General features: G+C 44.8%; 1 protein-coding gene across 1 annotated transcript; it reads left to right on the top strand.

Moving 5' to 3' along the window:
- The first annotated feature begins 48,788 nt into the window (after nt 1-48,788).
- IDNK (IDNK gluconokinase) lies at nt 48,789-125,318 on the top strand. The gene is made up of 5 exons (XM_073546028.1): nt 48,789-48,901; nt 74,066-74,096; nt 74,903-74,989; nt 109,952-109,995; nt 122,848-125,318. Exons 1-5 carry the CDS (start codon nt 48,864-48,866, stop codon nt 123,218-123,220), a joined length of 573 nt encoding a protein of 190 aa, XP_073402129.1. The 5' UTR covers nt 48,789-48,863; the 3' UTR covers nt 123,221-125,318.
- The last annotated feature ends 18,861 nt before the right edge of the window (nt 125,319-144,179 follow it).

Genomic DNA, 144,179 nt, shown 5'->3' with positions numbered 1-144,179 from the left:
GTCAGAGGAGAATGGGCATACTGGTTCGAGCTGATAGAAAGGCAACAGTGACTCAAATTGCCACCCGTTACAACCAAGGTAGGCAGAAGAGCATCTCTGAACGCACAGTGCGTCGAACTTTGAGGCAGATGGGCTACAGCAGCAGAAGACCACACTGGGTACCACTCTTCTCAGCTAAGAACAGGCATCTGATGGCTACTTTCAGCAGGATAATGCGCCATGTCATAAAGCTCGAATCATCTCAGATTGGTTTCTTGAACATGACAATGAGTTCACTGTACTCAAATGGCCTCCTCAGTCACCAGATCTCAATCCAATAGAGCATCTTTGGGATGTGGTGGAACGGGAGATTCGCATCAGGGATGTGCAGCCGACAAATCTGCGCCAACTGTGTGATGCCATCATGTCAATATGGTCCAAAATCTCTGAGGAATGCTTCCAGCACCTTGTTGAATCTCTGCCACGAAGAATTGAGGCAGTTCTGAAGGCAAAAGGGGGTCCAACCCGTTACTAGCATGGTGTACCTAATAAAGTGGCCAGTGAGTGTATATATATATATATATATATATATATATACATGTCAGTGACAAATACAATTAGTATAATGTTGGTGCACATTTATGGACATGTATTTAATTAATAAATGATTATTTCACGGAACAAAATGGCGTGGGGTTCCCCTATAATTTATAGCCAGCAACACTATACTAATTGTATTTGTCACTGACATGTACAGTATAATAATAATAATAAATTTTATTTCTATAGCGCCGACATATTCCACAGCACTTTACATTTCAGAGGGGACTTGTACAGACAATAGACATTACAGCATAACAATAATCACATATATTATAACAAATACCAAGAGGAATGAGGGCCCTGCTCACAAGCTTACAATCTAGGAGGAAAAAAGGTAGACATGAAAGGTGGGTGGTTACAATTGCCCTGATTGTATGGACCAGCCATAATGTTAAGTGTGTAACAGTACAGACACAGAGGGCTAATGGATGCATAAAGCATGTGGGAACATGATACGGGAAACCTGGTTATGGTAAAAATGTTTGGCTGTGCCACACAGGGATAGATTAGTTTAATGTGCTGAGGCGGTAGGCCAGTCTGAATAAATGTGTTTTCAAGTCACGCTTAAAATTGTGGGGATTGGGGACTAATCGTATTGACCTGGGAAGTGCACTCCAAAGAATTGGCGCAGCACATGTATAGTCTTGGAGACGGGAGTGGGAGGTCCTGATTATTGAGGATGCTAACCTCAGGTCATCAGCAGAACGGAGGGCGCGGGTAGGGTGGTAAACTGAAACAAGGGAGGAGATGTAGGGTGGTGCTGAGCCATGAAGAGCTTTGTGGGTGAGGGTAATAAGTTTGTACTGGATTCTGGAGTGGATGGGTAGCCAGTGTAATGACTGGCACAAGGTAGAGGCATCGGTGTAACGATTGGCGAGGAATATGATCCTGGCTGCAGCATTCAAGACAGATTGGAGGGGGGAGAGTTTGGTAATAGGGAGACCGATTAGAAGAGAGTTACAATAGCCGAGACGAGAATGAATAAGAGAAACAGTAAGAGTTTTTGCGGAGTCAAAAGCAAGAAAAGGTCGAATTTTAGAAATGTTTTTGAGGTGCAGATAACAAGAGCGAGCCAGTGATTGTATGTGGGAGGCAAAGGAAAGCTCGGAGTCAAGTATGACCCCAAGACAGCGGGCATGTTTCTGGGGAGTAATGGAACCATACACGGAAATGGTAATGTCGGGTATAGGTACATTAGTAGCGGGAGGAAACAAAAGGAGTTCAGTCTTTGACAGGTTCAGTTTCAGATATAGTGAGGACATGAAGTTAGACACAGTGTTTAGACAATTGCTGGTGTTTTCTAGAAAGGCAGGCATGATGTCAGGAGAAGAAGCATATAATTGGGTATCATCAGCATAGAGATGGTACTGGAAACCAAATCTACTGATTGTTTGACCAATAGGGGCAGTGTACAAAGAGAAGAAGAGGGGGCCTAGGACTGATCCTTGAGGAACCCCAACAGTAAGGGGAAGATGAGAGGAGGAGGAAGCAGCAAAAGATACAGTAAAGGAGCGGTCAGAGAGATAGGAGGAGAACCAGGAGAGAACGGTGTCCTTGAGGCCAAAGGAACGGAGCATAGTGAGGAGGAGCTGATGATCCACAGTGTCGAATGCTGCAGAGAGATCCAAGAAAATTAGCATGGAGTAATGACCATTTGATTTAGCTGTTAATAGATCATTAGAGACATTAGTGAGGGCAGTTTCAGTAGAGTGTAAAGAGCGGAAACCGGATTGGAGAGGGTCGAGAAGAGAGCTATCAAAGATATAGCGGATAAGACAGGAGTGGACCAGGAGTTCCAGGAGTTTAGAGATGAAGGGAAGATTAGAGACAGGTCTATAGTTAGCGGCACAGTTTTGGTCGAGGGATGATTTTTTAAGGAGTGGATGTATGATGGCATGCTTAAATGAGGAGGGAAAGATACCAGAAGAGAGAGAGAGGTTAAATATTTTAGTTTAGGGGTGACAGCAGGGGAAAGGGACTGGAGTAGATGTGACGGAAATGGGTCAATGGTGCAAGTGGTTGGGCGAGAAAATGCAAGGAGCCTGCTTACTTCTTCTGTGACTGGTTCAAAATCAGAGAGTGAGCTAGATGCAGTGGGGGAGGTAGGACAGTGCATGGTATGAGGTGATTGGGAGATAATTGAGTAGAGAATGAAAAGTGTCAAAGAGACATTTAGGGTTATTGGACAGTGAGGTGATGAGAGTGTTGAAATAGGTTTGTTTTGAGAGGTGAAGGGCAGTGTTGTATGTTTGAAGCATTATAATGGATTAAATCTTCGTGTAGATTGGATTTTCTCCACAAACGTTCGGCGCACCTGGAGCACCGCTACAGGAAACGTGTTTGCAGGGTGTACCAGGGTTGTCGCCATCTGTGTTGTGGTGTTCTATGTATAGGAGGTGCAAATTAATCCAGGGCACTTTGAAGTGTTTCAGGAACTGGTAGGAGGGGCCGGGAGGACGATATACCACCGCCACTCACTGGAGAAGGGGGTGTAGAGTCTGATGGCATGGACCTCAAAAGAAGGGAAGACAAGTGAGGGTACTTGAGGGATAACCTGAAAGGTATATTTTGGTGATAAGAGCAGACCAATGCCTCCACCTGCTCTATTGTCTAATCTTGAGGTATGACGCTCAGCTGGTATACTCCTGGTGATACTCCTGGTATCACTCCCCCGACCAACATGTACCGCATGTGCCAATAAAACAAGCAACATCACCAGCTCGTTGAGTGCGGTCTTTCTTTCTTCTTGGACCTACAGTATATATATATATATATATATATATATATATATATACACACATATATGTGATATATATTTTATATATATACCAACGAAAAGAAAGCAGGTAGCACTCGCCGATCTTGTGAAAAATTCCGCTCTTTATTGGCAAATGTTTAAAACATCATGGCCGGGAGAGTGAGGACAGGAGTGTGGAAAAGCTGACGATGGCCGTTTCGCGCTGAACAACACTTCTACGGGTCAATTAGAGAAAGGATGTGACGGGGAAACAAAATACCCCGTCATCATTATTCTCCTCCTTCCACAGCTGCTTCCATAATGACATGAAATACATAAAAACAATTAAAAACAAACATGAAAATGCGTCAGAACGTACAGATATTCAAATACACGTAGGAAAACCCATTTACAAGCAAGATAATTTTGCACATAAATTCTTCACAAATTTTTTGTGTAAACATACGTCTGCCCTTAGAACTATTATTACAAAAACATTTCTGCAAAAATTACTTCTACAAAATACATTTTTACAACAGACCGTTTCTACAAAAAAACATTTCTATTTCTACAAAAGAACCATTTCTAAAAAAAAATGGACATGTTCACCCTATCATTGAACCCAATAAGGCCCATTGCACAAGTATGCATGATCCACCTAGCCTCTCTTCTAAGAAGCTTGTGCAAATTGCCACCTTGTGGGGGCAGAATCACTTTCTCCAAAGACCCCCTTGCTACGACATCTGCTAATTCTTTATCCCTTTCTAGGATGTGCCAATTCTTCCTGATGGATACGCGAATTTGACGATCCATAGGGCCATATTGAAAACAAAATGTGAGCCTTTAATTTTGTGCAAACACAGTACTAGATTTAGGGATATTTTGGTCCAAAACCGCATCAGGAAGGAACATGGTAATTGGTTGAATGCAGGAATTCCGAGTGGGAAACATAAGTGTGGTCATTGCCCGTATTGTAAATTTCATATGAGGGATCGAGTTATCCATATGGGGGCAATAAGTCATTCAGTGTCAAAATTTATATCGTGCAAAACCGATTTTGTTGTATATGTTGTTCTTTGTCCATGCAAGTATTATTATATAGGTAAAACCATACGGCCATTATGTAAGATTTAGCACTACAAATCCATATCTTCAGGCAAGGGAGTACCCCGTTTAATCATGTTAGAAAGATACACGGGGGAGATCCCAACTTTCTATCATTTGCAGTCTTGGAGAAAGTGATTCTGCCCCCACAAGGTGGCAACCTGCACAAGCATCTACTTAGACAAGAGGCTAGGTGGATCATGCATACTTGTGCAATGGACCCTATTGGGTTCAATGATAGGGTGGACATGTCCATTTTTTTGTACAAATGGTTCTTTTGTACAAATATAAATGGTGTTTTCTAGAAATGGTCTGTTGTAAAAATGTATTTTGTAGAAGTAATTTTTGCAGAAATTTTTTTTGTAATAATAGTTCTAAGGGCAGATGTATGTTTACACAAAAATTTGTGAAGAATTTATGTGCAAAATTATCTTGCTTGTAAATTGATTTTCCTATGTGTATTTGAATATCTGTATGTTCTCACCTATGTTCATGTTTGTTTTTAATTGTTTTTATGCATTTCATGTCATTATGGAAGCAGCTGTGGAAGGAGGAGCATAGTGATGACGGGGTATTTTCTTTCCCCATCACATCCTTTCACTAATTGACCGGTAGAAGCGCTGTTCAGCGTGAAATGGCCGTCGTCAGCTTTTGCACACTCCTGTCCTCACTTTCCCGGCCATGAACTTTTAAATATTTGCCAATAAAGAGCGGAATTTTTCACAAGTGGGGAGTGCTACCTGCTTTCGTTTTGTTGGAATTTATTATACTGTGGTGTCCTGGACAAGCCCCCGTGATCATGAGGTAAAGCCTGCAACATGGTGTAATACTGACAGCATAGACTTTCAGCGGTATCGGCGGTGCCGACCGTCTTTTCATCTGAAACATTGTGGGTAAATATGAATATAATATATATGATATATATACTGTATATATAAATTATATATACTGTATATATATTACATATATATTATATATATGTATATTAATATTGCACAGAAAGATTGATAGAAGAAAAGCTGGTAATTCATTTGTCGGCTTCTGTAAAATGAATGCAGGAGCCGACAGTATAGAAGACATGGCTTACATACAGTAAACCATTGCAGAACATTTAGATTTATAGATGTCAGTGACTAATACTGTTAGTACTATGTGTGTGTAAAATTTGGGACTTGTATGTATTTAATAAAAGAATGTATTCACGTAAAAAAAAATGGCATGGGCTCCCACGCAATTTTCTGTGCCAGAGAGCGAAAGCCAGTGACTGAGGGCAGATATTAATTGCCTAGAAAGGGTCCATGATTATTGGCCCCTCCCCTGGCTAAAAACATCTGCCCCCAGCCACCCCAGAAAAGGCGCATCTGTAATATGTGCCAATTCCGGCACTTAACCTCTCTCTTCCCACTGCCCTATAGCGTTGGCATATGGGGTAATAAGTAGTGCTAATGCTACCACCCTGGCTGTAAACCACTGAGGAATGATTGAGAAGCTGCTGAGAGCAGCATCAGTGACGTCAGCGCAGTCTCCCAGCCTGACCCGAGGTGAACTCTTGAGCGTGGGAAAATGACAGTTCATTTTCCCATGCTGTCAAGTTCACCAGGGGTCAGGATGTGAGTCTGCGCAGCATCAGTGATGTCACTGCTAGTCACTGATGCTGCACAGACTCACAACCTGACCTGACATGAACTCGGCAGCATGGAAAAATAAACTCACTTTCCCAATCTCATGAGTTCACTTCGGGTCAGCCTGGGAGGCAGCGCTGACTTCACTGATGCTGCTGCCGGCAGCTTCACATTCATTCCTCAGTGGTTTACAGCTGGGGCGGTAGCATTAGCACCGCTCCCGGTTGTAAACTATTTAACCCCCAGATATGGATTACTGTGTTGGACTTATCCCGGACAGGTATGGTATATTGTTTTTTTTTATTTATTATAGGAGATCGAGGGCATCGTTTCGATTTAGCAGAAAAGTAAAGATGGCAAAACTGTGTGGTCTTTCATTTTATTAAAATACTTTATTCTGCATGTGTGTATTTATTTAACCCTTTACAAACTTTAGGATTAGTAATGGATAGATGTCTTATTGACACCTCTCCATTACTAAGCCAGGCTTAATGTCACCTTACAATACAAAGGTGACATTAACCCCACTTTAAGGTTATGAAGTCAAAAAAGTATCCGACCTCCTGGAACTGTAGGGCGGATGCCTGGCAGAATCCTGTAGGAGAGGGGGAGCTCGATCCTGTCCCCCTCTGCTCACCGGGCCCTATACGCCAGTAAGGGCAGTAATGCTCTGATGGTGGCCTTGGGTGTGGGTCTGCTCCTGGTGGATAAACTGCACACTATTTACAGCGTCTTCCACACAGGGCAGCCAGACCACAGACCAGGGCTTCACCAGCGCAATTCAATTCTAGAGGTTGTATACCCACTGCTATCAGCGCTGTCTTCACTCCTTATTTTATTGACCCTAGAGGTCCCTTTTCTGAAGCCCTACGCTGTACAGCTGCCTGTTCTAATTTTGGACGGCTCAGTCCACATACGCTTTCCAGACGCCAGCCATTTAACATTTCCACTGGCCATCCAGACTCTCTACTTTGTCCTTCTTTTGGCTACCATTGCAAGGATTTATTTATTTCAGTAAACGAGATTTTTCTGATGAAGGTCCTATGCTGGACCGAAAACGTTTAAACCTTTCTGTCTGGATGCACAAATTAAAAGTGTCTGAATATTTCACATATTGAGTGCCAAGATTTTTGTCATTTTTGCACACTATTTACAGTCACTAGGCTCAAGTGGCTGGACATTAGCCCACTAGTGGAGCATGATTCCATCTTGTGGTAGCTTGAGGCAACTTGTAAGAAGGGTAAACATAACTGGAGAATTTAAAGGGGTTTTCCACAACTAGGACAACCCCTTCTTGATCAAAATGTTTGGCCCCCACAAAATAATAAAGCCTCTACTCACGTACCGTACCGGCGCTGTTTCTGCGGTGTTGGCAGTCGCTCTCCACGGTCTCGCATGTGGTGTTGTGACACGTGACGCCAGAGTCCAATCAGCGCTGGCGTCACTGTCCTGTCCTTTGGACAAACCGATCATGAAGAGGAAGCTAGGGCTTTAGCAGATCCCGAACTTCCTCTTCATGTTTGATTTTTCCCAAGGTGGGGACAGTAACACCAGCGTTGATTGGGCGCCGGTGTCACAACACCGTGCAAGAACCCTCAGGAAAGCGAGTTCCTGCATAGCGGGAATGGCGCCGGCATGGGAGGTGACTATAGGTTTTATTATTATCTGGGCCAAGCGTAGAGTATGACAAGAAGTTGCCCAAGTACTGGACAACTTCTTTAACTGCTGTCTGTTCTAGTCTCTGTAAATCTTGTATTTTTTTGTATTACAGTATATAGGACAGTGGGTTATTGTTATTGTTTCTGGTTGAATATATGTGGAGTAAATCTACATGGCTAGCAAGCGAATGTGTATTATATATGACAGATCGTGGTGATCATGGTCAGACAGCCCAGTATAGGACACAGAAGATAGATCTGGAATGGAGGAGTGGAGCTAATGTGTGTACAATTTAGGCTAAGGCCGGTTTCACATTTGTGCTTTTGAGCGCAGCGACGGCCTGCGCACGGCCGCCGCTAAGCCCCGCCCCCTGCTGCGCCTCCGCCGGTAGCTCCGCCTACCGGCGCATGACGCTGCATGCGTCCTGCTTCCCCTATCTTTACCGCTGGGGGCGCAGGCCGTGTGCAGTATGCTTTTGGCGGCGCATGCATCCTTTTGACAGTGCGTCGACCAGCGCCAAACGCAACCTGATGCAGTTTGGTTGCGCTCGGCGCACTGTCAAAAGGACGCATGCGCTGCCAAATGCATACTGCGCATGGCCTGCGCCCCCAGTGATAAAGATAGGGGACGCAGGACGCATGCAGCGTCATGCGCCGGTAGGCGGTGCTACCGGCGGAGGCACGGCAGGGGGCAGGGCTTAGCGGCGGCCGAGTGCAGGCCATCGCTGCGCTCAAAAGCGCAAATGTGAAACCGGCCTAAGTTCACACTTGCATTTGGCTGGCCTGCATGTGTGAGGGCTTACTTCCTCCCTTAAGCACCGCCTACTTTCTTATGCATACTTCGTCTTCCTGCGAACCTATCTTTAACATTGGGTATGCAGGGACATGCGTTGTATGCGGCGTTTTGACGTGCTCGCCGAACGCACAGAAATGCATCATGTTGCGTTCCCATGCGGTCGTCGGGCACGTCAAAACACCGCATGCGGACACATCCGCATACAACGCATGTCCCTGCATACCCGATGTTAAAGATAGGTACGCAGGACGCATGCGGAAGTAGACGGAGCTTAAGGGAGGAAGTACGCAGCCATACGCTGATCAGCCAAACGCAAGTTTGAAACCGGCCTAATAGTGACAGTTAGGCACTGAGAGACAGACATGAGGGTAAAGGAGGAGAAATTAGTAGTCTCCAGAGAGATGAGTCTATAGAGATTAGAGAGACACCCCTGAGAGGAAAGAAATCAAGGAGAGCAAACATGTACAAAGAGCTGAAAAGACAGGAGAGAGGCTAAGAACTGCAGGGACTGCTCTTCATAGATATGTGGCTGGTGGGAGCTGAGGAAAACCCTCTTAGGCTACTTTCACACATCAGGTTTTCGGCGTCAGGCGCGTTCCGGCGTCGTGCCGGAGCGCTGGATGGGGCAAATGTTTTGTAAAACCGGATGTGACGGATCCGATTTTCTGCCGGATCCGTCTTGCGCTTCACAGCCAGTTTTTAAAATCGCCCCTTGTGGCCTTCCGAACGGGATTGGCTACTGAAAAACTATATATAGTGTGTTTCTACAGCCCTTCTTTGACAGGTTGTAGAGGAGAAAGTGCAGGTTAGAGAGAAGAGCAAGTTACTGGCGAAGATGGATGTTGTGATTGGAAAAATTTTGAAGAATTTGGCGGATTTTACAGCGGAGGCGATTCGTTTGAGGGTGATTGTTCTGGAGAAGGAGAGAGCGAGACAGCAGCGCATCAGGCATCGTAGACGACGTTTGTGGATCCACCCCATCACAGCCAAGAGAATGACGTGTGGGGTCTATTCTACACTCTGCATGGACCTTAGACGAAACCCGGATAAATTTTTTGGATATGTTCGGATGAAAATGGAGAATTTTGATTACTTGGTGGAGCGCAATGCACACCTCATAAGAAAATCGGACACCTATTGCCGCTTCTCTGTTTCACCCGCAGAGCGTCTGATGGTGACTTTAAGGTAAGCCACATTTATTGGATATGCTCGCATCAGAGCACACTTTCACTGCAATCTTGTTGGTGGTAGTTTGCATCTCCAAGTGTTATAGCTGAGTTTTGGTATGTAATGCTGTGATTTTAAACTAATTGATTGTTTTTTTCCCCACAGATTTCTTGCAACTGGAGAATCCCTTTCGTCACTGCATTTCCAGTACAGACTCGGGATTTCCACCATATCTGGAATAGTGAAGCACACATGCCCTGCACTGTGGGACTCCTTAGCTGAAGAGTTTTTACCAGAGCCCACAACAGAGAGGTGGATTGACATTTCAGAAAAGTTTCAACAGATATGTCAGTTTCCGAACTGCTTGGGCGCTGTGGACGGGAAACATATCCGCATTGTAAAGCCAGCCGGATCGGGATCGGAATATTTCAATTACAAGAAATATTTTTCAATTGTCCTCATGGCCATCGCTGACGCGGAATACAAATTTATTGCTGTTGATATTGGGGCCTATGGCCGCTCCAATGACTCTCAAGTTTTCAAACTGTCTGCCATGGGGCGTAAACTGTATGGAAACACCTTCCAGTTCCCATCCCCTAGACCGCTGCCACAAACATCTGGTCCACCTATGCCATTTGTCTGTGTAGGGGATGAAGCCTTCCAGCTGTCAGAACACCTTTTGAAACCGTACGGTAGCAGAGGATTGTCAAGAACAAAACGCATTTTTAATTACCGCCTCACAAGAGCAAGAAGAATGGTTGAATGTACCTTTGGTATTCTGACAGCCAAATGGCTGGTCCTATTGACTGCGATCAACCTCAAGACAGAAACTGTGGACGAGGTGATCAAAGCTTGCGTGGTACTCCACAATTTTGTTATCTGCAAGGAACCCATTTCCATTGAGGACACCTCTGAAGAAACCACCTTGCAAGATTACCATGACATTACCACTAGAAGTTCTGTGACGGTTTCAGTAATGAGGGACAATTTTGCACTATACTTTATGTCACCTCAAGGCAGAGTACACTGGCAGGATGAAAGAGTGTGAAAGATTTGTGCCCTAACCAAACTTGTGTACCTTCTGGACCAACAGTATATACCTTTGCCAACCAAAGTTGGCTATCTTGTCATGGTCTTAATATTTTTACCTTTAGGCCACAGGTGTGTACCTGATTGTGCTTTATGCAAAGTATTTCACCTTTTAACAAAAGTTGTGTACATTGTTAGGAAATCACCAACAATAAACACAACTTTTTAGGTGAAATACTTTGCTTCAAACACAACCAGGAACACAACTGTGGCAAAAAGCTAAAATTTACCCACAGTTATATACCTGGTTTTGAATACCTTTTTACCTTTGAAATACCCTGCATTTAACCATTTTTTTAAACATATTTCGCCGCAGAAAGAAATGACAGACAACCATTGTAAAACGATAATTTAACTTTTATTTAAAAATTTTTTTTTTTGTAAAATGTTTTTAAAGTTAAAAAAACTTTTTTAATAAAGGCTTGAAACCAAATGGGCATTTTTATTACAAAACACACATTATAAATCGGTGTAGTGTGGGGTGGAAATACTGCTGGAGGGGCTGCGGGACACTTCGACACTGGGAGTGTGGAGAGAGGACTGGGATCGTAGTGGGGAAGGAACAGTTAGAGGTGAAGGTGTGGAAAAAGCTACAGAATGGGTGGACATGTGGGAGGCAGAAGAGGTGGTGGGCGGTGGAGTGGAGGGTTGGGCAGGGACTGTAGGAGCAGATGATGTTGATGGAAAGTTGTATGGGGAAGGAGTTTGGTACGGGGAAGGAGTTTGGTACGGGGCAGGTTGCTGGAAGTGGGGAGATGTCTGGTACTGGGGAGGTTGCTGGTACTGGGGAGGTTGCTGGTACTGGGGAGGTTGCTGGTATGTAATAGGAGGGGGAGGATGGAAAGTGGCTGGAGGGGGTGCAGGTGGAGGAACTACTGGGGTAGGAGGAGGAGGTTGGGAGGTATCGTGCTGGAGAGCACCATGGCATGAATGCATTACATGCATCTGCTGGCTAGGAGAGAGCGTTTCCATGCGCTCCACAACAGACCTGAAAAAGGTGTGGTTTGGCGAAGATCTTGCTTCTGAATGCATGGTTTGCAGAAGTGTCTTCACCTCCAGAATGCTGGAGTTGATCTGCTGAAAGCCTGCGGAGATTTGCTCTGACAAGACTTTTAGACAGTTCTGGAAAGATGCATTCAGATGCAAGAACTCTGGCGCATAAGTCTTTTCCTGACCCCTCTGCCGCTGCCGCCCAGTACCCGCAGGTGTACTAGAGGTGGCAGGGGCAGAAGGGTGGGGTAAAGGGAAAGCGATCTCCTCACCAGCAGCTTCATGTAATGTAGGCGGTCACGATGCTCCTGTGCTGGTGGATGGGACAGATGGGTCGAATGTGTGAGAAGGCTGGGAAGGTGCAGATGTACCGGGGCGGTCGAAGTGTCCCTCGGTGCCGGTCTCCTCAGGGATCGCCTCAGAAGGGTCCAATCGTGCAGGCTCCCGAGTGCTGCTCACCGTGCTGTGGAATAAAGAGAAAAAAAACAATTAAAATAGTGACATGGCATGGCCCTGGCTGAAAAAAAACTGTTACATCTAAACATTTTTTTTTCACATGTGGTGTGTAATATTTACCTTCTGGTGACCATTGTATCCCGGAGGAACGACAGGGCTCGTGCGTACTTGTACTTGCTCCTGCGTCCTCCAGATCCACTCGGGGCCCGCATCTCTTTATTGAACTCCTTCTTGAAACGATCCCTTACAGACCGCCACCGCTTCACAATTCTGTCCCCTGAAGCGAGAAAGGACAAAGTGGTTAGTATACAACATCAGTGTTTCCCAAACTCCAGTCCTCATGGTCCCCTGGGGTCATGTTTTCAGGATTTCCATAGTAAATAGAAATCCTGAACACATGATCTGTGGGGACCACGAGGACTGGAGTTCGGGAAACACTGGTTTACATCAAGCAACCTGTACTGTATATACTTACGCTCTTTAATCTGGGCCCGAGCATCGAGGTCCTCCCAGCGGCCCACAAGGAGCGAACAGATTTCCTCCCAGAGTCGTCGGGTAACAATCAGGTCAGCATGGCGGCGGTCAGCCATATTCCATAGCGGCTCCCTTTCTATGACGAGATCGATGAGGTGGTCCACATCAATTCCTCCATCCTCACCGTCCGAGTCGGGAGCACGCTGTGAAGGCTGTTAAAGTAAAGTAGAAAAATAGCAAAATTAGTCACCACACTTTAAGACATGAAATAAAAAGTGTACCAGACTTTAACTAAAATATTATACTTACATGCTGGTGACCGCCGCGTTGCTGTCGCCGACAACCCTGGGAGGCACTGCGAGGACCTCTTGGCCGAGCACCAGATTGGGAAAACTAGAGAAGAAAAGAAAAAAATTTATGTGTTTGGATGTTGGCATATTTGTTTGCTGTGTGATGTCTGCGGTACATTGTTTTCTATGTGTTGTGTGTAGTGTGATGTTGTGTTTCTGCGTTTGGTGCAAAAAACTTACCAATTGTGAGCCCACTCCAGGTGTCTGTCCACCCCTTCCTTCTTCTTCTGAGAGCTCCTCTTCAGCTTGTGATTCCTGTTTTGAAATAAAAGCCAATGAATAGACATATATTACAGAGATGATGGATTTTGGAAATAAAAACTTACCGTCAAACGCTGACGATGCGAGGGAGGGCTCCCAGAAGAAGATGTGCTCTTCATGTTGCTGGCCAGACTCCATGGCTGTGGGTGGTGCTGCTGCTGCTGCCAGTGCTGCCAGTGCTGCTGCTGCTGCTGCTGCATCTCTTGGGTGGCTGTTGAATAAAGAGAAACAAAGGGCCAATGAATATCTTGATATTCCTTGGCCCTAGTTTTGAGGAATGGGGGATTTGATAATTACCATCTCTCATCTGCTGCTGGACTCCCCTCCCGTTGTTCAGCATGTTCCCTTTGCTGCTCCATTTGGGGTGGTGGTGGTGCTGATGGTGCTGCAGTGGTCTCCTGCCTTCTCCTGCGCCTGGTTGCTGTCTTGGGTGGCATGTTGGGTGTGGCTGAGGGTCCCACTGTCATGCTTTTATATATGTGTGCTGTGGGCAGAGCTACTGAGCATGCTCAGACCCAAAAAAACGGATCCGGCCACCGGATCCGGCTTTCGCCGGTTCCGGCGCATTGCGGCGCTCATAGACTTTCATTGTGTGAAAAAGCCGGATCCGGTGTGTCCGGCTTTTTCGCCGGAGACAAAAAACGTTACAGTAGCCGTTTTTTCCAGACGCCGGATTGCGACACATTGCTGGATCCGGCGAAAACCGGATGAAACGCATGGCCATCCGGCGCGATCCGACGCAAATGCAAGTCAATGGGGGGGAAACCGGATCCGGCATTGCATTTCGCAGGATCCGGTTTTTGTCAAAAGAGCCGGATCGCGCCTGACGGCGAAAACCTGATGTGTGAAAGAGGCCTTACTGATATTTAGATGTCTCCTGATATTGACCCCGTGTCACTATATGATTCACATTTTTTTTCTAAAGTAAAATTGTGTTCTCTCTGACACCTGCCTGAATCCTGTGCTGCTAATAGGAGGGGAACACATGGCATTACCATTGTGCCTGGTGTTCCTCTTCTGAGGGGGTGAAAACTTCACTGCCCTGGCAGTTTGGTGGCAGTGTAAATAAATATGGAGTCTGTGAGGGTTAAAAGGGTGGTGCCGTTGGGTGGTCTGTGTTTGACCCCCAGCGTCTCCTAAGTGGAAGAGTTGCAGCGCGTCACCCAAATGGATAACCTGCTGGAGGAATTGCACCTTAAGCGACGTCTGGCAGCATCGCTGGAAGATGTTGATGGTCTGGAGTTGTGACCCGCTCATTCACAGGGCTGTGCCAAAGGTCACGATTAAGTCATCAGAAGGCATGGGCATGCACACTGGGGCCAGGGCAAAGAGGGGAGAATAATTTATTCCTTTTCCCCTGGTCCAAGTTTCCAGGATACAGGGGAGATGGTGGGAACGGAAAATCGTAGTTGGCACGGTTCCAGCTCAGCATGCTACATGGGGCTCGGTTGACCACCGGTTGATTGAGGTTGTCGATGGTCCTGAGCCTTATGGTATACAAGCCAAGGAGCTGGCCAAGAGTCAGCGCTTTGGGCAAGTGGTGAATACAATCTCCCATATACACACCTCCCCACTGCCCTATCATAATTATCTAATACACTGTCATCTTTAAAGGGTATGTTCCCTAATAGCCTAGATCAGTCATGATCTGTTAGTCAATCACCCCGCAACCTTGGAGGCAACCTGTCATTGTCTCCTGATCAAGTGAAAGTATCTTGGCTAGGGATCAGAGGGCAAAGATAACATGGCCTGATCGACCAGGTGATGATGATGAGTTGTAGATTTCCAGCCCCTGATGTTATTATTGTACACCTTGGAGAAAGCGACACAGGGAAAATGGGAACAGTGGAGTTATTATTTCAAATAAAAAGAGCGTTACATAGGTTGAAAAAAGACCTAGGTCCATCAAGTTCAACCTTTCTCCACCATTTGTACATTTGTCACTAAATGAACTAACCGGTAATGTTATGTGTATCAAGGAAATCCTACAGCCATATTTTAAAAGCTGTTATAGTGTCTGCCATTTCTACCTCTTGTGGCATTCAGCAGACTGCTCTAACTGTAAAGAAACCTTTCCTAATTAGCTGCCGGAATCTCCTTTCTTCCACCCCTAATGAATGCTCCCCCTGGTCCTTAGTATGGTCTATGGAAGGAATAAGTCCTGCGCCAGTCCTTTGTACTAGCCACACATATATTTATACTTGTAAATGAGATCCCCTCTGGGGCGTCTTTTTCTAAGCTAAACAAGCCCAATTTTTCCAATCTCTCATCATATGATAGGTCTCCATCCTGTGTGTTATAGGAGAGGCCTCCATTCTGTGTAATATAGGAGAGACCTCCATCCCTTGTAATAATCTAGTTGCCCGCCTTTTAACTGTCTCTAACTTCTGAATACAGGGACAAAACACAAAAATTGAGCTTGGTTTGAGTTGGTATACATGCAGCACATAAACGCATGTTCACATTGGCCAAAAGCATACAAAATCTGCAAGAGGCAAAATGAGCAAAAACCCTGCTGTAACTAAATAAATAAAAAGCAAAAGTGCATTTAGATAATACAGAGTTCTTAGTAATATGGTTTTTTGATCAAAAATAGCATAAAAGCCGTCCCACCGTCGACAAGGTGACTCTGATCGGGGCGATTCTACGCTGTTTAATATTAAAAACCTGACCATGTGTCAAAGTTGACCTCAGTGTGTGAATAAGGGCAGACAAAACCAGTGAACACCACTCTGGGGAAGCCTTTAAATAGAATTTCCAGCTCAGGAGAGGGAGGCCACACCCCGGTTTGCACAGAATGCAAAAATACAAAGAAAAAACACAAAAATTGAGCTTGGTTTGAGTTGGTATACATGCAGCATATAAATGCATGTTCACATTGGCCATAAAGCAGACAAAACCTACAAGAGACAAAATGAGCAAAAACTTGCTGTAATTAAATAAATAAAAAGCAAAAGTGCATTTAAGTAATAGAGAGTTCTTAGTAATACTGTATTTGATCAAAAATAGCATAAAAGCCGTCCCACCGTCTGAATACAGGGTTATCAGAAATCTGAAAGTGGTTTCCAAGGGTTAAGATCGTGTTTTCTGAAATTATTCCTAGGTTAATGTGGGTTAAGTCAGACTGCAAAAAGATAAAGAAATGTTTGAAAAGATCAGTTTATACATTTTTGCCATTAATTGGAGGTTTTTCATGTTGACTTGGAAGGCGGCTACCCACCCTTTATAGACATTACTTGGTACATTTAGTTGACCAGCAATTTCTCATTTTTCCAAAAAAATTTACAAAACCATTTTTTTTATGGACCACCTCACATTTGAAGTGACTTTAAGGGGCTTATATGACAGAAAATACCCCAAAATGACACCATTCTATAAACTTCACCCCTCAAGGTACTCAAAACCACATTCAAGAAGTTTATTAACCCTTCAGGTGCTTCACAAGAATTTTTGGAATGTAGAAGGCAAAAATAAACATTTACTTTTCTTTCACAAAAATTTTCCTTTAGACCTCATTTTTTTTACTTTCGCATGGGTAACAGGAGAAAATGGACAATACATTTTTGTGCAATTTCTCTTGAGCATGCCGAAACCCCATATATGGGGAAATCTACTGGGCTCAGAAGGGAAGGAGCGTCATTTCACTTTTTGGATGTAAAATTTGCTGGCATAATTAGCGGACATCATGTCATGTTTGGAGAGCCCCTGATGTGCCTAAACAGTGGAAAAAACCCCAACAAGTGTCATCATTTTGGAAACTAGACCCCTTAGGGAACTTATCTAGATGTGCATTGAGCACCTTGAACCCACAGGTGCTTCACAGAAGTTTATAATGTAGAGCCGTGGAAATAAAAAAATGAAATTTTTCACAAATAAATCCATTTTAGCTCCATATTTTGCATTTTCATAAGGGTAACAGGAGGAATTGCTCAACACAATTTGCTGTGCATTTTCTCCTGAGCATGCCGATACCCCATATGTGGATACTGTTTGGGCAGACGGCAGGGCTCGGAAGGAAAGGAGCGCTATTTGACTTTTTGAATGCAAAATTTGATGGAATAATTAGCGGATGCCATGTCACATTTGAAGAGCCCCTGATGTGCCTAAACAGTGGAAACCCCCAACAAGTGACACCATTTTGGAAACTAGACCCCTTAGGGAACTTTTCTAGATGTGTATTGAGCTCCTTGAACCCACAGGTGCTTCACAGAAGTTTATAACGTACAGCCGCGGAAATAAAACAAAATCAAATTTTTCCAAAATATATCTATTTTAGCTACAAATTTTGTATTTTTACAAGGGCAAAAGGAGAAAATTGACCCAAAAATATGTTGTATAATTTCTCCTGAGTTCATCGATACCCTATGTGTGATCGAAAACTACTTTTGAGGTACAGTGCAAAACCCAGAAGGGAAGTAGCGCAATATTAGAGGGTAAATTTTGTTACATTTGTTTGTGGGTGCCATGTTATATTGGCAGAGCCCCTGAGGTGCCAGAACAGCAGAACCCTCGAAAAGTGACCCCATTTTACCAAATAAACCTCTCAATGAACTCATCTAGGGATGCAGTGATTAAACTGACACCACAGGTGTGCCAAAAACTTTTATACCATTTGGCAGTGAAGAAAAAATAATTTACATTTTTACCACCAGGATTGTGTGTTATCCCCAAGTTTTACATTTTCACACTGGGAAATGGGTAAAAATCGCAACAGGATTTGTCCCACAATTTCTGCTGAATGTAGAAATACCACATATGTGGCTGTAAAGTACTACTTTACCATACAGAGAGACTTGGGAGAGACGGCGCACTATTTGCCTCTTGGATCACAGATTTTCCTAGACTAGTTTGCTGATACCATATAAAGAGCCGTTAAGTGCTAGAAATGCAGAATCCCCCTCAAGTGACCATATTTTGGAAATGATAACCCTTTGGGAATTTATCTACAGATGTAGTGGCAATTTTGACTCCATGGGTGTTTTCCAGAAACAGGCAGCAGTGGATGTTGCTGAGTGAAAATTGCAAACTTCCGTTGTAGTGATCAGTACGTTACAGTCACCAGTACATTATGCCCAGCTCATGCTTCTGGAGATATACACCTGTAAATTAGGCGGGTTCTCATCACTACCAAAATGCCAAACATGTGGGTGCTAAATGTCCTTTAGGCACACTGGGGCTCAGAAGGGAGGCGGGCATTTGGACTTGGGAACGGAGAATTTGCTGAATTTCTTTCGGGGAGCAAGGAGCCATTTAGCTTTTCCAGAGCCTTTGTGCTACCAGTAATGTGGAAGCTCCCTATATTTCTGTTAACAGATGACGGACCTGAGTGGGGACTTGCTTTTTTGTGAATTGAGTTGAAGCTTTTATTGGGAACATTTTACATAACATTTGGGATCACATTTGTCTGGAGCTCTACGCTGAGCTCTTACTTTGGGGTTTCCATCTAAATTCACAGATGAAACCTCCAATGGATCCATTCACTATAATGAGGCAGCAGATTTACTCTGGACTCCGTTTGGTTTCTGTTCAGCCATGTCCTTTTCAGAAGTGCACAAAACTGTTGCCAACAGCACTTTTATGGAATCCTAAAAAGATGGACACTGCTGGAGCACAGGTCCTATGGCATCTACAGTGCCTCCATCTGCCTCATTATAGGGAATCTTTCTTCTAGGGTTCTGTCTGAATCACGTATTTCAGAGATTTACATGGAAACCCTGGTGTAAGCGCTCAGTGAACAGCGCAGGATAAATGTGCGCTGAGCCTTACTTACTCTTTGGGAGGCAGAATGAAAAAATCAACAGCATGTGAAGAATTGGTTTTATTTTTGTTTTTTACGCCGTTCCTCGTGCGGTATAAGTGATTAGGCGACTTCATTCTTCAGGTCAGTGCGATTACAGCAATACCAGATTTACAAGGGGCGTTAATTACAGATTTCCCCTGACCCACTTCTATTTAGCACAGGATGCTGAAACTGCCTGTGTGCCAGTTTGCAACTCAGAACTGATAACGGTCTTGATTTTACAGGTGCTGAAGTGGTGTGAGGTTTGACAATGGACACAGTGGAATACAGAGCAATCATCAAGTTCCTTTACTTGAAAGGCTGCACACCAAAGGAGACGTTTGATGAGATGAAAGAGGTTTATGGTGATGATTCCCCATCATATGATGTAGTCAATAACTGGCATCGTCAATTCAAATGTGGTTGGACTTCGGTACAAACAGCTCCAATTCTAGGGCGACCCCACTCTTCTCTTGATGAACTCTCCATCCAGCAAGTGGAGATCGCCATTTTGGAAAATCACCGCCCAACCATTCGCCACCTAGCCCAAAATGTCAAGATTAGTGTAGGGTCCATGGAAAAAATCATCCAAGACTATCTTCACATGCATAAGATATCCGCTTGCAATGTTCCCCGGCTACTCACACCTTTCCAGAAGCAGAAACGAGTTGAAAGCTCTCAGCTTTATTGGCGATGTGCCATGGAAACCAGGAGGACTTTTTTAACAGACTGATAACACAGGAAGAAAGCTGGGTCCATCACTATGATCCTGAGACTAAAGTCCAGTCGAAGCAATGGAAGCATCATGCCTCACCGCCTCCAAAGAAGGCACGAACCCAGCCCCTGGCAGGCAAGGTCATGCTCACTGTATTTTGGGACCAGCACGGAGTAGTATTGATAGATTTTCTTGCAAAGGATACCATGATCACTAGGGCGTACTATGCTTCACTGCTGCGGAAATTGTGGGAGGCCATTAAAAAACCCAAAGACGTGGCATGCTCAGCAAAGAAGTCCGCCTTGTGCAAGATAATGCATCAGTTCACAGCTGACATGGAAGCATGCTCCTGTGACTTTGAAATTCTACCACATCCCCCTTATTCACCCGACCTCGCCCCATCGAACTTCCACCTCTTTCCAACAATGAAGTTATTTTTGAAGTGCAAGCGTTTTCCAGATGAGACTCTGATTTTCGAAGTCACAACGTGCTTTTGGAGCAACCTGTTGACTTCCACAAGCGAGGTGTTTACAGCTGCTTAAAAAATGGGAGAAGTGTGTGTCCCTAGGTGGCACCTATGTAGAGAATGACTAATATCTGTGCCAAGTTTCATTGCTCTCAGTCCACAGGAAGTGGGTCAGGGGAAATGTTTAACCCCTTTACCCCCAAGGGTGGTTTGCACGTTCATGACCGTGCCAATTTTTACAATTCTGACCACTGTCCCATTATGAGGTAATAACTCTGAAACGCTTCCATGGATCCCGATGATTCTGACATTGTTTTTTCGTGACATATTGTACTTCATGTTAGTGGTAAAATTTCATTGATATAGCTTGTGTTTATTTGTAAAAAAAAAAAAACAGAAATTTTGCAAAAATTTAGAAAATTTCGCAATTTTCCAACTTTGAATTTTTATGCCCTTAAATCACAGAGCTATGGCACACAAAAAGCTTAGTAAATAACATTTCACATATGTTTACTTTACATCAGCACAATTTTCGAAGAAAATTTTTTTTTGTTAGGAAGTTATAAGGGTTAAAAGTTGACCAGCAATTTCTCATTTTTGCAACACCATTATATTTTTATGGACCACATCACATTTGAAGTCACTTTGAGGGGTCTATATGATAGAAAATACCCAAAAGTGATACCATTCTAAAAACTGCACCCCTCAAGGTGCTCAAAACCACATTCAAGAAGTTTATTTACCCTTCAGATGCTTCACAGGAATTTTTTGAATGTTTAAAAAAAATGAACATTTAACTTGTTTTCACAAAAATGACACCATTTTGGAAACTAGACCCCCCAAGGAACTTATCTAGATGTGTGGTGAGCACTCAGAACCCCCAAGGGCTTCATAGAAGTTTATAACGCCCGGGCGTGAAAATAAAAAAATCATATTTTTTCCACAAACATGATCTTTTAGTCCCCAATTTTTTTATTTTGCCAAGGGTAACAGAGAAATTAGACCCCAAAAGTTGTTGTCCAATTTGTCCTGAGTACGCTGATACCCCATATGTGGGAGAAAACTACTGTATGGGCACACGTCGGGGCTCGGAAGGGAAGTAGTGACGTTTTGGAATGCAAACTTTGATGGAATGGCCTGCTGGTGTCATGTTGCATTGGAGAGATCCTGATGTACCTAAACAGTGGAAACCCCCCACAAGTGACCCCATTTTGGAAACTAGATCCCCAAGGAACTTATCTAGATGTGTGGTGAGCACTTTGAACCCCCCAGTGCTTCACAGAAGTTTATAAGGCCTGGGAGTGAAAAGAACAAAATCATACTTTTTCCACAAACATGATCTTTTAGCCCCCAATTTTTTTTATTTTCCCGATGGTAATAGGTGAAATTGGACCCCAAAATTTGTTGTCCAATTTGTTCTGAGTACACTGATACCCCATATGTGGGAGAAAACTACTGTATGGGCACACTTCGGGGCTTGGAAGGGAAGTAGTGACGTTTTGGAATATAGATTTTGATGGAATGGTCTGCGGGTGTCATGTCACGTTTGGAGAGCCTCTGATGTGCCTAAACTGTTGAAACCCCCCACAAGTGACACCATTTTGGAAACTAGACCCCCCATGGAACTTATCTAGATGTGTGGTGAGCACTTTTAACCCCCAAGTGCTTCACAGAAGTTTATAACGCCCGGGCATGAAAATAAGAAAATCATATTTTTTTCACAAAAATTATATTTTTGCCCCCAATTTTTTATTTTCCTAAGGGTAACAGGAGAAATTGGACCCCAAAAGTTGTTTTGCAATTTGTCCTGAGTAGGCTGATACTCCATATGTGGGGGTAAAACACTGTTTGGGCGCATGGCAGAGCTTGGAAGGGAAGGAGCACCGTTTGACTTTTTCAACACAGAATTGGCTGGAATTGAGATCAGACGCCATGTTGCATTTGGAGAGCACCTGATGTGCCTAAACAGTGGAAAACCCCCAATCAATTCTAACTCCATCCCTAATCCTAATCTCAGCCATAACCTTAGCCCTAACCCTAGCCCTAACCCTAATGGGAAAATGGAAACACATTTATTTTATTATTTTTCCCTAACTAAGGGGGTGATAACGGGGGGTTTGATTTACTATTTATGGCGGGTTTTTAAGTTTGGCAGCTGTCATACGCTAAAAGACGCTTTTTATTGTAAAAATAGTTTTTGCATCACCACATTTTGAGAGCTATAATTTTTCCATATTTTGACCCACCAAGTCATGTGAGGTCTTATTTTTTGCGGGACGAGTTGAAGTTTTTATTGGTACCATTTTCGGGTACATGATATCTTTTGATCGCTTTTTATTCCGATTATTGGGACGCAGAATGAACAAAAACCAGCATTTCATGAATTTCTTTTAGGGGGTGCGTTTACACCGTGGTAAAATTGATAAAGCAGTTTTATTCTTCGGGTCAGTATGGTTACAGTGATACCTCATTTATGTCTTTTTTTATGTTTTGGCGCTTTTATACAATGAAAACAATTTTATATAAAAAATAATTATTTTTGCATCGCTTTATTCTGCGAGCTATACAGTTAGGTCCATATATATTTGGACAGAGACAGCATTTTTCTAATTTTGGTTCTAGACATTACCGCAATGAATTTTAAACAAAACAATTCAGATGCAGTTGAAGTTCAGACTTTCAGCTTTCATTTGAGGGTATCCACATTAAAATTGGATGAAGGGTTTAGGAGTTTCAGCTCCTTAACATGTGCCACCCTGTTTTTAAAGGGACCAAAAGTAATTGGACAGATTAATTAACCCCTTCACCCCCAAGGGTGGTTTGCACGTTCATGACTGGGCCAATTTTTACAATTCTGACCACTGTCCCTTTATGAGGTCATAACTCTGGAACGCTTACATGGATCCCGGTGATTCTGACATTGTTTTCTCGTGACATATTGTACTTCATGATAGTGGTAAAATTTCATTCAAATAACTTGCGTTTATTTGTGAAAAAACGGAAATTTGACGAAAATTTTGAAAATTTTGCAATTTTCCAACTTTGAATTTTTATGCCCTTAAATCACAGAGATACGGCACACAAAAAACTTGATAAGTAACATTTCCCACATGTTTACTTTACATCAACACAATTTTGGAACCAAAAGTTTTTTTGTTAGGAAGTTATAAGTGTTAAAAAACTGACCAGCGATTTCTCATTTTTGCAACACCATTTTATTTTTACGGACCACATCACATTTGAAGCCACTTTGAGGGGTCTATATGATAGAAAATACCCAAAAGTGACACCATTCTAAAAACTGCACCCCTTAAGATGCTCAAAACCACATTCAAGAAGTTTATTAACCCTTCATGTGCGTCACAGGAATTTTTTGAATATTTAAAGAAAATGAACAAAAAAATACTTCAGGTTCAATTTTTTTTATTTTACCAAGGATAACAGGAGAAATTGGACTGCAAAAGTTATTGTGCAATTTGTCCTGAGTGCGCTGATACCTGATATGTGGGGGGAACCACTGTTTCGGCGCATGGCAGAGCTCAGAAGGGATGGAGCGCCGTTTGACTTTTTCAATGCAAAATTGGCTGGAATTCAGATCGGACGCCATGTCACATTTGGAGAGCCCCTGATGTACCTAAACAGTGGAAACCCCCCACAAGTGACCCCATTTTGGAAACTAGACCCCCCAAGAAACTTATCTAGATATGTGGTGAGAACTTTGAACCCACAAGGGCTTCACAGAAGTTTATAACGTACAGCGGTACAATTAAAAAATCATATTTTTTCCACAAAAATGATCTTTTCACCCCCAATTGTTATTTTCCCAAAGGTAACAGGACCCTAAAAGTTATTGTGCAATTTTTCCTTAGTACGCTGATACCCCACATGTGGGGGTAAACCACTATTTGGGTTAATGGCAGAGCTCGGAAGGGAAGCAGCGCCATTTGACGTTTTTGGCTGGAATTGAGATCGGACACCATATTGCGATTGGAAAACCCTTGATGTACCAAAACAGTGGAAACCCCCCACAAATGACACCATTTTGGAAACTAGACCCCCCAAGGAACTTATCTAGATGTGTGTTGAGCACTTTGAACCCCCAAGGGCTTCACAGAAGTTTATAATGCCCGTGCATTAAAATAAAAAAATCGTATTTTTTTCACAAACATGATCAATTAGTCCCCAATTTTTTTATTTTCCCAAAGGTAACAGGAGAAATTGAACACCAAAAGTTGTTGTTCAATTTGTCCTGAGTACGCTGACACCCCATATGTGGGAGAAAACTACTGTATGGGCACACGTCGGGGCTCGGAAGGGAAGTAGTGACGTTTTGGAATGCAGACTTTGATGGAATGGTCTGCAGGTGTCATGTTGCCTTTGAAGAGCCTCTAATGTACCTAAACAGGGAAAACCCCCCACAAATAACCCCATTTTGGAAACTAGACCCCCCACGGAACTTATCTAGATGTGTGGTGAGCACTTTGAACCCCCAAGGGCTTCACAGAAGTTTATAATGCCCGGGCATGAAAATAAAAAAATTGTATTTTTTCCACAAACATGATCAATTAGTCCCCAATTTTTTTATTTTCCCAAGGGTAACAGGAGAAATTGAACCCCAAAAGTTGTTGTCCAATTTGTCCTGAGTACGCTGACACCCCATATGTGGGAGAAAACTACTGTATGGACACACGTCGGGGCTCGGAAGGGAAGTAGTGACGTTTTGGAATGCAGACTTTGATGGAATGGTCTGCGGATGTCATGTGCGTTTGGAGAGCCCCTGATGTACCTAAACTATTGAAACTCCCCACAAGTGTCCCCATTTTGGACACTAGACCCCCCATGTAACTTATCTAGATGTGTGGTGAGCACTTTGAACCAAGTGCTTCACAGAAGTTTATGACGCCCGGGCGTGAAAATAAAAAAATCATTTTTTTCCACAAAAATGATATTTTTGCCCCCAATTTTTTATTTTCCTAAGAGTAACAGGAGAAATTGGACCCCAAAAGTTGTTTTGCAATTTGTCCTGAGTAGGCTGATACCCTACATGTGGGGGTAAAACACTGTTTGGGTGCATGGCAGAGCTTGGAAGGGAAGGAGCACCATTTGACTTTTTCAACTCAGAATTGGCTGGAATTGAGATCAGATGCCATGTTGCATTTGGAGAACACTTGATGTGCCCAAACAGTGGAAACCGCAATTCTAACTACAACCCGAACCCCAACACACCCCTAACCCTAATCTCAGCCCTAACCCTAGCCCTAGTCCTAGCCCTAACCCTAGCCCTAGCCCTAACCCTAGCCCTAAGCCAAACCCTAGCCCTGGCCCTAACCCTAGCCCTAACCCTAACCCTAATGGGAAAATGGAAATAAATACATTTTCTTTTAATTTTATTATTTTTCCCTAACTAAGGGGGTGATAATGGGGGGTTTGATTTACTATTTATGGCGGTTTTTATTTTTGGCAGCTGTCATACGCTTTTTATTGTAAAAATAGTTTTTGCATCACCGCATATTGAGAGCTACAGTTTTTCCGTATTTTGACCCACCGAGTCATGTGAGGTCTTATTTTTGGAAGGACGAGTTCACATTTTTATTGGTACCATTTTCGGGCACGTGACATTTTTTGATCGCTTTTTATTCTGATTTTTGGGACGCAGAATGAGCAAAAACCAGCGTTTCATGAATTTCTTTTGGGGGGTGCGTTTACACCGTTCTGCGTGCGGTAAAATTGATAAAGCCGTTTTATTCTTCGGGTCAGTACGGTTACAGTGATACCTCATTTAGGTCGTTTTTTTATGTTTTGTCGGTTTTATGCAATGAAAACTAATTTATGTAAAAAATAATTATTTTTGCATCGCTTTATTCTGCGAGCGATAACTTTTTTATTTTTTCACTGATGATGCTGTGTGGTGGCTCATTTTTTTGCAGGACAAGATGACGTTTTCAGCGGTACCATGGATATTTATATGTGTCTTTTTGATCGCGCGTTATTGCACTTTTTGTTTGGCAGTATGATATTAAATCATTATTTTTTGCTTCGTTTTTTATTTTTAAGGGGTTCGCTAAAGGGGTTAACTAATAGGACAGTTTTATAGGGCAGGTCGTTACGGACGCGGCGATACCTAATATCCGTACTTTTAATGTTTTTTTCTTTTTTATTTCCAAAAAATGGATTTATTGGGGGAATATTTTTTTTTTTTCTAATTTATTTGGCGATTTTTTTAAAATTATTTTAACACTTTTTTTTTTTTTTTAACTTTATTACATAGTCCCAGGTGGGACATCACTGTCCTGTGACAGATCGCTGATCTGTCACATCACAGATCACTGTGACAGATCAGCGATCTGTCACAGGCACTGCTGCTGACTTCCTCAAGCCTGCGCTTTGCAGGCACTGAGGAAGTCAGCTCCCTGCAGGCCCCCGAAGGCCCCCGTCGCCATCTTTGTTTCGGGGCCTGCAGGGAAAGAACCCCCCCGCAGCAGCGCTGCTGTGGGGGGCTCAGGGAAGCACGGAGGGAGCCCCCTCTCTGCCGATGCTTCCCTTTAACCCCCGGTACACCGCGATCGTGTTTGATCGCGGTGTGCAAGGGGTTAATGTGTCGGGGACGGTCCATGGGTTAATTGTAAATAAAATGTTCATTTCTAGTACTTGGTTGAAAACCCTTTGTTGGCAATGACTGCCTGAAGTCTTGAACTCATGGACATCACCAGACGCTGTGTTTCCTCCTTTTTGATGCTCTGCCAGGCCTTCACTGTGGTGGTTTTCAGTTGCTGTTTGTTTGTGGGCCTTTGTGTCTGAAGTTTAGTCTTTAACAAGTGAAATGCATGCTCAATTGGGTTGAGATCAGGTGACTGACTTGTCCATTCAAGAATATTCTACTTCTTTGCTTTAATAAACTCCTGGGTTGCTTTGGCTTTATGTTTTGGGTCATTGTCCATCTGTAGTATGAAACGACGACCAATCAGTTTGGCTGCATTTGGCTGGATCTGAGCACACAGTATGGCTCTGAATACCTCAGAATTCATTTGACTGCTTCTGTCCTGTGTCACATCATCAATAAACACTAGTGACCCAGTGCCACTGGCAGCCATGCATGCCCAAGCCATCACACTGCCTCCGCCGTGTTTCACAGATGATGTGGTATGCTTTGGATCATGAGCTATACCACGCCTTTGCCATACTTTTCTCTTTCCATCATTCTGGTAGAGGTTGATCTTGGTTTCATCTGTCCAAAGAATGTTCTTCCAGAACTGTGCTGGCTTTTTTAGATGTTTATTAGCAAAGTCCAGTCTAGCCTTTTTATTCTGGATGCTTATGAGTAGCTTGCACCGTGCAGTGACCCCTCTGTATTTACTTTCATGCAGTCTTCTCTTTATGGTAGATTTGGATATTGATACGCCTACCTCCTGGAGAGTATTGTTCACTTGGTTGGCTGTTGTGAAGGGGTTTCTCTTCACCATGGAGACTATTCTGCGATCATCCACCACTGTTGTCTTCTGTGGGCGCCCAGGTCTTTTTTCATTGATGAGTTCACCAGTGCTTTCTTTCTTTCTCAGGATATACCAAGCTGTAGATCTTGCCACTCCTAATATTGTAGCAATTACTCGGATGGGTTATTTCTGTTTTTGCAGCTTAAGGATGGCTTGTTTCACCTGCATGGAGAGCTCCTTTGACCGAATGTTTCCTTCACAGCAAAACCTTCCAAATGCAAGCACCACACCTCAAATCAACTCCAGGCCTTTTATCTGCTTAATTGAGAATGACATAACGAAGGAATTGCCCACACCTGTCCATGAAATAGCCTTGTAGTCAATTGTCCAATTACTTTTGGTCCCTTTAAAAACAGGGTGTCACATGTTAAGGAGTTGAAACTCCTAAACCCTTCATCCAATTTAAATGTGGATACCCTCAAATGAAAGCTGAAAGTCTGAACTTCAACTGCATCTGAATTGTTTTGTTTAAAATTCATTGTGGTAATGTCTAGAACCAAAATTAGAAAAATGTTGTATCTGTCCAAATATATATGGACCTAACTGTAACTTTTTTATTTTTCACTGATGACGCTGTATGGCGGCTAGTTTTTGCGGGACAAGATGACGTTTTCAACGGTACCATGGTTATTGAAATCCATCTTTTTGATCGAGCTTTATTGCACTTTTTGGTTGGCGATATAAAGCTTTGTTTTTTTAATTTTTTAAGGTGTTCGCTGAAGGGGTTAACTAATGGAAAAGTTTTATAGGGCGGGTCGTTACGGATGCGGCGATACTAAATATGTGTACTTTTATTAGTTTTTTTTTGTTTTTTTATTTCCAAAAAATGAATTTATTAGGGATTTTTTTTTTTTAAATTTATTTAGCGATTTTTTTATAAATTATTTCTACACTTTTTTTTTTTTTTTTACTTTATTACATTGTCCCGGGGGGACATCACTGTAATATGTCAGATCGCTGATCTGACAGGTTGCACAGCATGTCAGATCAGCGATGTGACAGGTGCTGCTGCAGGCTTTCTCAGAGCCTGCTCTCAGCAGGCACTGAGAAAGATGCCTCCCTGCAGGCCCCCGAAGGTCCCCGCCGCCATATTGGATTCGGGGACCTGCAGGGAAGGAGGCCCCCGCAGGAGCGCTGCACATCGCGCTGCTGCGGGGGTCTCAGGGAAGCACGGAGGGAGCCCCCACCCTTCCGATGCTTCCCTAAACCCCAGTACACTGCGATCGTGTTTCATCACTGTGTGCCAGGGGTTAATATGCTGGGGGCGGTCCGTGACCGCCCTTGACACATAGTGCCGGGTGTCAGCTGTGATAATCAGCTGACACCCGGCAGCGATCAGCGGCGCTCCCCCCGTGAGCGCCGCAGATCGTGATGACGTACTATCCCGTCCCAGGTCATAGGGGCCCGGGGCCCGTGGACGGGATTGTACGTCACATGTCAGGAAGGGGTTAATGAACCCCATCGTATATAGGGTGTTTATGTTTGGCTGCTGTCACACTCTAAATTACGCTTTTTATTACGAAAACTAGTTTTTGCGCCAACATATTTTGAGAGCAATAATATTTTTATATTTCAGCTGACAGAGTCATGCGAGGGCTTGTTTTTGCAGGATGAGCTGATGATTATATTGATATCATTTTCGGGCACATGACATTTTTTTGATCGCTTTCTATTCTGATTTTTGGGAGAGAATGAACAAAAAAAGCAATTCAGGAATTGTTTTTTTTACACTGTCCATGTGTGGTAAAATTGGTAAGACAGCTTTATTCTTTGGGTCAGTATGATTACAGCGATACCTCATTTCTATCTTTTTTATGTTTTAGCGCTTTTACACATTAAAAACTATTTTTTAGAAAAAATAATTATTTTTGCATCACTTTATTCTGAGAGCTACTTTTTTATTTTTCTGCTGATGGAGCTGTATTGTGGCTTGTTTTTTGTGTGACAAGGTGACTTTTTAAGCTGTATCATTTTTATTTACATCCGTCTTTTTGATCGCGTTTATTGCACTTTTTGTTTGGCGTTATGATAAATCATTGTTTTTTGCCTCATTTTTTTTTACGGTGTTCACTGAAGGGGTTAACTAGTGAGACAGTTTTATAGAGCGGGTCGTTATGGATGTGGCGATGCCAAATATGTGTACTTTTATTGTTTATTTTTTTATTTACATAAATAAATGTATTTATTGCAAAAAAAAAAATCTTTTTTTTATTTATTTAGGAATTTTGTTTTTAAATATTTTTACACTCAGGTCAGTCAGGGGACTCTGCGCAGCCTCACTGACGTCACTGGCTGACCTGAGGTGAACTGATGAGCGTGGGAAAAATGCAGAAACTTTCCCACGCTCATTAGTTCATCTCCGGGCAGCCAGGTAGGCTGCGCAGGGATAAACTAATTCATTCTGGCAGTGGTTTACAGTGGGCTCATCACATTAGCACCAGGTCTGATGTAAACCACTTAACCCCTTCTGATGGATTGCAGCGGGGGACCTGACTGACCAGCGGAGAGGTGAGGATATTGTTCCTTTTTTGTTTTATTTTTGTTACAGGACCATGGTTTAATTATGGATTAGCAGAGGAATAAATATGGTCAAAAACTTGGTGTCTTTATTTCATTAAAAGAATTTTTAATTAATGTCTGTGTGTGTTTTTTAACCCTTTAATAGTCTAGGGTTAATAATGGATAGGTGTCTTATTGACACCTCTCCTTTATTAATCAGGCTTAATGTCACCTTCCAATAACAAGGTGACATTAACCCCTTTTTATTAACCCATTAGCCACCGCTACAGGGCAATGGGAATAGAGAGGATGTGCCAGAAATGGCGCATATTATAGATGTGGCTTTTTTGGGGTGTCTGGGGGCAGATATTTGTAGCTGTGGGGGGCAAAAACAATGGTCCCTCTTAAGGCTATTAAAATCTGCCCTCACTCACTGGCTTTCCCTCTCTGGTTGCAATTTTACAGCGGGAGCCCACACATTTTTTTTCAACGAATTAACACCTTAATTTAACACCCAGATGTCCCAAATTTTAAACCGAAATCCTAATCTAATTATTAGTCAAAGACATATAAAAAAATAAATGAAATTAAATGGTTTACTGTATGTAAACCTTGTGTCATTTCATGTCAGGTTTTGTATTGATTTTACAGAAGCCGTCCATTGTTTTAGCGGCTATTCTGCTATGTAGAACTCTATAATAGTAATCTTTATTTTTATATAGTGCTAACGTATTCCGCAGCACTTTACAGTTTGCACACATTATCATCACTGTCCCCGATGGGGCTCAAAATCTAAATTCCCTCTCAGTATGTCTTTGGAATGTGGGAGGAAACTGGAGTACCCGGAGGAAACCCACGCAAAGACAGGGAGAACATACAAACTCCTTGCAGATGTTGTCTTTGGTGAATTCGAAACCAGGACTCCAGCGCTGCAAGGCTGTAGTGCTAACCAGTGAGCCACCGTGCTACCCTATCCTCTATAAAATATAAATATATATATATACAGTATATATGTGTCTCAATGACATGTATATATATATATAAGTATATATGTATTCTATGTGTATATATTCTTTCATTTCTTTATTAAACATGTCAGAGTGATTTTACTGTATCGCGCACTGAATTGCCGGCTTTTCTAAAAGACACCGGGTGCGTATTTCTCGCAAGTCACACTTGTGGTGCGTGTGTAATACAATTTTTTATCCCACCCATAGACTTGCATTTGCCGAGTCCGATCCGATAATCGGTGACGATTAAAACGGACGAGAAAAAATCGGATGATGGGAGCTGCCCCATAGATTAACATTGGGATGAGTGCAATGCGATGTTTTATCGCATTGCACTCGTCCGTTTTTCTCGCTAGTGTGACTCCAGCCTTACATTCAATAATGACTACTATTAAATTAGTACAATATTTACTGGATGATTAAACCAACCCTTACAATTAACATTGAAAATTTGCAGCTTATTATATTTGTGTGCTATCATTTTTTCAAAAGCACAAGTTTTATTTATCGACTGTATTATCTCATCGTTGGCAGGAATTCCTGGGGACTTCCAATATCTTGTAATCACTATTTTTGTAGCAAGAAAAATATGTGAGGCAATTAGTCTGCCATTGGATGGAATAGAATGTATATCTAACAAAAGTAGTGCTAAAGATGGAGATGGTTTTATTTTTTGATGGAGTAGAGAAGAGACCAGATGAAAAGTAAATGACCAGGTGGAAGTGATTACTGGACAGCTCCAAAATATGTTTATTAGCCCCTTTCTGCCAGCAGACGTACTATCCCGTCCATGTGCCCTGGGACTTAATTCCCAGGGATGGGAGAGTACGTCATAGCGATCAGCGGCGCCCATGTGGTGAGCGCCGCTGATCGCGGCCGGGTGTCAGCTGATTATCACAGCTGACACTGGGCACAATGTGTTAGGGGCGGTCACGGACCGCCCCCGACATGTTAACCCCTTGTACACCGCGATCAAACACCCACAGCAGCTCAATGTGCAGCGCTGCTGCGGGGGGGCTCTTTCCCTACAGGCCCCCGGATCCAAGATGGCGACAGGGACCTTCGGGGGCCTGTAGGGAGCTGACTTCCTCACTGCCTGCAAAGCACAGGCATGAGGAAGTCTGCAGCAGTGCCTGTGACAGATCGCTGATCTGTCACAGTGATCTGTGATGTGACAGATCAGCGATCTGTCACAGGACAGTGATGTCCCACCTGGGACAATGTAATAAAGTTAAAAAAAAAAAAAAAGTGTAAAAATAATTTTTACAAAATCGCTAAATAAATTAGTAAAAAAAGAAAAAATATTCCCCAATAAATTATTTTTTTGAAAATAAAAAAAACAATAAAAGTACACATATTTGGTATTGCCGCGTCCGTAACGACCCACCCTATAAAACTGTCCCATTAGTTAACCCCTTTAACAAACCCCTTAAAAAATACAAATAAAAAACGAAGCAAAAAATAATGATTTATTATCATACCATCGAACAAAAAGTGCAATAACGCGCGATCAAAAAGACGCATATAAATATCCATGGTACCGCTGAAAACATCAGCTTGTCCCACAAAAAATGAGCTGCCACACAGCATCATCAGCGAAAAAATAAAAAAGTTATAGCTCGCAGAATAAAGCGATGCAAAAATAATTATTTTTTATATAAAATAGTTTTCATTGCATAAAACCGCCAAAACATAAAAAAACGACCTAAATGAGGTATCGCTGTAACCGTACAGACCCGAACAATAAAACCACTTTATCAATTTTACCGCACGCGGAACGGTGTAAACGCACCCCCCCAAAAGAAATTCATGAAACGCTGGTTTTAGTTCATTCTGCGTCCCAAAAATCAGAATAAAAAACGATCAAAAAATGTCACGTGCCCGAAAATGGTACCAATAAAAATGTCAACTCGTCCTTCAAAAAATAAGACCTCACATGACTCAGTGGGTCAAAATACGGAAAAATTATAGCTCTCAATATGTGGTGATACAAAAACTATTTTTACAATAAAAAGCGTCTTTTAGCATGCGACAGCCGCCAAACATAAAAACCGCCATAAATAGTAAATCAAACCCCCCGTTATCACCCCCTTAGTTAGGGAAAAATAATAAAATAAAAAAAATGCATTTATTTCCATTTTCCCATTAAGGTTAGGGTTAGGGCTAGGGTTAGGGTTAGGGCTAGGCCTAGGGTTAGGGCTGAGATTAGGGTTAGGGATGTGTTGGGGTTAGGGTTGGAGTTATAATTGGGGGGTTTCCACTGTTTGGGCACATCAGGTGCTCTCCAAATGCAACATGGCGTCTGATCTCAATTCCAGCCAATACTGCGTTGAAAAAGTCAAATGGTGGTCCTTCCCTTCCAAGCTCTGCCATGCACCCAAACAGTGTTTTACCCCCACATATAGGGTATCAGCATACTCAGGACAAATTGCAAAACAACCTTTGGGGTCTAATTTCTCCTGTTACCCTTAGGAAAATAAAAAATTGGGGGCAAAAATATCATTTTTGTGGAAAAAAATGATTTTTTTATTTTCACGCCCAGGCGTTATAAACTTCTGTGAAGCACTTGGGGGTTCAAAGTGCTCACCACACATCTAGATAAGTTCCGTGGGGGGGTCTAGTTTCCAAAATGGGGTCACTTATGGGGAGTTTCAATAGTTTAGGTACATCAAGGGCTCTCCAAACGCACATGACACCCGCAGACCAATCCATCAAAGTCTGCATTCCAAAACGTCACTACTTCCCTTCCGAGCCCCGACGTGTGCCCATACAGTAGTTTTCTCCCACATATGAGGTATCAGCGTACTCAGGACAAATTGGACAACAACTTCTGTGGTCCAATTTCTCCTGTTACCCTTGGGAAAATAAAAAAATTGGAGACTAATTGATCATGTTTGTGGAAAAAATACGATTTTTTTATTTTCATGCCTGGGCATTATAAACTTCTGTGAAGCCCTTGGGGGTTCAAAGTGCTCACCACACATCTAGATAAGTTCCTTAGGGGATCTAGTTTCCAAAATGTGGTCATTTGTGGGGGGTTTCCACTGTTTAGGTACATTAGGGGCTCTCCAAAAGCAACATGACACCTGCAGACCATTCCATCAAAGTCTACATTCCAAAACGTCACTACTTCCCTTCCGAGCCCCGACATGTGCCCATACAGTAGTTTTCTCCCACATATGGGGTGTCAGTGTACTCAGGACAAATTGGACAACAACTTTTGGGGTCCAATTTCTCCTGTTACCCTTGGGAAAATAAAAAAAATGGGGACTAAAAGATGATGTTTGTTGAAAAAATACGATATTTTTATTTTCACGCCCGGTCGTTATAAACTTCTGTGAAGCAGTTCCTTAGGGGGTCTAGTTTCCAAAATGGGGTCACTTGTGGGGGGTTTCCACTGTTTAGGTACATTAGGGTCTCTCCAAAGGCAACATGACACCTGCAGACCATTCCATCAAAGTCTGCATTCCAAAACGTCACTATTTCCCATCCGAGCCCCGACGTGTGCCCATACAGTAGTTTTCTCCCACATTTGGGGTGTCAGTGTACTCAGGACAAATTGGACAACAACTTTTGGGGTCCAATTTCTCCTGTTACCCTTGGGAAAATAAAAAAAATGGGGACTAAAAGATGATGTTTGTTGAGAAAATACGATATTTTTATTTTCACGCCCGGTCGTTATAAACTTCTGTGAAGCAGTTCCTTAGGGGGTCTAGTTTCCAAAATGGGGTCACTTGTGGGGGGTTTCCACTGTTTAGGTACATTAGGGGCTCTCCAAAAGCAACATGACACCTGCAGACCATTCCATCAAAGTCTGCATTCCAAAACGTCACTACTTCCCTTCCGAGCCCCGACGTGTGCCCATACAGTAGTTTTCTCCCACATATGGGGTATCAGCGTACTCAGGACAAATTGGACAACAACTTTTGTGGTCCAATTTCTCCTTGTACCCTTGGGAAAAAAAAAATTGGTGACTAAAAGATCATGTTTGTGGAAAAAATACGAATTTTTTAGTTTCACGCCCGGGCGTTATAAACTTCTGTGAAGAACTGGGGGGTTCAAAGTGCTCACCACACATCTAGATAAGTTCCTTGGGGGCTCTAGTTTCCAAAATGGTGTCATTTGTGGGGGTTTCCACTGTTTAGGCACATCAGGGGCTTTTCAAACGCGACATGGTGTCCGATCTCAAGTCCAGCCAAAAACGTCAAATGGCGCTGCTTCCCTTCCGAGCTCTGCCATTCGCCCAAATAGTGGTTTACCCCCACATGTGGGGTATCAGTGCACTCAGGACAAATTGCACAATATCTTTTAGTGTCCTGTTACCCTTGGAAAAATAAGAATTGAGGGTGAAAAGATCATTTTTGTGGAAAAAATATGATTTTTTAATTGTACGGCTGTATGTTATAAACTTCTGTGAAGCCCTTGGGGGTTCAAAGTTCTCACCACACATCTAGATAAGTTCCTTGGGGGGTCTAGTTTCCAAAAAGGTGTCATTTGTGGGGAGTTTCCACTGTTTTGGTACATCAGGGGTTTTCCAATCGCGACATGGTGTACGATCTCAATTCCAGCCAAAAACGTCAAATGGCGCTGCTTCCCTTCCGAGCTCTGCCATGCAACCAAATAGTCATTTACACCCACATTTGGGGTATCAGCGTACTCAGGACAAATTGCACAATAACTTTTAGGGTCCTGTTACCCTTGGAAAAATAAAAATTGGGGGTGAAAAGATCATTTTTGTGGAAAAAATATGATTTTTAATTGTACCGCTGTACGTTATAAACTTCTGTGAAGCCCTTGTGGGTTCAAAGTTCTCACCAAATATCTAGATAAGTTCCTTGGGGGGTCTAGTTTCCAAAATGGGGTAACTTGTGGGGGGTTTCCACTGTTTAGGTACATCAGGGGCTCTCCAAACGCGACATGGCGTCCGATCTGAATTCCAGCCTATTTTGCATTGAAAAAGTCAAACGACGCTCCTTCCCTTCTGAGGTCTGCCATGTGCCGAAACAGTGGTTCCCCCCCACATATCAGGTATCAGCGTACTCAGGACAAATTGCACAATAACTTTTGCAGTCCAATTTCTCCTGTTACCCTTGGTAAAATAAAAAAAATTGAACCTGAAGTATTTTTTTTGTGAAAAAAAGTTAAATGTTCATTTTTTTTTAAATATTCAAAAAATTCCTGTGACACACCTAAAGGGTTAATAAACTTCTTGAATGTGGTTTTGAGCACCTTAAGGGGTGCAGTTTTTAGAATGGGTTCATTTTTGGGTATTTTCTATCATATAGACCCCTCAAAGTGGCTTCAAATGTGATGTGGTCCGTAAAAATAAAATGGTGTTGCAAAAATGAGAAATCGCTGGTCAATTTTTAACCCTTATTACTTCCTAACAAAAAAAATTTTGGTTCCAAAATTGTGCTGATGTAAAGTAAACATGTGGGAAATGTTATTTATTAAATTTTTTGTGTGATGTATCTCTGTGATTTAAGGGCATAAAAATTCAAATTTGGAAAATTGCGAAATTTTCAAAATTTTCGCCAAATTTCCATTTTTTTCACAGAAAAACGCAAGTTATATGAATGAAATTTTACCACTATCATGAAGTACAATATGTCACGAGAAAACAATGTCAGAATCACCGGGATCCATGAAAGCGTTTCAGAGTTATAACCTCATAAAGGGACAGTGGTCAGAATTGTAAAAATTGGCCTGGTCATGAACGTGTCAACCATCCTTGGGGCTTAAGGGGTTAAAGAACCTTTTTGGCCACAGTTATGCCAGCAGAGTTGAGTAGAAGAGAGGAACAGAGAGTGAAGCCTCATTGGTGTAATACCATCTTAAAACTGTTTTCATATAGGACTCAAGATAAGAGGCACATTTGAAGGTGTGAGCTGCAAAGACTAGTGAACTTCTCCATTCACTGCTCGAGAATGTTTTCTTCAGTTCTTTTTCCCACGACAAAAAGGGAGTCGACTTTATAAAAACATTTTTCATGTCTATTAAATGATATATGGTTTTAGGTTCACTTTATTGGATGAAACATTTGAAAGAATCAATTTTAATCCTGAGCTGAGGCGTAGTTAGGGTTTTGATTCAGGGGGGCGAAACTTCTGAGTGGGCCCCTAACCAGAGAACCTCAGCAGATGACTGCAAAAATAATCTATATATAAAAAGACCAATATTGATATTACGTCCCCGCTGCGTGCCGGTCTGACGGCAGCGCAGCTCCTGACATCGGAGCAGAGTCGCCACCGAAATGAGCGTGGGAGCAAGGAGGAGAGGTGAGTATAGTTTTTTTTGTTTATATAGTGAGTCCTGGTTGCATGATTATGATACCCCGTATGGGGGGGCAACAGCATGATACCCGTATGAGGGGGCAGCATGATACCCCATATGATGGAGGCAGTATGATAACCCATATGGGGGGGTAGTATGATACCCCACATGAGGGGGGGCAGCATGATACCTCGTATAAGGGAGGGCAGCATGATACCCCATATAAGGGAGGGCAGCATGATACCCCATGAAGGAGGGCAGCATGATACCCCGTATGGGGAGGCAGCATTATATTCTGAAGGGGCTACATTATATTCTTGGGGGGGCTGTATTATACCATATGAAGGGGGCTACATTATAGAGAGAGAAAGAAAGAAAGAACAGAGAGAGAGAAAGAACAGAGAGAAGGAAAGAACAGAGAGAGAGAGAGAAAGAGAGGAAAGAAAGAACAGAGAGAAAGAGAGGAAATAAAGAACAGAGAGAGAAAGAAAGAAAGAGAACAGAGAGAGAAAGAACAAAGAGAAATAAAGAACAGAGAGAGAAAGAAAGAAAGAGAACAGAGAGAGAAAGAACAAAGAGAAAGAAAGAACAGACAGAGAAAGAAAGATTAGAGAGAGAAAGAAAGATTAGAGAGAGAAAGAAAGAGGGGAAAGAAAGAAAGAACAGAGCGAAAAAAAAGAACAGAGAAAGGAAGAGGGGAAAGAAAGAACAGAGAGAAGGAAAGAAAGAACAGAGAGAGAGAAAGAAAAGATTAGAGAAAGAAAGAACAGAGAGAGAAAGAAAGAACAGAGAGAAAGAGAGAGAAAGAAAGAAAGATTTTATAAAGATACTATAGCAGCCCGGCTCCCATTGTAGTGCCCACCTGAGCCTCCTGGTGCAGGACATATCATGATCCGCTCACACGGCCGACATCCCTGAGTCCAAGGCGATCCCGCTGTCCGCGCTGGAGGAGTGTTAGGAGTTGGATTTCTGTGTTTACTCAGAAGGGATCCAGATCCTCACATTCTGCACTCTCCTCCTATTTTTCCACTGCAGAGGAGATTGCAGAGTAGATTGCCTTGCAGCAAATCTCTCCTGAGGCTAAGTACTTCTGTCCTCTTACTGGGCATTCTCATGGGACGATCTCCCATTGGAGATCGGGAGTCATGTGCTCAGGTCCCGCTCCAGTTCTCATTGGTCCATCTCAGAGATCTGGAAGCGTGCAGAAGGTCCCGGCTGCTATAAAAGGCGCGCATGGCTGTTTCGCCATGCGCTAGTATAGACTATACTTGCTATGTGTGAATGGTGATGATGACTGACTCATTTGAAACCCCTTCCCTCTGATATTACGCATGGTGATAGGGAATTAGTTAAGTAGTCAGCGCCAGTCAGTGGCAAGCCTTAAGCCACTGTGCTCACCGCACCGCTAGTGCTCATCGCGCTTGCTATCTGGCTTTGTCATCGAGCGGCAGTGTCCTACGCTGCGCTGCAGTTGCAGCCCTTCTAGGCGTTCGCAGCAGCGACGTTGCACACAAGGTAGGTCTAGAGGGACGCAGCTCCTCTGTCTTCGGTCCTGCTCCTGAGACCAGATACCGTGTGTGCATCTACCTGAAGTCTGTGTCACTAACAGGTTCAGCGTTTTGTATGTTTTTTGTTGCGGCACCTCTGTTTGTGTGAACAGAGGCCGCTCTGCGCACTCCGGGTGAAGTTTAACCCGTGTGCATCATACCGCCATATTGCTTGTCTGCTACCACTTAGCAGCAGTTATACGACCTACTGCACGGTGGACCCCAAGCGGCGAACACACTTTATTATTATTTTATTTAGTGCGATCCGCCGTTCCTAACAAGGAGAAGGACACGGTGATGGATCTGAAGCATTCCCTGAAGTGCCTCCATGGTTCTGTCACAATCTCCTCCAGAAATTACTCCTCGGGGCTCCGCCGTGTACTCGTGTGTCTGTGGGAAAAGCTCCCGACCGGGGCAGTGGGGCAGACTCTCTCTCAAAATCGGGGCTGTCCTGCTGGATCCGGGACGGTTGGGAGGCATGAATGCTCCCCACCATACACCTTGTACACTCATTGCTCCGCACACCTCATACACACACGGTTCTGTTTCTATGCCTCGTACACACACGTCTCCGCTCTGTACACCTCGCACACACACGGCTCCACTCAGTACACACATGGCTTCACTCCATAAACCTCGTATACATGCGGCTCTGCTCCATACACCTTGTACACACATGGCTCCTCTACGTAAACCTTGTACACATGTGGCTTTGCTCCATACACCTCGTACACACGAGGTTCCGCTCCGTACACCTCATACATGGCTCAGCTCCGTACACTTCATACACACATGGCTCCGTTTCGTACACCCCGTACACACACGGCTCCGCTCCATACACATGTGGCTCCACTCCATACACCCCGTACACACACGGCTCCGCACACCTCGCTCATACACACACGGCTCCGCTCCGTACACCTCGCTCCTACACACGGCTCCGCTCCATACACCTCGCTCATACACACATGGCTCCGCTCCGTACACCTCGCTCATACACACACGGCTCCGCTTCGTACACCTCGCTCATACACACACGCTCCGCTCCATACACCTCGCTCATACACACACGGCTCCGCTCCGTACACCTTGTACACACACACGGCTCCGCTCTGTACACCTCATACACACATGGCTCCGCTCCATACACCTCATGCACACATGGTTCTGCTCCATACACCTCATACACACACGGCTCCGCTCCATACACCTCGCTCATACACACACGGCTCCGCTCTGTACACCTTGTACACACAGGGCTTCGCTCCGTACACTTCATACACACGCAGCTCTGCTCTGTACACCTCATACATACGGCTCCGCGCTATACACCTCGTACACACACGGCTCCGCTCCGTAAATTTCGTACACACACGGCTCCGCTCTGTACACCTCGTACACACGGCTCCGCTCCGTACACCTCGTACACACACGGCTCCGCTCCGTACACCTCGCTCATACTCACGGCTCCGCGCCGTACACCTTGCTCATACACACACGGCTCCGCTCTGTACACCTCGTACACATGTGACTCCGCTTCGTACACCTTGTACACACACAGCTCCGCTCCGTACACTTCGTACACACACGGCTCTGCTCTGTACACCTTGTACACACACTGCTCTGCTACATCCACCCTGTAAACCCCTCCTGACCCCACACATACACTTCCCTTCATCCAACACGATGACAACCAGCACACTGAGGCCCCTGATCATGTGACCCCTGAATCCTCTCCTGTGACCTCATCACAGGTCCTGTGCAGACAGAAGAGATAGAACATAGCAGAGCAGGGAGATGATCGATTCTCCCTGCTCTGCCACAGGGTAGCTCCGGGTGGGCCCCCTCAGAGCGCGGGGCCCGGGGTCCCCGCCCCCTCTGCCCCACCCCGTAGCTACGCTACTGATCCTGAGTTAACCGTTCCCTCTGATATTGGAAAATTTTCATACAAATCTTTCACTAGTACAATGCCTTGTTTTGTCTAATCTTTAATATTAAGATTTGGTATTAAGAGCTCCAAGGTTTCCAATGGAGCTATGGATGGCAGTTTGTATTTCTGATTATTGATTTTATTGAACAACTACAAAGCTGCCGGTCAGTCCAAAAGGTTAACAATATAGTGATGAGCGAGTATACTCGTTGCTCGGGTTTTCCTGAACATGCTCGGGTGTTCTCCGAGTATTTTGGCATGCTCGAATTTAGATTTCGTTGTCTCAGCTGCATGATTTGTGACTTGTAGACAGGCTGAATACATGTGGGAATTCCCTAACAAACAGGCATTCCACACATGTATTCAGCCTGTCTACGTACAAGTCGCAAATCATGCAGCTGAGGGGACGAAAACTAAATCTCCGAGCACGCCAAAATACTCGGAGAACACCTGAGCATGCTTGGGAAAACCCCAGCAACAAGTATACTCACTCATCACTATTAACAAACCTTAAGCCTGAGTATTTAAGAAAGTAAAAGTGAGGTATTGTCTTTCTTAGTGTTTTCCTTTACCATAAGGCTATGGTCACAAGCTGCTTAAAAAAGCAGGTTTTGCTGCTATGTTTTACTGTGTATTTTTTTGCTGCGTTTTTCATACTGAAACAGTTTAGTGCCTGTTGTTCCAGAGTTTTCTGGATCAAAAACGCAGCAAAACCTGATATTTGCACTTATTCATTGCTTTCCATGGGTGAAAAAACGCTGCAAAAACTGCAGTTTTCCAGTTCAGTCAGGAAATAAAAAACTATTTGTGTGCATAAGATTTCTGAAATCTCATAGCTTTTGCTGGTACTGTAAAACGCAGCTTTTAACTTACATTAAAAAAAGAAGCAAAAACGCAACATGTGAACATAGCCTCAATCTAAGGAGGGCCCACAAGTTTTCAATATGGTTTAGGTCAGGGGAGGAAGGAGATAATGTCATTATTCTTTAATCCTTTTTTTGTCAGTGCTGGAGTGGTTCTTCTAATTTAAGGTCCCTGCCCCCCGGTCTCATACTCACCCTCCTGTGTCTTCACCATCTTGTGATCGCAACTTATGACTGTCCAGAAGTCAGAAGTTATATCACAAGCTCTCAATGCAAGTCTATGAGAGCCAAAACAGGGCTCTCATAGTCTTGAATTAAAGAGTGACCTCTGGCTCGCTCCATGGAGCCATTGGGCATGTCACAAACTGCCGGAGACCGACAGGAGCAGCGTTTATAAAAGGTGAAGATGCCTGAAGGTGAGTATAAGGCTATGTTCACCCTTTGCATTTTTTTTTGCTGCGGTTTTTTCATGCAAATTTTTTGCTGCGTTTCACAGAGGTGAGTTCACCGACAATTTAACTGCCATGAATTTGAACTGCATTGATCTCACCAAGACTTTTTCTCACTGTGTTAGTGCGGATCTAACCGAGGTCAGCGCAGTTCATTTGCCTGGCTGGTAACACAGCCTCAGTGATGGGGGGTAACCTCAATGATGTCACCGCTAGTCACTGACCCTGACGCTCACAGCAGCTCAGTCACAAATGGTTCTGAATGAATAATTTCATCTCTGCGCAGCCTCCCTGGCTGCCCGGAGATGAACTAATTACGGTGGGAAAGTTTCTGACTTTTTTCCCACGCTCATTAGTTCACCTCAGGTCAGCCAGGGACTCCGCACAGCCTCAGTGATGTCAGCGGGAGTCCCCGCTTGACCTGAGGTGAACTGATTAGCTGAACTAATTCATTCTGAAGTAGTTTACAGTGAGGCTGGTTGCATTAGCACCTGTCTTCATTGTAAACTATTGTAAACTATTTAACCCCTTGTAAAGGATTACAGCGTGGGACATAACTGAACGGCGGAGAGGTAAGGATATTTTTGATTTGATTTTTTATGGGGTTTTTTTGCAGATCATGGCTTATTTTTTGAATAGCAGAGTAATAACAATTTGTCGAAATCTTGGTGTCTTAATTTCATTAAAAGACTTTTTAATTAATGTCTGTGTGTGGTTTTTAACCCTTTCATAGTCTGGGGTTAATAATGGATCGGTGTCTTATTGACACCTCACCATTATTAATCAGCTTAATGTCAACTGAAATGGTTTACTGTATGTAAACCATGTGACATTTCATGTCGGGTTGGGGAATGATTTTACAGAAGCCGGCAATTGAGTTAGCGGCTATTCTACTCTGTAGAACTCTATGAAATATAAATATATATGTGTCTCAATGACATGTATATTTATTTATATATTTTACGTGTATATATCCATTCTTTCTATTCTTTATTAAACCTGTCAGTGTGATTTTACTGTATCGAGCACTGAATTGACGGCTTTTCTAAAGGACACCTGGTGCGTATTTCTCGCAAGTCACACATCTGGTCCATGTGTAATGCGTTGTTTTTGCGCACCCATAGACTTGCATTGGCGTACTATGGGCGTAGTACTCTGACAATCGCAGCATGCTGCGATTGGCACGGACCGTAAAATACGCGCGAGAAGTATATGGCTGATGGGAGCTACCCCATAGAGAATCATTGGTCCGTGTGCAATGCTTGGTTTTTACGCCTCTCACTCGTCCTTATTTCTCTCTAGTGTGACCCCGGCCTGAGTGTGAGAGTGAGTGAGTGTGAGTGGGACTGTGAGTTTGAGAGTGTGAGTGTGTAAGTGTGTGAGTGTGTGAGCATATGAGTGTGAGTGTGTGAGTGTATGAGTGTTAGAGTGGGTGTTAGTGTGTGAGTGTAAGTGTGTGAGTATGTGAGCATATGAGTGTGAGAGTATGAGTGTATGAGTGTGAGAGTGAGCGTGTGTGAGTGCGTGAGTCTGTGTGTGTGAGTGTGAATGTGAGTGTGAATGTGAGTGCGTGAGAGTGTGAGTGTGTGAGTTAGTGTGAGTGTGAATGTGAGTGTGTGTGAGTGTGAGAGTATGAGTGAGTGTGTATGAGTGAGAGTGTGAGTCTGAATGTGAGAGTGAATGTGAGTGTGTGAGTGTATGAGTGTGAGTGTGTGAGAGTGAGTTAGTGTGAATGTGAATGTGAGTGTGTGAGTGTGAGTGAGTGTGAGAGTATGAGTGAGTGTGTGTGAGTGTGTGAGTCTGAATGTGTGAGTGCGAGTGTGAATGTATGAGTGTGAGAGTGAATGTGAGTGTGTGTGTGAATGTAAGTGTGAGTGAGTGTGTGTGTGTGAATCTGAGTGTGTGAGTGTGAGAGTGTGAGTGAGTGTGTGTGTGAATATGAGTGTGTGAGTATGAGTGTGTGAGTGAGTGAGTGTGTGTGTGGTGCGTACGGCGTATAGAATGTGTGTGTGTGTGTGTGTAGTGCGACGGTGTTCCACTGGTGGTACCGTGCAATTGGTTGATACCAAAAGCAGTTTTTGTGTGTGCAAAATACTGGACATGTATTTAATTAATAAAAGATTACTTTACAGAATAAAAGGCGTGGGGTTCCCCTATAATTAATAGCCAGCAATGGCTATGCAGACAGCTGAGGGCTGATGTTAATAGTCTAGGAAGAGGCCATGGATCCTGCCGCCCCTGCTAAAAACATCATCTTTCAGCTGTACCAGAAATGGTGTTTATATATATATAGTCCTCCCACATTCCAAAGACATACTGATAGGGATTTTAGATGGTGAGACCCAATGGGAACAATGGTGATAATATATGAAAAGTGCTGTGAAATTAATGGTGCTATATAAATGAGAAAAATAAATAAAATATATATGTATATGTGCGTGGGCTCCCGAGTAATTTTCATAACCAGCAGAGGGAAAGCTGAGGGCTGATGTTAATATTCTGGAAAGGAGCCAATAGCCATAAAGGTTCCCAGGCTATTAATATCAGCTCCCAGATGTTTACTTAGCCTTTACTGGCTAGTTTACAGGGGAACCCCAGAAAAAAATTGACATGGGGTCCCCCTATAATTAATAACCAGCAAAGGCTAGGCAAACAGCTGCGGGCTAATATTAATAGCCCAGGAAGGGGCCATGGATATTGGCACCCCCCCAGGCTAAAAAACATCAGCTTTCAGCCGCCCCAGAAATGGTGCATCTTATAGATGCGCCAATTCTGGCACTTAGCCTCGCTCTTCCCACTTGCATGTAGCGGTGGCAAGAGGGGTTCATATTTGTGGGGTTGATGTCACCTTTGTATTGTCAAGTGACATCAAGCCCACAGGTTAGTAATGGAGAGGTGTCTATAAGACATCTATCCATTACTAACCCTATAGTTATATGGTAAATAAACACACAGCCAGAATAAAGTCCTTTATTTGAAACAATCACACAGACTCCTTTATTGAATCTTAATTTACCATACTTACTGAACGCCTAATCCCAGATGCCCTCGTCTCCTGCAACAAAAATAAAATAATAAACCAACATATAATACTCCCTGTCTGCCGTAGTCCATTTACTGAGTGTCCCATGACGATCTCACATGTAGAACAGTCACATCTTGAGATGTGACTGCTCTACCCGGCCTCTGGCGATACACTGACAGGAGTTAATCGCTTCCGCAATGTATCACTGCGCTGCTGTGAGAGTTCACCAGAGTTCATCAGCTCCAGAGCTCTCACTTACGGCACTGCTGTGTGAAAAATTTCCCACAGAACGGTGCCGTAAGTGAGAGCACCGGAGCTGATGAACTCCGGTGAACTCTCATGTCAGCTCAGTGATATGCTGCGGGAGCGATTACCTCCTGTCAGTGTATCGCCGGCGGCTGGGTGACATCGACATGGAACACTCGGTAATTAATGGACTACGGCGGACATGGAGTATATGTTGGTTTATTATTTTTCATTGATTGCAGGAGACGTGGTCGTCAGGGAATTAGGTGTTTGGTGAGCATGGATATTGTTTGTGATTATGTCAATGTTTTGATTTTTTTTTACAATTGAACCCAGGTGCTGGATGATGAAACTACTTTCCCATTATCAGCTAATGCTGTCTCTGTTATATGTGACAGCAGACATAGCCGGATGGGAGTAGTAGCCCCATCAGACAACGCCTAAGTACAATCACAATGAGCTGTTCATCGCATGGGTACATACAGACACAGACAATTGCTAAAAAAACTACAATTCCACAATAGTTTTTTTGTTTTTTTTTCTCTAAATGCTAAAACTGACCAGCCACTATGATTCTACAGGTCATTATGAGTTTGTAGACACCAAACATGTCTAGGTTCCTTTTTTATTTAAGTGGTGAAAAAAAAATCCAAAGTTTATTGTAAATAAAAAAAATGTGCAATTTTGTGAGACCCTAGGCATCTATATTTTTTGGGATCTGGGGCTGGGTGAGGGCTTATTTTTTGCGACTGAGCTGAAGTTTTTATTGACACCATTTTGGGATAGATATAATGTTTTGATCTCCCATTATTGCATTTTATTGCAATGTTGCGGCGACCAAAAAAATCCTGGCGTTTTGTTCTTGTTACGTCATTTACCGATCAGATTAATTATTTTTATATGTTAATGGATCGGGCAATTCTGACCACGGCGATACCAAATATGTGTATTTTTTATTTTTTTCAAATGTTTTATTTTGAATGAGGCAAAAGGGGTGTGATTTAAACTTTTATATTTTTAAAAAATTTTTATATTTTTTTTCGTTTTTACTTGCTTCAATGGTATTCATAGGAGACTAGAAGCTGCGATCATCTGATTGCTACTGCTACACATAGTAGGGCTTTAGCCGTGCTATGTGTAGCTAAAATGCTCATCAGCTATGAGCACTGGCCACCAGTCGGCGCTCTAGCAGGTCGGCAATGACAACCACAGGGTGCTTCTACAGATGCTGGGTTGTCATGCCAACCCATCGGCGACCCGCAGTCTTGTGACACGGGCGCCAAGGTGGCGAGCTAAGTCACGCATTCGGTTAAATGTCAGATATTGACAGCTACATTTAACTAGTTAACAGCCCCGGGTGAATTGCGATTCCACCTCCACCTGTGGCTGTTAGGGGCACATGTCAGCTGATTAGATCAGCTGTCATGTGCTGGAAAAGGTGCAGGCTCATCGCTGGAGTCAGCACCAAAGAAGGAGAGGTGACCTATGACAGACGCTGCACGTCATAGGTTGTTAATTGGTTAAACTGTGTAGCAACACATACAATAGAGGTTAATAAATTGGCTAATATCGTTACCTCAATTTTTGGCATCATATATCCATCTAACCCTTAAAAGGGTATTCCCATCTCCAAGATCGTATCTCAATATTTAGTAGGTACCATAATAATATTAGCAAATACCTCCAATTAGAAATGTAATATAGTTCTTCTGATTCGCTATATCCCGTGACGTTGGTATTGTCAAGTGGTTTACCTCAGGGGAGACCAAGCATCCTGGCTTTCCCCGTTACCCCTGCGAGACCATGGAAAAACCCCACAACCTCACCAGCACCAACTAAGACACGGACACAAGTATTTTCTTTGGAATTTTTATGGCCACAGCAGCCTTTTATTAAACCAACAAAACAACAATAAACACTGTATCATAAATATCATAAGTACAATGGCTTGAACACTGAAAGGAGGAGTCCTTGAAGCCACAAAGATCATGGTGAAGTAATCCAAAATACTGTGAACAACCCCTGTCCATTTGCTCCTAGCCGTTACCCCACAGGCTCAGGAGCACCAGCACACCAATAGATATTGTCCACGAACTACTTGGAGATCTGCCTACTTCCGACGGAAACTCCCCATCCACCTTTCACCAGACCACGACCAGCATACCTTTTAACGGAGGAGACCCAACACACCGAGTCTCCAACAACCAATTTCCACCGACTTCAAGGACTTCCCCCTCCTCCAAAACCGCCATGACCCAAAATTAAAATAACGCTCCAGGCTGACAAAAAGGGAGGGAGGGTGGGACTGCTTCGGTCCTGGGAGAGCAGGAACAGAGGGAGGGCACACCCCTGACCCTCACCTAAATACCCCCTGTTAACCCCTCCCCCCCACTAAAACCTTCCAACCCCCCTGTCATGCTGGCCTCCGCCTATGCCTCCTATGGGGGGGCTGGGAGGCTTGCTCCGGCCACTTCTTTCCTTATGTGCAGGGCATTGCAATGGCTTAAGTAACTATAATTACGACCACTAGCAACTAGCTACTTGTCATTATATGAGTTGTCATAACCATGGATAGCTGAGCTGCTACATTGCCAGCACATGAGGAAGGAGATGTAGCGAATCAGAAGAACTATACTACATTTTGTAATTAGCAGCATTTGCTAATATTATTATTATTACGCCTACTACATATTGGGATAGGCTCTTCCAGATGGAATGTCCCTAATTCCCTTTAAAATGTCAAACAACCTAGAATTTATAGTAACATCCTTTTCCTTTTGTGCAAATAAAAAAGGCAACTCGATCTGAGGAAAAAATCTGACATGTGAGCAGCACCATAGATAGGTTCGAGTTTTATCTGTGAAAAAAGCAGATATCACTCGTACGTGAAAAACTGATGCGTTTTTTTCCATCTCACCTTTCCTTTTCATTAAGCATTGCCTAAATGTACTTGATATTGATAGAAATCTGGGATTACATAGTGTGTGTTACGCGTATTTTTTTTCTCTTTTGAAATATGAAGTAAACAATATGTTTACCAAAATCATACAGCTGTTATCTTACACTGATCATCGCATTCTGCAGAACATGACCTTGTGCATTCACTTCAACTTTTCCTGTAAAATGTTAACAAATAGCAGTGCAGCAGGGAAATGACTAAGCGATGGTGACTGGATTACGTATTTTTCACTTCCCTGTCGCCTTGCCGTGCTCAGTGTACAACGCAAGGAGCCGAGGAAGCGATTACAGTATCTCTTCCTGGTGGCAACTCGATCCTATGAAGTAATGATACTCGTGGTGATGGGCGTGAGCGGATCTGGGAAGTAAGTACACTCTCGTTATATAGGCCAGATGTTAATGGCGATATTACTCCAGCAATGAAGAGGTTACACAGACATCTGACACTGCAAATCCTGCTTTGTTCTGATGACAGGAGGAGGACAAAGGCTGCTCCCATGTGTACTCTGGGAGGAGGCAATGCTCAAGTGGAGGGGAAGGTTCAGCTAGTGGCCTGGGAAAAGAGCGCACTGAGGCTGGCTATGCTGGGTCATAGTATTGTTATGATTCACACACTGTGTTTATAATATTTTTATCATTTATTATCACCCAAATTTCCCGATGATTAATTTACTGTAGATCTCCATAGAAAAAAACACTTTATGGGCATTATATTTCCAACATGACTTTAACGTTTGCATCTGTATGGCAAATAAAGTGTATATAGATAATTGACAAATATGTTATTCAGCACTATGGAAGAAAAACAAACATAGCCCAAAAGGTTACTTCAGACACAGTATAGCTCAAGGCAAGAGTGCCCAACCTGTAGTAAGCGAGATGCATGTGTAAGGAGGGCAAGGGCTTTGCCCTGCGATTGTTGATATTATCTGTGTGTTGTATGCATGTTGTGTGTGTGTTTGTGTCCACACATTAGTTAAGTGTAATATTAGAAAAAGGCCACTAGATGGGGGCACTGAGCTCAACAAGTGAGAAGACGTTAATAGGGTTAACTTAGAGGAGTGGCTAGACAGGAGGAAAGTAGATAGTTTCCCTCCACTAAGTCAGTCTAGCTGGGGGGTAGCAAACTACATAGGACAGGAGTGAAGAGCTGCAGCAGAGTGCCTGTAGCAGTAGCCATCACGTTGTGGTGTTGGATGCCTTGCAGTCAGGGACTGGGGATTGTAAGGCTAGTGAGACAGAAGAAGGAGTCTCGGTCAAGTCAGCTAGCAAGGAAAAGCTGAAGTGACAACCCAAGCCAGTCTATTGAGTCTGGAGAATTGCAAGCCAGGGAGTTTTGTGGAAGAGTCCCTGTGGGAGTAGCAGCTGGAGTGCAGAAGCATTGTGGAGAGTTCAGTGCGCTGTGAAACTAGGATACGAACAGGAGCAACAGTGCCTTTAGGTGGTGAGCTGTAACGGAAAAGTCGGGTACCTTCATGGGCTAAAGTCGGTCTCAGGAAGAAGGGAAGTGTTCCGTGTTCATCGTGCTCCGTGTGACGTGTCAGCTTGCCTGTGTGGTGCATATGTGTGAAGTGAAGGAAGAAGTAAAGTAAGATGTACTGCTGTTATCAAGTAAAGAGTCCTCTTGCTGTATTGGATGTGCTGTGCCCTGAAGAGAATAAAGCTGAGTTGTTAAAGTTGATTCCAGCCTCTGTCTGCAGTCAATTGGGTCCCCAAAGTGAACAACATATGGGTGATGAAACAGCCTCCAGCACAGTGAGAACTGGAGAGGCTGCACAAGCTACCCCCCGGCGGCTGTGGCGTTACATGTGGCGTAGTCGGCAGGATTTCGCTGCCCAAATTGGCGGCGAGACCACAGCAGAGGTGAAAAAAGAAGACAGTCTGATAGTGACTGCAGCGCTCTATAAGATGCAAATTGAAGAGAGCAGTGATGGGCAAGTGAAGATGATTAAAATACTGAATGTGACTGAAAAAATGCTGAAAAATGAGACCAAGAAACCGATTGTGACCAAAGGAGAAGATCTGCAAAGTGTTCCTGTGAAACCTAAGATGGCTGCCAGCAAGATGGAGAATTCTGGCGCCAAAATGGACTGTTCTTGTCAACAAGCTGCACTTCATGGGCGTGACAGTGTCTGGATGGAGCCAAATGTGAGCTGTCAGCAATGTCTGGTCCGCCCCTGGAAGGAGTGGTATGTGCAGTACCCTTTCCCCCTGAATGCTGAGAAGAGGGTGGAGAGGCCGGACAGAGCTCCACCCTGGAGCAGGGGAGGCCCAGCAGAATGTGCTGAGTGCAGCTGTCTGGCCTCAGTAGGACCCGGGAAGTTGACAGAGACATGTCAGCACAGCTGCAGGAGCATCGGTCGCACAGAGTGGCACTGGAGATGGGAGGAAGACTCCCAGACATGTCACCTGGAGCTTGGAGCAACTACACGAGTGCACCCTGGAAACCAGTACCGACAGTGACCGTGAGCTGACGGAGCTCACCCGAACAGAGGAGGATGCTGCTGCAATGAGTGGGAGTGCTGCTGATGTCTGTGAAGAGGAGGAAGTCGAGCCGGAGGAGCTGTGGGCCAAATGGAGCGGAGCTGCGCAAATAAAGGAGGTGAGTGCTACTCAGCCTCAACAAGTGGTGGACTATGCTGCCCCAACGCTGTCCCACTGCGGGGACACGCAGCTCAAGGTCTGCGCCACCATGCACCCACGCTCCTGCCAGGCATCCCCCAAAGTCCCTGAGCAGCAGCGATTCAGCCAGGCGTCCCCTGAAACCACTGTATCCCTTGAGCTGATGTGGATCTGAGTGCAGAGGCAACTGAGGGCCCCTCTGCCCTTGATTTTTCCCCTGAGTACGGAGATTCTGCGGCTGCAGTGTCCCCTTCAGCCTGCACCTGGGCTTTAAGTAGAAAAAAATTGCGCAGAATGCGCACTGCTGAACTGACTTTGCTTAACCCTTTAAGTGCCTGTTGCACCATTTGGGACTGTTTTTTGTAAAAATGTTTTTCTCTTTGCTTTAAGTTTTTTTTTTCTGAGAAGCACTGATGCACTCTCAAGTTTGGGAGCAATGCGACCAATACAGCCTATAGAGAACATTATCTTGCATATGAGATGTTGTTATGGCCCTTCTACTGGATTGTAGGACTTTGCCTTTTGTGGGGCCATAGGTCCATGGACTTTGGGACCAAGTGCGGCTGCAGCAACAGACTGCGTATGATTACCAGGCAGCCCACACATGCAGCACTGGACTGTATCGTACACCGGGACGGGAGGTGTACCCCTTTAAGAAGTGCTAAAATTACTTGTTGGAGTCCCTGACAGCGTGAACATACGCTGTACTCCCCTCACAGGAAGGGGGGGAGGCATCTTTTCGTGTGAAGTTTTTGTATGTGGACACACGTGTTGTCAGATTGGAAAATGGACACTACTGTCTTTTTCAAAGGAAACTTGGACACTTGAAGTGCTCTCCTCACAGGAAGGGGGTGAAAAGGACACTTGTGCTTTCCTCTGAAGAAGTCTTATATATGGACATTATTGTTTTTCTCGTGTGATATACTTTTGTAGAAGTAATAAGAATTTTGATATGAAGAAGAAATATATAGAAATGTATATATTTATATGAGATGGTGAAAGTGTGTTTATGCTTAGTAGAAAAAAATGAAAAAAAATGTTTTTGATATATAGATATATTTATAGTCTAATGTAAAACGAAAGGGAGTTTATGCTTAATGGTAGAATGTACAGTATATACAGGTTTTACGGAGAAAGAATTTTATATGTTTGAAGAAAAAAATTCTGAAAATTTTTGAAAATTTAGAAAAATATGGAACTTTAACAACATGCAGAGGTATACAAAATGTATAGTTTAAATTTGAATTCTGTTTTTAGTACACCCCTGCATTGCTGAGGACGGCAATGGTTTCAGGAAGGGTGAATATAAGGAGGGCAAGGGCTTTGCCCTGCGATTGTTGATATTATCTGTGTGTTGTATGCATGTTGTGTGTGTGTTTGTGTCCACACAACATTAGCTAAGTGTAGTATTAGAAAAGGGCCACTAGATGGGGGCACTGAGCTCAACAAGTGAGAAGACGTTAATAGGGTTAACTTGGAGGAGTGGCTAGACAGGAGGAAAGTAGATAGTTTCCCTCCATTAAGTCAGTCTAGCTGGGGGGTAGCGAATGACACAGGACAGGAGTGAAGAGCAGCAGTGGAGTGCCTACAGCAGTAGCCATCACGTTGTGGTGTTGGAGGCCTTGCAGTCAGGGACTGGGGACTGTAAGGCTAGTAAGGCCTCTTTCACACTTCAGTTTTTTACAATCAGTCACAATCCGCCAGGTTTTGAAAAAAACGGATCCTCAATTTTCTTTTGAGGATCCGTTTTTTTCCCCATTGACTTCCATTACTGGCAGATTGTGACGGATTGCCGTCCGTTGCATCCGTTTTTTTGCGGATCCGCCAAAAATAGCTGTCCGTCACCATCCTCAAAGATTTGAAAACGGAGCTTGCAACGTTTTTTTTTCTGGCGGATCCTCCAGACACTCATTTAACCCGAAATTCATTCTTTCATATTCTCTCTCTCTCTCTCTCTCTCCAGCGTTTCCTTTAAATTTCCTCATTTTCAGGATCCGTCTGAAAACGGATCCTGTGCCATCCGTTCACATCAGTTGACAACGGATCCGCTTGTCTGCCTTTTTGGCGGATTTGAACTGATGCAAAAAACTGAAGTGTGAAAGAGGCCTAAGACAGAAGAAGGAGCCTCGTCGGTCAAGTCAGCTAGCAAGGAAAAGCTGAAGTGACAACCCAAGCCAGTTTAATTGAGTCCAGCCCGTGTCTGGAGAATTGCAAGTGGGTCGCCCTCCCAGGGCTGTGGGGTACTCGGTACCAGGCCGGTATCAGCAGGATGTGTCACAGTGGCGGTGACCCGGACCGTGGCCCTGGGCACCCAAGTAATAGGAAGATGTGAATGGTGGAATGTAGTTAAATGAATAGTTCGTGATGCCACCTGTGGTGTTCGGCAAGGGAGGTGTTAAGCCGACGCTGCAGACAGATCCTCCAGGACAGATGGTGTGGTGCAGCAATGATGTTATAGCCCTCCATAGGTAGGGCTGTTGTCCCAGGGCAGTGTAGATATGGAGACACTTAGATGTTGTAGTGTTTGGCGCAGGGAATGTAGGAGTGCCAAGCGGACGGACGCAGGAAGGAATAGAGGACACCAGGGCATGTAGTTCCAAAGCTTTACTCACAGTCTGTAGTGCCCGCTTCTGTGCCGTGTCCTCTGGGTCAGGGGCCCAGCCAACCTCCAGGCAAGATGGAATGCTCCCTTCCACACTCCGCCAACTTATGTGCCTTTTCCTGAACGTCTCCTCTATAGCGCCTTTAAGTGTGAAGATCTCCTAGTACTGTGTTACACTGGAGTTCCTCCAGACAGATGTTCCCAAGAACTCTACTTGCACGGCAGACAGCTATAGCCTGCTTTGGGGACTCTCTACTCCTAAGTCCTGGCTCTCTATCCGTGTTGCTGTTGTGCCCTCAAGTCTTAGATGGGAGTAGTGCATTTACAGCCCACTACTCCACCGGAGTCTGCTGCAGAACCATTAGTGTCCATACAACCTTGGGGACTGGGCCCTGGCCTTGTGCTTAGAACTTCTAGGAAGGGTTCTTCCTCTAACCCACATCCTCTATGTTCCCTTTTACTCCTACGTTCCGTACTTGTCCTTTCCCTTCTATGGAAGCTGTGAGGTACACCTGGGGTGGACCCGCTAGACCGTGGCAACGAACCTCCCGGGGGCGAGCTGACCAGGTGGACCACCCCCTATACAGGGAGCGTTTGGGGCAAGCCCGCGGGTAACTATTACCACGGCAGCTGGTACCCTGGGAAGTAACGACAGACAGACAGCTAGAGCCGAGTTGGGGATACAGGACTGACGGTACCGGCTGGGAACCAAAGGACAGACGGGCACGGCTTAGAGACACGAGACAGATGGGCACGGCCTGGAGACACAGGACAGGCGGGCACGACTGGGAGACACAGGACAGGCGGGCACGGCTGGGAGACACAGGACAAGCGGGCACGGCTAGGAGACACAGGACAGGCGGGCACGGCTAGGAGACAGGACAGGCGGGCATGGCTAGGAGACAGGACAGCCTGGCACGGCTTGGAGACACAGGACCTAGGAGAGAGGAAAATGGAGAGGTGAACGAGCAACGGATGGACAGGACGCGATAGCGTGCATAGAGGGCGGCCAGAATCACTAGGGAAAAGCAGTGATACTCAGGCACCGCTGGCAGGAAGAGGCGGCCAGATATAGGGGCTAGTAGGAGGACTTCCGGGTCGTGACCTAAAGTGGAGGAGGAGCAGGCGCGCGTCCTCAGGAGGAGGAGGAGGAGGCGCGCGCGTGCCCAGGCACAGTATGTGAGCGCGCCCGCCGAGCAGGAGGGGCGGGAGCGTGCACCCGGCGCGGTCCGGAAGACCGGACGGAGGAGACGGCCGGACGGAGAAGAGGAGCCGGGGAGGACCGCGGAGAAGACCGCGGCCGCCGGCGCAGAGGGGAGCAGGACACCGGAGGATGGGTAAGCTGCGGCCGGGAGGAGGCAAAGAGAGGAGTGCGCGGCAGCCGCCGTGTGACAGTACCCCCCTCCTTACGCGCCTCCCTCCGCAGTCCGGAAAAAAACTTAGCCAAGATTCGAGGGGCCTGGATGTTCTCTTGGGGCTCCCAGGACCTCTCCTTGGGACCAAAGCCCTTCCAATCAACCAAAAAAAAGGTTCTCCCCTTTTGCTTCCTCATGGCCAAAATATCTTTAACCTCAAACACATCGTCTGCGGAGACAGGCGGAGGCGAGTGAGGGGCCTTAGAAAGGAAACGATTGAAGATGACTGGTTTTAGCAAGGACACATGAAAGGCATTAGGGATACGGAGAGAGGCAGGAAGCCGTAGTTTGTAGGAGACATCATTAATACGGGACAAGACCTCAAAAGGTCCAATATAACGGGGACCCAGTTTATGGGAAGGGATCTTGAGGCGAATAAACTTGGAGGCCAGCCAAACTTTATCACCAGGGTGATATGGCGGAGCATCCAGGCGTCTTTTGTCGGCGTGTCTCTTAACTCTGTTACGTACCAACTCGAGAGCGGCCTTGGTCTCCTGCCAGATCCTGGAGAATTCCCCGGTCAGAAGGTCAGCCGCCGGTACACCCGAGGCAGGGGGAACCGGAAGAGGTACACCAGGATGTTGCCCGTAGACGACAAAGAAAGGGGACTTGCCCGAAGACTCACTGACGTGGTTATTATAGGCGAACTCAGCCCACGGGAGAAGTTCAGCCCAGTCGTTCTGGTGGACATTGGAAAAATGCCGGAGGTAGTTCACCAAGCACTGATTTGTCCGTTCGGCCTGACCGTTGGACTGGGGGTGGTAAGATGAGAAGTCGAGAGTGATATCCATTGATCTGCATAGGGCTCTCCAGAAGCGAGAGGTGAATTGGACTCCTCTGTCAGAAACAATATGTTGGGGCAGTCCATGAAGACGGAAGATGTGCTGAACGAAAATCTTCGCCAAGGCTGGGGCCGATGGCAAGCCGGAAAGAGGAACGAAGTGTGCCATCTTAGAAAACCTATCAACCACCACTAGGACGACAGTACAGTTGGCAGAGTGGGGCAGGTCCGTAATAAAGTCCATGGCAATGTGTTGCCAAGGGGACGAGGGTACTAGAAGCGGGTGTAGAAGACCAGAAGGCAGCTGCCTAGGGACCTTGATCTTGGCACAGGAGAGACAGGAGGCGACGAAATCCCGGACATCCTGGGGAAGAGTCGGCCACCAGTAGTAGCGGGACACCAGGAGAAGTGTCTTCTTAAGCCTGAGATGGCCAGCCAGCTTGGAAGCATGTCCCCAGTGGAGGATTCATCCTCGGTCCTTCTCCGGCACAAAAGTCTTGCCAGGTGGAGGTGAGAGAAGAGAAAGTGGTGCCACCGTGATGAGCCGGGATGGATCCAAAATATGCGTGGGTTCCTCTTCGACATCTGCGGGAAGGAAGGACCTGGACAAGGCGTCAGCTTTGAGGTTCTTGTTGCCTGGGCGAAAATGCAGATCAAAATCGAATCGAGCGAAGAACAGAGACCACCTGGCCTGGCGTGGGTTGAGTCTCTGTGCAGACCGAAGATAAGCTAGATTCTTATGGTCTGTGAAGATTGTGAAGGGATGTGCGGCGCCCTCCAATAAGTATCTCCACTTCTCTAGAGCTAACTTGATGGCCAGCAGTTCTCGGTCCCCAATGGAATAATTCCGCTCTGGGGTGGAGAAGGACTTGGAAAAGAAGCCGCACGTAACGAGCCTACCGGAGGAAGATTTTTGAGACAAAACCGCTCCAGCTCCAGTTGCTGATGCATCCACTTCGAGGACGAACGGTTTGTTGACCTCAGGACGATGGAGTACGGGAGCCGTGGCAAATGCTCGTTTGAGAGATAGGAAGGCCTCCTCTGCTTCAGGGGTCCAGACGTGCGGGTTGGCTCCTTTACGAATCAAAGATGAGATAGAGCCGGCCAATGAGGAAAAATGAGGGATGAACTGCCGATAATAATTTGCGAAGCCGAGAAATCGCTGAAAGGCTTTCACCCCTTGGGGACGTGGCCAGTTGAGCACGGCAGAGACCTTCACCGGATCCATGCGCAGGCCGGAGTCGGAGATGATATAGCCCAGAAATGGAAGGGAGGACTGTTCAAAGGCGCACTTCTCCAATTTGGCGTACAGGCGATTCTCCCTCAATCGGAACAGTACTCGGCGGACATCTCTTCTGTGGGTGGACAGATCGGGAGAGAAGACCAGGATATCGTCAAGGTACACAACCACACTGGAGTACAGAAGGTCTCGGAAAATGTCGTTCACAAATTCCTGAAAGACTGCGGGGCGTTGCACAACCCGAAGGGCATGACGAGGTACTCGTAGTGTCCATCCCTGGTGTTGAAGGCGGTCTTCCATTCATCTCCGGAGCGAATACGGACGAGATTATAGGCTCCACGGAGATCCAATTTAGAAAAGATTCGCGCCCCTCGTAGCCGGTCGAACAGCTCGGGGATGAGAGGTAGAGGATATCTGTTCTTGATGGTAATCTGGTTAAGACCTCGATAGTCAATACAGGGGCGGAGAGACCCGTCCTTCTTCTTGACAAAAAAGAAGCCAGCCCCAGCGGGAGAAGATGACTTTCGGATGAAGCCTTTGGCCAAATTCTCTTGTACATATTCAGACATGGCCTGGGACTCGAGTGGACTCAACGGATAGATTCGCCCCCGGGGCAGAGTCGAGCTGGGTACAAGCTCGATGGGGCAATCATATTGCCGGTGCGGTGGAAGAGCCTCTGCCTCTTTCTTATCAAAGACATCCGAAAAAGCCCAATAGGCCGAGGGCAAATCCGCAGGGCCCGAGACAGGAGACGAGCATTTGAGGGGTTGTACTGGACGAAGACATCTAGTCTGGCAAACGCAGCCCCAGCGAAGAATGTCTCCGGTCCGCCAATCCAGGACAGGTTCATGCATCCTCAACCACGGAAGACCCAGGAGCAAGGTGTGGGATAGAGACGGCAGCACGAAGAAGGCTATTCTCTCACGGTGCAGGACCCCGATCTGTAATTCCAGCTCTTCAGTGACCAGCGTAACGGTCTCGCGCAAGGGAATGCCGTCGACTGAAGCTAACTGCCGGGGAACCTCCAAGGACATAACAGGTATCCCCAATCTCTTCACCGCCTCGAGTTGGATAAAATTACCAGCAGCCCCTGAGTCAATATAGGCTAACTCCGAGAAACGTTTGGATCCCTGGATAAACAAAACAGGAAGGGTCAAAGGTAGAGAGGTGTCGAAGGCACCTAGGGAGGCCTCTCTTACCTGTCCTAGGCGGAGGAGTTTCCCGGCCTCACAGGGCAGGAACGTAGAAGGTGGGAAGCACTGCCACAATAGAGACAAAGACCATGAGTGAGTCTCTCCTGGCGGCGTAGCTCTGCGGGCCTGAGTCGGTCAACCTGCATAGGTTCAGGGGCTGACGCCGAGGTGGAAGGCCGAGAGCGGGGAGGACTGCGTGTCGGAGGAGAAAACCGAGTGGGTCTTCTCTCCCTGGCGACCTCGCGGGAACGCTCCCGGAAACGCAGGTCAATTCGCGTTGCCAGCGAGATGAGATCTTCCAAAGACGTAGGTGTATCCCTGCCTGCCAACTCATCTTTGATTCGGGGCGACAAGCCACGCCAAAAAGCCCCTACTAGAGCCTCATTGTTCCATCCTAGTTCAGAAGACAACGTACGGAACTGGATGGCGTACTGTCCCACAGAGAGAGCACCCTGGCGAAGGCAAAATAAGGACTCGGTGGCGGAGACCAGACGGCCGGGTTCATCAAAGACCTTACGAAATGTCTCCAAGAAGGTTGCGAGCTGGGAGACTATCGGGTCATCTCGCTCCCACAAAGGATTCACCCAAGCCAATGCCTCACCCTCTAAGTGGGAAATCATAAAGGCCACCTTGGCCCGGTCGGAGGGATACTGCAGGGATGCCAGCTCGAAGTGCAACTGGCACTGGTTAATGAACCCCCGACAGAGTTTGGGATCTCCACTATAGCGTGGGGGTTTGGCCAAGCGGGGCGAGGACTGAGAAGCTGGCGCAGGGACAGCGGCCGCCGTCTGTAGAGCTAGAAGGCGGTTATCTACAGAGGCTATGTAGTTCAAAATATGGGCCTGGGTGTCGCGCTGCTGAGCAAGCTCCTGCTGTAAGCCGGAGATTTGGGAGGCAATCCCCGGATCGGAGGTTTGCAGAGAAGAAAGTCTGGACTCCATTGACTTGAGGAACGACATGATCCTCGCCTGATTCTCACGAAGGAACAAAAGTTCCTTTTGGGTCGGGGTACCAGCGGGATCCATGGCCTGAGTATTCTGTGAGGTACACCTGGGGTGGACCCGCTAGACGGTGGCAACGAACCTCCCGGGGGCGAGCTGACCAGGTGGACCACCCCCTATACAGGGAGCGTTTGGGGCAAGCCCGCGGGTAACTATTACCACGGCAGCTGGTACCCTGGGAAGTAACGACAGACAGACAGCTAGAGCCGAGTTGGGGATACAGGACTGACGGTACCGGCTGGGAACCACAGGACAGACGGGCACGGCTTAGAGACACGAGACAGGTGGGCACGGCCTGGAGACACAGGACAGGCGGGCACGACTGGGAGACACAGGACAGGCGGGCATGGCTGGGAGACACAGGACAAGCGGGCACGGCTAGGAGACACAGGACAGGCGGGCACGGCTGGGAGACACAGGACAGGCGGGCACGGCTAGGAGACACGACAGGCGGGCACGGCTTGGAGACACAGGACCTAGGAGAGAGGAAAATGGAGAGGTGAACGAGCAACGGATGGACAGGACGCGATAGCGTGCATAGAGGGCGGCCAGAATCACTAGGGAAAAGCAGTGATACTCAGGCACCGCTGGCAGGAAGAGGTGGCCAGATATAGGGGCTAGTAGGAGGACTTCCGGGTCGTGACCTAAAGTGGAGGAGGAGCAGGCGCGCGTCCTCAGGAGGAGGAGGCGCGCGCGTGCCCAGGCACAGTATGTGCGCGCGCCCGCCGAGCAGGAGGGGCGGGAGCGTGCACCCGGCGCGGTCCGGAAGACCGGACGGAGGAGACCGCCGGACGGAGAAGAGGAGCCGGGGAGGACCGCGGAGAAGACCGCGGCCGCCGGCGCAGAGGGGAGCAGGACACCGGAGGATGGGTAAGCTGCGGCCGGGAGGAGGCAAAGAGAGGAGTGCGCGGCAGCCGCCGCGTGACAGAAGCTCAGGCTTCAGTTCAATGTCTTTCTCCTTCTTTCCCTTCCCGTGCCAGCTGGCTCAGGTCACTGAGGCAGCTGCAGCACTCCTTCCTCCATCCCTTCTTCCAGGGATCCCCACGCCTCCCGAGTGGCTTCCTCTCTCACTGACCTCCTGTCAGACTGACCTGTAATCCTAAACCATCCCGCTCATATATATATTCTGAACTCCACCCACCTCCCAGCACATCTAGTGTTCCAAACAGGGAACCACCAAAGGTGCTCTGCCTGTCACTAAGCAAGGAGCCGCAATGTGGTTGTGCTGAACTACTCTATTGTGTGGGGTGTGAGTGTTGGAGCGTGGTCAGGAGCCTCCAACTTACCTGGATGGTGGGGCACCACACCATAGGAGAAGGTGCAGTACCTCTGTGGTGACTGAGCCTCAGGGGGCGCCACACAAGCCAGGGAGTTTCGTGGAAGGATCCCTGTGGGAGTAGCAGCTGGAGTACAGAAGCATTGTGGAGAGCTCAGTGAGCATTGAAACTAGGATATGAACAGGAGCAACAGTGCCTTTAGGGGGTGAGCTGTAACGGAAAAGTCAGGTACCTTTGTGGGCTGAAGTCGGTCTCAGGAAGAAGGGAAGTGTTCCATGTTCATCGTGCTCTGTGTGACGTGTCAGCTTGCCTGTGTGGTGCATATGTGTGAAGTGAAGGAAGAAGTAAAGTACTGCTGTAGATGAAGATGTACTGCTGTTATCAAGTACAGAGTCCTGTTGCTGTATTGGATGTGCTGTGCCCTGAAGAGAATAAAGCTAAGTTGTTAAAGTTGATTCCAGCCTCTGTCTGCAGTCAATTGGGTCCCCAAAGTGAACAACATACGGGTGATGAAACAGCCTCCAGCACAGTGAGTACTGGAGAGGCTGCACAAGCTACCCCCCAGCGGCCGTGGCGTTACACATATGGCCCTTGATGCCATTCTGTGTAGCTCCCTACCATCTGGTCTGTGGCTGCTTATATGTAGTTTCTATTTGGAACCATGGTCAAATAAGTACTAAGGGTGCAGAAAGTGTGTGTAAATAAAGTACTAAGGGTGCAGAAAGTGTGTGTAAATAAACCTCCTTCTAAGGGTACCATTACACTAAACGACGCACCAGCGATCCCGACAATGGTACAACCTAGTAAGGATCGCTGGTGCGTTGCTACATGATCACTGGTGAGCTCTCAAACAGGCAGACTCACCAGCAATCAGGACCAGCGAGGACGCTGGTAACCAGGGTAAATAGCGGGTAACTAAGTGCGCGCTTCCCTTAGTTACCCGCTGTGTACCCTGGATACCAGTGTGCTCTCGCTGGGAGCTGGTATCCAAGGTACACAGCGGGTAACTAAGGGAAGCGCGCGCTTAGTTACCCGCTATTTACCTTGGATACCAGCTCCCAGTGTCTGCTTACAGCGATGCATGCTGGCCAGTGGGAGACCAACAATCAAAAAATGGCCCAGGACATTCTTGCACGATCAGCAATACCCAGCGGAGGCGCCGGTTGCTGATGCGTGACACACACAGCGAGATCACTGGCGAGATCGCTGATGCGTCACAAAATCGGTGACGCATCAGCGATCTCGTTAGCAATCTCGCTTAGTGTGAAGTACTCCTAACCCCCTAATGGGGGTGGTCTTTGTTGTCCTTCCTCATTCTCGGGTCCTCTACCAGAGGCCTGGGAGTTTGAGGATTCTGCGCAGGATCTTAGTTGTTCCCAGCATTGCGCTTTTCTGGACAGAGAGTTCAGTTGTTGCTCCTTGGATCTGTTGTAGCCATTCTTCCAATTTAGGGGTCACTGGTCCAAATGCTCCTATCACCACTAGAATCACTGTTGCCTTCACCTTCCACATCTTCTTCAGTTCTCCTTTGAGGCCCTGGTATTTCTCCAGCTTCTCATATTCCTTCTTTCTGATGTTGCTGTCACTTGGCACTTCCATATCTATTATCATTGCTGTCTTCTGATTCCTGTCTACTATCACAATGTCTAGTTGGTTAGCCAACACCTGCTTATCCGTCTGGATCTTGAAGTCCCACAGGAGTTTAGGGTCTCCCACCTGGATATAGGGTGGCAGCCCATATGCTGTGCAGATGTTCCTGTATACAATTCCCGCTACTTGGTTGTGGCGTTCGATATACACTGTTTCTTTTTGCATTTTGCATCCTGCCACTATGTGTTCGACTGTTTCTGAGGTTTCTTTGCATAGTCTGCACCTTCATCTTGTCTTGTGTGGTAGATTCCTGCTTCTATGGATCTGGTACTTAGTGTTTGCTCTTGTGCCACTATGATTAGTGCCTCTGTGCTGTTTCGGAGTCCAGTTTTCTCCAACCATTGGTAGGATTTCTCCATGTCAGCCACCTCCGTTATCTGTTGATGGTACATCCCATGCAGAGGCTTGTCTTGCCATGGCACTTCATGTTCCTGTTCTTTCTTCCAGATCTGCTGTTGTTGCTGTTTTAGGCTTTCTTTCAGCATCTCATCTTTTGGTTCCATTTTTCTGATGTATTCCTGGATGCTCCTTGTATCATCCGTGAGGGTGGCTTGGATGCTTATCAAGCCTCAACCACCCTCCTTTCTGTTGCTATACAATCTTTGGTTGTTAGACTTAGGGTGGAGACCTCCATGCATTGTGAGGAGCTTTCATGTTTTTACATCTGCAGTTTCCATCTCTTCTTTTGGCCAGCACACTATGTCAGCGGGGTATCTGATAATTGGCAGGGCATATATATTGATGGCGTGGATTTTATTCTTCCCATTGAGCTGGCTCTTCAGGACCTGTCTTACGCTTTGATGGTATTTGGATGTTGCTGTTTTCCTTGCCTCCTCATCATGGTTACCATATCCCTGTGGGATGCTGAGGTACTTGTAGCAGGTCTATACATCTGCTATGGGTCCTGCTGGTAATTCCACTCCATCAGTCTTGACTACCTTGCCTCTCTTTATTACTAACTGGCTGCACTTATCCAGGTCCCGATGTCTTCGCTGTAGATCCTTGTCAGGTGGATCAGTGAATTGATGTCTCGTTTTTCACATACAGCTAGATGTTATCCATGTAGAGGAGGTGGCTGATGGTGCTTCCACTCTTGTACTATAAATAAATACACTTTGTAATTACCTGACTGAGGGGGTTCAAGGATATGCAGAACTACAATGGGGACAGTGCATCACCTTGGTATATGCTGCATTTGATGGTCACTTGTGCTAGTTGTATTCCAATGTTGTTCTTCACAGCCCCATTGAGTTTCTGAGGAAGGTTCTTAGTTTCCTGTTGACATTGTAAAGAGCCAAGCATTCACAGATCCATGTGTGTGGCATTGAGTCATAGGCCTTCCTGTAGTCAATCCTGGCTGTGCTGAGATTGGTTTGTCTTGATCTTGAGTCTTGAACGATTACTCTATCTACTAGGAGCTGGTACTTAGAGCCTCTGGTGTTGATCCCAATGCCTTTCTGAGCTGGATTCATGTACTGGTTTATATGGTTCTGTAGCTTGGTGACTATGATGCCTGATAGGAGTTTCCATGTTGTTGTAAGGCAGGTTATTGAGAGGTAGATGGATAGAACTGTTCATTTGTGAGGATCCTTCATAATCAGCGCTGTTCTTCCTCGTGTTAGTGACGCTCCCGCCAGGGCCGTGGGGTACCCAGATTCTGACTGGACAGTTCTATGGGGAAGTCACGGGGCCATGATCCGTTTCCATGGCCCTGGTCATGTCATAAAATAGAGGATAGTTATGTGGTGTTTAATCGTGGCACCACCCGTGATGTTCGGCAATGGGTGGCCGACGCTGCGGTTTAGGTCTACTGGGGCTGATGGTGACGCAACAAAGATGGTTCAGCTTCCCACGGGTAGAGAGGGGCCCCAGGGAAAATATAATTGATTGTTCAGATGGTGGTGAACGAGAATAAGTGAAGGACAGAGAGAGGTGCAGCTTTCTTTACATTTTACTTGAAAGTAGATGCAATCTGGGGTACCAATTACAGATGACGGATTGAGATCTGCTTGCCTGGAGGCATTCAGGGGATCCACCCTGCCAGGTGGGGTTGGGGACCTTCCTGCACTCTCTTTTAGAGAAGCTGATTTTTATAAATCTGTGCAGTGGTCTCTTAATTTTTGCCAGAGCTGTATATGTATTCCAGTGTCAGTTGAATTCCAACCAGAGTACACCTCATTCTACTTAATGTGCTTCTGATTAGGTGATCACCTAAACCAAATCTTATTTAACCAAGGAAAGTGTAAAAAAACCCTGTTGTGTTCACAATCCTCTTGCAATAGGACAAGATGGATGGCAAAACAAGTGCTAGTAATATCCCAAAAGTAATAGCAATGAAAAAATAACTTTTAACCATGCCAAAGGAGTAGAAAAGAAAAGTCTTGAGTGTGGAAGCGAAGGGCTCAGTTCCGGCTTTACTAGCAAAGGGATATGTTGTGAATTCGCTTTCTGGCCTACCTCTGGTTACTACTGAAGGTAGTGGAGCTGGTCAAATTGACAGAGGGGTTGCGAGTTCTCTTTCTGGGCTCCCTCTGGTGGTTACTGGAGGTAATGGAGCTGATCTGATTAACAGAGGCTTGCCACCTGATAATGAGGACGACGATTGGAGATCTGGGGTTTCAGACTGGATTTAAGACAGCCGACTCCCTCTATCCCTGCTGGTGATTTTTCCTGCCTCCTGAGGTCTTAGTTTCCAGCTCAGTCCCTGCATGCTCAGCTAAGTGTTCTTTTGCTATTGTTCACATTTGATCTGGTTTTGTCTATTTCAGTTTTGTGTGGGTCAGCCAGCTCCGGCTGGGGCTGTGCTGAATCACCATCCATATGTTACTGCTTGTGCCAGTTTGTTTTTGTCCCTTATTAGATTGGCCTCTTTTTGCTCTGCTTTCAGAATATACCAGAGTGCTGAAACAGTGGGCGAAGTCGTGCGACTTCAGTATTTTTCTATCAGACGTGTTGGACTTTTTTTGCAGGGTTTTTTGTGTGATTGCAGACAGTGTCTTTCCTTTCCTGTCCTGTCTAGTCAGTGTGGGCCCCATCGTTTCATCAGTCTATTTTCCTACCTGCATTTGTGTTTTCATCTTGTCTCACCAACAATATACAGTCATATGTAAAAGTTTGGGCACCCCTATTAATGTTAACCTTTTTTCTTTAGAACAATTTTGGTTTTTGCAACAGGTATTTCAGTTTCATATATCTAATAACTGATGGACTCAGTTATATTTCTGGATTCAAATGAGGTTTATTGTACTAACAGAAAATGTGCAATCTGCATTTAAACAAAATTTGACCGGTGCAAAAGTATGGGCACCCTTATCATTTTCTTGATTTGAACACTCCTAACTACTTTTTACTGACTTCCTGAAGCACTAAATTGGTTTTGTAACCTCATTGAGCTTTGAACTTCATAGCCAGGTGTATCAAATCATGAGAAAAGGTATTTAAAGTGGCCACTTGCAAGTAGTTCTCCTATTTGATTCTCCTATGAAGAGTGGCATCATGGGATCCTCAAAACAACTCTCAAATGATCTGAAAACAAAGATTATTCAACATAGCTTTTCAGGGGAAGGATACAAAAAGTTGTCTCAGAGATTTAACCAGTCAGTTTCCACTGTGAGGAACATAGTAAGGAAATGGAAGAACACAGGTACAGTTCTTGTTAAGCCCAGAAGTGGCAGGCCAAGAAAAATATCAGAAAGGCAGAGAAGAATGGTGAGAACAGTCAAGGACAATCCACAGACCACCTCCAAAGACCTGCAGCATCATCTTGCTGCAGATGGTGTCACTGTGCATCGGTCAACAATACAGCGCACTTTGCACAAGGAGAAGCTGTATGGGAGAGTGATGCGAAAGAAGCCGTTTCTGCAAGCACGCCACAAACAGAGTCGCCTGAGGTATGCAAAAGCACATTTGGACAAGCCAGTTACATTTTGGAAGAAGGGCCTGTGAACTGATGAAACAAAGATTGAGTTGTTTGGTCATACAAAAAGGCGTTATGCATGCGCTGTATTGTTGACCGATGCACAGTGACACCATCTGCAGCAAGATGATGCTGCAGGTCTTTGGAGGTGGTCTGTGGATTGTCCTTGACTGTTCTCACCATTCTTCTTCTCTGCCTTTCTGATATTTTTCTTGGCCTGCCACTTCTGGGCTTAACAAGAACTGTACCTGTGTTCTTCCATTTCCTTACTATGTTCCTCACAGTGGAAACTGACTGGTTAAATCTCTGAGACAACTTTTTGTATCCTTCCCCTGAAAAGCTATGTTGAATAATCTTTGTTTTCAGATCATTTGAGAGTTGTTTTTAGGAGCCCATGGTTAACATTAATAGGGGTGCCCAAACTTTTACATATGACTGTATGTTTGGGGGCTATCTATTCCTTTGGGGTCTGCTCTGGGGCAGTTTAGATTTCCCCTTTCTTGCTTTAGGCTTAGTTAGCTCTCCGGCTGTGCCGAGGCGTCTAGGATCATCATAGGCACGCTCCACGGCTACTGCTAGTTGTGTGGATAGGATCAGGGGTCTGCAATCCTCTTAGATAACAACCTCTCTGGTTTTCTGTGGCTTAGCTTGGTCTTGCTCTCTTCCTCAGTGACCCAATCATAACAGGGATACAGTGAGCGTCATGTTGCCTCCATCCTAAAAATTTCTGTAATCAAGAGGAAGATAGATAGTCACAAGCCATCAAACAAAGAAGAACTGCTTACATTTTTGTACCAATAGTGGCATAAGGTCACTCAAAAGCAGTGTGAAAGACTGGTGGAAAGCATGCCAGGATACATGAAAGCTGTGATTAAAAATCATGGTTATTCCACAAAATATTGATTTCTGAACTCTTCCTGAGTTAAAACATTAGTATTGTTGTTTCTAAATGATTATGAACTTGTTTTCTTTGCATTATTTGAGGTCTGCAAGCACTGCATTTTTTGTTATTTTGACCATTTCTCATTTTCTGAAAAGACAAAATTTAGTGCTTGGAAAGTAGTTTATAGAATAAAAGAGCAATTTACATTTTACTCAAAAATCTATAATATAACCGGGGGAGCGTCACTCTGTCTGAAGCCTTTATAGACTGCGCAAGCGCGACGCGCCTGCACAGTCTGGACCCAGAGTGATGCATCCCCCACAGAGTGACACATCCCCCCAGGAGATCGCAGTAATGCGTAAGCACTGAACGCATACTGTGATCTCCGCATCACCTTACCGAACCCGGTGAGGCTGTTGCCGGCGGGGTCTTGTGTCTTCAGGTGATGTCTGGAGTGGGCGTGTTGTAGCGACGGAATCGGCGCCTGCGCAGTACGTGCTTACCGCCGCCATTTTCTTGAAGATGCACTGACTGCAGTGTGTCTTCAAGAACATGGCGGCGGAAAGCGAGGACTGTGCAGGCGCCGAGTCCGGCACCACAACACGCCCAGAACAGTACAGCGCTGGGCACAGGGAAGAAAGGCGAGTATAAATGTTTTTTTTTTTAATGTGTGCAGTTTAATAGGGGCGAGGGGGACCATTCGTATCAGGATTGTGGGGAGAGGGGAATATACATACCATGAAAGGGGGGTGAGGGGACCATGCATACCAGGATTGGGGCGTGAGGGGACCATGCATACCAGGATAGGGGGGTGAGGGGACCATGCATACCAGGATAGGGGGGGTGAGGAGACCATGCATACAAGGATAGGGGGGGTGAGGGGACCATGCATACCAGGATAGGGGGGTGAGGAAACCATGCATTCCAGGATAGGGGCGTGAGGGGACCATGCATACCAGGATAGGGGGGTGAGAGGACCATGCATACCAGGATAGGGGGATGAGGGGGCCATGCATACCAGGATTGTGGGGTGAGAGGACCATGCATACCAGGATTGGGGTGTGAGGGCACCATGCATACCAGGATAGGGGGGTGAGAGGACCATGCATACCAGGATTGGGGGGTGAGAGGACCATGCATACCTGGATTGGGGGGTGAGGGGACCATGCATTCCAGGATTGGGGGTGAGGGGACCATGCATTCCAAAATTGGGGGGTGAGGGGACCATGCATACCAGGATTGGGGGGTGAGAGGACCATGCATACCAGGATAGGGGGTGAGAGGACCATGCATACCATGTTTGGGGGGTGAGGGCACCATGCATAGCAGGATTGGGGGGGTGAGGGCACCATGCATACTGCGATAGGGATGAGGGGGTACCATGCATACCATGATAGGGATGAGGAAGAGGGGGTGCCGTGCATACCAGGATTGAGGGGTGAGGGAACCATGAATACCAATATATGGATAAGGGGGTGCCATGCATACCAGGATTGGGGCGTGAGGGAACTATACATAGCAGGATAGGGATGAGGGGTGCAGCACATATCAGGATGGGAGACCATATACCAATAAAAATGCCCGCCACCCGGGCGTAGAACGGATTCATGGCTAGTATACCTATAAAGAGAAAAATCAGACAAACTGAAAATTTTGCAGTGGTCTCTTAATTTTTGCCAGAGCTGTATATATATAATATATATATATACTAGCTGAAGAGCCCAGCGTTGCCTGGGCATAGTAAACAACTGTGGTTAGTTATAACAAATTATAATGATTATATTGCACATAAAAACCGTGCATCTAATCCTACCCTGTGTGATACTGACTGCTGAGCCGTGTATGTAATCCTATCCTGTGTGATACTGACTGCTGGGCTGTGTACCTAATCCTATCCTGTGTGATACTGCCTGCTGAGCCATGTATCTAATCCTATCCTGTATAAATCCTGAGGAAGAAGTGTGATGTACTTCGAAACGCGTTGGGAAATAAATGGTTACTCTCTTTACATAACCTGGATGTGATACTTTGTCAAGCAGCGCACATATGTCCAAGAATTTTATTCCATAAAGGATTTATACTGGCGGTCACGGAGTGGACCTTTGGACGTGCAGCAAGCTGACAACTGATCTATATGCCTTAATCTCTCCTGGAAAGGGTGAGTAAATTTCTTTTATTTCTTCCAATATCTACCTGGATAAGACCCTATTGCGCTCTTTCTCTCCTATAGTCTATACATATTAATCCTATCCTGTGTGATACTGACTGCTGAGCCGTGTATCTAATCCTATCCTGTGTGATACTGGGCTCCCCCTGCAGTCTGTGTCAGAGGGTGGTCTGTGTTGGCACGGTAATAATTTGTGTTATTTCCAGCTTTACAGAAGGACGATAACACCATAGAAATGATAAGAATTAGGACTCAGTTATCACAACTGTCTACAAGGAAAACTGTTGCTGATAGCAACCAATCACAACTCATTTTTCATCTCTTAAACAGCTCTGGGACAGCGTGGCGAGTTTTGAGTGGCGACTTTTATGTGGCGAGGATGGTGTATGTGTGGTGAAATGTGTGCTGAGGGTGGTATATGTGTTGAAGCACGTGATAGTGTGTGTGGCGCATTTTGTGTGTGTGTTCATATCCCCGTGTGTGGTGAGTATCCCATGTCAGGGCCCCACCTTAGCAACTGTACGGTATATACTCTTTGGCGCCATCGCTCTCATTCTTCAAGTCCCCCTTGTTCACATCTGGCAGCTGTCAATTTGCCTCCAACACTTTTCCTTTCACTTTTTCCCCCATTATGTAGATAGGGGCAAAATTGTTTGGTAAATTGGAATGTGCAGGGTTAAAATTTTGCCTCACAACATAGCCTATGATGCCCTCGGGGTCCAGACGTGTGACTGTGCCAAATTTTGTGGCTGTAGCTGCGACGGTGCGGATGCCAATCCAGGACATACACACATATATATAGCGTGTCCGTAAAGTCATGGTGCACTTTTGACCAGTCACTGGAAAGCTACAAAAGATGATAGAAATATGAAATCTGCTCCAAATAAAAGAAAAACTCTCCCAGTTTCATACCTATTCAGTGCCATTCAATGTGGGCTCCATTTGTTGCCCTACACACATCCAAACGATAGTGAAGTTCTTGCGACACACGGGTAAGGACGTCTGGTGTAACTGTGGCGCCCCTGAGGGTTCAGTCGCCACAGAGGTACTGCACCTCTTTCTGAGGTGTGGTACCCCACCATTCAGGTAAGGTGGAAACACCTGACCACACTCCAACACCTGCACCCCACACAACATAGTAGTGTAGCAAAGCACCCTTTGGTGGCTCCCTGCTTGGAACACGAAGAGTGCTGGGAGGTGGGTGGAGCTTAGTCTGCACAAGAGAGCGGGAGATCATTGGGACTAGAACAGTCAGTCTGAGGAGGAGTCAGAGAGAGGATCCCCTGAGTGGGATGGATGAAGGAAGTGCTGCAGCAGACCTCAGTGACCTGGGTCTGCTGGCACAGGAAAGCCTAATTCTCCATAAGAAAGATTGATTTGTACGGAACGTGAGGAGAAGAAGAGAACTAAGGATTAGGGCTAGAGCAGAGCCCTTCCTCAAGTTCTAAGCGCATGGCCGGGGTCCAGTCCCCGAGGTTGTATGGATACTAATGGTCCTGCAGCAGACACCGGAGGAATAGAAGTAGTGACCACTTTATTCCCACTCAAGACTTGGGGGCACAACAGCAACATATTAGTGAGCCGGGACTTAGTAGCAAGGAGTCCCAAAGCAGGCTACAGCTGTCTGCTGTACAAGTAGAGTTCATAGGAACATCTGACAGGAGGAACTCCAGTGTAACTCAGTACTAGGAGTACTTCACTACGAGCGCTAAGGAGGGAGACGTTCAGAAAAGGCACATATGTTGGCGGAGTGTTGGAAAGGAGTACTTCATCTTGCCTGGAAGTTGGCTGAGCTCCTGACCCGGAGGACACGGCACGGATGCGGGCACCTGTACCTGCAACAGACTGTGAGTAAAGCTTTGGAACTACATGCCCTGGTGTCCTCCACTTATTCCTGCGCCAACCTGCCCAGCACGGCTACACCTTGCGCCTAACACTACACCATCTACATGTCACTTCACGTACACTGCCCTGGGACTACAGCCCTGCCTGTGGAGGGCTATAACATCACTGCTGCACCACACCATCTGTCCCAGAGGATCTGTCTGCAGCATCGGCTTACATCTCTATTGCCGAACACCACAGGTGGCGTCACGAATCACTCATCATAAGCACACTGAACATTTCCCTTTTACAATGGGCGCCCAGGGCCACGAGCCGGGTCCCAGCTGCCGTGACATCTCCCATTGAACCTCATCGGGCCCGGTACCGAGTACCCCACTGCCCTGGGAGAGCGACCCATATATATATTGGAATATGTTTAGAAGTTTAGGATGACTTCCCCAACCTTACTACACATGTACCTAAGATTTCTGATCACATCACTTTTAGGAAAAGGGTTGAATTTTGTAAAAAAAAAGAGAAAAAAATGAAGATATTTAAGTCTGCATGACTGTTTCTGCACATGTGTCTTACTAGTCCAGTTTGACAATTGTACTTTTTGTGAGAAAGTCCAAGGTGTTATGGAATATATGTCACATCACTCATCTCACTTAACCACTTAATGACAGCCAATACGTCTTTTAACTGACCTGAGATATAAGGGAATATCATCCCCATACAGGTGACAATCCAGCAGCTGTCAACTGTACACTATAGCTGACAACTTGCTGTATCACAAACAATCAGTGTTGGCACTGTCCATATCTGTTTAACCCCTTAGTTGCTGGTCTCAAAAGTGACAACTTCAAATAAACGGTTAATTGTGGGGGCTTCCACTTTAATCTAATTGACACACTGAGATCATGATTGTGTGGTCCTGATGTTTGCCATAGCAGTTCATGGCCAAATAGCGGCCTTAAGGCCCCTTTACATTTAGCGATGCACCAGCGATCCGACCAGCGATCCGACCCGGCTAAATGATCGCTAGTGAGCTGTCACACAGACAGACCTCACAGCGATGCAGCAGCTACGCAGCGCACGATACTCACCTATCACACACAGCGATCCTGGCGTCCTCCCGCCCGCATCGCTCGTCGGCCCCAGCAGGAAGCCCAGCAGGAAGCGCCCGACGAGAAATGGAGCCGGACATTCTCGCGCGATCAGCGATGGACAGCGGGGGAGCCGGTCGGAGGTAAGTATCACACATAGCGATATCGCTAGCGATATCGCTATAACGTCACAAAATCGGTGACGTTATAGCGATATCGCTAGCGATATCGCTATGTGTAAAACCCCCTTTAGAGTCTCCTGCTACAGCGGTCAGTTCAGAAGTTAGTGACATTTATGTGGTAAACATAGACTTTTTCAGTCCTGCTATACCACTTTGCATTAATTCCTGAAAATCAACTGAAGGGTTAATAAATTAGCTGACAGAAGTTTTCAATATGTCAAGGGGTGCTGTTTTTAAAATGCTATCACGTTTGGGGTTTTTCAATATAAAGCACCCCCAAAGTCACTTCAAACCTGGATAGGTTCCTCAAAACAATAAATTTTGGAAATTTCTTTGAAAAAATGAAAAATTACTGCTACATTTTTAAACCTCCTAAAAGGCTAACAAAATAAATTAGCATTTTAAAAACGGTGCTGATGTAAGGCAGACATGTGGGAAATGTTATTTATGAATGTTTCTGTGTGGTATTACTATCTGGATTAAAAGGATAATCATTCAAAGTTTGAAAATTGAAATTTTTTTTTACATTTTTGTCAAGTTTCTGATATTTTTTATAAATAAACAAAAAACATATTAACCTAAATGTACCATTATCATAAATTATAATGTGTCACGAAAAAACATTTTCAAAATCATGGGGATTTGTTGAAGCATTCCAGAGTTATGACCACATAAAGTGACACTGGATATAATTTAAAAAATTGGCCCCATCACTAAGGGGTTAAAGTAGGATGATGTTAACTCTGACAGCGACAGGGTAAATTTGAGTCATTGTTCAGCAAAGAGCAATCTGCCTGATCACAAATGATTAAGATAGATCATTTTTAAATTAAAAGAAACACACACAAAACAATCTGTTAGTGTGTTGTGGTATTAATTGGACGGTTGATTACTAGAGGTTGCAATCCATTTCCATGGTGAGGTCACTTTGATATTACTAAGGGTGTGTTTGTGACATTGAAAGGGGTTGGATACAGTCCTGCAAAACTTCAGAATGTTACTCATGTCTTTTCAGGGCAATTGGTGGCTTTGTAGTATTGTGATCCAATTTGCTGCAAATCAAATTTTTGTGAAACGTTCAACAAACTTACCGAATTCAATACTTGATTATTAGTGATGAGCGAGTGTGCTCGTTACTCGAGTTTTCCGAGCATGCTTGGGTATTCTCTGAGTATCTTAGACGTGCTCGTAAATTATGTCTGAGTCTCCGTAGCTGCGTGATTTGCAGCTGCTAGACAGCCTGAATGCATGCGGGGATTCCCTAACAAACAGGCAAACCCTGTATATATTCAGGCTGTCTAGCAGCCACAAATCATGCAGCTATGGGGACTCAGTCATAATTTACAAGCATGTCCAAGATACTCAGAGAATACCCAAGCATGCTCGGAAAACTCGAGTAACGGGCACACTCGCTCATCACTATTGATTATCTCTAGTGTGTAAGAGAAACTAATGCCAAAAGGCCACTATCTATATGGCATCCCCTTTTAATAGAAGTATCGCAGTTATTAATACTGTATGTTGGTGATATCTACCGTAACTAAAAATTAACAAAGCATAAGAAAGCAAATGGATCCCTGATGTAAACTTTTTGCTGTCTTCTTTTTATCTAGCCATAAAGTGTGTATATTGGAGCATGTTTTAATCTGTTGTTTGTGTCTTTTACACAGAACAGAAGTAGGATCTCTTCTTGCAGATCAGGTATGTTTTTTTGCATTTTAAAATAATTCATACACTTACATACTTAAAGAGAACCTGTCAGCAGGATTTTGCTAAGTAAAGTAGACACATGGCTATATTGGCACTGTGATGATTAAAACGATACCTGTGGTGAAGAAATCCGTTTTGTGGATTTTGTGTAACCAGTGTTTAACGTTTTCTTATATTCATAGCTTCGTCCATCAGGGCGGGACTTTAGTTCAGCCACGGTCCTTCCACTGCCCGTGTTCTCTTTATCGTCCTGCTGGATTAAACTGTGTAGCGGCACTGTCCTAGCCGCAGGTGGCGCTTGGTACATTGATCTCCTGACAGTGTTCAGGAAAATGGTGCCGATGTGCAGATTTAGATCTCAGCAGATGTATTTGTGCGCATGTGTGACGTAATGTCCTATAACGGAGGGGGAGCAGTGAAGAGCAGCTGCAGCGACACACAGAATACAAGTAGTGTGAGGGTGGAAAACAGCACTATTCATGTTATCTGAGCGGAAGGAATGGGGAGCAAAAATACTATGTTTCACAACTTCTTTTAATGCATGTTGGACTGCTTTTTCCTTTTCATAATGTGAGATCATGGCCTAAAAGTTCTACAGTGATTAGCTCTTACAATATAGAACTGCTAGAACGGTGTCAGTGATATGAATAATTTTCCATCAGAAAAGAAACATGGTAAATGTAAGGGTGAAAAACTGCATACAACTGATCTGAAATGCGCTAGCTTCACCTTTTCTGTATCTCTTGGGATCACTGCACATGGATTATCTTCTTCACCTTACCCTTGTTTTATTGCAGTTAGGATGTACGTTCTATGATGCCGATGATTATCATCCGGTGGAAAATAAAAAGAAGATGTCTCAGGGGATACCATTAAATGACCAGGTATTGCAATAAATAAATTGGTGTTTTAAATTTCACATATGCAATTTTAGGAAGGCAACAAGCCAAAACTAGTTTTTACTTGTGATGTTTATAATAGCGAGTGCTAACATTCAATGAGGGTAAGGTACATTTAAAGGAACATCAAAACTACACCTGAAAATCTACACCTGAAAATGCAGTTTTGTAATGGTTGTCAGTGGAGTTATGGTTTATATGGGTGAAAAGCGTTAAATGAGTGTATGTGATGGCAAAAAGCACTGAGACCTGTGCCAAAACAGTGTACAGATTTTCAAATGCTGTTTTAACTGCATCCCATCCACAAAATCTGAATGCACCCCTATACATGTCAGTCCCTAACATAATTTTGAAGACTTTGGCTAACATGCTTTAAAGGTTTTATAAGACGAAAGAATTATCAAAAAACTAGGGCTCTTCATTGCCCTATAGATCACCTGAGGAATAAACACCAGGGAGCAACTTAAAGGGAACCTGTCACATCGGAAAATGATATTTACCAGCAAATATAGGGTTAGTCTGCAGGCAAAAAGCATTACAATGCACTGCTGCCTGGCAGGTACCAGTAGAAACATATTTCCTCCTAGGAGCCACTTTCAGTGATGGAGGCATGCATTGAGTGGCCACAGTCACCACTCAGCACCGCTCACTACACTGTGAGCTGTAAGCATGCCCCAGCACTTTGATTGGGAGCTAGCTCTGCAGCGTAACTGTGCAAAGTGAATTTTTAATCAAAGTGCCAGTACAGTAGCTTGTGCCCGTATGATCACCACCGAGACACGATCATGGCAAGTCAATGGTAGTCATGGATGTCATGGTCCAGTCCGGAGTTTATCTTCTGCTGTTTTCACTCCGGACTGGTCATGCGGGGGTTAATCTCCTCAGCCTCGTTCTGGAGCTAGCTGGGCTATTTCAATCCCTCACAGCCTGCTGACCAGTGTTAGTGATAGCTCAAGCTTGCAGTTTAGAGCCGCTGATCCTTGTACCCTGGTGATCCTCCTACCTTGGACTGATATTCATGTGTATGACCCGGACTGATTTCTGACCCCGTCTCTTGGTATTTGTTTCTGCTGTTACGTTCCCTCTCTGGCATCTGACTCCCTGGCTTGTACCCCAACCACGTATTTCGTCTCACGTTTTGGACCCTGTGCTCATGTTCTGGCTTTCTGACTCTCGGCTTTGGTATTTTGACTACGTGTATTGCTGCTCCTTCTGGTACGTCTGCTCCTGTTAGTTTCTGACTCGGTTCGTCTGACTATTCTCTCTCGTTACCTGTGGCACCTGTGTTGTTGCTCAGGGTTGCTGCTCTTAGTGTATAACCTCTCTTCCCTCACCAGCTCCCCCTGGTGGAGGTTTCACTACATTATCACTAACCACACATTTAAACGGGATTTTGCTTTTTTTTTTTTTTCTCTGGCCATGGATCTGCTGCATAACTTGGCAGATCAAGTGTCCAGTTTGACACAGATGGCGCAGGACTTTTCTGTGAATCATCAGTCCCTTGTCATGTCTCAGACCCACTTACAGAAAGAACTGACTGAGACTATTAAGACCATGCAGGGAAACACCTCTCATATTGTTTGTCCGCCAGGTGACTCTGTAGATGTTATTTTGCACTCTCCTGAACCCTCAGTTAAACTTCCTGACACATTTTCTGGTGAAAAAGATAAATTTCATATATTCAAGGAGAGTTGTAAATTATGGTTTTCTCTTAGACCTCGATCGTCTGGGGATGAGACTCAGCGGGTGGGGATTGTTATCTCCTTACTTAGGGAGGGTCCCCAATCCTGGGCTTTTTCATTGCCCCCTACTGCCCCTGAACGGATGTCGGTAGATAGGTTCTTTGAGGCCCTAGGACTTATCTATGACGAACCGGACTGTGTTAGGGTGGCAGAGGACACTATTTTGGGTCTGGGGCAAGGGAAGCACTCAGCCGAATGGTACAGCTCCGAATTCCGTCGATGGTCCACTGAGGTGTCCTGGGACGACTCTGCACTGAGATGTCTGTTCAGGAAGGGACTGTCGGATTGCTTGAAGGACGCTCTGGCTCTCCATCCACCTCCCAGTTCATTGGAGGAGGCTATGACTCAGGCTATCCATATGGATCGGAGACTGCGGGAGAGAGGTGTTACTCAGCGAGGGGTTCCGTTTTTCCCTGCTAACCCTGATGTTTTGCTTCCATCTGAACCTATGGAGGTGGGAGCCACCAACCCCCAGGAGAAAGAGAGGAGACGGCGACGTGATGGAAAATTGTATTTTTACTGCGGAGATCCCGGACATTGGAAAAAAGACTGCCCCTCCTGTCCTCCGACTAACAAGCGGCTGAGTCTGGGTGATAATCGTGGAGGTCACCCAGACTCTCAGGTACCTTTTTCTTCCTTTTCAAGAGTACTGCTAAAGGTGGAACTTGGTGTTGAGAACGGCTTTTTCCATACTTCGGCTTTTGTAGACTGTGGGTCATCTCTGAACCTGATTGACTCTAAGCTGGTTGCTCGCTGTAGATTAGGGACAGTTAGGTTGGAGACTCCCTTAAAAATTGTGGCTATTGATTCTACACCTCTCACTAAGGATGGTCTCCATTTCAGTTCTAAAGAATTTACCCTCAGGGTGGGGGCCCTACACCAGGAGCGCATGTCATGCGGGGACCTGGGTGTTCTGAAAATTGTCTTGCTACTGTGTCTATGTCATCCGTCAACCTGGAGGGTATTCCGGAGTACCTAAAGGGTTTTAAGGATGTGTTCTCCGAAAAGGAGGCTGAGGTTCTACCACCACACCGCCCATTCGATTGTGCCGTGGATCTTGTTCCCGGTGCCAAATTGCCCAAAGCCCGGCTGTACAATCTCTCCGGCCCTGAGCGGGTTGCTATGAAGGAGTATATCTCTGAGAGCCTCCGTAAAGGGCATATACGGCCATCTGTCTCTCCCGTGGCAGCGGGGTTCTTTTTTGTAAAAAAGAAGGATGGTGGTTTACGCCCATGCCTCGATTTTCGAGAACTGAATAAAATAACCATAAGAAACGCCTACCCTCTCCCACTGATACCTGATTTGTACAATCAATTGTCGGGGGCCAGGTGGTTCTCTAAGTTGGACCTCAGGGGAGCATACAATCTCATCCGTATGCGGGAGGGGGATGAATGGAAAACTGCGTTTCTCACCTCTGAGGGTCTGTTTGAAAATTTGGTTATGCCCTTCGGTTTGACTACCGCACCAGCGGTATTCCAGAATTTCATTAACCATGTTTTTTCTGATTTTATTGGACGTTTTGTAGTTGTTTATTTTGACGATATACTTATATATTCATCTGATAGACAAAGTCATATGGGTCATCTTCATGCGGTTCTCCAGAGGCTCAGGGAGAACTCACTCTTTGCCAAATTGGAGAAGTGTTCATTTTTTGCTCAAGAAGTGTCCTTTCTAGGGGTCATCCTGTCCGCTGAGGGGTTTCGTATGGACCCTAGGAAGGTACAGGCCATTGTGGATTGGGTGCAACCCAGAGATCTCAAGGGTCTTCAGCGATTTCTGGGTTTCGCAAATTATTACAGAAAATTCATCAAGGGGTTCTCTCAAGTGGTCAAACCCCTCACTGATCTCACCCAAAAGGGAGCGGATCTTAAAACTGGTCAGCTCCAGCTGTGGCGGCGTTTTCTTTGTTAAAAGAACGTTTCATGACTGCTCCGGTACTGGTGCAACCTGACTTGTCTAAACCATTCATCGTAGAAGTGGATGCCTCTGAGGTGGGAGTGGGGGCTGTGTTGTCCCAGGGGCCCACCACATTAACTAACTTAAGACCCTGTGCCTTCTTTTCTAAAAAATTTTCCTCTGCTGAAAGGAATTATGATGTGGGTAACCGAGAGTTGTTGGCCATTAAATTGGCTTTTGAAGAATGGAGGCATTTTTTGGAGGGGGCTGTCCATCGTATCACTGTCATTACAGATCACAAGAATCTGTCTTACATCGAATCCGCCAAACGTCTGACTCCGAGACAGGCAAGGTGGTCACTTTTTTTTTCCCGATTTCAGTTTTCCATCACTTTCAGACCAGGTTCCAAGAATGTGAAGGCAGATGCCTTGTCTCGCAGCCTAGATCCGGTATCGCCTCCGGAGCCTCCTTCCTCCATTCTTCAGCGCGGGGTGGTGGTGGCCTTGGTGTCCCAGAGATCGGAGCAGGAGATTCGTGAGGCCCAATCTCTAGCTCCCCCATCCATACCTGAAAATAAGCTCTTTGTGCCTGTCCAGTATCGGTTAAGGGTGCTTCGGGAGTTCCATGACTCGGCTCTGAGTGGGCATCCAGGAATCTCGGCCACTCGTAAAGCCATCACTAGGCTGTTCTAGTGGCCCTCGTTGACTTCTGACGTCACTGGTTTTGTGTCCTCCTGTGAAACTTGTGCCCGCACTAAAGCCTCCCACAACCGGCCGGCCGGGGAATTGGTGCCACTGCCAATTCCGGATAGACCGTGGACTCACCTGTCCATGGATTTTATCACCGATCTCCCACCCTCTAATGGCAAAACCGTGATCTGGGTAGTTGTGGATAGGTTCAGTAAACAAGCACATTTTGTACCCTTAACGGGCCTTCCTAATGCTGAGACTCTATCTAAGCTATTCATTGAGCATGTGATTCGGTTGCATGGTGTGCCTGTCAGTGTGGTGTCTGATAGAGGGGTGCAATTCGTGTCAAAATTCTGGAGAGCTTTTTGTAAAAGGCTGGGCATCAGTCTGACCTTTTCATCGGCCTACCATCCCGAGACCAATGGTCAGACTGAAAGGACCAATCGGTCTTTAGAGCAGATCCTGCGGTGTCTTGTCACATCCAGACAGGATGATTGGTGCTCTATGATACCTATGGCGGAATTCGCCTTCAATAATCGTGTCAATCAGTCTACTGGTACTTCTCCTTTCTTCTGCAACTATGGGTTTCACCCTCATTTTGGTGAATTCTCCAGACTAGATTCGGAGTGTCCAGGGGCTGATTCAGCCTTTTTGCGGTTGGAGGAGGTTTGGAGGGAAGTTCAGAGAAACATTGGGGAGGTTCAGGGCAAATATAAGTTTTTTGCAGATAAACGACGCTCGGTGGGGCCGACTTATCAGGTGGGGGATAAGGTATGGTTATCCACCAAAAACATAAGGCTGAGAATTCCCTCTGCTAAGTTGGGTCCCAAGTTTATTGGTCCGTATGAGATTTTAGAGGTGATTAATCCTGTGGTCTTTCGCCTGCGGTTGCCTCCGTCATTACGGATTCCTAATGTGTTCCATAAAGCGCTTCTGAAGCCATCGGTGCCTTCCTCTGAGTCTCCCTTGCACCCGCCGCCTGTTATGGTAGATGGGCAGACCGAGTACGAGGTGGAACAGGTGGTGGATTCTCGTATGCTCCGTCTTTCACTTCAGTACTTGGTCCATTGGAAAGGATACGTTCCTGAGGATCGGTCATGGGTGCCGGTGCGTTCGGTCCATGCGGATCGGTTGGTCCGGGCCTTTCACGCTCGTCATCCAGGGAAGCCTGGGGGTCCAGTGGCCCCCCATTGAGAGGGGGGTACTGTCATGGTCCAGTCCGGAGTTTATCTTCCGCTGTCTTCACTCCAGACTGGTCATGCGGGGGTTAATCTCCTCAGCCTCGTTCTGGAGCTAGCTGGGCTATTTCAATCCCTCACAGCCTGCTGACCAGTGTTAGTGATAGCTCAAGCTTGCAGTTTAGAGCCGCTGACCCTTGTACCCTGGTGATCCTCCTGCCTTGGACTGATATTCACGTGTATGACCCGGACTGATTTCTGACCCCGTCTCTTGGTATTTGTTTCTGCTGTTACGTTCCCTCTCTGGCATCTGACTCCCTGGCTTGTACCCCGACCACGTATTTCGTCTCACGTTTTGGACCCTGTGCTCATGTTCTGGCTTTCTGACTCTCGGCTTTGGTATTTTGACTACGTGTATTGCTGCTCCTTCTGGTACGTCTGCTCCTGTTAGTTTCTGACTCGGTTCGTCTGACTATTCTCTCTCGTTACCTGTGGCACCTGTGCTGTTGCTCAGGGTTGCTGCTCTTAGTGTATAACCTCTCTTCCCTCACCAGCTCCCCCTGGTGGAGGTTTCACTACAATGGACATATGTGTGTTGCAATGTTCAAGATCTATAGACGAACTAGATAAAAAAATTTAAAAAAAAGTTAAAACATTGCAAAACTATATATAAGATTAAAAAATAAAGGAGAAATCGCGAAAAAATGTTTTGCAAACTAAAATACGTTTTTTAATGTAAAGACAAGAGTAGACAAAACATGTACACTGTAAACTGTATTTTCGCATCCAGACTGACCCGATCTATAAAACCAACACATTATTTAAAAACGCAATTTTACCACTGCACAAAAAGTTGGTAAAAATGTATGTCGATTAGAATTATGTCACTGAAAACGTTATTTTGTCTCCCAAATATCAAGCCCTTGCATGCCTCTGCTGGCGGAAAAATAAAAAAGTTACAGCTCCAAGAATATGGTGATTCAAAAGCAGATTATTTTTTGGTGTTACATGGCACCTGTGTAGAGCAGCAAATAGTTGGGAACACTTGTGGTTGTTTGAAACACGTCCAGTATCCCAGCAGCATCCTTTCCTCTGGGTCTCCCGGTCGGGTATGTCTTATTTTTACTTGGATTTCAAATAAAACTTTGGATTTTATTCTTCTGAGCTGGATCCTTTTTTCTCAAGAATTATCTCATTCTAGTGCAGAGTGGAACAGGCAACTTTTAATACGCTTCTGTTGTAGGCTTCTCACCAAGCTGCTTGCCTATTGTCCTATAGCCCATCCCAGCCTTGTGCAGGTCTACAATATTATCACTGGTGTCCTTAGATCTTTGATCTTGGCCATGATGGAAGGGTTGGAATGTGATTGAATGTGTGTACAGGAGTCTTTTATACAGATAACGAGTTCACACAGATGCAATTAATACAAGTTATGAATGCAGAGTAGGAGGGCTTCTTAGAGAAAAACTAACCGGTCTGTGAGAGACAGAATTATTGCTGGTGATCAAATACTTATTTAATGCAATAAAATGCAATTTAATTATGTAAAAATCATACAATGTGATTTTCTGTTTTTTATTTTTAGATTCCCTCTCTCACAGTTGAAGTGTACTTACAATAAAAATTGCAGACCTTTCCATTCTTTGTAGGTGGGAAAACTCGCAAAATTGGCAGTGTATCAAGTACTTATTTTCCCCACAGTATCGACCTAAATAACTAAAAACATAAATTGAAATGAGTCATGAAAAAAACAGAAATGTCACATCTTCAGAAGCATTCCAAATTTATTAAAATATAAAATAGCACAGATCAGATTTGAAAAAATTGGCCTGCTCAGGAACGAGAAAAAAGGCATCAGTGGCAAAGGGTTTAATGTACTGAAAACTTAATTTTCTTTTTTTTTTTTTGTGCAATTTCATCTATTTTCCAGCTTTTATTGTGCAGCATAAATGACAGGTTAATTTTATTCTGCTGTCTTTTGGATCATAGCACTTGTACTGTTGACGGAGCTTGATGTGATCTGTACTTGACAAACATTTTTTTCTTACTCTGTAGTGTATATAATGTTTTAGTCAAATTTGATCTTTATTGACACTGTCATCACAAGATTTGTCAAAAGTTTCTTTCTTGACTCAAAAAGTTCAGTCATTGGTGTGATGATAAAAAAACATATTTTGGACTTGAATCATGCCCTCTTTCAGGTTCAAGCTATGGAAACCTGAAAGGATTTTAGATTGTCATGTAGACTTCTAAAATATTGCTGATTCTTACCCTTAGGCTTTGGTACGTTTTGACTCAAAGACATAACTCCTCCTTTCTTATTTCACGTACCTTTCTAAATGATATCTATTGCGGTAGTTGATGCATGACAAGGTGGAAACTGTATGTGTCCTTTCTGCTGTGGATCAGTTCACAAAAATGGTTCAGTTGCAGAGCGCATGGAAATGCAAACGGAACAAATGTGCCATGGAGCAATAGTTCCAGGAGGTGGAGAAGATTATGTTACCCACAACAAGTAAAGGGATTTTATGGGCTGAGAAGAAAAGTCTGCAGTCACTCTTGATTCTCCTGTATTCCCGTGCGAGAGGGCGATCACTTGCCCACATGTATGAGATTTGCATAGTTGCAGTCACATGCTGACTAGACTCACCTCTAGAAGATAAGAATCTATGCAAAACATGATGACACAAATCGCACACATGTGGACACGTGACCACTCTTTTTGCATGGGGAATACATAGAGTGACTGCAAACTTCTCTTCTTCACCCGGAAAACCCCTTTGACTGTGCAGTTAATTCCATATCACCTTACTGTTAAGGGCTAGCGGAACGCACCAAATAATTATGATGGTAAGAGGTGCGTTCGCAGCCCGTGGTCCACCGTGCAGAGATGTAACCTGCTGCTAGGTAATGATGGATAGTAGCACGCTCGGGTTACCTCACCTGGAGTGTACAAGGCGAACCCTGTTACTTCACAGGGTCGCACTAATATCATTTGAGCGCAAGCGATGTGGTCACAGAACTCTGCCCAGAGGCACGGAGTCAGAGTCCTTATAGACCCGCATGCACACGGAGACGCTGCAGCGGCGCTAAAGAGTGACACTAGGAAAATGCTATGCCCTGTTAGATGTCACAGGGTGCAGTGGATAGACTTGTACCATCCAGAGGTACGGGAGATATGGCAGAACTATGGCGCTAACCTTTGTGCTTAGACTGGAGCACTGTGGCACATGCTTTGCCACCATGAGGCGCTGACTCAAGCTAAACTAACCCTAAAACATACGTATCAAAGGGAGGGGTTATTTAATGAGTCAGTCACCAGTTTCATTCATCCATCATCACTCACACGTCTCAACAAAAGTCTATCTTAGCGCATGACCGAGCGGCCATGCGACCCTTTTATAGTGGCGTCCTTCCGTGACCTTCCCTGTGGTCCAAGCGGAATAGCCACAGGACCTGAGCATGTGATCCCCGAGCTCAAATGAAGGACTTAGTCCCTGGAGCTGCTCGCTGCTGGCTAGCAAAGATTGCTATAACTGGACCAGGGGTGGCAGCAGCAACCAAACCGACAGTACTAGCCTGAGCAAGATGGTGGGATCGCCGTCTATGCTGAGCAAGACCCTATGCGGCCGGGACCAAATGGGAGACCGCAGAAGGCAAGGCTCAAGATTCCTCCCGTGCAGGGGCTGGAATCCGACGCCTAACACTTACTCTATCCATCAAAGTGAGGAGCAGAAAAAAATTATGTGCATATTGTCATGGTGGAGGTATTCATATTACCTGTTTGTAATAAGTAAGAGAATTATATAAACAGAGATATCCTATGATAGCATTCAGCCAGCTTTGTACATATTCACCTCAATCTTTTATCAATACATTTAGAATTAAAAATGTAGGAATAGTACAATAGGACTTGATTAAAAATGTCCCGTTTTGTGTCTACAGCTCCTAAGCAGACCTACGAATGTGTGAATGGGGCCTAACTCTGATGACAGCTTTACACATGCTAGGCATTCACTACAGCAGGTTCAATATGCAGTCCTGGAATGGGTTCCTACAGTCTTGAAGGCACTCCCAGAGGTGCTGAGCTTTTGTTTGCTGATTTGCCTTCACTCTGCGATACAACTCATCCCAAACCAGAGGTGTATCTAGGCTCTCTGGCACTCGGGGCAAGAGAGAAATACATGCAGACGCACACACCAGTCCTGAGTGCTGGCGGCAGTGCCTGGTATTGAGATGCGAGATTCGTGCGAGTTTCTCGCAAGTGTGACCCCGGCCTAAATATGAAAGTCGCATATGAGTGAAGTGTCCATGTGATGACTACTTGAATCTGCAGAGCTGAATCCTGACATTGCAGGTTTCTGAATTCTCACAACTAATGCATGGCACACTTTTAGGATTCTCTCTTGCTGGTGGTAAAAGTGGACAGTCATGTCAGCACAAGCTTGTGATTTGTATACTTCTGGCCACATTCCGACTAGACATGCCCGGCCTTGCTCTGTTCATTTTTATTGAGTGAGGCCACACACGTCTAGTCAGCATGTGACCGCATGTATGTAAATCACCGGCACGAGAGAATCCTAACAGAGTGCAGTGAGCACTGTGAGAATTCAGAAGTCTGCAGTCACATAAAATGACTGCAGACTCATCACAAACCTGGACAACCCCTTTAATGCTCCTAACATAAATAAAAACATGAGAATTAGTCAGTTTCACAAATAATATTTACATCCAGGTACCTTACGAAGACGTCATCTCTGGAGTTGTTCTCCTTCTTTTCTTCATCTTGTCCAGATCCCATGATAAGTTTTCTCATCCACAGCTGTCTGTGCAGACTTCCATTTTCTTCGGTCTTATGCATCAAATATCCACATAATGCCTTTAAAGATACCAGTATCATTATAATGCTCTTGAATAAAAATATTTGCCCTACGCTGAGCCCCTCACTAAATATTTGCCCCTCACTATATTGTGTGCACAAAATATGGCCCCACGCTGTCCCTCTTATGGTACATGTGTAAGGAGATAAACCTACATGCCACGTCCGGAACTAGAAAGGCTGCATCCTTTGTTCCCGTGGGGAAGGCTGAGTGGGGCGGATCTTCCCCTGCTGTCTGTTTTTTTTTTTTTGTTGTTGTTGAATGTAATAGGGAAAATTGAAAAAAAAATACATTTAACATAAAAATCTAAATTAAACAATAGATAATATTCAGATTACAAATTTCCTTTAAATATACAGTAGTTCTTACAAAATATACAGTATATTATGCTAGTTTTACATTAATCCTAGATGACACGGACTACATTAAGGTTTCTGTCAAAATCCCCCAAAAATGGTATTCCGGCGTGAACTCCGACGGAGCCACTAACTTCAATGAATCTAAGAAAGTCACTGTGGACACTGTGTGGCCTATGTCCTAGCAGTTTTCAGCTTTTCAAACATGCATAAAAACGTGGTTGTATGTCTGAAAAAGACAAAAACTGTCAGGATGGTGGCCAAACAGTTACATACAGTGTTTGTCAGCACACTGCGATTAATGAATACATGAACTCCACTACTGCTATATATGTTAGAAACGAAAGATACCTTGTGAAAAAAATTTTGGTGAAAAAGCAAAACTACCGTAGCTTGGTTGTGTGGATGGTTTTTACATTTTTTGATTAAAAAATGTTAACTGAGTGCTTTGTGCTTTTTTTCATTTCCGTCAATATTGGAGTTTATATAGTACATTCATTAGTCACAGTGTGCTGATGCATCGAGTACATATGTTTATATATTTGCCACAAATGATCTGTGCACCTGTACATTAATGTAATACTAAAAGTGTGCGGGCCCTATTTGTTATTTATTTTTTTTCTAGGAGGCCAAACAATTTCCACAGTGATTCCATCAGCTTCAAGTGAATGATCCATCTGAGTTCCCATTGGAACATAGTTTTTTTGAGATTCCAACAGAAGCCCTTAAAACTTTCGGCTAAGAGCACTGTGTTTTCGGGGTTTCTGGATAAATGTGAACCTAGTTAATCGGCTTGCATGCTATAAAATCCTTTTTCAATTTTGTGAAGACCTACTTTAAACATTTTCTGGCAATTCCACAGAATATTCCATAAATATATGATAGATTGGTTGATGCCACATCTTGAATCTTCACATATTGGAAGAATGAAGGCACCCTGATGTTGGCAGCTATTACATATGTAAAGGTACTAGAGTTTGGCTTATGGGATGCAATGAATAGCTGGAGGCAGAGAAGGGGTTAACAGAATTTACTTATACAGGTTATGGACGTACAAAGTGTACTCATTTTAGGGAGATAAGATCAACAACAAGATATCTCAGTAACGCTGAGGCAACCACAGAATTTGAACGTAAACACAATATTTGGGGGAAAAAGGTGTACAGAAGAGGTAACTTATTGCTTGAAGTTCTTGATGGGAAGATGCTGGAATATCTCCCGACGGCGTCGTACATCGTGGACAATGTCTCTGGCTCTGTTAAGGAGGAATGAAATGCACTATCTCCCGACCGTGCCGATGTATCCGGACTTGCTTGGCTTGAGAACGTTGCAAAGCAGAAACAGTCTCTTTCGTTGACTCCTCCGGGATGGTGCAAAACATGAACAAAAGGCAGGCCTGCAGACCGCGGTAGCGAGCGAACCTCTGACATACTCACTTTGAGCAGAGCGAGCAAAACTATGTTTTACTGGGAGGCAGGAAGGATCTGAACGGCACCAGAACGTCCAGGGGCAGTTCAGTCAAGACACAGTCTGTTGTTCAGTTAATCTGCAGGGGACTAAAGGATGAGGTGTTAGCAGTCAGTGCAGTGGGGAGGGAGTCAACCTTCTCCTTGTTCTCCTGTCGCCTTCCCGCCATATCTCCCGCGTTCCCATGCTCAGCCCCTTTAATCTCCCCCACGTCCCCTGCTGTCCAGTACAAAGATCCTCCCCACTCAGAAGTATCGTCCCCCGACAACAGAGGTGACACTCCCTATAGTTACGGCCCCAAAGTACACCAGGAACCGCTGACGCTGTCCTGGCTCATCTTCTTACACCTATGAAAGATGATCAAGGGGAGAGATCGGTATACAGATGCACATAAAGCTACTGAGGTTTATAGGAAACTAGCTGAAGAGCCCGGTGTTGCCCGGGCATAATAATTAACTGCCATCTTGCTCTATCCCTCCACAGCCCCGCTCTCCACTCGCCGTCCTGCTCTCTCCCTCCAAAGCCCAGCTCTCCAGCCACTGTCCCGCATTCACCCTCAGCATTCCCGCTCTCCATCCACCGTCCCACTTCCTCCCTCCGCAGCCCCTGTATCCAGTGGCCATCCCACTCTCTCCCTCAGCAGCCCCACTTTTGCTCCGCAGCCCCGCTGTCTTCCTCCGCAGGCCTTCTCTCCATCCACCATCACGCTCTCTCCTTCCGCAGCCTCACTCTCCAGTCTCTCCTTGCACAGCCCCGATCTCCACTCGCTGTCCCGCTCTCCACTGGCTATCCCGCTCTCTGCCTCCGCAGCCCCTGTCTCCACTGGCCATCCCGCTCTCTCACTCAGCAGCCCAGCTCTCCATCTGCGTCCCACTTTCTGCTTTAACAGCCCCGCTGTCCACCTGCCATCACGCTCTCTCCTTCCGCAGCCCCACTCTCCACCCTCCGTCCTACTCTCTCCCTCTGCAGCCCCGTTCTCCAATCGCCATCCCGTTCTATCCCTCTGCAGCCCCGCTCTCATCCGTGTCCCACTCTCCCTCCATAGCCCCGATCTCTCCCTCTACAGCCCCACTCTCCACGCACTGTCCCACTCTATTCCTCCACAGCCCTACTCTCCAACCGTGTCCTGCTGTCTCCCTCACAGCTCCGCTCTCCACCCGCATTCTGCACTTTCCCTTTGCAACTCCGCTCTCCATCTGCCAGTGGGTGGGGCTATGTGGAGTGGGTGGGGCTTGATACATATATACATATACACTCAGCTTTAGATATATAGATATGGAAATAGCCATGCACCTTTAGATGTCCGTTTTCCAGCTTTACTGCAGCAAATAATGTTCCTGTAGTTTCTTACTAATCCTTATTTTGTGGGTGAACATTGTCCATTTGAACTAGTGTGAAAATACAGTGCCAGAGTCCTCTGCTTACTGCAATCGCCAGCAGCTTTCCAGCTTGTCATCCTTGGAATATGTCTTTGACTAAACTGTTTGCTAAGGTGATAGCTGGGCACTGATAAATGCTGAGTGATAGTGACATTTCCTTCAGGGGTCCCAGCGCATATTCGATTGAACTGACAAACCTATCACTCATCTTTATTATATCTGACATGTTCTGCTTTCCTCAAAATAAAAATAGTTATAAGGAAATGTATCCCAGCAGAATGTTGGCCCTAAATAAAGTCTTGCGAGAAGTTTCATATACAAGTGCTTCTCACAAAATTAGAATATCATCAAAAAGTTAATTTATTTCAGTTCTTCAATATAAAAAGTGAAACTCATCTATTATATAGAGTCATTACAAACAGAGTGATCTATTTCAAGTGTTTATTTCTGTTAATGTTGATGATTATGGCTTACAGTCAATGAAAACCCAAAAGTCATTATCTCAGTAAATTAAAATCATATTTAGTTCTCAGGAGAGCACCCTGCTAGTTCAGATAACAGTACCCCTTGTTCTGATCAGCTCCACCCTGTGTTTCCTTTTTAGTTCATCATGTGATTCCTTGACTGGGGACCCTACTTAAAGGGAACCTGTCTGCAGGGTTGGCAGTGTTATACTGATCAAAATGATAGCTGTGGTTGTTGTGTAATCACCAGTGTTAGAAGTTTTCAGTGAATGACATACCCGTGCTCCGGAGCCAGACTGTAGGCAGAGTCTTATAGTGCTGCTCTAGGCCAAAGAAACCTTCTGCAGACAGACGCAGTGCGACTGTCTGCAGCCTCTGACACACTTGTGACCAGGGTCGGCCTGGGCCCGGATGGCAGAGAGGCAAATGCCCCCCGGACCGCTCCCCCAGCAGCTGTACAGGGTTGGCCGCACAGAAAATTGTGCGCGGCCGTGTCCGCTGTACTCTGACGCGGCCGCATCACAGTCTATCACGCCGGGGCCGGGAGCTGTGCAAGCCACGGCAGTCTAACCTTGACAGCTGCGCAGCTCCCGCTCCCTCCATGTTCTTTGTACTTCCGGGTAAGGTGTCAGGCGTGCAAAATGACGTCATTGCGCACACGCCAACATGTACCAGACCATGGAAGCAGAGAGGCGCTGCTAGGGACCGATTGTGAGGTAAGTATGAAAAACTTTTTTGTTTTCTACAGTATATAAAATGAATTCAATGGGTGAGGGTAACTGCAATGAAGTGGGGGTGTGTGTAAGGAGGCCTGCACATGATGGAGTTTGGGGGGGATAAAAAAGACTGCACATGATGTAGTGGGGGGGGGGAGTGGGGCTGCACATGATGAAAGGGGAGTGGGGCTGCACATGATGAAGTGGGGGGGAATGGGGCTGTACATGATGGAGTGGGGTTGCACATGATGTAGTGGGGCTGCACATAATGAAGTGGGGCTGCCCATGATGAAGTGGGGGGGAGTAGGGCTGCACATGATGGAGTGGGGCTGCACATGATGGAGTGGGGCTCCACATGATGAAGTGAGGGGGATTGGGGCTGTACATGATGGAGTGAGGCTGCACATGATGACGTGGGGGTAAGGGGGATTGCACATGATGAAGGGTGAGTGGGGATGTACATGATGTGGGGGGTAAGGAGAACTAGACATGATAAAGTGGGGGGAGTAAGATGGGGCTGCACATGATGAAGTGGGGATAAGAGGGACTGCACATGATGTGGGGGTAAGGGGGACTGCACATGATGACTGGGGGGTAAGGGGGACTGCACATGATGAAGGGAAGTGGGGCTGCACAAGAAAGTGGGGGTAAGGGTGGCTGCACATGATGAAGTGGGGGGTAAGGGGGACTGCACATGATAAAGTGGGGGGGAAGGGGACAGCACATAATGAAGTGTGTCTGAGGGGGGACTGCACGTGATGAAATGGAAGGGGCATAGGGGGCTGCAAATGATGAAGGGGCACTGCAGATGAAGTGAGGGGGTGATCGAGGACTGCAATGGATGAAGTAAGAGGACTTCAAATTAAAGTGGGGGGACTGCAAATGATGAAGTGGGGGAGAGGACGGGGGACTGCAAATGATTTCTGTGTGAGTGATGAGGCACAGCAATTTAATTGAAGATAGGGGTGGAGAGAGCAAATGATGAATTGAAGGTGGGGGTGGGGAGAGCAAATGATGATCAAGGGGAAGAACAAATAATGAATTTTGAGGATGGGGGAGTAAATGATGTATTGATTGTGGGGTAGAGCAGTTGATAATGAATAGAGGGTGGGAGAGAAAGACATGACAGTGAATTGAGGCGGGAGGGGCATGTAAATATAATGAATCGGTTTGAGGATGAAGTGACTGGTAGTGAATTGGGAGAAAGAGTACAGGTGCTAATTAATTTATATATTAAATGGGGAAAGTGGCTATTTATAGTTAGTGGGTGCACAGTGGCGGATTATAATTTATATTTGGAGTGGTGGGTTGCATAATAACCAATTATATATTGATTGTGGGTGAACCTCTGTATTCCGATGTGTAATGTAGTAGAAAGGGAAGTGGTGAATGTGCTCTGGAAGTGGTGCTCTAGGTAACTGTGCTATTTTATGCAAAGACAAGTTCTGGCTGGAAGAAGTGATGTCTGCGCTGAATTAAAAAGAAAAGCAAAGATGAAGGACTTCAGCTAGAGACGTCACTGATGAGTCAGTGTGTTACCTGTACACTTACACTATACACTGTACACTATATACAGAGCTCCTGTGTATAATGTCACTGGCAGTGGTGATCACTGTATTACCTGTACACTGACACTATATACAGAACTCCTGTGTACATTATCATCGGTGAACACTTTATTACCTGTACACTGATACTCTATAAAGAGCTCCTGTGTATAATGTCACCAGTGATCACTGTATTACCTGCACACTGACAGTGAATACAGAGTTCCTGTATACAATGGCACTTAGTATTGTGGTTTTTTTTTTTAAATTAATGATCAGTATTGTAGTATTCAGTCACTATGTGGTGGTAATATGTGGTCTGGTCATTGTGTGGCGCTATTTGTTCCTTGTATGTGGTATTATTCAGTCACTATATGGTGGTAATATTTGGTCTGGGCATGGTGTGGCGGTATTTGTTCCTTGTATGTGGTATTTTTCAGTCACTATGTGGTGGTAATATGTGGTCTGGGCATGGTGCGGCGGTATTTGTTCCTTGTATGTGGCATTATTTGGTCACTATGTGGTGGCAATATGTGGTCTGGTCATGGTGTGACGTTATTTGTCCCTTGTATGTGGTATTAATGGTTGTTTTAAAAAAATGTAAATGTATGTGACTCATTCCCTTAAAGAAAAATACATAAATATAAATTTATTTTTAATAGTTTAGAGTAGAGTAGGGCCCGGCCCAAAGAATCTACCGTGTCATGGTATCAGCTTAAAAATTATTTTTGCCAGAACAAAAGCTGCTGGTTATGATTGTGATCTGGTGTTTGATGGGAACTGTTAATATCTGATCGGTGAGGTTGTGGTGGTGAAGTTGAGTTTTTCAAAGAGTGGGAAGTGGGATAGTGGGGGTGGAGCTGGTGTGGAACCTGGGCGGAGTCTGAAGGGAACCCAAAAATTTTGTCAGTATGGGGCCCTGAAATTCCTAGTGGAAGCTCTGGTCTGTCTCATAAGCTGCAGAACGCAGCTTCCTGAGACTTCAGTGTGCTCATGCAGCTGGCGTGATGACATTATTGTCTCATGCCGCTCTGCGGACCTGAAGATAAAATGGAGGCTGTAGTGCTGGCAATCAGGATGAGGTGAGTATAAACTTCATTATTTTTAACATGGAGAACTGGGGCCAATCTGCTATATATGGGAGACCTTGGGCTTTTATTCTATATATATGTGGATAACTGGGGCTGTCATACTATATATATATACGGATAACTGGGGCCGTCATACTATATATATATATATATGGGGAGAACTGGGGCCATCATATTATACTGTATATATGAGGAGAACTGAGGCCATCATGCTAGATATGTGGGGAGAACTGGGGCCATCATAATAGATGTGTGGGGAGAACTGGGGCCATCATAATATATAGGCAACTGGGGCCATTGCACTATATTTATGGTGGGAACTGGGGCCATCGCACTATATATAATATATATCCCACATCTCTATAGTAAGCTCGGTTCTGCTCCCATATCTCTGTGGTAAGCTCTGTTCTGCTCCCATATTTCTGGAGTAAGCTCAGTTCTGCTCCAAATCTCTGTAATAAGCTCAGTTCTGCTCCCTTTTCTCTGTAGTAAGCTCGGTTCTGCTACCTTATATTTGTAGTAAGCTCAGCTATGCTCCCATACCACTGTAGTAAGCTCGGTTCTGCTCCCATATCTCTGTAGTAAGCTCTGTTCTGCTCCCATATCTCTGTAGTAAGTTCTGTTCTGCTCCCATATCTCTGTAGTAAGCTCGGTTCTGCTCCCATATCTCTGTAGTAAGCTCTTTTCTGCTCCCATATGTCATGGTTTGGACAGGGTTCTTGCCCTGCACTTGCAGAGTTAAGTGTATATGGCCTCTTTCTGGATCTGGGAGTTGTATTTATACTCACTCTATACCAGGGTTCTCTGTCAGCTATACTTTTGCCCTTGACTTAGTTTAAGTGACCCCTGTGCATTTGTGCCATGTGCTGTGTGCTTGCTTATGTGTTTGATATCTTGGCTTCTGACCTGGTCTGTCCCCGTTGTGTGCTTGCCTGCTGATTCAGTACTGTGTGTCTATTCTTCTAGTTTCTGAGTTTCACTATGTCTCTGGTTATTCTCATGTTTACGCCCCTGGTACTTCTGCTGTCCGTACGGTTAGGACCCTTAGCCTGTCCCTGACATCTCTCCTGTCTAGCGCTCATCAGCACTTCTGTTTGTGCTATACCTTTTTGGTAAAGTCTTTATTCTTGGGCCAGCATCTCTCTCTGCTCCTGCTCCCTCTGGGAAACCTGCAGCCGGCTCTGCCCCCTGGTAGTCACGTGATGCAGGTCCTGCTAGTGCTCAGTCACGCTGGGATGTGCTCTTCTCCCTAGGGACCCCAGTAAACCCCTGCAGCAGCACAGTTTTCGCAGGGTCCAGACACTGATGTCAGTTCTGGATATCCTGACACCATATCTCTGCAGTAAGGCTGGCTTCACATTTGCGTTTTTTAGCGCTGGAAAAAAACGCATACCTGCGCATGCGTTTTTCCCATATATTTAACATGGGTGCGCATACCTGCGCGCTGGTAAGCGCACGTATGCGATTTTCATGCGCTGCGTTTTTTTGGGGTGTGCGTTTGTATTTTCCAGACGCAGCATGTTGCATTTTTTGGCTCTGCAAAAAAGCGTATGCGCACGTTTTGCGCTAAAATTGGCCATTATAGCCTATGGATGCGCATATGTGCGCACTGGCATGCTCATGTATGCGTTTTTTTTGCACATGCGGTTTTTTTTTTACCATTAGTTTAGACAATGGAATTTAGGGGTTTGGGTAAAGTTAGGGTTAGTTAAGGGGGTTTAGGGTTAGGGTCAGGGTTAGGGTCAGGGTTAGGGTCAGGGTTAGGGTTAAGTATGGTTTGGTTAAGGGTTAGGGTCAGGGTTAGGGTTAGGGTCAGGGTTAGGGTTAGGGTTAGGGTTAGGGTCAGGGTCAGGGTTAGGGTTAGGGTTAAGTATGGTTTGGTTAAGGGTTAGGGTTAGGGTTAGGGTCAGGGTTAGGGTCAGGGTTAGGGTTAGGGTCAGGGTTAGGGTTAAGTATGGTTTGGTTAAGGGTTAGGGTTAGGGTTAGGGTTAGGGTTAGGGTCAGGGTTAGGGTTAAGTATGGTTTGGTTAAGGGTTAGGGTCAGGGTTAGGGTTAGGGTCAGGGTTAGGGTTAGGGTCAGGGTTAAGGTCAGGGTTAGGGTTAGTTAGGGTTTAGGGTTTGGGTTAGGGTTAAGTATGGTTTGGTTAAGGGTTAGGGTCAGGGTTAGGGTTAGGGTCAGGGTTAGGGTTAAGGGTTAGGGTCAGGGTTAGGGTTAGTAAAGTCATGGTTTGGGTTAGTGTGAGGGGCCACCTAATGTTGGAAAAAAACGCAAACGCGGTAAAAACGCACTAAAAACGCATACAAACGCTTAAAAACGCTGCGTTTTTTTCATGCATGCTCATAAAAATGCTTGAAAAAAACGCAGCAGTTGTATGCTTTTGTATGCGTTTTTTCAATGCGTTTTTTTGCGGGAAAAACGCGCTGCAAAAAAAAGCAAGTGTGAAACTAGCCTAAGCTCGGTTCTGTGCCCATATCTCTGTAGTAAACTCCGTTCTGCTCCCATATCTCTGTAGTAAGCTGTTCTGCTCTCATATCTCAGTAGTAAGTTCCGTTCTGCTCCCATACCTCTGGAGTATTCTCCGTTCTGATCCATATCTCTGTAGTAAGCTCGGTTCTGCTCCCATATCTCTGTAGTAAATGTGATTCTACTCTCTTATCTCTGTATATAAGCATATAAAAGATACGATGTAATAAAAACCAAAATAATTGTTAAAAATATATATCTTTATTGAAGCAAAAAGTTTCTTTCATATATATAAAAATAAATACAATAAATATCAAAGTTAGCCACAAAGTGGCGCTGCAAATAGATATCAAGCACAAGTAAATAAGACTAGTAAATAACATGTGAAAGTGAAACTAATTCAAAAGCCATGATACTAACCTTGATTGGAAGTAAAAAAATGCTCAGTGCAAGTAAAAAAATGTGCAATTCACAAGAAGAATGTGCAAACACGCAAATAGTTAAATCTATACCTACAAAGTGCAATGTGCAGCAGCGCCAGAGGTCCCAGTCCCATATAAAAATTAATACAATAAATACCAAAGTTAGCCACAAAGTGGCACTGCAAATAGATATCAAGCACAAGGAAAATAAGACTAGTAAATATCGTGTAAGTAAAACTAATTCAACAGCCATGATACTAAACTTGATTGAAAGTAAAAAAATTCTACTCCCTTATCTCTGTAGTAAGCTTGATCCTGCTTCCTTTTCTCTGTAGTAAGCTCGGTTCTGCTCCCATATCTCTGAAGTAAGCTCCATTGTGCCCCCAAATCTTTGGATTAAGCTCTGTTCTGCTCCTCTATCTCTGGAGTAAGCTCTGTTTTGCTCCCATATTTCTGTAGTAAGCTCTGTTCTGCTCCCATATTTCTGTAGTAAGCTCTGTTCTGCTCCCACATCTCTGGAGTAAGCTCCGTTCTGCTCCCATATCTCTGGAGTAAGCTCTGATCTGCTCCCATATTTCTGTAGTAAGTTCAGTTCTGCTCCCATATCTCTGGAGTAAGCTCCGTTCTGCTCCCATATCTCTGGAGTAAGCTCCATTCTGCTCCCATATCTCTGGAGTAAGCTTGGTTCCGCTCCCATATCTATGCAGCAAGCTCCTTACTGTTCCCATATCTACATACCAGCCTGTTTTAAAGCCTGTTATCTCTGCTGCTTTAATGCAATGGCCAGAAATATGCAGGGAAAAGGAGTGCCACCGCAACTCGAGGGCCGCTGCCTTGTGATTGCCCCCCAGGTTGAAAAGTGCCAGCCAGCCCTTTTCCGTGACTGTACCCCCCTTCTACGAGTGGCCTCTGGACACTCAGGACCAGGTTTCTCTGGACAAGAGATGTGAAATGAACAAACCAGCCTGTGGGCATTCACCTCTGATGCTGTGATCCATATCCTTTCCTCTGGGCCATAACCCTTTCAGTGCATTAAGTATTGTAGGGAACAACGTTACAATCTACAATCTTCGAAATCTGAAACTCTAGGTTTCCATCAGCCTTTATTGGGGGCGGCGGTAAGGGTGAGGGCTCAAGAGGTTCCACATATTTCTTGAGCAAAGACCTATGGAAGACATTGTGTGTCAAAACGTTGCTGGATTGATGACGGTGGTTATTTTATAGGGACCAATAAATCTAGGTCCCAACTTACAGGAAGGAATCTTCAACCTGATATTCCTCGTAGACAACAACACAAAGTCATTCACACTCAGGTCTGAACCTGGCAAGTGTTTTCTGTCAGCCATACATTTTTACCTGTCTCCCATAAGCTTCAAATTACTCAGAACCCCCTGCCACATCAAAATTTCTCTCAGCTGAGGAAAATATTTTTAGAAAAGAAGGCGCATGGATGCCATTTACCAGGGGATGGACACTGGGACAACAGTCTGATTCATCACCTTCGAAGCATCAATCTACACAACAAAGGGCTGGGAAACATTGGGTTGACTAAGGGTCCCGTTATACTAAACGACACACCAGCGATACTGTATGCTACGACCTGGTCAGGATCGCTGGTGCGTCGCTACATGATCGCTGGTGAGCTCTCAAACAGGCAGACTCACCAGCAATCAGGACCAGCGAGGACGCTGGTATCCAGGGTAAATAGCGGGAAACTAAGCGCGCGCGTCTCTTAGTTACCAGCTGTGTAGCCTGGATAACAGCATGCTGGAGCTGGGAGCTGGTATTCAGGGTAAACAGCGAGATCGCTGGCGAGATCACTGATGTGTCACAAAATCGGTGACGCATCAGTGATCTCGCTAGCGATCTCACTTAGTGTGAAGTACCCCTAAGTATAGGAGCCATATCAAAACAGCTCTTAAGGGTGGAAAAAGCCCACAGGGCATCGTCTGACCATTTGGAAAAGTCTGACCTCTTCCTTTTCATATCAGTAAGGGTTTTCACAATTACTGAATAATTTCATATGAATTTCTGTTAAAAATTAGTAAAGCCCAAAGAACATTGTGGGGCCTTCAAGTTCTCAGGACAGTCCCAATCAAGGACAGCACGGATCTTCTCTGAATCCATCCAAAAACCTGAAGATGACAACAGGTACCCTAAAAACTGCACCTCCTGGATGGCGAAAACACATTTCTCTAGTTTGGCAAATAATTTGTTATCTCTTAATATTTGCAGCACCTGTTTAACATGATCGCCGATGTGTCTCCAAATCAGGAGAGTAAACCAAAATATCATCTAGATACACCACCACAAACCTACCCAACAATGAAAAATATCATTGATGAAATGCTGAAATAGCACAGGTGCATTGATCAGACCGAAAGGCATGACCAGACTTTTGAAATGACCCTCAGGGGTATTTAATGCCATCTTCCATTCATACCCTTCTCTGATTCTAACCAGGCTGTAGGCTTGGAGAACACCTTGGCTCCCACAACCTGGCTGAACATATCTGAAATCAGAGGAAGAGGGTATGAATCTCGGACGGAATTTGATTTAATTCCTGGAAATCTAAACATAGAAGTAGACCGCCATCTTTTTTTCTCAAGAAGAAGAACCCTGCCGCCACGAGCGAAGGTGAGAGTCTGATGTGTACCTTCTCCAGACTTTCCGCAATGAAATCCTACATGGCTGGTCTCTCAAGACCAGAAAGATTATACAGTCTGAACTTTGGTAGTTTAGCTACAGGGGTCAGATTAATAGGACAGTCATATTCATGATGAGGAGGCAAATCCTGACACCTCCTCAAACCCCAAGAAAAATGCAAGTAAAGTTTCGTAGAGACTGTAGGAAGGGAAATATTTAATCAGTTCTCATGGCTATAATTTCCCCACTCAATGTTCTCCCTTGATTACCAATCCACCAACAGTGGATGTTTCACCAACCAGGGAAGACCTAATACAATTGGGGTTGGAAGACTGTCCAGGATATAGCAAAGTATTATTTCAGAATGAACCGACCCCACCCTCAGTCTTACATTCTGTACAATTTGAGTGACAGCTTTCTGTGCAATTGGTGCAGAGTAGATCGCGAAGATGGGAATTGGCTTAGCTAAAGCACAGCAAACCAGCCCGTGAGTTCTGGCAAACTCCGTATCAACCATGCTAGTGTGGGAGGAACGGCCCCCGTCGAGTGTCCGGGCCGGAACCAAAGGAGCCATCATCTGGGTTCCGGGGGAAACTGTCCCCGGGGGACAGTATTCGGGGACGGACCGTTCTGACAGACAGATGGGCTGGGGGAGGGACCAGTATAAAGGAGGCAGGGAATTCCCCGGGCAATGAGTCAGCAGACCGGGACAGACACTGCAGGAGAGAGTGGGAGCGACTGGAAGCTAGAGGGACCCACCAGTGCCAGAGAGGACGCTCATCGAGGACTCCACAGGGACGGTGCCAAGGTGACCGGCCGAGACTTGCTGCCCCGCTCCAGCCCGCAGCCACTGCGGCCTCAGTTCAGCCCACGGCCGCTGCCGCCTCCTCTCAGCCCGCGGCTTCAGCCTACCCACGGTCACCCGCGGCCGCTGCCACCTCCCCTCAGCCTGCCGCTGCAGCCTGTTCCCCGCCACCCGCAGCCGCCCCACTCTCGCCCGTGGATGCGGCAAGTACAGTGCCGTTAGCGGCCACCACTGTCCCGCTCCGGTGCGCAGCAGGGGCAGGGTCTCTGCTGACCGTGGACTCCCCGTCGCAGCCGCTAGCTGCGCAGGTGGCCTGTCATTCGCCACCACCCATCGCTACCGCTTGCACCAGTCCGGGGCCTGCGGCCCACCCGTCCAAGGACTTCACCGTGGCTTGTGGGGCTCCAGTGTCACCAGCGCGCCAAAGGGTGCGAAGACTCTGTCAGCGCCTCAGCAACTGGGCCCACCAACTGCTACGCCGAAAGATCACCAACCCGAACGGCGAGGGACGTCTGGACAGCTAAGTTGACTTTACAGTTAAGGACCCGCAGTCGGCCATACCGCAGCCCTATAGTGACCGGCTATTGCCGGAAGTAGTCGTGTTCTACCCATTTGTGTTTGCTTGTCTAGAGCCCCTGCGAGGGCAACCCGTGTTACCCCTGTTGGCGATCAGGCCGTGACTGAGGAAAGTTTCTTCTAGCCTTATAAACGTTATTTTAGACAGCTCCAAATTTCCAAATGAGTGAGGACAAAGTTTAAAATAAAGTTTGAAAGCTTCCTTAAACACAAAAAACTTGTCTCTTCATCTGGAAAACCTGTCTGGGAGGGCAACCTTGGATTCAGGTTGGACCAGCCTACCTCCAGGGACCCCATCATCAGCAACCTGCAGCCATTGTCGCTGCTGCTGAACCTCATATCGGAGGTCATTCACCTCCAGAGACAGACAGGGTAGCTGCTCTGTCAGCCCCGCAAACAGATCCATACCAAGGGAGAAAAGGGAAAAAAAACCACTCCTGGATAAAAACACACACAAATAAAACCATGTGTCATTTTTATTCTTTTTTTCCTTAAATATGCACGGACGGTGATAACATCATGCACAGTGTGAGAAGACCTAGTTCAACCCGAAGGGATGAGGGGAAGGGAGCCCATCTCTAGGGAAGGAGGGAGTGGAGACCCCTAGGCAGCTCTAAAGTTACCCTGCCTGCCCTAAATATCCCTATACAGGTTCTGCACCTATCGCCGAGCAGGAACCTAATTCCTGCCTGACCCTAGCGATAAGCCCTGCATAGGGAAGGAGGGGGTTTGCACTAGCCGATCCCCACTGCAACTAAAGACAGCAGGGATAGACAAACAAGGGAAACACTTATGTTGAGTACACTCAGAGAGGTAATACAGATGTCCTCCGAACACCAAAGAGGAAGATAGCCGAATGCTATAGCACCAAGCCTCAACAGGGGAAAATGGAAATATCACCAGCGAATACCAGAAGTAGGCAGGAAGTCTATAAACACCGAACGACCAGGTATGTCAATTAGAGCTAAAGACAGCAGGGATAGACAAACAAGGGAAACACTTATCTTGCGCAGACTCAGAGGGGTAACACAGACATCCTCCAAACACCAAAGAGGAAGATAGCCGACTGCTATAGCTTCAAGCATCAGCAGGGGAAAATGGAAATATCACTGGGGACTCCGTGAAGCAGGCAGGAAGTCTATGAACACTGAGTCCAGGTGTGTCAGTTAGGGCCGGGGGGAGGTTGCCACTGGGTCCTAGAGTCAGAAGGATTAGAAAGGTGTCTGTAAAAGCCAACCACAGAAACCTGCAGCCAGACACAGTGCGACTGTCTGCAGCCTCCGATATACCCGTGACAGTATAACAGCGCCAACCTGACCATACCTGTTGTTTACCTGGCTTTGTACTTGCTTCCTTGTGAGATTATTAAGCTTGTAGACCGTGTATCGAGGTGGGCTCTGCCAGAATACAGTGGGCCAAGGACAAAGAACACGACCAGACAATTTGTCAAGAAGCTAGTTTTTTACTAACAACAGTTCAATTTCACACACACACCTAGCCTGGGACGGCTAGTACCCTTGTGCTGTACAACCGATTAGAATATTCTAATGGATACACTATAGTTTGCCTACCTATGGTTTCGCCTAATGCTGTTGTAGGGAAGGTGATCTGACGGACGGACTAGTCAGAGTGAAGAAGGAAAGGTTTGCACAGTGTAGGTAGGTGTCAGTTATTACAGTGGGAAAACGGCTAGGAAAGTGTAGTGGACGTGCAGTACCTTGGGTTGACCATTAGATGGCAGGTTGGAGTGTGAGCAAAGGACTTGACATCAGCTTAGGGCTTTAGAAACCGTTGGTCATGGGGGGCGGGGTTACAGTGACAGGGGACCGGGAGAGCTATAAATACTGAGGGAGGGTTCCAGAAGGTTCCAGTCCCCAGGGGGAGCTCCAGTGACAGGAGGACTGCGACAGTCTGTGCGCTGTGAGGAGAATCTAAACCAGGGGGACTGAGGAGAGAGAACGTCAGGGGGGTGGTCCTGACAGGAAGAACCGCAGAAGGGACGAGGCACTGGGTGTGAGACACCGTATTTGACACGACGACTGATTAGTGGAAGCGCTGTTGGTTTACGGGCCTAAGGCGGCCACAGTGACGGACCTGTCAGGAGCGTCGATGAGTGAGGAGGGGACGGTGTACGCATACACGTCCCTAGTGTAAAGTACGGTGTGAGAAGTGGCCCTGGAAACGGAGGGCCGACAAGGGAAGCAAAGTAAAGTGTATTGCTTTGGAGTGCGGTATACTGTGGAGGCTGTCAAGTGGACGGCCAGAGAATAAAGCTTGGACCTGTTGCACCCTGAACTTGCCTCCATCTTGTCTCTGTTTCGTCTCTGCGCGGTAAGAAGAGGGACCACCCCCCAGCTCTGCCCACCGACCCTACACGGTAACCAAGAGTTACCAACCCATGAGGGTGTAATTAGATAGGTGCAAGAGGCAGCCCCTGCAGTGGTGCAGCATAGAGATTCACAAACTTAACAATTCTCTAAGTTTACAATTCTGCTTGGCTAGTTGTACACGAGATCCCCCTAATGAGGTGAGTATTTAGCTCTGGTTAACAGTCTTACTAGCAAACAATGTCTCTAACTGAAAATCTATGTTTGGTGACACACATCTCTAAAGTCTAGGTGCACTGGGATCCCTGTGGTGGGGCTTGAGCTCAGGACTTACCAGCCATAACCTGGTCCCTAATGAAGCTGGCTGATCGTCCGTTCGGCCATTTAGCTGGGAAGCCAAGGAGTGGAACATGGACTTGTCACCTGGAGCATAGTTTTAGCCTGATAAGAAATCAGGAGGCCTTCTAGGGAATCCAACTTTGCATCCAACCATAGTCGTCCCCCAAAGTAATTCTTCCTCTACAAAAGGAATCACAGGAACAGTTACTCTTTTCTTCACTACTGTTCTTATGAGTTTCTAGCACTAGGCACACACTGAGCTTCAGGATTTAATTGGATCTGTCAGTTCTCTGCTCCAACTGAAAAAAAAATGAGGTCTGCCATAGTCTATTTAAAAGACAACAGTGACCCAATACTGTCCAATACTGCAACAATGTCTATTCATTGCCACCTCAAAAGCTCACAGCCTTTAGTAAATAATTGATATGTTTCCATTTATTTTTATTAGCAGACCACTTGGTCTGCAAAACAACACGGACACGTGAACACAGATCATAACATATACATGCTCAGTTTGTGAAAAATACGGATACCACACATATGAGAGAAATTGACTTCTGATCGAGGCCTTAAAGGGAACATTTCACTTCCAGAAATTCTATTTTCCTGCATACATAGGGGTGATCGGCAAGTAAATAGTGTTTTAATCCTTCTTAGCTTAGGAATATGAAAAATAGGTTTGACATATGAGATGGGAGATAGTTAATGATAGAACTAGACCAATGGGTTTGCACTAGTCTTAATAAAAAGAGCAATGTATCCAAAGTTGATAGAACAAATATTAATGAGGCTGACCGTACATGTTAGATAACACTTCTTTAGCTATTTCTTGCAAACCTCTCAAATAAATAAGCACCTTGGCTCAGTTGGGCATGTATATTTAGTTAAATGGAGAAATAGAGACTCAGTCCAACATACGTTGTCCTTGTTTTTGTCAACATTTTCTTTCTGGGGCAGTTGTGGATCATCATGTAGGGATGTTAGCCAGCTTCAATCCACTGACGTAAATCAGTTTATCCCCTTAACAATCACTGATACCCCTTTTAACGGCGGCAGTTAAGGGTACTTAAACCACAGCGCCATGAATTTACAGCGCTGTGGAAAGAGTGTATAGCGCCCCCCAGAGTCGGAATCTCTCCTGGGTCTTGGATACCGGGGATAGCCGAGACCCCAGAGAACATGATTTGGGTTGGTATTCAGTGACCCCGGTGTTTCGGTCGCTGGTATTAATGGTATAATGGCAACCGCAAATTAAAAAAACTCCGATTTGCCATTTAATTTCACTCTCCTCTGATGTGATCGCACATCAGAGGAGATAAAAATAGGGTCCCCGATCCCCGCTGGTACCTCCCAGTGTGCCTGGGTCCTCCTTACCCCCCATGGCTGGGCCGCAAGCGTCTTCTTCCGGTAAGAAAATGTCGGGCACATGCGCAGTGCGCCCGCCGAGATCTGTTGGCTGGCACTCGCAACAATAGGGAGATTTTCCCTATTGGTTCTTTTAGGTCACTGTGATAGACCCTATCACAGTGATCAAAATAAAAAGATAGTAAATAGACCTCCCTTAATGTATTTATTTCCATTTTCCCATTAGGGTTAGAGATCGGCTAAAGTGAGTTGGGCTAAAGTTAGGGTTAGGGTTGGGATTAGGGTTAGCGTTGAGATTAGGGTTAGGGTTGGGATTAGGGTTAGGGGTGTTTTGGGGTTAGGTTTGTGGTTAGGTGTTAATTCGCTTTCTGGCCTACCTCTGGTTACTACTGAAGGTAGTGGATCTGGTCACATTGACAGAGGAGTTGCGAGTTCTCTTTCTGGGCTCCCTCTGGTGGTTACTGAAGGTAATGGAGCTGATCTGATTAACAGAGGCTTGCCACCTGATAATGAGGAGGACGATTGGAGATCTGGGGTTTCAGACTGGATTTAAGACAGCCGACTCCCTCTATCCCTGCTGGTGATTTTTTCCTGCCTCCTGAGGTCTTAGTTTCCAGCTCAGTCCCTGCATGATCAGCTAAGTGTTCTTTTGCTATTCTGTTCACATTTGATCTGGTTTTGTCTATTTCAGCTTTGTGTGGGTCAGCCAGCTCCGGCTGGGGCTGTGCTGAATCACCATCCATATGTTACTGCATGTGCCAGTTTGTTTTTGTCCCTTATTAGATTGGCCTCTTTTTGCTCTGCTTTCAGAATATACCAGAGTGCTGATATAGTGGGCGAAGTCGTGCAACTTCAGTATTTTTTGCATCAGACATGTTGGGCTTTTTGCAGGATTTTTGCGTGATTGCAGACAGTGTATTTTCTTTCCTGTCCTGTCTAGTCAGTGTGGGCCCCATCATTTGTTCAGTCTATTTTCCTACCTGCGCTTGTGTTTTCATCTTGTCTCACCGACAATATATGTTTAGGGGCTATCTATTCCTTTGGGATCTGCTCTGGGGCAGTTTAGATTTTCTCTTTCTTGCTTTAGGCTTAGTTAGCGCTCCGGCTGTGCCGAGGCATCTAGGATCATCATAGGCACGCTCCACGGCTACTGCTAGTTGTGTGGATAGGATCAGGGGTCTGCAATCCGCTTAGTTACCATCCTCTCTGGTTTTCTGTGGCTTAGCTTGGGCTTGCTCTCCTCCTCGGTGACCCAATCATAACAGTTAGGGTTATGGTTAAGGTTGGGGATAGAGTTAGGGTTGTGGTTAGGGTTATGGTTAGGGTTGGAATTAGGGTTAGGGGTGTATTGAGGTTAGAGTTTTGGTTACGGTTATGGCTAGGGTTGGGATTAGGGTTAGTGATGTGTTGAGGTTAGGGTTGTGATTAGGGTTATGGTTAGGGTTGGGATTAGGGTTAGGGGTGTGTTGGGGTTAGGTTTGGAATTAGAATTAGGGGATTTCCACTGTTTAGTAGTTTACCCCCACATATGGGGCATCAGCGTACTCAGGAAAAATTGCACAACAACTTTAGGGGTCTAATTTCTCCTGTTACCCTTGAGAAAATAAAAAATTGGGGGCTAAAAAATCATTTTTGTGGAAAAAAAAGGTTTTTTTTATTTTCACGGCTATACGTTATAAACTTCTCTGAAGCACTTGGGGGTTCAAAGTTCTCATCACACATCTAGATGAGCTCCTTGGGGGGTCTAGTTTCCAAAATGGTGTCACTTGTGGGGGGTTTCTACTGTTTAGGCACATCAAGGGCTCTGCAAACGCAACATGACGCCAGCAGACCATTCCACCAAAGTCTGCATTCCAAAACGTCACTACTTCCCTTCCGAGCCCCGACGCGTGCCCAAACAGTGGTTCCCTTCTATATATGGGGTACCAGCATACTCAGGACAAATTGGACAACAAATTTTGGGGTCCAATTTCTCCTGTTACCCTTGTGAAAATAAAAAATTGCGGGTTAAAAAATCATTTTTGTGGAAAAAAAAATATTTTTTATTTTCATGGCTCTGCGTTATAAACTTTAGTGAAACACTTGGGGGTTTAAAGTTCCCACAACACATCTAGATAAGTTCCTTGGGGGGGTCTAGTTTCCAAAATGGGGTTACCTGTGGGGGGTTTCTACTGTTTAGGCACATCAGGGGCTCTGCAAATGCAACATGACACCGCAGACCATTCCATCAAAGTCTGTATTCCAAAACGGCACACCTTCCCTTACGAACTCTGCAATGTGCCCAAACAGTGGTTCCCCCCCACATATGGGGTATCCGTTTACTCAGGACAAATTGCACAACAATTTTTGTGGTCCAATTTCTCCTGTTAGCCTGGTGAAAGTAAAAATTTGGGGGTATAAAAATCATTTTTGTGGAAAAAATATGATTTTTTGATTTTCATGGCTCTACGTTATAAGCTTCTGTGAAGGACTTGGAGGTTCAAAGTGCTCACCACACATCTAGAAAAGTTCTTTGGGAGGTTTAGTTTCCAAAATGGGGTCACTTGTGGGGGTTTCTACTGTTTAGACACATCAGCCCGCAGACCATTCAAAGTCTACATTTCAAAACATCACTACTTCCCTTCCGAGCCCCGACATGTGCCCAAACAATGGTTCTTCCCCCACATATGGGGTACCAGCATACTCAGGACAAACTGGACAACTTTTGGGGTCCAATTTCTCCTGTTACCCTTGCTAAAATAAAGAATTGTGGGCTAAAAAAATTATTTTTGAGGGAAAAAATTATCTTTTATTTTCACAGCTCTGCGTTATAAACCTCTATGAAGCACTAGGGGGTTCAAAGTGTTCACCACACATTTAGATAAGTTCCTTAAGGGGTCTAGTTTCCAAAATGGCGTCAAATGTTGGGGTTTCCACTGTTTAGGCACGTCAGGGGCTCTCCAAATGTGACATGACATACGAACTCAATTCCAAATTCGACATGGCATCCAAACTCAATTCCAGCCAATTCTGCATTGAAAAAGTCAAACGGCGCTCCTTCCCTTCCAAGCTCTGCCATGCACCCAAACAGTGGTTTAACCCCACATATTGGGTATTGGTGTACTCAGGACAAATTTTACAACAACACTGGGGGTCTAATTTCTCCTGCTACCCTTGTGAAAATAAAAATTTGGGGGCAAAAATATCATTTTTGTGGAAAAATATAATTTTTTATTTTCACGGTTCTGCGTTATAAACTTCTGTGAAGCACTTGGAGGTTCAAGGTGCTCATCACACATCTAGGTAAGTTCCTTAAGGGGTCTAGTTTCCAAAATGGTGTCACTTGTGGGGGGTTTCCACTGTTTAGACACATCAGGGGCTCTCCAAATGCGACATCACGTCCGATCTCAATTCCAGCCAATTCTGCATTGAAAAAGTCAAACGGCGCTCCTTCCCTTACAAGCTCTGCTGTGCGACAAAACAGTGGTTTACCCCCCACATATGGGGTATCAGCGTATTCAGGAGAAATTGCACAACAAATTTTGTGGTTCATTTTCTCTTTTTACACTTGTGAAAAAAAAAAATTGGTTCTGAACTAAAATGTTTGTACAAAAAAAGTTATGTTAATTTTTTTCTTTGCACATTGCTTCAGTTCCTGTGAAGCACGTAAAGGGTTAATAAACTTCTTGAATGTGGTTTTGAGCACCTTGAGGGGTGCAGTTTTTAGAATGGTGTCACTTTTAGGTATTTTCTGTTATGTACACCCCTCAATTTGACTTTAAATGTGATGTGGTCCCTAAAAAAATCGTTTTGTAAATTTACTTGTAAAAATGAGAAATAGCAGGTCAACTTTTAACCGTTATAACTTCCTAACAAATATTTTTTTTTCCAAAATTGTGCTGATGTAAAGTAGACATGTGGGAAATGTTATGTATGTTATGTGACATATCTCTTTAATGGCATAAAAATTAAAAGTTTGAAAATTGCAACATTTTAAAATTTTTTGACATATTTCTGTTTTTTACATAAATAAATGCAAGTCATATCAAAGAAATTTTACCACCAAAATGAAGTACAATATGTCATGAAAAAACATTCTCAGAATCAGCGGGATTCGTTAAAGCAATCCAGAGTTATAACCTCATAAACTGACAGTGGTCAGAATTGTAAAAATTGGCCTGGTCATTAAGCTGCAAGTCGGCTGTCACTAACGGAATAAGAAAGTGTAAGGGGGTCAGGGCTTAGGCTCTTTAAATGTTGATGCTACTGTTTATATGTACATAATTTCCATATTTGTACTTTATGAGTCGTGTATGTAATTGCTGTATATATCATTGTGCCTTATTTTTATATTTCTGTACTATATGTAAGCTAAGGACAGTGCAGTTAGGGAAAAGACCACTAGATGGGGCACTGAGTACACTGAATAGGAAGGTTTAGTTGTAGGGCACTTACAGATTAATTGCAGGAGTGGTAGCTTGGAAATAACTGAGACAGATTTCCTGTTCATAGTCAGTCAGGGGGGGTAGACCCCCTGTGTGTGCTCAGGTGGCCACAGGTCTGAGCTGCTTAGCTATCACACAACATTTTCAAGTAGAAGCCCAGCCATCCAAGGGAAGAGTGGAAGCATTAAGGAAGAAGAGAAGTGTTAAGTGTATGGTATCCGCAGCAACGTAGTGAAGAATTTACAGAAGTAGTTAGGGAACAGAAGTAGTAGAGTGGGCCACTATGAATGTGCGCGGGCAGGATAACAGTAAGGGGGTGGATGACACAGTATTTCCGAGTCTGGTCTGAAGTCGGTTCCAGGGAGATATATTGACGTGGCGTTTTCACTGGGCTCCTCGTCCTGTTATATCTTTGTGGCCTATTCCTGTGAAGTATACGTTAGGGAAAGATGAACAATAATGCATTGCTGGTACTGTGACAAGTGTGCTGGAAGTGTTATGTATGTGATGTGTCCTGAAGAGAATAAATCCATTATGTTTAAAGTTGCCTTGGACTCTGCCTCCTGTCTTTTGAGTGAAAGGAGAACGGGGGACTCAGCAGGAAAGAAGCAGCTGGCAGCACAGTGAGTATAGATTGTGCTGACGTGATCACCACCCGGCTGACGTATGACATAAGAATATGTGTCTTTATTCTCCAAAAAGGTCACATTCACAAATCTGTGTGACAAGTCCTAGTACCCTCCGCTTTTTTCTCGGACAGCACTGGTCCGTAGAGTTTCATTGATCAATACACACAAGCTTTAAAAACGGAACTGTGTGTGTGTGTATGTGTGGTCCATGAGATTCTATTCTGATCAAATTTTGCAGATCAGACACAGCCATTAGAGTCTACAGTGACCTGTGAAACATGGATGAAACTAGGAAGACATACTTTGTGCTTCAGATTTCCTTCTGAGTTTTATCCATTTTTAACTGATACGTTATAATGAGTCGATGGATAAAAATAACATGTCAGACCTGCTTCAGTGTAAAAAAATGGTGAGAAAAAAAGAAATAGGTTGACCCATGAGGAAAAAATATGGTCAGCTTCTCTTGTGTGAATCTAGCCGAATCAAAAGTTTATGTATACATGCAATTTCAGCAGGTAGAGTAGGGGACATTATTCTTTTAATAATAATAAATAATAATCTTTATTTTTATATAGCGCTAACAAATTCCTCAGCGCTTTACAGTTTTGCACACATTAGCATCGCTGTCCCTGAAGGCTCACAATCTAAATTCCCTCTCAGTATGTCTTTGGAATGTGGGAGGAAACCGGAGTGCCCGGAGGAAACCCACGCAAACACGGGGAGAACATACAAACTCCTTGCAGATGTTGTCCTTGGTGGGATTCGAACCCAGGACTCCAGCGCTGCAAGGCTACAGCGCTAACCACTGAGCCACCGTGCCGCCCGTTTTAAAACTGCTGCATCCGATTTGTCCATCACACTTAAAGGGAACATCTCACAACAGGAACCCCTATTAGGAGAAATGTCTGACATACAGAGGGGTCCCCTACTTTATGTGCCAGATCAGAGATCCTGAGCGTAGCTCCTGTTCTGGCATGTCTATGGGTCAAATAAATGGGCATACATTTGCATGTCTTCCATATAATGATTTATTTCCTCTGCTCATTTAAAAAAAAAAATAAAGATTGTATTTGTTAGGCAACTCAGCACAATTGTGTGATGTACAGTGAAGACATTGATATCGCTGGTGAAGAAATCAGCTTTGTGGTTCTTCTTTGCACATGCTAATTAGATTTCCGTGCCGAGGGGCCAGACTGAGGGGATCTTCTCCTCCAGGAGGCAGGCCATTCATAGACCAGAGGCAGATGGACGGGCTGGGAATCATAGACAGGGAGGAGACCCCGTGCACAGTCCGGCCCCTGAGCACCGAAATCTAATGCCCTTACAGATAACAGAAATCTCAGCTGGGCAAGCATGGATGACTTATCCTTGCCAGAGAGAATTCCAGAAAGGAAGGGGGAAAGGAGCAAACCAATGAGGTGCCATATACTAAAGAAGCATCGGAAGGTAGCATAGTTGTAAAGTTGTGATTTAAAGATTCTTTTCCATTGGCAAATACGAATATTCATCATGAGCATTAAAGATAACATTTCTTTCTCTTGCCAGGACAGATATCCTTGGTTGTGCTCATTGCATGAGTTAATAAAAAGGTGAGTACGTGTCCTGCATGCAAATCTATATTACTTATCATTAATAGGGACCGCAGTAAGGAAAATGTCCGCCTATGTGTAAAAGCCTCCTGCTTAGCTCGTACTGAGAGGGGGCACTGTAGGCCAGGTTGGTCAGAGTTTCATTAGTTTATTTCATTGATGAGAGAAAAAATAAGTTACTCCACCTTCTATCAGTCCATGAAAAAGGTCAACACATGAATTGCATCTGAGTGCCGTCCGATTTTTTTCCGTGACTCATAGACTTTCATTGCGGAGTTTGATCTGATACTCAGATCAATATCGGATATGTCTCTGCATTTTTTCATGTACGACTTGGTTCTCAAAAAATCACTGTCGTGTAAAAAGGTTCGAGTTCTTTCGGGGAAAAACATGGATAGCTCTCATATGTTAAAAACTGACATGTGAATGAGGCCTAACAGTAAAAATGTCTTTATTGCCCATAGCTACCAGAGTTCAGCTTTCATTCTTTTAGAGCAAATTATGGAATGAAAGGTAATCTCTGGTTCGTTGCTATGAACAATTAAGACAGTTTTACCGTCAGATAGATTGCATACACGAGTCCCCTTTGTGTACTTATATTTAATCACTAACCATCATTAGAATTTTTTTCATAAATAAATAGTACATAATATATTTTATTAGAGTCCGCTTGTTTCTCACCCTGGATTATTCATTCTCAATTCAAAATTCTCAATTCAAAATTCTCAATTCACAGTCTTCAGTGAATACAGACATTCCCATTACTAAGTATGAGATGATAGTTTGTGCTTATAAAGTTCGATGTAGAATTGTAACTGTTATTTCAAGAGAACTTACAACAGAAAGTCTGTGCCTCTAGTTCCTCCCTCTCCATGAAACTTAAAGTGGTATTCCCATCTCCAAGGTCCTATTCCAATATGTAGTAGATGTAATAGTAAAAATATTACCAAATACCTCCAATTAGAAATGTAGTATAGTTCTTCACATTCGCTATGTCGCTTACCCCATGTAGGGCATTGATACCCATAGTTACGTCCACTCAGGTAGACAGCTCTTAGTGGTCGTAACAATATGGGGTAAGAGACAGCGAATCTGAAGAACATTTGTAATTGGAGGTATTTGCTAATGTTTTTATTACACCTATTGCATATTGGGATAGGATCTTGGAGATGGGAATACCCCTTTAATGAGCGTACTATTGATTTATGAAATGAAAATTAAAACGACGGTTACGATATTAGGCCTCATTCACATATACATGTTTCAAGTACGTTTGGAATCCTTTTTGTCACTGATACCACATGTTCCCATTATAGCTGGTGACGAGCAAATGTGTTCGGATAAGGTGTTATCCTAGCATTCTCAAGTCCTAACTGAGGGTCTTCTGCGTGCTCGAATAATATGTCGACAACCGCAATACATGAAGGGATGTTTTATCACGTCAAAGTGACAGGGTGGGTACGCCCTTACTTACGTAACGCTCACTAATATACAAATAAGGCACACTGAATAGAGTTTTATGGTAAAACAATAATGTAACAATTTATTAAGATTACATCAGGATAATGCTGAATTATGGAATGGCAGATATAATCATACCATTAATATGAATTATAGTACATAGAGAAATAAGCATCAATACATTACCAACTATTGTAACATCACTTCTCCACTGGAGGGACCACAGTGTCAGCGAGAGGGAAATACTCTGGTCTTGTCATCACAGAAACTGTGCGTCCACGATACCTTCTGGAATGTCCCTACCTCGCTGACACAGGGTCCCCTTTTTTATACAAAGCTTTCACATCCTCCCCTATCACATCTGTGCAGTATGTTTAGGCCGAATCATCAGTATCTTGCCATTGCGCAATAGGTTGTTTTCTAACAATAGCACAATGCTTCAAGGTTGTTTGTTACTGATTACAACCCAATATTTGTTTGCCACTGGCATGTCTTCTAACAATAGCACAATGCTTCAAGGTTGTTTGTTACTGATTACAACCCAATATTTGTTTGCCACTGGCATGTCTTCTAACAATAGCACAATGCTTCAAGGTTGTTTGTTACTGATTACAACCCAAGATTGGTTTGCCACTGGCATGTCTTCTAACAATAGCACAATGCTTCAAGGTTGTTAGTTACTGTTCAAAGTTCCCCCATATGTTGCTTGTCACAAAGTTAACTCTTCATGATCATAGCATAACGCTCTAAGATGGTAGCATATGGGCAGCATGACTTCCATAATCACCTATTCTGGAAACTGGATACCTATCGTAACCCAGGCACACACTCATACTTGTCTCATTTGTATCACAAGGGATTGTGTAACAAACAAGCCATCCCTGCATGAGTTGCAACTGTCGAACAGGCTCGAGGACTCGCTGACACACTCATGGTAAAAACAGACACACGGATGACACACTGATCATAAAAACAGACACACTGATGACACACTCATGGTAAAAACAGAGACACTTGTGGGGAAGGTGACTTGACGGACAGACTTGACTGGAAGTAGGAGGGGACGATGTGTGCACTACAGACAAAGATTGGTAATGACAGATAGGTAACAGAAGGGAAAGACAGAAAAGAGAGTGCAGTACCGAAATTTGACCACAAGATGGCAGGGGGGAGTGTAGTTCAGGACTTAACATCAGCTTACGGCTATAGAAACTGCTTAGTCATGGGGGGCGGGGAGATAGGAACCCAGGAGGGGAATTCCCGGTGAGAGAGGGGATAAATAGAACTGGTTGGGGACCAGGGAGGTTAGTCCCGGGAGGAGCTCGGCAGAAGAGGGAGAACAGCGAAGAGCTCGACCAGGCGACTGACAGGAAAGAGACAGTCAGGGGGTGGCCCTGACCCGATGGACCGCAGGACAGACGAGGCCCCGGGGGTACCGATTGGATGACGACCTCGGGCAGTTGAAGCGCTGGCGGTAGATTGGTCTAGGACATCCCCAGCGAAAGATCCGCGAGGGACGTTACTTCGACTGGAGCAAAGGTGCAGGTACCCCGGCCTGGAGACAGAGAACGCTGCGGTGCGTAGCTGTGGTCGTCAGGAGGACGACGAATAAATCCGGAACTGTTACAACTGAAATCTGTCTCCGCCTCGTCCTTGCATCGCCTGGTGTCTGTGTCATCCGGACAGGGTAAGTAGTGGTCCACCCCCCAATCCTGGCCCCTACCTCACACTGATGACACACTTTAATTTTTCAGGTGCAAAAATTAAAGATATGTCTGACAGGATATCAGGACTCTTCAGACCTACAGACGACCACCCATTCCTGCTAATACATGTAGGGACAAAGGACACCACAAGAAAGAACCTGGAAACCATCTGCAGAGACTTTGAAAACTTAGGTAAGAAAGTGAAAGACCTGGGAGATCAAGTGGTCTTCTCTTCCATCCTCCCAGTGGATGGCCATGGAACAAGGAGGTGAAATAAGATTCTGCAGGTGAACAACTGGCTACGTCGATGGTGGTGTCAGCAAGGATTTGGATTTCTGGATCACGGAGTGAATTACCTATATGATGGACTGCTTTCTAGAGATGGGGTGCACCTTACGAAGACTGGAAAACATGTATTTGGAAGTCGTCTTGCTACACTCATCAGGAGAGGTTTAAACTAGAACAATGTGGGAAGGGAAGCAAAAGGCCAGAAAAAGCCATACACCTGACAAATACTATTGAAAACTCTGCTATTAGAAGTGGAAAGGAAGAACAAAGACAAAAGAATCTAAATAATAAAAATATTGGAGGAGAATTGGAACTACTAACACAGGAGAAGAAATATGATGTCATTGGAATCACTGAAACTTGGTGAGACGATTCACATGATTGGTATACAAGGCTAGAAGGATACAACTTATTTGCAAGAAACAGACTTGATAAACGAGGAGGAGGTGTCGCATTGTATGTTAGAAACACGTATATCTGCACAGCGATCCAAACTTCAGAGACTGGGAGTTCTGTGGAAACTGTTTGGGTAAGAAGACAAGGAGAGAACAACAGAAAGGACACCATTGTAGGCATTTACTACAGGCTGCCTGTGCAAACTGAAGATATGGATGAACTCTTTATGCATCAAATGGCCAAGTTCTCCAAAAAATATGACATAGTTGTCATGGGAGATTTCAGCTATCCAGACGTTTGTTGGGAATCTCTCTCAGGCAAAACTAACAGGTCAAGCAAATTTTTATCTTCTCTTGCTGACAACTTTATCTTCCAAAAGGTAGGGGAGAAAACAAGGGGATCTGCTACCTTGGATCTAATCCTTATAAACAGGGAGGAAATGGTTGAGGAGGTAAGGGTGGCTGGGACCCTGGGAGGGTAGCTACCATGCTATTTTAGAATTTTGGATAACTAGAGGAGGAAGACCTGTGAAGACTCAGACTTAAAAGGTTAGATTTCAGAAAAGCAGATTTTAAGGGACTCAGAAAGAGAATTGGAGGGATCCAATGGCTGGATATCCTTAAAGACAAAAATGTCCAGGAAGGATGAAAAATGAGATTGTTAAAGCACAATCGTTAACAATTCCAAAAAGAGGAAAGAATACTAAGCATTTAAGGAAGCAGGATGGATGAACACAGAACTTAAACACATGCTAAAAAGGAAGAAAGAAATGTTTATGAAATGGAAAGAGGGAGGCATATCTAAAGAAAAATATAATGCTGTCTGCAGAACGTGCAGGGCACGAATCAGATTAGTAAAGCTGACAATGAATTAAGGCTTGCAAGAGACATCAAAAACAATAAAAGAGGATTTTGGGGATATGTCAAAAGTAAAAAAAAGTCAAAGATGCTATAGGATTTTTACAGGATGAAAATGATGAAGTGGTAAGAAAGGATGTTGAGAAGGCCGAACTTTTAAATTCCTATTTTGCATCTGTTTTCTCTCAGAAAGGAAACGTAACATCAACTGATCTTCACTGTCCTATTAAAGGAATAGAAGAATCAAGGATATCTATAAACAGAAAGATAGTGAGGAAACACTTAGCTAGCATAAATTAATTCAAGTCTCCAGGTCCAGATGAATTACACCTCAGAGTACTGAAGGAGATAGCAGAAGAAATTTTTGAACGACTCGCCATAATCTTTGAAAATTCTTGGAGAACAGGAGAAGTCCCCAAAGACTGGAGAAGAGCAAATGTTGTTCCCATCTTCAAAAAGGGGAAGAAGGTGGACCCAGGGAACTATAGACCGGTAAGTCTGACTTCTATACCAGGAAAAATCTTTGAACAAATTATTAAACAACATGTATGTAAGTACCTGGATAAGAATGAATTGATTAACCAGAGTCAGCATGGGTTTGTAACTAATAAGTCATGTCAGACTAACTTAATTTCCTTCTATGACAGAATAACTGACTGGGTGGAACAGGGAAATGCTGTAGATATAGTATATCTTGACTTCAGCAAAGCATTTGACAAAGTATCTCACACCATCATTATTGAAAAAATGACTGTGTGGAATGGACAAAGCAACTGTTAGGTGGATTCATAACTGGCTTAGTGAACGGACCAAAAGAATGATCATAAATGGCTGCACATCCAGTTGGAATAGTGTCTCAAGTGGGGTACCACAGGGTTCTGTCCTGGGCCCTGTATTGTTCAACATCTTTACCAATTATTTAGGTGAAGGAATTGAGGGTACACTGATTAAATTTGCTGATGACACCAAGCTAGAAGAGATAGCTAATACTAGAGAAGAGAGAGAGATGATTCAAAAAGATATAAATTAACTGTAGCAGTGAGCAGTAACTAACAGAATGGTTTTTAACAGGGGAAAAAGCAAAGTACTACATCTGGGCAATAAAAATGAAAAAAGGCATATACAGAATGGGAGGAATAGGGCTAAGCAACTGCACATGTGAAAAAGACTTGGGATACTAATAGACAGTGGAGAAACTACAAAGTTATGGGCCCCGGGCGAACTTTCAAATGGGCCCCCCCATGCCAAACTTTCCGGTGCCACATCAAGGTCTATATTTATGCCCCGTACTGTCGTTGTTCTGTAATGTATAAAAGAAAATAAACCATTATACTCATCATGGGCTTACATAGAATTCATTGGGATCCATATAAGAAGTATAATGCACTCCCTTAGTCCTCCATATAAAATAATGCACCCACATAGTCCTCTATATAATATACTGCACAGTTCATAGTCATCAATGTAGTATAATCAAATGCACCTCCATAGTCATCCATAAAGTATATTGCACAGCCCCATTACTTCACAGTAGTGAAATGTACCTCATAGTCCTCCTATAAAGTATTGTGCACCCCATTGTCATATATAGTATAATGATCTGACTCCACATTCTGCCCCATATGTCTCCACATCCTGCCCCATCGGTCTCCACACCCTGCCCCATCTGATTCCACATCCTGCCCCATCTGACTCCACCTTCTGCCCCATCTGACTCCACCTTCTGCCCCATCTGACTCCACCTTCTGCCCCATCTGACTCCACATTCTGCCCCATCTGACTCCATATTCTGCCCCATCGGTCTCCACATCCTGCCCCATCGGTCTCCACATCCTGCCCCATCGGTCTCCACATCCTGCCCCATCGGTCTCCACATCCTGCCCCATCGGTCTCCACATCCTGCCCCATCGGTCTCCACATCCTGCCCCATATGACTCCATATTCTGCCCCATCTGACTCCACATTCTGCCACATCTGCCCCTTCCTCCCCCTCTTCATCATGTGCTGTCCCATACAATGCTGCACGTGCAAAATACTGAGGAGCCGCAGTCACATGGAGCAGCAGCCTCCAAAGGAACGGCTCTGATCTCACCTCACACTCTCCTTTCACAGATTTACCACAAGCACCAAAAATAACAAACCCTCCTGTAATCTCACCAGAATGGCAGGAACCAAAAATCTGCTGCTGGCTGATACCAGAGAACATGAGCTGCACACAACCATGATCTGCTGCACTGAGAGCTGAAGGACCTGTGGTGATGTCATAATCATGTGATCAGGGGGCGGAGCTGGTTAATGGTGAAGGCCTGTGATAATGATGACGTCACCACAGGTTCTTCAGCTCTTCCTTATTTCAGGTGTCGGCTGCTGTGCTGAATTGTGTGCGTCCGACAGGTCAGGTGGAGGGCAGGTCTGTCTGTTGCTATGTGGGAATAATCTCCTGCACGGTGTGGTGTAGTGACCACTATGTCCGCTAGGGGGCACTTTGTGGGTGTCCCAGGACGGGCCTACAAGCATATCCATTGTGGTACTGGGTATAGGATGCTGAATGACCGTTATGTATCCCAAGGTAGGTGGCCTTGGGATGGAAGCTTGAATATGTGTGTTGATCAGCAGAGGCACTGCTGAGCTGTTGTTACACTGTGTCAGCGAGACCTTTCCAGGTAGCCGGTGAGACGGGCAGAACCAGCTACCTACAAACCCATCCAGGGGCGTGTGTCTAAAAACGCCCATACTAAGCTGTATGTGTGTGAATGGGTGGACGTGGCTACGGACCATATAAGGTAACCAGAATAGGTCACAAGAGAGCGCATGGATCTGATTGGGTCATGTGGAAGGTCCCGGCAGGCCTAGGTGGAGGAAGGTGTGCTACCTTCCTGAAGACCACGTGGTGCTGAGGCTGCTGACCCGGTGAGGCCTATGTATATTGGCTGTATGTGAGGAGGGATAAGCTTCCTGTGTTTTGCTGAGGCTCCAGGACTGAGCCTGAAATAATGGACATTTATGCTTGCTTTCGCCTGAGCTAAAGGCTATTCCTTGTGTTATGTGCTGCTTTATGGGTTATGAAGCAATAAACCCTATGAACTTTTAAAGGAACGTGCCTCCTGATTGACTCCCGTTGCTCTGGAGCGAGTGGAATCCCTACAACGGCAACAGATTTTAACTTTTTGCTGGTGTCAGCGTGTGTCTGACCTGCTGGACCCCTGACTCCCCCCAGGCCCGGTCGCGGTGGCGACTGCTGCGACCGTGGTAGTTATGCCCCTGCTAATAGATCATAAACTGAACATGAGTCAACAGTGTGATGCAGCAGCAGAAAAGGCCCATGCAGTTCTGGGATGTATTAACAGAAGCATACACTCTAGATCACGTGAAGTCATTATTGCCCTCTACTCCTCTTTGGTCAGACCTCATCTGGAATACTGTGTCCAGTTTTGGGCACCACATTTTAAAAAAGACATCAACAAACTGGAGCAAGTTCAGAGATGAGCGATCAGAATGGTGACCGGTCAGCAAACCATGTCCTATGAGGAACGGTTACAGGATTTGGGAATGTCTAGCTTGTAAAAAAGACTGAGAAGAGACTTAATAGCTGTCTACAAATATCTCAAGGGCTGTCACATTGTAGAATCTTTATTTTCATTTGCACAAGGAAAGACTAGAAGCATTGGAATGAAACTGAATGGGAGGAGACACAGATTAGATATTAGAAAAAACTTTTTGATAGTGAGTGTGATCAATGAATGGAACAGGCTGCCACGAGAGGTGGTGAGTTCTCCTTCCATGGAATTCTTCAAACAGAGGCTGAAGAGACATCTCTCTGGGATGATTAAGTGAATCCTGCTTTGAGCAGAGGGTTGGACCAGATTACCCAGGAGGTCCCTTCCAACTCTACCATTCTATGATTCTATGACTGATGGTAAATACAGACACACTGATGGTAAAAATGGACACGCGGATGGTAAAAACGGACACACAGATGCTAAAAACGGAAACACGGATGGTAAAAATGGACACACTGGTGACATAAACAGACACACTGATGAAAAACACTGATGATGCCGTCACCGGTTTTACACGTACATGTTGTATATGGATGTGTGAAGGAGGATGAAAAAATATTTTCTAATCGGTTGTCTCTCATTTTTGTTTATTGGATTCCAATTTGATGGCATTTCCCAGACTACATACTGCTGTACCTTAGCTCCATACACTGGGTTGTGTAGAGCCATAAAACAAGACCTATAGCTCACTTGTGTCTGCGTCTTGTTTTTCTCGGACACACGGATGGGTTAGGTTCTGCCATATGCATGAAGAGAAATACATGTCTGCACTTACAGGATTTGTGATCTATACACACAGATATCTTTTTAATATATTCTGATTTCATACAGCCAGTTCAGATGATTGTTTTGATCACTAGAGCATCCTATGAAAGATTAATGAAGCACTCATGTCTAAATGCTTTAGAAAGCAATCACCAGTGACCATGAAGAAAGGAGCATTTCAGCGGCAGTGTACGACCCCCACAGTGTACCACGTCTGGATAATTCTTATCTGTGGTAATTGTATGATAAATGGATAATTATTTTGCAAGGACGCATGACACGAAAATACATGTTTAATTAGAAGTTCAAGTTTTACATGGTCTGTGACATTTCCATAGATGAGACGCCTTTCAAAGAGTCACTCTCGAGAAAAATTGTGTAATTTTGAAAGATACAGGATCTTGACTTCTCTCCACCACATGCCTGTTTTTTAGGTGATCCTGTAGCTTCTATTCGCATCACATGGAAACAGTTGTCAGAACTCGGATCCCCTTTCTGACATTAATGTTCCCACATGGGTTTGTCCACCTCTAGGACAAAGTTTCACTAAAATATATGTACTTGGGGCTAAAGAAATCATTTTGTAATTGGGGTTTGGGTTTCGTAAAGAAATGTTGCACGGTTTTGCTTTTACAGGTTCTTTGTTTCCCTGCACAGTTAGATAATATGATCTGTAGTCAGAAATCAATTGAGAAGAGCTCAGAAAAAGATAGTTAAAAAAGTAAAAAAAAACTTTCCCACTGGACCCACGGGAGGAACTCACGGACAGATTCTCAGTCAACTCATTTTACAGACAGCAATAGTCAGTACAGGACAGAGGCTATAGTGGCCAAAGAGTGCAACATTTTAGTGAAATGAAAATGAAAATTATTTTTAGCCAAAAATAAAAAAAATAATTTCTAGTCAGCCAAACCAAATAGGATCTGGATTCAAGACCCTAGCTCATTTGTTCTCTATGACACCAGCCAGAGTTGTCTGGCAGAAACTTTAAAAGGTCATTCTCATGTTTGATTTTCGGGACTCATCACTCCCCAGCCTCTTGGCGTGCTGATTGGCGGGTACTCCTGCGCTTAATTGATATTTGCATACCAGAGGTATAGCTTCTGGCCTGACCTGTGCAATTTCTGCCATATGCGGCAGCCTGACGTCTGCTGCATTGGAGAAGCTTGGCAGGACTGTAACTGGCCAAGATGGCCAGGAGCGAACCGTGTGCTCCAGTGCTTCAGTGTAGTGCCTACAAGCTGAATAAAAAAGAGCATGTGAATGTTCAGCCACTGCTAGGTAATGAGCGCTGAACATAAAAAAGGTTGGGGGAATTTATTAAATTGTAAAATTTTGGAATATGGGAATAATCGTTTAATCTGTCTTCCTACTGAAAGTGTAATGTGGCGTGGGGCGGAAACCATGAGCAAAGTACTCGTCTGTTACGCGCCAGCACATTACATGAAGGTGAGGTTCCTGGGTGGGTCTGTGGACTTGTGCTGTGAGGGCGCTATGCCCGTACAGGCTGCATTTAACCGACGATGCTGGTTTGACAGGACCGAATGATGAACAACTCAATGAGGGAGACCATTTGAAAATAAAAAATTTTAGCGAACGGGAACTTTTAGGGAATATATACAGGGGATAGCAGGCACACAGTCTTATAAACATTTAGTTTCCAATTCGAAGCATTTTCCACACACAAATTACGTCCTCTTTCTTCTATTGTTTTACTTTCTTTACTTTTCCTCTTTGCTTTCTTTAAATGTTCTCTGTCTCCACTGTTTCTCACTACTCCACCACAACCCAGCTCAACTTTACAGTCCTGCTTAGCAAGAGTCCTTTACTTGCCCTGTGGTTTTGCATCTTCTTTCCCCTTAGGGTGCCAGTATGACTGACTTGGCTTCAAACTCTCTAAAAACCCAGGACTTTCTGCTCGTCTCATGTACTCAGTCCTGTCTTGGCCCATTACTTTTAAGAGTTATAAATTCTAGACCTTTCTGCTAGGCGTCCTGTCCCACAACCAGTCTTCAATCGATCACTCTGTCTCTTAGTCACTTCTGCTCCGGATCTTGTTATCTCTTTCATTCGGTCTCCTCTCACTTTAGGGACACCCCAGAATGTGGCACTGTTCAAAATGGTTCCTAAGTCCTCTTTCTATGCACTCCAGGCCCTTTCCGACTTTCTAACAGGAAATTGGCATTTCCCTTCCACTCTGGGTCGTGTCTGATTTGGCAAGATTTATTTTGCAAATTATGGTGGAAAATAAGTATTTGGTCATTAACAAAAGTTCATCTCAATATTTTGTTATATATTCTTAGTTGGCAATGACAGAGGTCAGTGATGTTTTGGGCCTGTCGCTGGGCAACACAGACTTTCAAATCCCTCCAAAGGTTTTCTATGGGGTTGAGATCTGGAGACTGGCTAAGTCACTCCAGGACTTCATATGCTTCTTATGTAGCCAATCCTTTGTTGCCCTGGCTGTGTGCTTGAGATAATTATGCTGAAAGACTCATCCATGTTTCAACTTCAATGCCCTTGCTGATGGAAGGAGGTTTTCACTCAAAATCTCACGATACATGGACCCATTCATTCTTTCATGTAAACGGATCAGTCGCCCTGATCCCTTTGCAGAGAATAAGCCCCAAAGCATGATGTTGCCAAACCCCATGCTTCACAGTAGGTGTGGTGTTCTTTGGATGCAACTCAGTATTCTGTCTCCTCCAAACACGACGAGCTTTGTTTCTACCAAATAGTTCTACTTTGATTTCATCAGACCATATGACATTCTCCCAATACTCTTCTGGATAATGCAAATGCTCTCTAGCTAGCAAATTTCAGACAGGCTCTGACATGTATTGGCTTAAGCAGGGGGACAAGTCTGGCACGGCAGGATCTGAGTCCCTGGCGGCTTAGTGTGTTACTGATGGTAGCCTTTGTTACGGTGGTCCCAGCTCCATGCATGTCATTCACTAGGTCCCCCGAGTGTGGTTCTGGGATTTTTGCTCCCTGTTCTTGTGATCACTTTGACCCCACGGTCTTGCGTGGAGCCCCAGATCGAGGGAGATTATCAGTGGTCTTGTATGTCTTGTATATTTTCCACCACAATTTGCAAAATAAATCTTGCCAAATCAGACAAGGTGATTTTCTGGATTTGTTTTCTCATTTTGACTCTCATAGTTGTGGTCTACCTATGATGTCAATTACAGGCCTCTCTCATCTTTTTTAGTGTGAGAACTTGCACTGTAATATGTATATGGTGAGCTAAAATTAATTTGTGCTCTGCAGTTATTACCTGAAGCTGCAGGCCACTAAGAAGACCATTACATCATTGCTCTGAAGCTTCATGGGGATGTAAGTACTGACTGCATTCATACTCCTTTGGGGGTGCTGGGCAACCCCTTTAATATAATCAGACCATTTGAAAAAAAACAGTATGACATGCATATGGCTACTAATAATACTTTTCCATCCTCTGTTGCTCTTGTACCAGTAATTTTGTGGTTCCTCTCTGTTCTTTGGTTACTAGGTCGTTACAATGATGTATCATACTCCATACATGTCTGCAACTGGCAGTCAGGTGGTAGGTGGTAATGCAATGGTATCTTTGAACCGTCATAGTGATTATGAGGATTTAATCTCAATATGTGCGCCCATTTTTTCTAATAACAGCTCCACTCTTGCCCACGGTCTTCGTCTGGTATTTCAGTACTGCTCCATTCAACCCCATTAAGGGTGCCAGCTGATCAATGAGCAATACTCCTGGTATTGTGAAAGAGGGATGTATATAAACCCATGATATGCTGAGAAAGTGACAATCATTATGTTCTCTTGTAGGGAGAAAGGTTGTGGTCATCATGTCGTGCTGGCATGTTCTGCACTGAAGAAAGTATACAGGAAAACCTTGACAACAGGACAGTTTGCGCTTATTCCTGAAGATCAGAAGCACCACAATGAAGATGACATTTCTTCACATACATTGTTCATCTATTTGCAAGGTTCAATGGAACTGATTTCTGAGCGAATGCAGAAAAGGAGAGGACATTTCATGCCACTGACATTACTACAGTCCCAGTTTGACACTCTAGAGCCTCCAGAAACACCTGAGATGTTCATGGCTGTTAATGTTGAGAAGAATATTTCCGAAATAGTATCTGAAGTAAAGGCTGAACTGGAGTATAGGATTCACTTAGGGCAGAAAGGAGATTAGTGTCCGGTACAATGTCTGCATCTAAATCCAAAGCTAAGGGTAGAATCGCACCACATGTGTCCAAAAGGAATAACATTGTCTCAGAGATGTTGATGGGTGTCAATGGCAGACATATGCAGGGGCGCACCTATAATGAGGCCATTTGAGCCTGTTGACTCAGGCAGCAGGCAGTTGCTGTGCACAGAGGGCGGCATTATCGCTCTGCTACCCGCAGCACTTACAATTTAGCCTCTTCACGCTGGTGCTGCTGGCAGCGTGCAGAGGCTTGTAATTGATGAGGTCATAGGAGGGAAGGAGTCAGGGCCCCCTGATCATGTGACCCCTGACTCCTCCCCTCCTGTGACCTCATCACAGGTCCTGTGCTCATCAACCCTCGGTGTAGTGTATGCAAGACTGCTGTGCTGGTTGCAATGAGGGAAGTTTATGTGTGGGGTCAGGGGGGGTTTACAGGGTGGATGTAGCAGTGCCGCACGTGTGCGAGGTGTAAGGAGCAAAGCAGCGCGTGTGTGGGGTGTACAGAGCGGAGCTGCGTGTGTGCGAGGTGTACGGAGCGGAGCTGCGTGTGTGCGAGGTGTACGGAGCGGAGCCGCATGTGTGTGAGGTGTACGGAGCGGAGCAGTGCATGTGAGGGGTGTACGGAGCGGAGCCGCATGTGTAAGGAGTGTGCGGAACCGCGTGTGTACAGATTGTACGGAGTGGAGCTGTGTGTGTACGAATTGTACGGAGCAGAGCCGTGTGTACGTAGTCGAGCCGCCTGTGTACGGAGCAGAACCGCGTGTGTGCGAGGTGTACAGAGTAGAACCGCATGTGTACGAGGTGTACGGAGCAAATCCGCATGTGCACAAGGTTTACAGAGTGAAGCCATGTGTGTACAAGGTGTACAGAGCATGGCCACGTGTGTAAAAGGTGTATGGAGCAGAGCTGCATGTGTATGAGGTCTACGGAGTGGAGCCATGTGTGTACTGAGTGGAGCCGTGTGTGTGCGAGGTGTACAGAGCGGAGCTGTGTGTGTACGAAGCATAAAAAGCGGAACCATGTGTGTATGAGGTGTGCTGAGCCATACGTGTACAAGGTGTATGGTGGGGAGCATTCATACCTCCCAGCGGGACAGTCCCGATTTTGAGAGTCTGCCCCAGCCGGGAGTACACGGCGAAGCCTGGAGGAGCACTTTAAAATTCGCACATGATGTTCCACCGGAAGTGACGTGCTAGAAGCTGACAGGAAATGAGGTAATTTCGGGAGGAGATTGTGACGGAACCATGGAGGCACTTCAGGGAATGCTTCAGATCCATCACCGTGTCCTCCTCCAACAGCGCGGACAGCGGGATCGCCTTGGAATCGGGGATGCCGGCCATGTGAGCAGATCATGATATGTCCTGCATCGGGAGGCTCAGGTGAGCACTACAATGGGAGCCGGGCTGCTATAGTATATTTATAGAATCTTTCTTTCTCGCTCTGTTTCTTTCTCTCTCTAATCTTTCTTTTTTTCTTTCTCTCTCTCTGTTCTTTCTTTCCCCTCTTACTTTCTCTCTGTTCTTTCTTTCCCCTCTTTCTTTCTCTCTCTAATCTTTCTTTTTCTCTCTGTTTTTTCTTTCTCTCTCTGTTCTTTTTTCATTCTTTCCCCTCTTTCTTTCTCTCTCTCTGTTTTTTCTTTCCTCTCGTTCTCTCTCTCTCTGTTCTTTCTCTCTCTCTGTTCTTTCTTTCCCATCTTTCTTTCTTTCCCATCTTTCTTTCTTTCCCATCTTTCTTTCTCCTCTTTCTCTCTCTGTTCTTTCTTTCCCCTCTTTCTCTTTCTTTCTTTCCCCTCTTTCTTTGTCTCTCCCTCTCTGGTCTTTCTTTCCCCTCTTTCTTTCTTTCTTTCTCTCTCTGTTTTTTATTTCTTTCCCCTCTTTCTCTCTCCCTCTCTGTTCTTTCTTTCTCCTCTTTCTTTTTTTCTCTCTGTTCTTTTTTCTATCCACTCTTTCTTTCTCTCTCTGTTTTTTTATTTCTTCTTTCTTTCTGTTCTTTCTTTCTCTCTGTTCTTTCTTTCCCCTCTTTCTCTCTGTTCTTTCTTTCTCTTTCTTTCCTCTCTTTATCTCTCTAATCTTTCTTTCTTCCTCTCTCTAATCTTTCTCTCTCTCTGTTCTTCGTTTCTTTCTCTCTGTTCTTTCTTTCTTTCTTTCTCTCTGTTCTTTTTCCCCTCTTTCTTTCTATTCTTTTTCTTTATCTCTCTGTTCTTTCTTTTTTCTCTTTCTGTTCTTTCTTTCTTTCTTTCTTTCTCTCTGTTCTTTCTTTCCCCTCTTTCTTTTCTCTCTTTCTGTTCTTTTTTTCTGTCCCCTCTTTCTTTCTCTTGCTGTTCTTTCTTTCTCTGTCTCTCTGTTTCTTTATTTCTCTCTATCTCTCTATGCTTTCTTTCTTTCGTTCTTTCTTTCGTTCGTTCTTTCTTTCTTTCCCCTTTCTTTCTTTCTCACTCTGTTTTCTTTCTTTCCCCTCATTCTTTCTTTCTTTCTTTCTTTCTTTCTCTCTCTGTTCTTTCTTTGTTTCCTTTCTTTCTATCTCTGTTCTTTCTTTCCCCTCTTTTTCTCTCTGTTCTTTCTTTCCCCTCTTTCTTTCTCTTTCTTTCTCGCTCTGTTCTTTCTTTCCCCTCTTTCTTTCTTTTTTCTCTCTCTTTTTCTGTCCCCTCTTTCTTTCTCTCTGTGTTCGTTCTTTTTCTCTGTTTCTTCTTTCTCGCTCTATTCTTTCTTTCCCCTCTTTCTTTCTCTCTTCTTTCTTTCCCCTCTTTATTTCTCTCTCTGTTCTTTCTTTCTCTCTGTTTTCTTTTTTCTTTCTCTGTGTTCTCTCTTTCTTTTCCTCAGTACCAGTCAGTGTGCCCACAGGACCAGTAGAATAAAAGGGTAGGAAACTAGGTGGCACTGGTCACATTGAGCCTCTCATACATTTTACTGGTGTATAATCATATTCCCTGAGCACCCCCATAAAGTGGCCAAATCACTATTACTATCAGTCCAAGTGGACAATTATATCGGTAAAGTTAATAATGTCCCTGTGCCAAGCAGTGCAGAGGATGAGAATACACTGAGGAGACTAGAACAGCAGGGTATGGGGAGAAGAATTATATGGGGCTCATTATGCTGTATGAAGTAATATATGGGGCCCAATATACTGTATATAGTAATATATGGGGCACATAATACTGTATGGAGCATTATGTGGGGATAGGGGATGACTTTCTGATTTTTGTGGATCTGACCGCTGGGACCCCCATGATCCTGGGAAACGTAGCTTTGAAGAGCACCATGTAAATGGAGCTGTGGTCAATCATACGCACTGTGGTGCCATTCACATGTGGCTCTTCAAATAACTCCTTTAAGAGAGATGAGAGGGACAACAAAGTATAACAAAAATTCGCTGATCGGGACTGATGAGAGTTATAGTTTGTGGGCTGGTGGGATTTATGTGGCAGGGCTGCATTTTTGTCCCAGTCCGACCCTGTGCCAGGCCTATCATTGCCATTAATGACCCTTGTTCTGGATACGTCTGTGTTGTTCTTGTATGTGCGTGTGATGGCGCTAACATCCTTGTGTTTGGACATCTTTTTTTTCCTATTTATCTAAATCAAAATGTCCACTATTGTACTCAGTTTTACAGAATAGATAAAAAAAAATTACTTTGTGTGTGTGTGTGTGGGGGGGCATCATTTTGCTGTTCGCCTCAGGCTGCAGAGAGGCTAGGTTCACCCCTGGACATGTGCCATTATATAGATGTATAGTTGAATAGTTCAGGGGCGTGTGAGCGCTGGACTATTTCTACCTGTACTAATGAATGTAATCCCCAAATGTGGAGTAATCCAAACCTTATATTGTAGTTTCTGGGCTTCAAGTCAATAACTGTGAAGAATACTGTCAGCCTTTTCTCAGTTTGAAATCACTATTATTATTTTGATAAAATTTTGCTAAATATATTTTTTTTAATAAGTGTCTTTCTATGGTAATTTGATGCTTCTATGATCATATTTGGACATTAAGATAAATAAGATGGAGAGTTACTGTAGCCATGATGTCTTAGAGTGCTTTCACACTGCATTTTGTCCCAAGCGCAGTGGTCCTGTCGTGGCTTACGTCCGAAACCCCACGCAAAATGGGATGCCTACGTGCCCATGGGACCATTGATTATAATGGTGTAGATCAGAGTCAGCGTGTTCTCTGTCGTACATCATTTTCGGGCATATATGCCTAAAGAAGGCCGACACTCAGATGTAAGTATACCAGACTGTGAGAGGTTGAAGCACATTAAGATCAAATTCAGACGTCTGTTAAACAAGGTCCAATTACGCCCATCAGCTGGCTGTGGGTCTCAACAGCCTCATAGGCATATAGAAAATCCAAGGCCAGTCCACACAATATGGTTTGTATTAGGGCCTTGTTCCATGGAAGTCTGAATTCGGCCTCAGTTTATTGTGTGAAAACCTTGTATCATCTGTTTAAAATGTGGAAAACAGATAAGGAAAAAATCTATATTGTATATATAAAAAAGAGTGTATGTAAGTGTGTGTGTGTGTGTGTGTATCAGCCACGCCCACTCCACATAGCAACCAATCACTAAGCATCTTTCATTTCATCAGAGCTGTTTAAAAGAAGCTGAGCTGTGATTGGTTGCTATGAGCAACAGTTTTCCTTGTAGACAGTTGTGGTAACTGAGGCCTATTATTCTTATCATTTCTATGGTGTTATCCTCCTTCTGTAAAGCTGGAGATAACACAATTTATTACCGTGCCGACACAGACCACCCTCTGACACAGACTGCAGGGGGAGCCCAGGGGGAGCCCAGTATCACACAGGATAGGACTAGATGCAGGGCTCAGCAGACTATATCACACAGGATAGGATTAGATACACAGCCCAGTATCACACACGATAGGATTAGATATACAGCTCAGCAGACAGTATCACACAGGATAGGATTAGATACACAGCTCAGCAGTCAGTAACACAGGATAGGATTAGATACACGGCTCAGCAGACAGTATCACACAGGATAGGATTAGATACACGGCTCAGCAGTCAGTATCACACAGGATAAGATTAGCTACACAGCTCAGCAGACTATCACACAGGATAGGATTAGATACACAGCTCAGCAGACTGTATCACACAGGAGAGGATTAGATACACGGCTCAGCAGACAGTATCACACAGGATAGGATTAGATACATGGCTCATCAGACTGTATCACACAGGATAGGACTAGATACAGTGTAACGAATGGAAGCGGAGGCAGAGATGGTGAAGTTCACATTCGTTTTTATTTTTTAAGTGGAACCTCGGGACCACGGTCCGGGGGGCTCTGAAGGGGGCATGACTAGTGAGCCCTGGGCACCCGTAGTAAAGCCCCTCAGGCAGGGCCAGAATGGAATACCCGGAGGACACAGGTGCTACCTCCAGTAAGACCCCGAACACGTGGCAGCTGTCCCAGCGGGACCAAAAGGGATAACAAAAGTTACAGCAGAGTCTGTAATGTGCTGGGTCCTGGATCCGGGTAGTTGGTAAGGAGTCGGTTCCAGTGACCTTCACACAGTCCTTGGACTTGGATGGCTGTAGGCGGAACGGGATGGCTTAGGCCCAGATGGTTGCAGATATAACCAGGTAACACAGGATACTGATATGCTATGAAGACAGAGAGCATTAGACAATGCACAGAGACTGCAGATGCAGTGCAGATAGGCTAGTATGAGAACCGGATGTAGTAATGATAGATTGATAGATACTCGCTGCTCTGGCGCTCTCCCTATGGCCCTATGGAGGAGAGGCCAGAAATAGCAGCCAGTGCGCTGCCATTGGTTAATTGCACTTTTTGAATAATGCACGCCGCCCATTTAAGAAGGCAAGAGAGCGGGCGCGCGTGCCCTAATAGCCTTAGCTACAGATCTCCTCACAGGACACCAGGAGGAGGAGGCAGGAGGGAGATCAGAACGCTGAGCAGCAGCATGAGAGGCTTGAGGTGAGTGCCCAAAACAGAGAGCAGCGGCAGGCCTGGACGCAGTGCCAGGACTGAGGCCAGGTGTAACTGTGGAAGACCTGGGCGCAGCGCCAGGACAGGGGCCAGGTGTACCTGTGGCAGACCTGGGCGCAGCGCCAGGATGGGGACCGGGTGTAACAGTATCCCCCTCTTTACACCCCCTCTTCTTCAAGCCTGCGTAGAACCGTTTAAGGAGAAGAGGAGCCTGGATGTTCTCCCTAGGCTCCCAAGATCTCTCCTCAGGACCAAAACCCTTCCAGTCCACCAGGTAGTAGGTCTTACCCCTTACTTTTTTTCGGCCAGGATATGTTTTACCTCAAAAACATCATCCTCCGAGACAGGGTCAGGAGTGGTACCTGGATCCTTAAAGAAGGGACTCAAAACTACTGGTTTGAGGAGAGAAACATGAAAGGAGTTAGGCACACGTAGGGAAGTGGGCAACTTCAGCTTGTACGAGACTGGATTGATCTGTCTCAAGATCTCAAATGGTCCGATGAACCGGGGACCCAATTAGTAGGATGGCATCTTTAACCGGATGTACTTAAAAGAGAGCCATACCTTGTCTCCGGAGCGAAAGATAGGTGCATCCAAACGTCTCTTGTCCGCATGCTTTTTCATACGCTGGGAGGCTTTCTCCAGAGCAGTTTTGGTATCCCTCCAGACCTTAGAAAAATCTTCGGAGAAAGTATCGGCAGCTGGAACGCCAGATGATCCGGAGATGGGAAGAGGTATTCCGGGTTGCAATCCGAAGACAATCTGAAAGGGAGACTTTCCAGAAGATTCACTTACTTGATTGTTTAAGAAAATTCAGCCCAGGACAGTAAGCCTACCCAGTCGTCATGATGGGCGTTGACAAAGTGACGCAGGAATCCAGCCAGGATTTGATTTGTCCTCTCCACTTGTCCATTGGACTGGGGATGGTACACTGAGGAGAAATCCAGTTCAATTCTTACCAGCTTACAAACTGCTCTCTAGAATCTTGAGGTGAACTGGACTCCTCTGTTGGACACGATGTGGAGAGGGAAACCATGGAGATGGAAGATGTGCCGGATGAACAGGTCCGCCAACTCAGGAGCAGTTGGAAGACTGTAAAATAATGTGCATTCTTGTAAATACTCAGGACTAGTTACCAGATAAAATGTAGTGGTTTATTTGGATTCTTCCATCAAAGAAAAGATTATTACAGAAAAATATAAAAATAGGTGAAAGAGAGATTGTCCATTAGTTCATTGCAAAAGCTTGTCACCTTCTTTCTCTGAGATCCCACATGGCAAATGGCCTCTGTCTCTCTTAGGCTTCTTCGTAGTAAAGTTACATACCAGTTGTTCAGTTATGTCCATGCAGAGATGACATCTTACGTCTGTGTCTCATGATGGTGAGGGAAGGAACGAGCGACCTCTACAGTTAGCCATGAATTATATATGTCTCTTAAAGCATGTGATCTCTGTATATATGGAGTTTGACATTTACCATGAGCCAAGCTTACAAAAATATGTAGTGGAGCTGACATTTACCACTTGCTAAAATAGCACATGCAGTGTCAGTGGAAGGCAATGTCCCGTACAGAACTGAGTGTGATAAGAATACAACTCCATAACTAATATATATAAATCCATAACTAATATAAATCCATAACTAATAATATTTAACAATTCCCCCTTTTGAGGGAGACAGACATTAATTGGTACCCTCAAAATATAATGAGAGCTTTTTTCTTCTTTTCTTCTTCTTTGACAAAATAATTTAATATCAATAATAATAATAATATCAGATTACCGTTATAAGTACTCAATGACATAATTGATGTGAATTCATGTTATGGTAAGCCGTGAACAATATTCATATACAATAAGTATAATTATACTTCCCTAAATCTAAATTGAAGCATCTCAGGTCCAGTCATCATCATCTGATGTCATCTGGTCTTCATTTTGATGTCTTCTGTCTTCTTCTTGGTTCTTTTAAAAACACAGTTTTTCTCTAGCATATAGATGTTGTAGAAATTGTGTTGTGTATAAAATCAAAGTCCATAAATTTAAATGTTGATAAGAAAACAAAGTCTTTAGATGAAATGCAGCTTTAATATCTGTGCAGTGTCACCTTTAAAAACCTGGGCTTACATTGGCTTGCCTTGGATATTCTGGAATCCTTCATCGGCACTGGTCTTTGAACAGGTGTGACGTCTTTGGTCAGTAAAGCAAGGGTTAAAATGACTCTTCCTTGCTAAACATAGCACCATAACCAGTCCTCAGTCCTAATGCACAGGACATATGTCAGGGTTGTAGCTTCCTGACAATTACCTTATTGTTCACCAGCCTTACATCGAAGCTTTACAGGTGATTGTTATCACGTTCTTATCAAGTTCCAGAGGTTTCCACAGTTCATCTCAGCATCATAGGAGCATCGTCCTCTGGTTGTCAGGTTAGACACTTTAATTGTGTCTGTCAGTGGTGGATTCTGCACTTGTAATTGACAGTGGTGAATTCTGCATTTGTAAGTAACACAGTCTATTACTCAGAAATCACAGCTTTGTTACCTTCTGGGACTTCTGGATAGCGGCATTTTTCTTCTTGCCACTGATAATAATTCAATAAAGTTTAGAAATATAAAAAGTCTTTATTAACGTAATTTCAGTATCTTGCTTGAAGTCTTCATTCCCTATTCTATACCAAATCTGGTAATTTTCCTAACCTATATCGCAGCGTGCCATAGCAATCAGTAATATCCATATAATTATTATCAGAATTTGTACCATATATAGATTTCAATGTTTGAAATAATAAACCAATAATAAGTGATAATACATTATTAACCATATTCTTCATGTGATTGAACATATTTTTATGTCATAGGTGTAATTACCTTTTTCAACCCATATGTGTCACTGTGTTTTATGTAACCAGTGTTTTCATCTTTATTAATAAGGAATATATTTATTATACTAATAATATGTAGGAACGTATAGCCATGAACCAAAATAAGAATATATGAGTGAGCGAATGAATGAATAAAAGAATTGTTGCATATAACTCAGAAGTGAAACATTTTCCTTTGTAATAGAACCATATCATCACTATATTTAATGAAGCAATATTCTCAGTAGATATTATTCTACTAAATATTGGTGGAAGAAAAAATAAAAATGTAAGAATAAAAATAGATTAAAAAATTGAAAATTAAGAATAAAAATAAGAATAAAAATAAGAATAAGGCCTTTATGTTGATGCAGAGTAGTTATGTCTTCAGTAACATATACCCTTAATATTTCCATGATCTGGATTATTTCATAATTGTCATAAACTTGTGTTACCAAAATATTCAAATTATGCAACTTTGCATGTAATACTCCTCTTCGTGTAAAGAAATGACTCTTTATAATACTTAATGTTATTATACCCAATACTTATACCATTGTACCTTATTAATATTTCTTTTTTATTAAAATGTGTGAAGAAGAGGTATTAATCAAATGTGATGATGTAGTCAGGATCAAAAACATATTTTCCCCCTTAATACCAAAAAATATTGTTTTATGAAATAATTCATTTATACCATTATTTGTCTGAAGATGTGTGACCATTAAAATTAATTTGAATATCATAAAATTATCCTTTGGAAAAATTAATTTAAATGTAGATTTTCTTCATAAACCATTTTGATGTGCGATTGCACTTATCCACAATTAACTAAGTCAAGAAATAATAATTACTATAGAAATATATGTTGTGTAGATAATATTTCATTATATATCCTAATATTTTGAAAATTTAACTGATCTGCATATTTCTCCTAAAGATAAAGGCTTTTGGGTTTTTCTTTTTCTCTCTTGCATTCAGAATCCTGAGGCCTCACAAATGTATCACATTACTCGCTCAGCAGCTGCTCATACACTCAGTCACTGTCACTCAGACTGTGTCACATATTTAAGTTTAAACCAAATACCTCACATACGAAGGTGTGATGAATACACGTATTTTAACCCTAATTATCAATGCATTGTAAACTATTTAAATTTAGTCTTAATATTTCTTTGAATATTCCCCAAATACACATGACATAAATATATGTTGTATAGCTATACTTGACATTTAGGCCTGGAAAAGAAATTCCATTGGTTTGCAAAAGTTGAGACCCCCTAAAAATTATTTTCCTAAAGAACAGGGACGTAGTATACTGGTATACTTATTATTAGAACAAAGTTCAAATTTCACATGCTGTGGTAGTCATTGAAGCCAGCAGTAAAGGTACACACAGAACACTTTTTAAAATGCAGTTAGTTATTTTCTTTTTAAGTGTTAAATATAAAATCATGCAATTATTGCAACTTCCTGTGTAAATAAAGGCATAAATCCTTGTAAGAGAATTTTTCCCGATTAAGTCCTGCTTTGAAATGAAAATTCTAAGGAAAAATAAAAGAGAAGGTTAATATCATATTCATAATTCTAAATATTATTACTGACTCTATAAAATAATTACATATAACTGACTAATTGTATAATTCTTTTACACAATATATATATATAATTACTTTTTCCAGCTAATTCCTAAACCCACTCTTTCCCTGTAAAAGATGTCTTTAAATATTCTTGCAACTTTAAAGTTAACGGATTTTCTGAGCTGCTCAGATGAACCCTTCAGCTCAAAGTCAATGATGTCACTCACCACCTGCTTCTGTCTGTCACATTCGGCCATCTTTTTTACAGAAAGAAGATCAAAACTCATCATTTTTCTTAATTCAATCTGTGTTTTTTCGGTGATCCTTTGCATCATTCCATATGGCTTAAAACAAACATGTGATTTTCTTCGTTCTTCATAGATTTGATTTTGGGGAAAACTCATTTTAGAAGGCTTTGCTAATACAGGCTTCTGATAACATTTTCCTCTGCCTGTCTTCACAAAATTAGCACAATTTACTTTCCTTTCACGATTCTCGTGTTTTCTGGCAAAATCAAGGGATTGCGCACATTCCAATAAAGAATCTTTTTGTGACGCAATAACACGAGATGCAGGATTTAAAAACCAAAATTTGCTTACAAAACTCCTTATGAGGGACGGTGTTTTGACATTCTCACTCAGCATTTTGTACAGACGTTCATATATGGACATAAACGTAAAAGTACATTCCTTCCAACCAATCCTTAATTTTTGAAGAATATCAATATCTGGATGGATGATTTTCATTTGATGAACAAAAGATAAGACATTTTAATCTGTCTTTATCAGTTAAATTATCATGTGTTTCACCAGATAACTTTAAAGTCAATCTCCTAGCAAAGTTTACAGGGATCCACATTTTGAACAACTGATTCTTCTCCTCGTTAGATAAATCAAATTTGTCAACACAGCTTTCAAAAACCTCAGAGTTTCTACAAACATGGATTTTGTTATCATATGCAGGAATGATTTTGCATATTTTTAGCAAACTTTTTCTTACTTTACTTCGGATTTGGACCTGTGAGTCGTCTATTTTTAGTGGTACATCTTTCCCTTGTACGTCCTCTACGTCAGTTCTGAAGTCTCCTCCTACTTCTCCATCTTGTTCCACGTCTGCAAGGTCACCTTGAATGGCTGCTGCTATTTGCCTTTCATCTTGTAACTGCTTTTCTACATTACAATGTATCTCGGGAACATCACTATTTTCCTTTGCACAGTCATTTTTAAATTTCTCTGTTACAAGTTTATGGAATACATCTACCATTTGAAAAATATTTTTAAATTTCTCTCTTTCTCTAGTAAAGGATACCAACTTAGAATCTAACTTTAGATTTTCTTTTTCACACTCGCCATATAAGCTAAGCCATAATACTTCTGGATTAGACTTGTCTACAGACTTAAATTTCAATTTACTCTGCTTAGCAAGAGAATTAATGACATCCATTTCTCTTACCTTGAAATGTCTCAGCTTGTTCCTTTGATGGACAACGCTGGGCTCCGGTCTTCACACGTCTGGTTTCAGCACGTCTGGCACTTCTTAGTCCTCACTTCTAGGTTCTGTCTGATTCTTGTGAGTAGTGGAGTTCCTGATAACTTGCACATATGACTGACGTTAGCAAGGTTCAATCCCCCTTTTGGGCAAGTTGAGGGAAATCCGCAAAAAAGTACAAAAATTCAGATCTGGCTGGCTCTCCAATGTAAAATAATGTGTATTCTTGTAAATACTCAGGACTAGTTACCAGATAAAATGTAGTAGTTTATTTGGATTCTTCCATCAAAGAAAAGATTATTACAGAAAAATATAAAAATAGGTGAAAGAGAGATTGTCCATTAGTTCATTGCAAAAGCTTGTCACCTTCTTTCTCTAAGATCCCACATGGCAAATGGCCTCTGTCTCTCTTAGGCTACTTCGTAGTAAAGTTACATACCAGTTGTTCAGTTATGTCCGTGCAGAGATGACATCTTGCGTCTGTGTCTCATGATGGTGAGGGAAGGAACGAGCGACCTCTACAGTTAGCCATGAATTATATACGTCTCTTAAAGCATGTGATCTCGGTATATATGGAGTTTGACATTTACCATGAGCCAAGCTTACAAAAATATGTAGTGGAGCTGACATTTACCACTTGCTAAAATAGCACATGCAGTGTCAGTGGAAGGCAATGTCCCATACAGAACTGAGTGTGATAAGAATACAACTCCATAACTAATATATATAAATCCATAACTAATATAAATCCATAACTAATATAAATCCATAACTAATAATATTTAACAAAGACCGGGTAGTGGAACGAAGTGAGCCATTTTAGAGAAGCGATCCACCACTACCCACACCACAGAACAGCCAGATGAGATCGGGAGATCTGTGATGAAGTCCATCGCGATATGTTGCCAGGGAGCAGACGGAAGAGGCTGAAGCTGAAGCCTACCTGCGGGTAGATGCTTGGCCGTCTTGTTACGAGCACAGCAAGGACAGGCTGTGACGTACTCCAGAATGTCCTTAGCCATGGCAGGCCACCAGTAGTACCGGGAGATGAGTTGCAGAGTCTTTCTCTGGCCGATGTGACCAGCCAACTTGGACGAGTGACCCCACCGAAGGACACAAGTACGCTCAGAAGCTGACACGAAAGTCTTCCCGGGAGGCAGCCGGGCAAGATCAGTAGAAGAGACCGTGACTAACCTTGAGGGTTCAATGATGTGCTGCGGTTCTTCTTCTTGATCAGGAGGTAGAAAGGCTCTGGACAGTACGTCTGCTTTGACATTTTTGTCAGCTGGGTGAAAATGAAGAGCAAAGCTAAAACGAGCAAAAAACAAAGCCCAGCGGGCTTGACGAGGATTCAGCCTTTGTGCAGTTTGGAGGTAAGCAAGGTTTTTGTGATCGGTGTATACGACTACATGATGAAGAGCTCCTTCTAGAAGCTGCCTCCACTCATGCAGAGCCAATTTGATAGCCAACAATTCCCGATCTCTAACAGAATAATTCCTCTCTGCGGAAGAAAAAACCTTGGAAAAAAAACCACAGGAATGCATTTGCCCAGAGGATGATTTCTGGGTTAGTACAGCTCCCGCACCTACTGAAGAGGCATCGACCTCAAGAAAAAATTGTTCATTGGAGTTAGGACGATGAAGAACAGGTGCGACAGCAAATGCTTTTTTGAGAGAAACAAAGGCCTCCTCAGCCTCAGGAGACCAATCCTTCGGATTTGTACCTTTCCGGGTTAGAGCTGAGATGGGCGCCACTCGGGTGGAGAAGTTAGGAATGAATTGCCTGTAGTAGTTGGCGAAGCCCAGGAATCGCTGTATGGCCTTCAACCCAGACGGATGAGGCCACTTGAGTACAGCCGATAACTTCTCTGGATCCATTTTTAATCCTGTGGAGGAAACAATGTAACCGAGGAAAGGCAAAGAGGATTGTTCAAAGAGGCACTTTTCAAACTTGGCGTACAGTCTGTTCTCCCTGAGCCTCTGTAAGACCAGGCGCACTTGTCTGCGATGCGAGACCAAGTCAGTAGAAAAAATCAGAATGTCGTCTAGGTAGACAACAACACAGGTGTAAAGCAGATCTCTGAAAATGTCATTGACGAACTCTTGGAAAACAGCGGGAGCATTGCTTAGACCAAACGGCATTACCATGTACTCGTAGTGGCCATCACGGGTGTTGAAGGCTGTTTTCCATTCGTCTCCATCTCTGATTCGGATCAAATTGCAAGCCCCTCTGAGATCCAGCTTGGTGTGAAGATCCTGGCCCCTCGGAGACGGTCAAACAGTTCTGAAATTAGAGGCAAAGGGTACCTGTTTTTTACCATGATCTGGTTCAGTCCTCGGTAGTCGATACAGGGCCGCAGGGATCCGTCCTTTTTCTTCACGAAGAAGCAGCCTGCTCCTGCCGGTGATGATGATTTTCGGATAAACCCTCTGGCCAAGTTCTCCTGGATGTAGTCCGACATAGCCTGAGTCTCTGCCTGGGAAAGAGGGTAAACTCTCCCACGGGGAGGAGATGTTCCAGGAAGAAGGTCTATTGGACAGTCATACGACCTGTGGGGAGGAAGTTTTTCAGCCTCCTTTTTCCCGAAGACATCCGAGAAGGACCAGTAAGCGGATGGTAATCCAGGCAGGTTAGCAGGTTGGACCGGGGGGTGAAGCTGGTTCAATCCGGGTTAAACAACGGTCCGAGCAGGAACCTCCCCAACGTAGAATTTTGCCTGTTCTCCAATTAAGGACTGGTTCATGTTTCTGAAACCAAGGCAATCCTAGAAGCAAGGGGTGAGACAAACCAGGGTACACATAAAAACAGATTCTTTCAGAATGCATAAGACCTACCTGTAGTTCCACTGGCTCAGTCTGGAACTGGACGGGTTCGGTCAGAGGCTGGCCATCGACAGCGGTTACCCGCAACGGGTTGGGAAGAGCCTGAACTGGTAAGTGGTAGCGATCCACAAGCGTCTGCTGGATAAAGCTTCCAGCGGCCCCGGAGTCCAACAGACAGAGTCCAGAGAATTTTATTGCTAAGCAGGTCACGGAGACTGAGATCTGCAACGAAGGAGAGGAACGTTCATGGCCTCTCCTACCTAGCCTAGGCACAGGAGTTTTCCGACTTCTTTCAACAGGAGCGGATCAGTTGTAAGGAACTACCACAGTACAGACAGCTTCCGTTTTTGCGACGTGCCTCCTGGCGGCGGCTGGCCAGACTTACTCGATCTACCTCCATAGCTTCGGGAGAAGAGGATGAGGTAGACGTCTTGGAAGAATTAGAGTCCACGTGGTGGGACCTCCTGTCACGCTTAATCTCCATGGAATGCTCCTGAAAACGCAGGTCAATCCGGGTTGCCAAGGAAATCAGGTCATCCAAGATGGTAGGCCTGTCCCGTCCCGCCAGCTCATCCTTAATTTCTCCCGATAGGCCCTCCCAGGAGGTAGCCAGCAAGGCCTCATTGTTTCAGGATAACTCAGACGAGAGGGTATGGAACTGAACAGCATACTGAGCCACCGTGAGGGTTCCTTGGCGTAAGTGAAGCAGGGCAGAAGCGGTCGACGTGACCTGGCCAGGTTCATCAAAAGTCCTGCGAAAAGTTTCTAGGAAAGATTGAAGATCATTAACCAGCGGGTCTCCTCTCTCCCTTAACGGATTCAGCCAGGCGAGAGCCTCTCCTGCTAGATGTGACATAATGAAGCCCACTTTGGCACGGTCAGAAGCAAACATATGCCCCAAGATTTCGAAGTGTAGGGTACACTGATTGAGAAAACCCCGACACTGAGTGGGATCACCATGGAAGCGGGTAGGAGCTGCCAGGCGGGGGCCCTTGCTTATCATGACAGCAGGTACCTGGGTGTTGCTAGGTGAATCAGGAGCAGCCGTGTTCTGCAGAGAATCCATGCGGGTGGACAGGTTACGTAGATACGTTGTGATCTTATCCTGTTGATCTCTTAAACGGGTCAACTCTTGGCACAACTCCAACGTCGGAGGCCTCTGGGGTTCAGCGGATTCCATGGCCGGAGCAATCTGTAACGAATGGAAGCGGAGGCAGAGATGGTGAAGTTCACATTCGTTTTTACTTTTTAAGTGGAACCTTGGGACCACGGTCCGGGGGGCTCCGAAGGGGGCGTGACTAGTGAGTAAAGCCCCTCGTAGTAAAGCCCCTCAGGCAGGGCCAGAATGGAATACCCGGAGGACACAGGTGCTACCTCCAGTTAGACCCTGAACACGTGTCAGCTGTCCCAGCAGGACCAAAAGGGATAACGAAAGTTACAGCAGAGTCCGTAATGCACTGGGTCCTGGATCCGGGTAGTTGGTAAGGAGTCGGTTCCAGTGACCTTCACACAGTCCTTGGACTCGGATGGCTGTAGGCGGAACGGGATTGCTTAGGCCCAGATGGTTGCAGATATAACCAGGTAACATAGGATACTGATATGCTGTGGAGACAGAGAGCATTAGACAATGCACAGAGACTGCAGATGGAGCGCAGACAGGTTAGCATGAGAACCGGATGTAGCAATGATAGATACTCGTTGCTCCGGCGCTCTCCCTATGGAGGAGAGGCCAGAAATAGCAGCCAGTGTGCTGCCATTGGTTAATTGCACTTTTTGAATAATGCACGCCACCCCTTTAAGAAGGCAAGAGAGCGGGCGGGCGGGCGTGCCCTAATAGCCTTAGCTACAGATCTCCTCACAGGACGCCAGGAGGAGGAGGCAGGACAGAATGCTGAGCAGCAGCATGAGAGGCTTGAGGTGAGTGCCCAGAACGGAGGGCATTGGTAGGCATGGATGCAGTGCCAGGACGGGGGCCAGGTGTAACTGTGGCAGACCTGGGCACAGCGCCAGGACAGGGGCCAGGTGTAACTTTGGCAGACCTGGGCGTAGCGCCAGGACGGTGACCGGGTGTAACACACAGCTCAGCAGACTGTATCACACAGGATAGGATTAGATACACGACTCAGCAGGCAGTATCACACAGGATAGGATTAGATACATGGCTCAGCAGACAGTATCACACAGGATAGGATTAGATACACAGCTCAGCAACAGGATGTACCAAAGGAGAGGACATTTTTATTCCAGCACGCAAGCATCCCATAAGCAAAGCATCACAGAAGATAAGCATCCAGCAAAACGGCAGTTATACATGGCATGGAATTAACATTCATCTTCTCTCTTCACACAGGTAATCAACTGAGCCACCCTGCATGTATTTACTCCATTCACTGCCAGCAAGCAGCCTGAATGATACAACTTCCCACCTCTGCTGCCTCTATTTCTCTGCTGTAATATATCCAAATGGTAATCAACTGAGCCACCCTGCATGTATTTACTCCATTCACTGCCAGCAAGCAGCCTGAATGATACAACTTCCCACCTCTGCTGCCTCTATTTCTCTGCTGTAATATATCCAAATGGTAATCAACTGAGCCACCCTGCATGTATTTACTCCATTCACTTCCAGCAAGCAGCCTGAATGATACAACTTCCCACCTCTGCTGCCTCTATTTCTCTGCTGTAATATATCCAAATGGTACAACTCCATACTTCTGCTGCTTGACCATTTTGCTGCATATTTAAATGTGCTTGCTAAAGCTTTGGTATAATTCATTTGTTGCACTGTATGTAATACTTACTGCTTTAGATCTGTGACTGGGGCCTTTCTAGATCTTATCAGGTGGAAGGTGCTATAGCATTTTGCGACATCTTGGTCTAGTGCCTTTGATCATCTAACCATCCCCTGGTGTGCTGGCCCCAGCTGCCAAATTATACCCAACCATCTCCCACAATCCCTCTCTCCTGACCCTGTAGTGTGGCCTATATATGTAGTAGTTGCTAAGGGGAAGCACGCAGTGTGGGGTACAGCACGCAAGCATCCCATAAGCAAAGCATCACAGAAGATAAGCATCCAGCAAAACGGCAGTTATACATGGCAGTTAGTCAGGGCAGGAGTCAGGTAACCCACACTTTGCCTTCCCCTTTAACCATGTGCTTTATTTTTATCCTCCTGTGTTCCCTTGCCATCCACATTCATCACCCTATCCCCCCTCCATCACGACTCATACACATCAGCCCCTCTATACTTCCCTCTCCCATGTACAGCTCCCACACACTCCTCACCTTCCTGAGAAACCTCAGCCCATCTTGCCCAAACACATCGCAGAAAAAACTACTTACAATTCCAACAACTATTTGCTCTTTATCTTCCTACTCCTACTGATTTCAGGGGACATCTCCCCCAACCCTGGTCCACCATCCCCCAACCTCGACCCCTACCCTACCTCATATCGAAACCACAATAATCTGATTAACATTACTTGCACTCCCTCATCTCAATCTTTTAATTGTGCCCTCTGGAATCCACGGTCTGCTTGTAACAAGCTTCCTTTCCTACACAACTACTTTCTGAACAACTCTCTTAATCTGTTGGCCCTCACTGAAACCTGGATTCAGGATTCTGACACTGTCTCTCCTGCTGCCATTTCCTACGGTGGCTTACAATTCTCTCACTCCCCGAGACCCACAAACAGACCTGGTGGTGGAGTTGGCATACTCCTGTCCCCACAATGCACTTTCCAGGTCATCCCCCCAATCCCATCACTCTTATTCCCTTCTTTTGAGGTCCACACCATCAGGCTCTTCCGTCCCCTCTCCCTCAGGGTAGCGGTCATATACCGGCCCCCAGGCTCACCCACCCTCTTCCTTGACCACTTTTCAGCCTGGCTGCCACACTTCATGTCCTCAGAACTACCAACCCTCATCCTGGGAGACTTCAACATCCCCATTAACAGCCCTAATTCCACATCTGCATCCCAGCTTCTATCACTAACCACCTCTCTAGGCCTCTCACAGCTTTCAACCTCTGAGACACATAAGGACGGTAACACCCTTGATCTGGTCTTCTGCCGGCTCTGTTCAATCTCCCACCTAAACAACTCACCGCTTCCACTCTCTGACCACAACATTCTCTCCTTCACGCTCACAAATCCTCACCCACCCCAGCTCATTCCTACCTACCACAAAGTCAGAAATCTACAAGCTATTAACCCTCAGACACTTTCAGATTCCCTACACTCATCTCTGTCCCCAATCTCCTCTCTTTCCTGTCCTAATCTGGCTGTTCATCACTACAATGACACTCTTAGAAGCACCCTTGACCAAGTAGCTCCCCTCACCCTCAGAACCTCCAAACACAGAGTAAAAGAGCCCTGGCTCACATCGCAAACTCAACTTCTCCAGCGATGCTCCAGGAGTGCTGAACGCCTATGGAGAAAAACCCGCACACCAGAAGACTTCATCCACTTCAAATTTATGTTAAGAACCTATAACGCTGCCCTTCATCTTGCCAAACAGACCTACTTCACCACCCTGATCTCCTCACTAGCCAACAACCCCAAGAAACTTTTTGACACTTTTCACTCCCTCCTCAGGCCAAAAGCACAAGCCCCTATCACAGACATTTGTGCTGATGACCTGGCCTCCCACTTTACAGAAAAAATAGATAATATCCATCAAGAAATCTGCTCCCAACCACCAAGTGCTGTGACTCCCATCCCTTCCTACATCTCCCCTGGCTCACTCTCCACATTTGATCCCATAACAGAAGAAGAAGTCTCCAGACTCCTCTCTTCTTCTCGTCCGACTACATGCACTACCGACCCCATTCCCTCACATCTCCTCCAGTCTCTCTCTCCAGTCGTCACAACCCACCTAACTACAATCTTTAATCTCTCCCTCTCCTCGGGCATTTTCCCATCCTCCTTCAAACACGCCATCGTTACTCCACTACTAAAGAAACCTGCTCTTGACCCATCCTGCACAAACAACTACAGACCAGTCTCCAATCTCCCCTTCATCTCTAAACTTTTGGAACGCCTAGTTTACTCCCGCCTTACCCGTTACCTCTCCATTCACTCCCTTCTAGACCCTTCACAGTCCGGCTTCCGCCCCCTACATTCGACTGAAACTGCACTCATCAAAGTGACCAATGACCTTCTGACAGCAAAACGTAACGGTGACCACTCTCTGCTCATTCTTCTTGACTAGAGTTGAGCGATACCGTCCGATACTTCAAAGTATCGGATCGGAATGGATCGGCCGATCTTAAAAAAAAGTATCGGTATCGCCGATTCCGATACCGGAAGTCCCATTCAAGTCTATGGGACTTCCGGTATCGGAATAAGAAAAATCCTGTTTTTCCCTTGTACAGCCTCTCTGGGGCCTGTACGGGCCTTTCGGAGGGCTGTGCCGGCCTGCCAGGGGGTCTGTGCAGGCTCCGGTGGTCTGTGCCGGCCTGCCAGGGGGGCTGTGCAGGCTCCGGTGGGCTGTGCCGGCCTGCCGGGGGGCTGTGCAGGCTCCAGGGGTCTGTGCAGGCATCGTCCGATGGGACTACAAGTCCCATCGGGTGATGCCTGCTACCATGACAGTGATTGACACATTAGCCAATGATGGGACAGTAGTAGTCCCATCATCCGGCTAATGTGTTGAATGTAAAAAAAAAAATAAAAAAAAATTACATGCTACATACATACAACATGCAACATACATACTACTTACATACTACATGCAACATACATACTACATATATACTACATGCATGCAACATGCATACTACATACATGCTACATTCATACTACATATATACTACATGCTACAATCATACTACATATATGCTACATACATACTACATATATACTACATGCATGCTACATACATACTACATATATGCTACATACATACTACATGCTACATACATACTACATATATACTACATGCATGCTACATACATACTACATACATACTACATATATGCTACATACATACTACATACTACATACATACTACATATATACTACATGCATGCTACATACATACTACATGCTACATACATACTACATGCATACTACATGCATGCTACATACATACTACATGCTACATACATACTACATGCTACATACATACTACATACATACTACATACATACTACATGCATGCTACATACATACTACATGCTACATATATACTACATGCATGCTACATACATACTACATGCTAC

The sequence above is a fragment of the Dendrobates tinctorius genome, unplaced genomic scaffold (assembly GCF_039654945.1).
Source record: "Dendrobates tinctorius isolate UK_male_01 unplaced genomic scaffold, ASM3965494v1 ptg000144l, whole genome shotgun sequence".
Lineage (NCBI taxonomy): Eukaryota > Metazoa > Chordata > Amphibia > Anura > Dendrobatidae > Dendrobates > Dendrobates tinctorius.
The sequence above is the reverse complement of the archived record's forward strand: the minus strand, read 5'-3'. Positions and strand labels throughout refer to the sequence as shown.

Excerpts from the sequence above, each read along its gene's own strand:
- IDNK (XM_073546028.1), top strand. The coding sequence starts at position 48,864 with ATGATACTCGTGGTGATGGGCGTGAGCGGATCTGGGAA. Across the intron at positions 74,097-74,902 it reads GATCTCTTCTTGCAGATCAG|TTAGGATGTACGTTCTATGA; the intron begins GTATGTTTTTTT and ends GTTTTATTGCAG. Across the intron at positions 109,996-122,847 it reads TTGCATGAGTTAATAAAAAG|GGAGAAAGGTTGTGGTCATC; the intron begins GTGAGTACGTGT and ends GTTCTCTTGTAG.